At 44.0% G+C, this 121,896-nt stretch overlaps 3 protein-coding genes across 3 annotated transcripts; all 3 read left to right on the top strand.

The window, feature by feature from the left end:
• Positions 1–10,163: 10,163 nt before the first annotated feature.
• Positions 10,164–17,095, top strand: lhx6b (LIM homeobox 6b). Its single transcript, XM_030363153.1, has 9 exons — positions 10,164–10,950; positions 11,063–11,194; positions 11,635–11,790; positions 11,880–12,001; positions 13,253–13,473; positions 14,330–14,430; positions 14,830–14,925; positions 15,695–15,860; positions 16,322–17,095. The coding sequence occupies exons 2-9, from the start codon at positions 11,192–11,194 to the stop codon at positions 16,402–16,404; spliced, it is 948 nt and encodes a 315-aa protein (XP_030219013.1). The 5' UTR covers positions 10,164–10,950; positions 11,063–11,191; the 3' UTR covers positions 16,405–17,095.
• Positions 17,096–20,718: 3,623 nt separating this feature from the next.
• On the top strand, positions 20,719–38,377 carry krt1-c5 (keratin, type 1, gene c5). Its single transcript, XM_030363149.1, has 10 exons — positions 20,719–20,982; positions 22,034–22,680; positions 23,013–23,435; positions 23,666–23,748; positions 24,656–24,812; positions 26,378–26,542; positions 26,758–26,883; positions 37,191–37,408; positions 37,585–37,613; positions 37,804–38,377. The coding sequence occupies exons 3-10, from the start codon at positions 23,025–23,027 to the stop codon at positions 37,917–37,919; spliced, it is 1,305 nt and encodes a 434-aa protein (XP_030219009.1). The 5' UTR covers positions 20,719–20,982; positions 22,034–22,680; positions 23,013–23,024; the 3' UTR covers positions 37,920–38,377.
• Positions 38,378–44,253: 5,876 nt separating this feature from the next.
• LOC115548476 (uncharacterized) lies at positions 44,254–61,634 on the top strand. The gene is made up of 11 exons (XM_030363134.1): positions 44,254–44,332; positions 46,645–46,749; positions 49,144–49,248; positions 51,563–51,667; positions 54,059–54,163; positions 55,696–55,872; positions 56,983–57,093; positions 57,252–59,190; positions 59,289–59,363; positions 60,214–60,336; positions 61,376–61,634. Exons 1-11 carry the CDS (start codon positions 44,297–44,299, stop codon positions 61,588–61,590), a joined length of 3,096 nt encoding a protein of 1,031 aa, XP_030218994.1. The 5' UTR covers positions 44,254–44,296; the 3' UTR covers positions 61,591–61,634.
• Positions 61,635–121,896: the final 60,262 nt, after the last annotated feature.

Below are 121,896 nucleotides of genomic sequence, written 5' to 3'. Positions count from 1 at the left end.
GCCCCCCACCCGGCAAGCCCCTCAGCTCTAGCTCACCCCTGCGTGCTGCTCACAGCGCCACTCCAACAGTCAAAGAGAGGCAGGATATTACCACCGGCATCGCACTAAACACAGAATGCCTCCACGCCAGTAATCTACTTGATGAGTGGATGTGATGTGACAGTTTAAATGCTGGAACTGGGCCCCGGTGGGCCCGTTTGCTTGAGTTAGGGGTGTGGGGAGGCGTATTCAGGGGGGGAGGGGGGATGGTAGTCGTCCCTTAACCCCGAAGGGCTTCTCCCTGATTAGGGTCCCTGCTTCACATCTAATTGCTCCGGGTCGCTGCAGGTGAGGGCGAGCGGTCGGAAGGAAGTCATTTTCCTCCTGCAGCTTGTTACTTGATTGGCTAAGTAGCTGACCTCTGACTATGACCCCAGGAACCACAGTCTGTGCTGGGGTTCTCCCGATCGCTGCCTTCGGAGGTGGAGCTGAGGGGTCTTTCTGTAAGGCGTTAACATCAGTGGAGAAATTGACACTCTTGTGTTTTATTATTGCTGTTTGATTGGAGAAGTGTTGTGATTCTTAGGGATGAATTTGATGTTAAACACTGAAATGTGTTTGATGATGTGTTCAATTCTAGGTAAAGGAAGAGCATCACATTGCTGAAGGCACTTGAATTATTGACCTTGAACAACAATTTCTTAAATTGTCAGGCTATTCTGATTAATTGGATTACCTTGAATGAAAAAGGATACTGACAAATGCATGAGTGTGTGTGTGTGTGTGTGTGTGTGTGTGTGTGTGTGTGTGTGTGTGTGTGTGTGTGTGTGTGTGTGTGTGTGTGTGTGTGTGTGTGTGTGTGTGTGTGTGTGTGTGTGTGTTTGTGCTTGTGTGCATGCATGCATATGTCTGTATGAGTGATGAGTGTATGTGTTTATGCATGTATGTATGTAAGTTTATATGTATGTAAATATGTAAGAATATATGATGATTGTAGGTAATTATGTGGGTTTTAGGCTCACATAGTCACAAATCTAACTTTAGTGACTGTTGGATTGTAGATGTTGTAGCATAAAATATATATATAAATATATATAGCAGTATAAAATATATTAGAGAATATTAGTGTCAGGTGTTTTCTGTCATGTTCCCTTATTTAAAATCCAATCTTGTGGTTTTGTCTCAGAACAAGACTGTGCCCTATACTACTCAATAATCTATATAATATATAATATATTGGATACATAACATTATAATTCCCCGGCTCTGTTCTGAACAACTTTATTGACGAGCGATTCATCATTAAAGTGCTCTCACTTTAATTAAAGTCATGAAATGTACTGTGGCACACAGTTCAATTGAACTATGATACCCAAAGGTCAACTACCTTAGGAAGTATAATCGACAATAATCATGTTGACCTTTAATCATTGGGGCAACGTAGAGATGGAAATCAGACTAACCTTTGGGTCAATAAAGGTGAACGAGGAAGAAGAAGAAGCCAGGTGGAAGAAGAGCAAGGACCCGGGTATGAACCAACGCACTCCACCACCGAGCTGTGGAGACACTTTGGAAACATTTGGTTGTGAGTAAACGTAATCGTATTAAGAATAAATAGGACTCCCCACTGTATTTTGAGTCCTGGGGTATTTGTTGTGATGTAAATGCTTTTCTTCTTTCCTTCCTTGGTCGAAGGATGACTACATTGTAGTGAGAAGTAACATATCTGGGTTCTCATTATTTGCCATAGACCATGAATAAAAACAATTCAACCTGTATGTACTGTCTATCATATTATATATGTGCAAATGTTTTTTCCAACGGTTGCACTAGAAGCTTTGTTATTCTTCTGTAATTGAACTTATGCTTATAATCTTATTAAATGTACAAAATCCAACCCCTTCTTTCCAGCAGTATACTGAACAATGACTTTATCTATATATATTTTTAATTTGTATAACCTATTTTTTTAATTTGTATAAAATCCGTATGCAACAAGCAGATGCATATGGAAAAAACATCCTGGAACTTTCTGTCACACCGGACTTGTTTACTCACTTGACTTGGAATGGGACAGCTTTCCTGATAGCTGTATTAGTTCTGCATGTGTTGTCATGAATACTTTTGTAAAAACAAGATTCATTGCCTAATTAACATGAGCCAATGTTGAAGCCTTAACGTGTTTGACAAGTGTATGGATTCACCGCAGCGTATGAATTAGCTGTCTCAGCTGATTGCATTGTCAGCTAGAAGCTCTTGAGCTGACACCTGCTGGCAGGGGTTCAGCATACAGAATGTCAGTCAAACAATATCTACACACTATCTATGTATTTAATATTCATGCAGTCAAATGTCTGTGAATAATAAATACAATGCCAAACAATAACAAAACCTTTTTTTTGTCCTTGATATGTGTTTTGTTTCCATGTATTTTCATTGAAGTTTGTACTTAAACCTAAACCTACTCTATGTCCTAATGAGCCTCAGAATGACATCAGAAGAACCTTTATCCTACATTCCTTTTGGATTCAGACTCTTATAAAAACAACAGAAATGCTGACACCAGGCCGTTGTAGGGGGGTTGAAACTGATTGTTCTGTTCTGTTTACAGCAGCCACTCAGGACTGTAGATCCCCTCCCTGGCGGGAAAACCTCCGCCCTCAGTCCACTGCTCCCCGCCCCAGATCTCAGCGGAGTCGATCAGCTGCGTCTTGGATGTAGCCTACATTAGCAGCCATATAGTATTCCAGTTGATAAATATGAAGCAGAATAAAGCAATCAGCTGACTGCGCTCAGGCCAGTGGCTTGTGTGATTTTCCCCCTGTGATCCATCATAGACTACGTATGGGGCCAAAATACACAATACCCCCAAATTGCTGTCATCTGGTGCACAAGAACCAGCACAAAAAAAGCCAAGATTTTTTTGTTGTCTGTACTTCAAATAAACTTGTATTTATTAAATAAATGCTGAGAAGCTTTTTTTTGGGGGGGGGAGGGGGCTTTTTGTTCAGTGCAAGTCTTCAGAGGGAATGACGTGTAATGTGCTATTTCCTTTGTTTGTTGAAAGGTTGGCCGCAGTGCTAGTGAAATCTAGATGGGTTTGAAGTGCAGAGTAGAGGCAGCCCATAGGTTTAAAAAGCACCGTTGGATGGGGACTCCTTCCAAATAAAAGCCTAACTAAATATGCAGCGAGTTCCAAGTGAATTACAGCCTTGCTGTGTCTTGCTAGGCTTACGTGTGTTACTGCTTAGTCACAAGTAATGAGAGCACAGCCAGCAGCTCACACCCAGAAAGACCAGGTTCACACACACATGGACACACTCACATACACCCTCATACAATCATAACACACTCAGACACACACAAACACACACACACACAGACACAGCTATTATTTCCGCCAGTAACATCCTCCCAGTACCTTAATAGTATTCAAAGACATCCATAACCCACAGAAATGCCATACTACCCAAATTAATACTTGATTGCCTTTGCTTTTTCTCTCTCTGAAATACCAATATTCAAATTGCATGGAGCACTGTGGGGGTAACGTTTCCTCTGCATGTAACCTCTCTGGGAGCAGTTGGAAGCTGTCTGAATCCCCCTCCCAAATCCTGCAACCCATTCCAGGTCTCATACCAGAGGTTAAGGCAAACAGCCGCAGTCACCTTATGGAACAAGGTTCCCATGAAACCAGGAAGCTTTTTCCAATGGTTGAGTGGGTTCAAAATCAAATCAAAATCAAATCAAATTTATTGTCATTTTGTTGATTGAACAACAAAACGAGAAGGCGTTTCTCAGGGATCAAGATCAAGTACACATAGGCTACATTTCAAACAAACGTCCCAATGATGGATAAATAAATAAATAAATAAATAATAAATAAAGTCCAGTGAGAAGATCTAGGACGCTGGTGCATTGAGCATCCTGACAGCTTGAGGCAGGAAGCTGTTCCGCAGCCTGGTGGTGGAGCATCTTAAGCTGCGATAGCGCTTCTTGGAGGGTACGAGCTGAAAGAAGCTGTTCAGTTTGTTTACGTCGACCCCGTCTCTGCTGCTTCCTCCTCCGGGCAGTTGCGGTCACAGTGTCACAGTGTCCGTTAGTATCCTGTGTTTGCGCAGTATTTCCAGATGCCAGCGAATGCCAGTGAAGTTACTCGCTTGCAATGTCCTAATGTTTAATATTGTTTCCCTGTCATAAACTATGTTCGTAGGACGTCTCACACTCAAACATTCAGTCTCAATCTCACAGATCTCCAGAGTGGCCGCTGCGACTGTGCGCGCCGCCCTTGCAACGAGCTTACTTCCTCGTCTCCTAATCCTGTTCCTAATTCCTCCTCTCGATCCTCTTTTCCTCCGTATTGTCTTCTTGGTATGAAATCCAGTTGTTCGGGTGATAAATCAACTGTCTGGCAAGCGAGTTGAAGCTCCAGAAGGTCCGCTCTAGCGTAAGTGCGTCTCGGTGGATTTGGATACGTGGTGACCCCAGCAGAGAATAAACCTCCATAACTTGATGCAGAATGGCTTTTGAATTCCACCAACGCAGATTTGACAGTATCCATAATTCATAAGAATATTGTCACGATTTAAACTCCACAAAAATGTGAAAAAGTAAATTAAATATGTAATAAAGTAGCCTTTCAATCACGAGTCGCTCAAACAGAGGACGCCCCGCATCTCGTGGCCCTTGGGTTAAAACGCTGGTCCTGATGTGGTGAGTTTGAGTTCTTTGGTGGTGAACCCGGGCGGAAGGAACCATTAGGCTACTTTGAGAGCCTGCCTACTATCCGTTAATCATGCTTGTTTTTTATTGTAGCAGGAACCCAACCTGCACTGTTGTCACAGACCCTCTGAGGAGATCATGCTAAACACAGCACCTGCATGTCTCCAGTATTGACCGTGACACACACACAACATCAGCAGTCATTCTGTTTAGGATTCAATGGTCGTCCTGGGTTCTGTATCCTATATGTTCTGTGTCTTGTATTCTATATGTCCTGTGTTTTGTGTCCTATATGTCCAGTATCCTACAGTATATGGCCTTTATCAACTGTACTGTCTGTTTCTGGATCCCTGAATTTCCCCAAGGGGATTAATATAGTATCTCGTTACTTAATTATATGTCCTGCATGTGTATTGTATCCTATATATATCCTTTGTCTTATATCCTATATGTCCTGTGCCTTGCATCCTATACGTCCTGTGTCTTGTATCCTATATGTCCTGTGTCTTGTATCCTGTATGTCCAGTGCCCTTTATTGTCTTTATCTTATATTTCCTGCATGTGTCTGGTAGCATATATGTTCTGTCCTATGTCCTGTGTCTTGAATCCTAAATGTTGGGTACTTCCTAAAGAAATAAAGCAGGGGAGAATACACCTCACATTCCATCTATACTACTACTACAACAATATTACTACTATTTATAGTACGGTTATATTGTGTTCTGATGCAGTGATTATGGATGAGCACCCCCCACTGATACAATCCAGATAAACATAACAGCAGCAACAGCTTAAACTTGAGTTGTTTAAGTGCCACTTTCTAAAAGTCTGCAGAAAAGTAAAAAAGTCAAAAGTTCATTCCCCAGGAGTCAATAGATTAAACAGTTTGAAGAAATACAACGATATGGTTGGACTTAAATTACTTGAGATGCAATTGATTTGTTGGCAAAGAATCTTTTGGTGCTTAATGCACACCTTGATAACAAAGTAATTACCTATTTAATATAACGTATTTAGTTTATTTAAAAAAAAAAATATTTTACTACTTATTATACAGGTATCATCTGCCATCGTGTTTGTGTGTGTGTGTGTGTGTGTGTGTGTGTGTGTGTGTGTGTGTGTGTGTGTGTGTGTGTGTGTGTGTGTGTGTGTGTGTGTGTGTGTGTGTGTGTGTGTGTGTGTGTATTATGTTATAAAGGTATGTAACCCAACAGGGTTCACGCCTTATTGCTGTAGAAAAAATGAAATGCAGAGCACACGTTGTTGACATACCAACCAACAAACCATCCACGGGAGCTGTTAGGATGAGTCTGATAGCTTTACCATGTATGCACACTTGTTTTTACACGAGTCTCTTTGGTGTGTACGGTGAAAACGCCCACGTTGGCGTTCTTTTCAGCTGATTCAACATGCGTAATCGACCATTAGAGTCGTTCAGTCTTTTACCATTCTGATTGGTGGAGGGCTAGCAGCTTGACTATAGCTTGACTAGCTTGACTAATACACCATTTATTCATAACGTTAAAATATAACACTTTGAATATGAATAATAAGTCAAAGTTAGATCAAACCAATAGTGCCTGGCCAACCTCTGACCCGGGGGGGGCCATGGCCCCCATGTGGCTACGCCCCTGTGTGAGAATCTCGAGTGAGTGCGCACACACTCACAGACACTCACTCTCTCTCACACATTAACAGACACAACACACCCGCGCAAAAAAAACACAGGCACACACACACACATGAACATAGTCACACACAAACGCACACACACACATGTATACACACACACAAACATACCCACACCACACACACAGCCACCCACATGACCAAATATCCCAAATTCATATACTATGGAATATTACCCTATTCCTTAGTGTATGAATTTGGGACATTTGTAATTATATTTCCTATTTATTTTCACATTCATTAATTCCGAATAATGGTTGAAAATCATTCATGCATGATAAAAACAATATCTAAGGTTGGACTATGGACTTCAATCAATTTTAAATGTTTTTTAGATTCTATTGGTTTGGATTTTATGTAAACGTCTGCACATCTTAATACGACCTGAGTAATTTGTATTAAGGTCCTCAGCCACTAACGACACCAGCCAATGGCACCTTTTAAGAAATCTATCATTTTTTAATGGCATTTATTTAATTGAAACCACTTCAAGTAATTTAATTCCTGGCCAATAACCTATACCTGGGGTTGTTCTGGTGATGGTGAGAGTGGTTCCTGACTGTTTTGTTTCTCATTTTTGGAAAAATTGGTCAGGCATAGTTCTTCAAATGATAAACAATAAATGTTAACTAACAATAAAATGATCAAATCAAATCATAAATGATCAAATGTTAAATGTTAATGATACATCACCATGTTAACTTTGAAGGGTGTCCTGCATAGTTGTAGCCTACTGTAATGAATCGATGTCCCACATTGATATGTTGTTTTAAAGGTCCCATGACATGAAAATCTCACTTTGTGAGGTTTTCTAACATAAATATGAGTTCCCCTAGCCTGCCTATGGTCCCCCAGTGGCTAAAACTTGCGTTTTGTGTAAAACGAGCACTAGCTGTTCTGCTCGCCTTTGAAAAAACGGAGGCTCAAGCGCGCTGATTTGGAATGTCTGTGCTCATGACGTCATGAGGAATCTCGGCTCCTCCCCTAACGCTGCCTGGCCCGCCCAGAGACGTTGGCCCGCCAATGAGACTCGACCGTGCGAGCGCCACATGTGTGTGTGTGAATACACACTGTAACGCAAGTGTTTCTTGTCGGTTCTTTGACGTGTCTTGTATTTCCACAACGAGACTGTCGTGGGGGTTATCTGAGCCATGTTTGAGAAGGAATTGGGGGGAAGGAATTGGGGGAAAGGAACTTTGGTTTGACTCGCTGAAGTACATGAACTGCGACATGCCGCCAGTTGCCGCGAGGCACCATCGCCCGGCAGCGGGCAGCTGGCAGCAGGCAGCGCGCGGTTCAGTCGACTTCAGGTTGATGTGAAAGTGGAAGAACCAGAGACGTCGCAGAACCCGACAAAGTCGTTTGTGATTCATAATATCGTCTGGAGGCGCACACAATATATTATATGATATAGATATCTATGTATTATATGATATTATTTAGATATAGAGCTCCAGGACTCCCGTGTGTTCTAGAATATTTACAGAACACGGCTAAAGGCTGTGTGCGCCTCGCCATTGCGATACATCCACTGTAAACAGAGCGCATGGTACCGTCCCTGGCTGCAAGCTGCTCAGGGCCACACCCCCACCCTCCTCCTTGACACGCCCACCGAAACAGCGCATTTGGGGGAAGCTCAATGTGCGACTGGCTCGGAGTGGCTGTAACTCTGCACCACGGCTGAATTTCAGGAACGTCTTTGAATACTGTGTTAGTTGCCCACTAATACCTATATTAAAGAATACATAAAATAGCATGTCATGGGACCTTTAATAGGAATTACTCCTCATGTCGTTAGAACTTTGTATTTTCTGCTACTGCTCCTCAGCACTGTTCGGGCTGTAGTATATATATATATATATATATATATATATATATATATATATATATATATATATATATTTATACAACGGGGGACCTAAATCCAGCGATCTGATTGGTTCCCAACTGTTGTAGCCTATAATGAGCGTATACATAACTGCTATGACGCCCGATCATTTTGTGAAAGTTTGCATATCACTCCGCGTATGAAAGTAGAAACAGTTACAAAGTAAAACACATGTTGGATGATGGAGAGCGTGTCAATGTTGTTACTCCGGGAGTGAGCAAGGCGATGGAGAGACTAACGAAAGCTTAGGCACACGGCGAGTGAACTGCTCCATAGGATAAATTGCCGGCGAACCGCTCTATCGGAGCCTTCTCTCGGCGGGACGCTAACGTGTGTTGCATAGCGACCGTCGATGCATAGCGCGGTAGCCAGGAGGGACTACTTTTTTGTATTCTTTAATTAAACGGCTATTTTGACTTTCTTTGTTTCTTTTTAAATGTAGTGTGTCTATGACTTTCGTTTCGCCATAATAGTAACCGTTGTATAAAAGCAATAGATCACTTCAGTCTGTGGCATGTGCTCATTATACCACTGTGAAGGGGGTCGCCGGCCCTCCGCTGCGCGTCGGGGCCGGACAACGCCCCTTAACAGTGGTATAATGAGCACATACCACAGCCTGGCGTGATCTATTGCTTAAATATATTAGTGGTGGGCCGTTATCGGCGTTAACGGCTGCGTTAACGCGAAACTTTTATCGCGCGATAAAAAAAATATCGCCGTTAATCTATTTTCAAACACTTCCTTGTTCGGACCCATCACGTGACTGAACTAACCAATCAGAAGCTAGAATTTAGACGGAGGTAAACGTGAGGGAATCAGAGAGGCAGATTCAACAGAATATCCTGACTGTGTTAAATATGTAAACATGTAAATATGTAATAATTGTGTAACGTAAATATGTAAATGATTAACTGACTAAAAATTGTAAGAACATTTATAGCAAATTAACTCCAATATAAATTATATTAATTTATTCTACAACTTTCAAATATTTAACTTCTAAACCTTACATTATTATGGATTATTACACGGCTCTTCTCAATGCTGTAGACTGCTCCATGCACTTGCATGGGCCTTCCCAACGTTCAGCTGTCAATTATTTTTTGTTTAGGCTCCGTTCACTTGCATGGGCACTTCACAACTTGCGGCGGTGAATTATATTTGATAAATCGCCATTGCCCAGTATAATTGACCGCTGTCAAGGTAAACAGATTTTTTGCCGTTTGCCATTTTAATCTAGATTAATTTTGGAATTAATCTAGATTAAAAAAAGTAATCTATGCCCTCCACTAATATGTCAGTTAAACGCGTTATTAACGGCGTTAACGCAAACCAATTTTAACGACGTTAAAAAAAATATCGCGCGATTTACGTAGCCTAATTCTTTTATTAAAATAAAATAAAAAAAACTTTTTTTTTTTTACTTGTTTATCATTTGCTTTTTTTTTGTATCGTCCTGTTTTGATCAGTATATAGGCCTATTGTTATCAATAAAAAAACATTTGCACAAGGCAAGCCGATGGCACTTCTCCATGTTGATAAGAGCATTCAAATGAGAACAATTAATGGGACGAAGAAATCAAGGGATATTTAGCATCGAAAAAACATTTGTGAATCGTGTCTATGACATTAATGTGATTAATCGCGATTAATTATTTTAATCGCTTGACAGCACTAATATATATATATATATATATATATATATATATATATATATATATATATATATATATATATATATATATATATATATATATATATATATATATATAGGCCTATATACATATATATCAAACTGCGAATTTGAGTCCACCGCGTGTTTTTCCGTTCAAGCCACATCCTCACCCAACAGAACTGGGTGTAAACTTTCCTTTGAGGCGGAGTGGAGCAGTGGATGTCAGGGCAGTACAACTCGATCTACGCTGCTGTACATCAACAGAACGGCTCTGAAATAGGGCTGTCATTTTCAAGACACGACTTCGCAGAAATATAGGCATACTTTTTAATAGGCTACAACAAGAAGACTGATCGAACAGAACCAAACTGGGATTGTATGGTGAAAACAACCACATCGGCACAGAGGTTCAACCAACATAACGGGGAGTAGTTTGCATTGTCTCTGCAGACAATATGCAGCGGTGGTGAATTCACTTTTTATGGACCTCTTCTTTTTAGTTTGCTTATCAGAACGGATGGGCTTTTCTTTACCTTGAGGACAAATTGTGCGTAAAACGTGTTCTTGGATGAGTCCGTTCTTTAATTAAAGTGATCTCATATTTTCGTGTCAATTAACATAACCTCGAATATCCCTGATCATTTGGTTGAGATGAAGGACAACACGTGCTCTGAGTCCCACCCAGACGCACATTCTGGCGGTTTTTGAATACGAGTGTAATCACCGAGGAGCTTCGAGTGGCCGATCAGCAGCCAGACAATCAGGATCTTTTATGTTTCGAGATCAGCTGCAACTCATGGCCATTGTCTCTTATGAATTGACCGATCTCACATTAAACTCTTCACTTAGGGGATTTTCGATTTTCGATTATACGGCTATTGAAATTAGAATGTGCCATTCTGCCGGTGGCCCGCTGCCTTCTCATGATTGACAGCTGAAATTGACACTCCACGCTTTGCCTCTCATCCAGAGGAACTCAAGCTCCCGCTAATTGCAGGTAATGCATCTTTTCACTGTGTTTGATTGCATAGGAAATATGAAGTAGCGCACAAGAGGCAGAATCGATCATATTTTTTTCTAATTGCTTCAAAATTATCTTTTGTTGCCAGCGGTTAAATGCAGGAGCCGCCGTTCCCCGGTGCGTGAGGCGGATATAGCCGCGGGTCGGAGGCACCATGCGTAACGCGGAGCGCAGCGCGCGGCTCCATCTCCTCTCCAGATAGGACCGAAGAGCCGACATGGTGAGTCCACAGTCACCATCCTAGAAACTTGGCTGCTTTGTAATGTTGACTGTTGACTTTCTTCTGTACTTTAGTGGATTCTATTTAAATCCAGACTCTTCATCATTCCTTCACATTGGCGTTACAGAAGGGACGCCACTCGGACTACTGTTTTTTTTTATTGTTTTTTTTTAATATATTTTGTATTATCTGTTACTTTCTATTATTATCTGTATCGTCGGTAGAATTCGAACTAGATAGTAACGTAATAATTATAACACAATAAATACTAACAGGACTCTTACTAAAATAACAACAATAATAATTATACTTATGATAATAACAACGTATAGGCCTATAATAAATAATGGAAATGAAAATCATATTCATGAATTTTCTAAAAGTCAAAATAATCCTTACGATCCTAATAGCATTTACACTGTGAATGAACTCTTCCCCAGTCCGACTCGGAGGTGAAGCAGGAGCGGAGCGCCTCGAGCCCGGCGGCGGCGCCATGCGCACGTTCTCCTCCGCCGGCCTTTCCGCCCGCGCGGCCGTCGGTGAAGAACCAGTGCGCGAGCTGCGGGATGGACATCACCGACCGGTATCTACTAAAGGTAAAGTAAACCCCTCAGTAACACAAACTGACAGGCAGGCGCCTGCATATTTTTTTAACTGATTTGTGTTGTGCGTTGTTGTGCGTCAGGTGAACGACCTCCACTGGCACGCCGGCTGCCTGCAGTGCTCGGTGTGCAGCGCGTCTCTGCGGCAGAGCAGCAGCTGCTACATCAAGAACAAGGAGATCTTCTGCAAACTGGACTACTTTAGGTACTGACCTTCGGTTTTGACATTGCATGTCTTCTTCTCGTTAGGGCCGATTGAAGGTCGACACGATAGATTTTCCCAACATTCGTTTCTGACGTTAAATTGCAAAAGAAAAAAAAGCTAACAAAAAAAATCTTATAGATAATTGTATGAATTCTAGCTCATTGGCCTGTAATGTTATAACAATAATTCTCAGGTCGAAGACATTTTTTATCAGCCGATGGCAGGAGGCCTAATGCAGAGACCCTGAAAATAAACAATACAAAATAAACCATTAGTCAGTCATCCGTTTAGTCTAAATGAACCATTAATGATGTTGGTTATATATATATATTTATTCACAAACTTGTTGGCCAAAATACGGGTTTGCTGATTTGCTGAATGGACCGCGCAATAATAGAGCCATGCAAAAAAACGAAATAGGCCTATGCATAGCCCAATAGTTCATAAATTATAGTCTTGACGTTGGACTATGTAAAACCCAAATTATAATCTAATTACGAAAACGTTTTTACATCAAGACTTCTTCTTTTAATAGTTTTAAAGCCATTTATTCATTTACGGTGAGTCTTGTTATTATTGTTAAGTTATTAAAATAAATCCTAGGCCTATGAGCCGTTTCCTCATTTCGTTGGTGTTAGGCCTGTTTGCTGAGGATTGACGAGAGACCTTGATAGAAAAATGGTTCAATCGAGGCAAAATCATTTTGAATTTAATTTGATTGTTCAGGTTAGGTTAGAATTGTTTCAGAAATCTCTTAATTAAAAAGGGAGGCTAACGTATTCATTCAGACCGTGTTTACGCCCCCAAACTAGAGCGCCCAACGCCTTGAGCACTTTAGGTTCCTAATGAGCAGAATGGCTGAGTAACGTGGGGCAAACTGACCATGGGCCAATGTTGACCGCTTACTCGAAAATGTAATTTGTTTTCTAATTTCTAAGTTCAAAGTTTTGGTCTGGCTGGTTTTACACGAACCGATTAGTCCTAAAACATTTCTGCAACTCTAAGCCTACAGAAAATATTTATAACATACGTTTTTCTACAGTAGAATTACATTTTTCATTGCACGTTCGTTATTATGGGCCCTTCCAATTTCTTTTTTCAATCCAATTGTGATTCAGTGAATTGTTTGAGAAGAAGTAAACCACCCATCTGATAAAATGTACTACTCTGACTAAACAACAGAACCCCTCAAGACTCGGATCTCGATGGAGCCTGACCACTAACCCCCTGCGGGTGGTGTTGTATCTCCAGTAGGTTCGGGGCCCAGTGTGCCCAGTGCGGCCGCCAGGTGTTCGCCAGCGACTGGGTGCGGCGCGCGCGGGGTAGCGTGTACCACCTGGCGTGCTTCGCCTGCTTCTCGTGCAAGAGGCAGCTGTCTACGGGGGAGGAGTTCGGCCTCGTGGAGGGCAGGGTGCTGTGTCGCAGCCACTACGACATAATGCTGGAGAACCTCCGCAGGGCCGCAGAGAACGGTCCGTCAGGGTCACAAACACATTTACACACACACACACACACACACACACACACACACACACACACACACACACACACACACACACACACACACACACACACACACACACACACACACACACACGCCACGCACGCACGCACACAGACAAAATACAAACACAAATGTGAGAAATATTTAGATATAGATTCATTAATTGATCCTGGAGGAAATGAATTTGGCAATCATTATTCCCAATACATTTCTACTAAACGAGAGACTAAAACCAGAGCAGCTTAAGCGTGAATCTATAATCAAGAACATAGTAAATACACAATTCTATTACTTTCCATTCCATTCTATTAAACGCAATCAACGAGGCAGACCTTTTATGTCATGTGAAGGGTTCTACTCTACTAGACCAGATAAGAGCTCAGGATGGTGAACCGTGGTGTTAAGGTGCGTTCACTGTTACAACCCGGTCTCACTGAAATATGTGACACTGTCACGTCACGTCATTTAATCGATACATTCGTGATCTGGGACACGTCATTTCAATTTTTTTCGTGCCAAAAGCACAAATTTCAAACTCATTCGAAAAAGAAGAGATGAAGCAGATACCTTTTTATCCGTTGCGGTTTGCCTACAGAGCAGCGCACCTGCATTAAATATATCTGAATTGTCACAATTTCTCAGAATCAAAGGTGAAAGTAGAAACGGGTTGCCAAAAGTTGTGAAGCTGTCATATTGTTAGAAATTTGTGCTTTTGGCACAAAAAAAATTGAAATTACGTGTCCCAGATTACGGATGAATAGATTAAATGACGTGACAGTGTCACGTATTTCCGTGAGACTGGGTTGACTGGTCTTCCCCTGCAGGCACCGGGCTGACCCTGGAGGGGGCGCTACCGTCCGACCAGGACGGCCAACCGAAGCCAGCCAAGCGGGCTCGGACCTCCTTCACCGCAGAGCAGCTTCAGGTAGAGTCCGGCCACCACTATGGTCGTGTTGTCTTTGCTTCTTCTATAGCATTTGGGTCATGCTGTGTGTCTGCCTGAATATGTTTGTGTATGTTTGTGGGTGTTTGAGTGAGTAAGTGTGTGTGTGTGTGTGTGTGTGTGTGTGTGTGTGTGTGTGTGTGTGTGTGTGTGTGTGTGTGTGTGTGTGTGTGTGTGTGTGTGTGTGTGTGTGTGTGTGTGTGTGTGCGCGCGTGTGTGTGTATGTGTGCGTGTCCATTGTCTGTGTTTGTGTGAGCTGTCTGTCCAACACAGTGACCCGATGCAGAGCACCTTATCCTGTCCCCATGGTGTCCCCCATCAGCACCACTCACTCTTGTTGACGGCATCCTGCTCATGACTGACGCCAGCGTCTCCCTGCAGGTGATGCAGACCCAGTTCTCCCAGGACAACAACCCTGATGCCCAGACGTTGCAGAAGCTGGCCGAGATGACAGGTCTCAGCAGACGTGTCATTCAGGTACAGGCAGTTAGAGCTTACTCTGACCAAACCCACAAACACACTCTATGTAAAGTGGGGTGATTGTGGGGCTTGACCAAAGTCCCAACCGCAAGGAAGTGGCTCTGATCCTTGATCTCTGCACCATATTTAAGTAAACCAGGTACGCTCAAGGAGATGACACCCCATACCTCAGTGGTTCCCATGGGGTCGCGACCCCACTCGGTTCTGCCTGAGATTCAAATGGGGGCAGCGGGAGAGTTAAGAGAAATGTGACACATAGAAATGGGGTCACCAAAAGGTCCGAATGGGTCCCATGTCCCCTCCTGCTCCTTAATGTCCTCTATCGGAATTCATAGAAAGGCCATTTGCTTTGGATAAAAGTACCTGCTAAATGACCAAATAGTGCTAAACATAACTGTTTATACATTTATCTATCAGGCTGCAACTAACAATTATGCAAACGTTTTTTCCAGATTAATAAAGTAATAATTTAGTCTATAAAATGCCATAAATATTAGCAAAGGCCATCCCAAATTACCAGTGTCTAAAGTGATGTTTTAAATGTCTTTGCTTTATCCGGCAAGCAGGAAAAAAAAACGAAGCATTCATTTAATAAAGATGCATGAACCAAGATTTTCATTTTGTAAAGCATTACGCAGAAAATGTTTGCTTGTAAATATTTGTACTTTATAAATGTTATAATTCTGTGGATGAGCTAATCCATGAAGTGTTGCAGCCGTACTGTCGTACTGACACCTGGTCCTAACGCCCCCCCCCTGGCCCCCAGGTTTGGTTCCAGAACTGTCGAGCGCGGCACAAAAAGCACCCCCCCCAGAACAACGGCTACCCTCCCATGGGCCGCATGGCCCCGTCACTCCAGGACGAGCTGCACTACTCCTCCTTTTCGGGGCCCGACCGGCCCCACCTGCTGGCCCTGCACGGCTACCTGGACAGTAGGTCTCAACATCTTCAAACCTCCACACGCTGGAATAACATTCATAGCTTACAGATTTATACCGGCTAACGGCTATACCGGCTATAATGTATTGAGATATATAATGTGGTCAGGTTAGGTAAGGTTATTCTGCCACAATTTGCCAAACATTTTATTTCTGTATATGTATTCATTTATTTGATTCTTTTTTTATGAATAAAAGTGAAAGAAAAGGGCTAATTTTGGATCTGTTTTTGAAGGTATTCAATTTTCATGAATCAACAGCAGTCCTGTTAGTGTTTACATTTTGGTTGAAGAAGAATTATTTCTAAAGCTGCGATGCGTTCTTCACCTACATTCCTAAATCCTCGTGCCCAACGGTTCTTTTCTTCTGAATGTTGGGGAGATTTGCCTGTTCATTAGAGATGTGAAACATGATTGCAGTACTGTTGTGGTGGGTTGTGTCTTCTGTGTTGGCAGGCCATCCCTTCTCGGTGTTAACTGCCCCTAGCCACTTGGGGCACCCAGCCATGCCTCTTCCACAGCTTCCAGTCAGTCGCTGACCTCCATCCCCCCACCTCCACCCTCTGCCCTGACGCTTCTCCATTTTGTGGAAGAATCCCCGGGACATTCCATCTCAAAGCCCCCTGGCTCGTGAGCCCCGTACCCCTGGACGGAAATGAAGCGATCCACACAGAAGCTTACCGAATACCAAGCTGGGACTAAGGCATCAATCTATTTAATATGTCTTGGATTTGTCATTAATAAGAGACTGCTGCAAAGCCAGCTATTTGTTTCCATGATCCGACCCAAAAGACGAGATGGAAAAACTGATGCTCTGTCTGGCCTCAGTGTAGCCTGTGGATAAGGAACAAGAACAGGACGCTGTCTGTTGGTTGATGTACCACTCATCCTCGTCTCATTTTAAGTGGACTAGACACATAGGACCAGCTGGATTTATTCCCTCGCATATTCCACATTCAAGGTATTCCAGTAAGAACTTTGGGTTTGAGGATTGATTCAGTCTTAAGACTGAATCAAAAGTGTACACCTCAAAAAAAATTCTATGTGTTTTGATGAATCAGTATTCAGTTTGTGATACCTGTGATTGTATTGTCGTGCAAAAAATGAAAACTTCTTATTTATTTCAAAAGAACCTACACAAACAGCACTTTTAAATATATCTTGAAGTGGAATAGTTCATGGCTGTACGTTGTAAATACTCATCCGATTTAATAAAATATATTATCTGAATGGATGTAATCAAAAAGAGAGGGTTGATTATCAAAAACTTGATGTGTATGTGTGCGGGTTGGGTTGGTGTGTGTGGGTTGGGTTGGTGTGTTGGTTGGGTTGGTGTGTGGGTTTTTTCACAGTTTGACACAGTACGTGTGTGCTTGCCTGCGTGTGTGTGTGTCTGTGTAAGTGAGCGAGAGAGATCCTAAATAAATCTCACTCCCTCTATCTAGCACTCCCTCACTCACATGCATGTGTGTGAAAATAGCAGCCAAACAAAGAAGAATACACAGCGAGAGAAAGGGGCCAAGATTGAATAACACAACAAAGACTGAACATTTGAAACATATTATAGGATGAAATCTATAGGTCAGCTTTAAGGTGCCAGGCTCGTCTAATAACTGATCATTATGAGCAATATTGGTGATAAACCCACAGGTTGCCTCCAATTGACTCTCCACACTTCACCACAGAATCAATGGGGATGGTGGCGTTCACCATAAAGGAGGCTTCACTTAGCAGTGCTAAGCTATTGATTTGGTCATTTTGAGGCTTTCATTGGGCCTTTTAACACACAGTACTCTCAGGTTTTACCATTGATGGGTGGCTCTTAAGTGCCCACTGTGTGTTTTTGTTAAAGATGAAGGAGAGCAAAGCTCTACAGGTTCATTTTAGAGATTTCCTCAAAACCTGACTCAATGTGGAGGGCCCTCTTGGTAGAAATATCCTGTGCTTTAGTCATGTTCTTTACGTTCACATATCACGTTGGGTTTTGATGTTGGAGCTGTGGTGGATTCTATGGGCTTCTACCTACATATGGTTATGTTATGATTGTATTTTGTTCATGTTCTTGTGTTAAATTTCTTCCTCATGTTTCATTTTGATATTTTCTTTGCAGTCATTACGCAAGTTAAAACCTCGGACAAAGAAATAGTTTAAGCTAATGTATGTCCGTAAATATGTAATAAACATTAGATAATGTTTTATTTATCCAATGTTCAGTTTGTAAAACAGTCACATAAGTCTTCTTCAAACCAACAGTTAGCAGACATTATAATTGCAATTATAAATCTCATGATTTTAAATGTTATCTCACACTATTATTTTTATATAAATTGAATATGTGGAATATCATTATCTATAATACTATATAAACTGTTTGAATACAGATACCAAGCACAGATAATTGCTGTGTAACCTATTTTTAGGATTTGATCAAGGTTTTAAACCCTTCTCTGGCGTCGGGTTAGTGAGGCTGGTTGAACAGATGTGAACGTTGACATCAGGGAGGAAACACAATGGAGATTCACTGAGAAGAAGAAGAAAAAGAAGAAGAAGAAGTAGAAAAGAGGAAGAAGAGGAAGAAAAGGAATGTAAGAAACAAAGTTAACACAGAGCTTCTATGTTCCTGGTGACCACAGAAATCTTGCTGAACACACTGAGAAACCAACACAATGGATCCTGATTAGAGATGAGTAGATCTTTGATTCTGCCAGGTTTATGTATGTGTGTGTGTGTGTGTGTGTGTGTGTGTGTGTGTGTGTGTGTGTGTGTGTGTGTGTGTGTGTATGTGTGTGTGTGTGTGTGTGTGTGTGTGTGTGTGTGTGTGTGTGTGTGTGTTTGTATGTGCATCCATGCCTGTGTGTGGGCGTATCTATGTGTGTGTGTGTGTGTGTGTGTGTGTGTGTGTGTGTGTGTGTGTGTGTGTGTGGCATGTGTGTGTGTGTGTGTGCGCCGTGATTGCCCCTGTTAATGAATACGCCTTTGACGACAGAGAACGATGAATATCTAAAATCCTTTATAAAGAAAATCATAATAACACCGATAATAAAGATGATGATAATATGATAATCTTATAATGCACGGATCATAATGCCCTAGTCATCCAGTAGAGACAGACCTGTCTTGGAGGACTTGAAGCAGACTTTATGAAGAACATGTACTGTGCTCTGTCCCCGTCATCAGCATCTGAAAACTCAACTCCAGCCTGCAATCCCAGAATGTGTTCTAATCAATATCTTTTAATCACATCACATCCCAGACGGAGAAAAGGCTAGTTTTCTGCAAGATGGAATGTAAGAACAAAGGGCCGTCTTCATCACGCTGAGGACCAGAGATGATTATCAGGCTGACATCTCGTTGGCCACCTGCCAATAGAACACTATAAACTCAGATTTCTCCCTGATGCAAGTCTCCAAGATAGGATCGCTCCAGGCAGCGTTTAGCCATGTTTTTCCACGCTGCCTAAGCATCTCTGAGCGGTTAAGCCGCCCAGTTGTGTCATAATGTAATGCGTCTCCCCACTGAGTGGCAGGCTGAAGTGGTTGCAGATGAAAGCGGCCCCCCATGCTAATGAATAGGCCCCTGATTGCAGAGGCCTTTGTGCGTCGCTCGGCTAATGAGCGGTGCCCCTCGTCTCTGCATATTCACATCACTATTCTCCATGTGGATCCGCCCTCCTCTGCACCCAACAGTCAACAAAAACCTGAAACACAGAACCTTCCTCATCGTCGCTCTCCTCTTCCTCCTCAAGTTTATCTTAAATGGAAATGTTTTGTTTTTTCTTGGGCTGCTCTGCTTCCCGAGTATAAATCTGCATTGTTGTGTATAGGATACAGAATCCGGAAATGAGACCATAACTATCATACAGAGCCAATAAAAAAAACGTTGGATATAATAATGGCCTACATGCATACTTTTTATACTGTTTTGACTTCTTCCCTATAATTAAAAAAGGAAACATAGAAGGCCCTTGTCTTTCAAAGCAAAGTAGCCTACATGTTAGGCCCAAGTGCAGTTTGACCTGACAGGCCAGCAAGGCATTTAGCAGAAACCAACAACACACGGTCCTGAAGTCTGCAGCAATAAGGCGTATAGTGAATAAAAGGAGGATCTACAGGATAATGGACGCCTATGGTGTTCTCTTAGTCTGGGTCACGAGTTCGGGTCCTGGGTTTACTATAATAAGGGTCTCTTAGTCTTTAGAAGCATCACTTTATCAATGATTCACTCTTTATGCTCCTGCTGCAGCCTGAAACACTGCTTCAGGTTGGATGCTTGAGTTGTAAGTGCTTTAGGTGTAGGCCTATGTAGAGTTAACATCAAACAGACGATTTCTTTCAAGATACAAAATTATCGACCTGTATTTGTTACATTCTGACCACCTTGCGGCCACTGGTCACATATCCCAGCCCTTTGGAGAACGACTGTCATGGATTAAAACATGCATAGGAAGACACGAAGAGTACAACCAATTGTACTGTGAACCACTGAGCATTGTTTGGGCCCACCCCAATTACATGTTTTTATTGTTTTACTTATTCGTAATTCAGAACGATCTTGCCAATATTTAGTTTGTGCTAAATATAATAATTGATATGTGACATTTCCTCAGTAGCATATGAATACAATTGCAGGCCGCGAGGAAAACAAAGCGAAAATTAAGACATGAAATCATCACACGACATATAAAAAAGTCACGATGCAAAAATGCACAGACGACTGCTCACGAAGTCTGTTTGTTTGGGGGGTCGCCGGAGTTTTACAGCATTTCACTTCAGAATTATTTATAATCTATCCTGGAGGCGTCCCCACATACTGAAGTGCAGGTTCGCTTAGGCATCAACTCTATGCACTTCAGTTCGACGGTTATTGGACAGATCTCCATATGATCTGACAGTGTCTCCATACTGCTCCTTCTTTACTGTCGTTGGTTAGTGACAGGCTCAGGGCTAATGAACACGTCAAACAATGTTCTCGAAGAGGACCAATCAAGGAATCACATCAGAAAAGAGCCCTTTTGATCCGGCTGCCAATGAGTGTGTGAAGACTTCGTGAACCGCACTCAATAGATGCTGCAGCAGGTCGGGTTCAGGTTGGTTCGGTATGCAGCGGGTGAGGTTCAGGTTGGTTTGGCCTGCAGACGTCCAACGCTTTGCTTCAGTACCATTCTTTTTTCTTGCTTAACGGATTCGTTTAAGTTGTTTAACGGATTTAAGATTAAGTTCACCATCATCACTGCAGTGATGGTGAACGTTTTTTTTTTTATTCCGTGCGTGAAAAGTTGGATCTACGAGTTGTGGGGTGTGTGCAAATGCCAGGGCCGTTTTTTGATCCCAGTCCGTCCCTGATAAGAACCTTGTTTCGTTTATCAGTTGTGCCTCTATATAGTCGATTCGATTAACATTGTATAGGATTTAACCACGTAGAAGAATTGATAGCGCACGTCTGCTATTCTTTTTTCCAGTATCTCATTATGCTCACATGATGGCGCTATAACCTTATAGTAGCCTAACTGATGTGAATTTTATCTGAATTACAGTTTAGCCATTTTGAGCACATTGATGGCATGCAACTTGAATGTAATGCAGTCGTAATCTTTATTCAGATAAATTCTTACAATCTGTACAACAATTATTGGGGAAGTCAGGTTTGTTTAGGCCTATTTGTGATCTATCCTTAAGACTTTAGGCCAACATTTAAGTCATTTTCCGCTACTGATTTAATCTGCTTCTGGTTTTCTTTAAAAAATATTACGGTATAAATGATTGGTCACAATGCACTGTGTGAATGTGTGTGTGTGTGTGTGTGTGTGTGTGTGTGTGTGTGTGTGTGTGTGTGTGTGTGTGTGTGTGTGTGTGTGTGTGTGTGTGTGTGTGTGTGTGTGTGTGTGTGTGTGTGTGTGCATGATGATTTCTTTGGAAATATTTCTGCATGTGAGTCTGAACGTGTTAGTATGCGTGTGCAGGTTTGTGTGTGTGCATGATGATTTCTATGGAAATATGTCTGTGTGTGAGTCTGAACATGTTAGTGTGCGTGTGCATGTTTGTGTGTGCACATTTCTGTATGAATGTGTGTGTGTGAGCACATGTGCATGTGATTGCGTTGGTATAGCTGTCTGTGCGTAAATATAAACCAGTGCTCCAGGTCAGGCGACGCCCTCCTTTGTTCCTCCAGGTCCTCCCGAGGAGACAGCCGTCTTCAGGTGCCCCTCGTCTCACGGTGCAGCGCATTGTTCCCCGGCTCAAAAGGAGGAGGAAATGCTGAGGCTGTTCTATCCAGCTCTATGAGTTCAGGTTAAACTCATCCCTCCAGGCAGTGTCAGTGTAATATAGCCATTAGGCTTTATTGGGAAGCTCTTGGATACGTTCTGTATGCTGTAATATTTTTATTTTCATTACCATAATGCTTTCATCAACTTCCTATTATGACACTCAATCCAATTGTCAATATTCTACAGTCTTATACAAACAATACAATGTTTTGAACTTTCAATTTTTTTTACATTTCTAGTTTTAAGTTGGACGTTTATGACATACGAAACGCTCAGATTCCACACTTCTCCAACAGTGCATACAAAACGGCACACACAATCACTTTCCCGATAATTTCTTTCATTCTTTTTTTCTTTCATGGCTAGTGTGACGTCCTGTGATCATCTGCATATGCGCTACACCTGACTCCACCCCACAGATGAGTGCTGGTATATACAGCCAGCTGAACCCAGCAGTCCAACAGCCAGCAGTCTTTTAGTAGCCTAAGCCAGCGTGAACACACCTCTCAGGGCCAGCCTGCAGACGCAAACCTTCAGCAACACAACTCAAGTTAGTATTTGTGTTGTTTTCTCTTTATTCTGATCATATGTATTTGTCGATGATCGTTTTGGAATTTGAGTTTCCGTAATATCTAAACTGAGCGTGGGATAGACATTTTTATGCAGTGCAAGACTTCTGAGTTTGTGTGTTTTTGATTCATGTATTTTTACCTGCAAAAATGCTGTGGTCAGTGTAACTAAAAGTTTCTCAAAGTATCATTTTATTAAGTTACTAAAAGAAACTGCAGTTACTTACTATTCCATCCGCATTTTACTTACTTTCCTTACTCCCATCATATCCACTCAGCCCTCCTGACTGACCTTGCCCCCCCCCCCACCCAGGTGGATCCCACCATGGCCTTGTCGGTGCGTAGCTTCTCCCTCCGCCAGCCCTCCTTCTCCAGCCTCTCGGTGAGGGACAGCGGGCGCAGCGGGTGGGCCAAGCCGCCGCTGCACACCACCATGTCCTCGCTGGGCATCACCAGCAGCGGCCTGGCCCGCTCCGTCTCCCTGGGCAACGGCCTCAATGCGCTGGGTCCCAGCTTCTCCGTGATGGGTGGCAGCAGCCTGGGTCTGGGCGCCAGCGACAAGGAGACCATGCAGGGGCTGAACGACCGCCTGGCCAGCTACCTGGACAAGGTGCGCTGCCTGGAGCGCTCCAACACCGAGCTGGAGGCCCGCATCAAGACGCTGATGCTGGAGAAGTCGCCAAAAGGACACGACGTGGAGGGGATGCTGGCCCAGGCGCACACCATCGGCTTGGAGGTCAGTGTGCAGGACAGCAGGACGTAGCAGTTGAGCTTTCAGGGTGACGTTACAGATTACTGCCCTGATCCCCAACCAAAGTTTGGCTAATCTGTCTATGAATTAATCAAAAGCCGTATCTCGTTAACTGGAATGAGCTTTACATGTAGAATTCAGTGCCGTCCGTCAAATCGTGTCTTTTTGACTCTGACTGTGCTCTTGAGCAACGTGTCCGTGACTCCTGCCTGCAGGTGAGGAAGAGGACCCTGGAGAATGCCCGCATCATGCTGGAGATCGACAATGCCAAGCTGGCGGCCGACGATTTTAGGGTCAAGTGAGTGTTGGGGCCGCTTCTCTTCCTCCCTGTGGACTTCACACCACCGTGTCAGATGCTGGACAGCCCTGAATAAATGACCTTTCTGTCAGACTCGAGGCGAGTGAGAACACCCTTCCCGCGCTGCCTGTAAGATACGTTGAGGTATGGCAACCGTGGGTTAGCGTAGCACCTGTCAGATCGCTCAGGGTCAGAAGGATGTATTTGTTTCTTCTGAATAACCAGTTGACACAGTGATGTTTAAGGGAAGGCACCAGAACACGCTGCCGGAATCATCTTCATCTTGTCAATCGTGTATTTCACAAAGGGTCAATGGTATGTTCCTGGCATGCCGTGGATGAATGCAAGTGCAAAGATCAGACGTAGCTGTTTGCGTGCCTGGGAGAGAGGAATGAGAAGAGAGTGTGTGTGTCTGTGTGTGTGTCCCTGGTCACACATTCTTCAATGTTGTCCGTGCCAGCACTACCAATACTCAAAGGTTGATTTCTGTGATTCTGACATTTACTCTACTATATACTCACTTCTTGTTCCTTGTGTTATTTCCCTTGTTAAGCACTATGTATTGCTGTATTTGCACCAAAAGCATGTTGTAAATAAAGTTTAGTGGTATTTCATGATGTCAGCTATCTCCCTCTCACACTCTTGTTACACTACAAGGAGGACTAAAGAGGCTCAGAAGGTACAGTTGGTTGCTGGTTTGTTCCACGTAGTGTCAAGATTCCCCTGAGCAAGACACCTAACCCAAGCTGCTCCCATCGAGCCGGCTACTGCCAGCGCCATGAGAGTATGTATGTGTGTATGAATGGGTGGATAAGTGAGGCTCTAATTGAACAGCGTGTGAGGGGTCTTTGTCTGTTGTCTCTTTACCACGGACAATGAAGTCTCAATCTCTGCACTGTGTTTAAAGATGGGAGGCAGAGGCCACCCTCTGCCAGTCGGTGGAGAGGGACTGCCTGGCCCTTCGGAGGGCCAAGTCGGACCACGACCAGATGATCGCAACGCTGAGAGGAGACCTGGACAGCCTAAAGGAGGAGATCTACTTCCTGAAGAAGAACCATGATGAGGTGAGATACCCCCTGGGCAGATCTTCACCATAAGATAGGAGATATGATAATAGATATCCATGAGGTATTACAGTAGCAAATACAAAAGCAAAACACAGAATATCAGATCGTTACATGACAAAAAAAAGGACAAACAAAGTTTTAAGACTGTAGGCTTGTTATGGATACAGCAAGTGTCTGTCGTCATTGTTTTGGAAGAAAGAAACTGTGAGAGGATATTGTTCCCTCGCTGTGTAGATGGGATGGGTCCACACTGTTCCTGTCGGAAACATGATCATGTGTGTAGGACCACGCCTTGCTCACTATTCTTTGTGTTGTCAGATACAACGATAACACACACTCGCAGAAGCTACACACGTGTGTGTGTGTGTGTGTGTGTGTGTGTGTGTGTGTGTGTGTGTGTGTGTGTGTGTGTGCGTGTTTGTGTGTGCTTGTGTATGTCTGTGTGTGTGTGTGTGTGTGTGCGTGTGTATTCCACTATATTTTATTGTTCTCTAATCTAGTCTAGTTGAGCCTAATGTAGTCTAGTCTAGTATTGGATTATGTATACTATAAGTAAGGGATAATGTATAGAGCTGGGGTTGATAAATTACTGGATTACTTGCGGAGTGATACGAAAGACGGCAAAAAATTCACTTTCCTTGACAGTTGTCAATTATACTTAGCAACGGTGAATTATTAAATATAATTCACCGCCGGAAGTTGTGAAGGGCCGATGCAAGTGAACGGAGCGTTCCAAGATATTGAGAAGAGCCGTGAAATAATATTGTTATATTTAATAGTCTAGAATATCCTAATGATTCTAGTCTTGTCAAGTCTGTTCTGTAGTGTCGTCTGTATGTTCTATCATAGTCTATTCTAGTCTGCTTTGTAGTGTAGTTTATTCTAGTCTAATCAGTTCTGTAGTGTAGTAGTCTGGTCTGTATGTTCTATTGTATTCGTCTTGTCTAGTCAAGGGTTGTAGTGGGCGGGGGACGTGGGGGGACGCTGTCCACCCACTTAATTCAGCATCTCACAAAAAATAAATAAATATATACATATAAAGATGTTTTTTTTGCACGTTTGTTTCCACTATGGCAGCGCCGTCTGCTCAGTTTGTCGTGACTGTAGGCCTAGCCTGTCTTTAAAGTGGTGGTAGCGTGGCGATGTTAGGAGCCTTTGGTTATTTTGGATTTGTGCCTTAAATGTGTTGAGTGACATGAGTGTTTGTCTAGACCTGTAGGTATTGTTTTAATATATAAGGTAATGCAAAGAAACAATATTATTAAACATGTTGATTTTTACAATTGAGATTAGTTACAGTTTCCATATTTGGCAAGTAACAAACCTCAAATTTCTTCTGAATGTGTGTGCGACCGCGTGCACGCTGGATTCCTTTTTGATGACGTCATACAGTCCCCCCACTCAAAAAAGCCCCCGCTGTTCTGTTGTCTAGTCTTATCTAATCTGTATGTTCTATTAGTTCTTTATTAGTGCAGTCTAGTGTAGTCCGTTCTGTAGTCTATTCTGTATGTTCTACTGTATTCCAGTCCTTATTTGAACTCCCATTGGCTGCTGGTGTGCAGGAGGTGGGTGCCCTGAAGGCCCGTCTGTCCACTGAGCAGGTGAGTGTGGAGGTTGATGCTGTGCACGGGCCTGACCTAGGGGCCCTGATGGCAGAGCTGAGGGTCCAGTATGAGGCAATCGCCCGCAAGAACAAGGAAGAGGCAGAGAACTGGTACCTCAAGAAGGTCAGTTTGGTCTCTCACTTTACCTAGAGTATGGGATTATTCCTGAGTTGCATCAAAAATTTACTCTGTGTTTGTGTGCGTGTGTGTGTGTGTGAGTGTGTGCGTGCTTGGTGTCGGCATGTGTGAGGCTGTGTGTGCGTGTGTATTTGCATGGCTTTGTGTGTGCGGCGTCTGCGTGTGTGTGTGTGTGTGTGTTTTTGTGTGTGTGTCTCCAGCTGGAGGCGGTGCAGTCTGAGGTGAAGCAGAGCAACGAGGCTCTGCGCTGCGCCCAGGGGGAGCTCAGTGAGAGGCGGCGCTTCCTGCAGGCCCTGGAGGGGGAGCTGGAGAGCCTACGCAAACAGGTACCACAGGGCCAACTCCTGAAAGGACCACACTTATCGTAACCATTACTAACAAAGGATATAAGTAATGGATCTTTGAGTTAAGCAAGGAGAGGCAGCCACGATGGTTGGGGGGGTCTGGGGGATCCAATCATCGTGGCCATCTCTCCTGGTTTGCTGCCAAAGACCATTTACCGTGAGCACGCTTGACACAAATGGCAACAATGACAATATATCAATTTGGTCTTTGTGGTAACCCATTTTGTAAATGACTTGTATTGTGATTCACTGCTGTGTTGTACACAAACTCTGTGCCGACACACATTGATACCATAAGATGAAAGTGCTACGTTGCCATTGTATACATTTGTCGCAAGATGTGTTCACCCTTTAAGGGCTTATTTTATGCCAACAGGTGTGAGTGTGATTAACCATTACAAGCCGTTTGGCTAATCACCCTCACACCTGGTTTCATAATATCATCCCTTTTCATGCTTTTCGGGCAGAATTTCTACAAGAAGGTTATTTTGAAACATCCTATAGGTAATGTCTCCTGAATCCCGGAGATACGGTTACCATAGTTTGATCACGGTTACAATGGCTTAACTCAAGTGAAGGGATTTGAACAGAGTCTAAATGGAGTGGACATGCAGACCATTTAAAAAATGTAAAATGTTTGGAAACAAATAAAGTGAAGAGTTAAACAAATAGCTAAAGCGATAAAGTTTGAATACATTTGAGATGAAATTTAGAATAGCTGAGCTGTTAAAGGGCAACTTCACCGGTGGAGACATGAATCTGCATTGAAAGTGGGTCATATATTTAGTCAAATAGTAACATGAATCTCAAATTTTGTCCCTTCTTGACCGAGAAAAGGCAGACAGTGACTTTTTGGCTCGTTTGCAGACTCCCGGAGCTCTTTATCTAAATACATAATATTATATAATATAGTAGGTATTTATTAAAATATTATATATAATATCATGGCTAAAAGCTGTGTTCGCCTCCGGATGATATTAGGAATTAAAGACTGCGTTGGGTTCTCGGACATCTCTGGTACTTCCCCAACAAATAAAGACTCGTAGTGGGGGATATCTCAGCCAGAGTCCTGCATGGGTTCGGGTACCCGACGGGTGACCCGCACAATTTCAATGAAACGGGGGGAAAATAATGTCGATACTGTGTCGGACAAGGGTGCTGGTTGGGTCGGACGCCTGAATAGCGCGGGTCGGTCGCGGGTTTTTGCGATTGCGAGCGAGAATTCTCCGGTGCTGGAGATGTCATTCAGGAGCAGAGCAGTACACTAAAAAAACGTCCACAGTGGATGATGTGCTTTTTTTGCACAACAATCTAAAGCACCACGCCAAACACCGGATAGTGCAAATCCCCGGCGTTCCATCTAATGTGTCTAATTTTCCTTCGGGTGTGGGTCGGGCGTCGGTATCAATTTATAGCGGGTCTGGTCGGGTGCGGAATGTAATTCTCGGGTCCGGGTTTGCAAAATAAGACCCGTGCATTGATTCTCGGCCATGGTGGAGAAGGAATTTGGGGAAGAAACATTGGTTTTGACTCTCTGAAGTCCAGATTGAACTGCAACTTCAGATTGATGTGGAAGGACCAGTGGCGTCGGAGAACCCGACACAGTCTCCCTCTGGAGCCCCACTGCCCACTGCCGCGAGGCACCAACACCGCGAGGCACCACCGCCACTTGGGCTCCGGCGGAAGACAATCGTGGGCAACAATCCCTTTCTCCTCCATGTCGCGGTTTAGTCTACTTCAGATTGATGTGGAAGTGGAAGTTCAATCTGGACTTCCGAGAGTCAAAGCCAACGTTTCTTCCCCCAATTCCATCTTCACCATGGCCGAGAATCAATACACGGGTCTCCACTTCAGCTGTTTTCCATTGCAAATTTGCTTCTGCCATGGTTGGAGGTTTGTGTCGGTCTAGTTCTCTAGCTAAGCAGTGAAGAAACATGGCGGACATTGTGTTTACGTCTCGTACGCCAGCTCGAGCCCCCCTCATTCCTTATTGGTGGGCTTATAAATTTGCGGAACGACAGAGAAGGGTCCATCTGCAGGCTTGGGCGTTTCCGTCATGACCCAAGTTTCATCTACCAATCACGAGGTGTTTCGAAAGGCATACTGGGTTTCGCAAGGCATACTGCGAATGTAGCCCTATTGGGGCATTAGAATATCTAGATATGGACTATTGTCTAGGTTCGTAAGGAGGGAAGAATTAAATGACAGCACAACGATCAACTGGAGCCACAGGTTACTATTAAATTGACTGTATTCTTGGTAGGAAAAATTATAACAAAATGGATTTCAGTGCAATCAATAACATTCACCAATGTTTCACAATTTAGACCATAACATTAGGTCAGGAACAATTATCTTTAACCACCATAGAATGGCTGCAAAATGTCCATCAGAAAAAATAAAATATTTAAAAAAAAAAAATCCTTGCTAGTGTTCCTTAGATTCTTCGGTTCGGCCAGTTGAGCACGCGTTAGTCGAAAGGGGCAATGTCAAGTCAGAAGTCCAAAGCCAAGGGTCATGTGTGGCGCTTCAGAGTGCTTTCACCTGAGATATTCAAGTAAATGAAGGTAAATGAATGATATGCTCCTCCTGGGCACAGGTGATCTCGGTCCACTCCTTTAAATAAGGAGGTATCTTCTTCCCTAGCTCGCCACCCCGTCGTCAAGGGGAATTCGATCCAGATCTTAAAGTTTTTCCAAGGACAAAAAAAACTAAAACCTAGCCTAAATAAAAACAGGCTATTATACATGGGTCTTAGAATAACACCCTTTATGGCCATAATGGATATCATCAAAAACATACTGTTGAAACACAATAGTATTGCAGTAACGCAGAATTATCTTTTAACTATATCATGAATTACAAATCATTTCAACTCTTTTAACCATGAAATATGATTAAATACGCCTTAGTTAACATGTAACATAAAAAACATCTTACAGGCTTCACCTCAACATATTAAATTCAAGGCTATAATAAGTACATCTAGACCAGTCTTTTTAAACATATGCTACATACCATTAGCACAAGTAGTGCATAGCAGAGCATACATGCTCGAGTTGTACACATTAAACACCACAAAAGTAAAGTACAAACAAATTGAGTAGCAAAGTAAAATGGCTTAGCTTCCTATTTTCTATCAGCTTATCAGTGAAATAATGTGCTGCTTTTACTGTAGCTCAGAACAGTTAACATAGTCAGGTTCACACACACAGCATCAGCGGTAAAATACAAGCATTCTTAATGAGCCTCGTGGTAAGACACAGCATGGCTAGCACAATTAGCAATGAGCATTAGCTTCTTGCTTCATGAACTCACCAAGACTCTGCCGAAAACAATAAAACTCCCTGCGCTATAGGTCATCAATTCCCTCTCTCTCACTTCAGGTTCGTTTCCCTTCAACTCCACTCAGTTTTTATATAGTTTAATAACTGACTCTCTATAGTTGACTCGTTTTCTCAGCTTGTTTCACTCGTCTGCTTGTGTTAGCGTTCTAGCTGCGCATGGACGACAGAACGTGAAGGGGTGGGTCTGTATTCTTAAATACAGCCAATAAGACTCCAGTATGAGCAAAATCACTGATTGACAGCTTAATAACCCGACAGGTAAACAATATAAGGCTTAAGGGAATATAACAGACAAAGAACAGAGGGGAAACTTTATTAGAAATAAGGGGATAATATGGGAAATAAAATAATATATCAGGGCCCTATTTCCAACTGGTTACATGAAGCACAGTCGCAAGGCATACTATGCTTTCATTCCTTAATGGAAATTGTACCTCTCTCATTAGATTTAGCATCATGGAGCCCCCACTTGGCTAACGTTAGTTCTATGCTACCCGTACTTACTACTAGATCTTATTTTGAAACTTCTGTTTGAGAAAATCTAACCGGCGAATGTTCCAGATGTTGACAGCCATGCGAAGAAGAAGGGGTGCGGTGTTGACGTTGAAAGTTAGGCCGGTTTATAGTAGTTTCCGTTGTCCGGTTATTACCGGTCATTGACCGGAAAAAAATGAGGAGGACCGAAAATTCTAAATGTTCCCGGTCAGAATGACAAATGGAAATAATTCTCTGCACAATTTGAATTGTGTTTAAATATGCTACAGTGGTCATTTGTTTAGCCAATTCATGTTAAACAATGAGGGTTTTGATTTCCTACCACTATCCTTGAGCCGGGTCGGGCCGGGCCTTTGATCGAGCGTTTGTGTTTTTTTTGTTTTTGTTATCATTGCTTTATTGGCCTAATCTGAGGAGAAATCTATGCCATAAACAGAAATATTATAGGCCTTTATTACACGGGTCTTCTCAATGCCGTGGAACTCTCCGTTCACTTGCATGGGTAGTCATGTAACTTGTCAACCCCAGCGTCTTCGGTTGCTAAACGACGTCAACGTCTTTGGCAGACTATTTCACTGCTGATCAACACTACGAATGCTGGTAACGAATTGTAAAAAGACACACCATGTGTCTTTTTTTTGTTATTTTCAAGTTATTTTCCAAATAAGATTTGAAAAGCTTTGGAAGTTTATTTACAACCCTATTTACATGGTTTCGGAGTAGTACACTTTGACATTTTAATACAGCGAGAAAGGCGACGAAGAATAAGAAGGGGGCGTTCCAGTCTGCGTAAATGGGAACCCCCACCACACGAGAACGCCCATTTGTGTCTGCAGTGGGATGGGATGGGATTTATTGGAACGAGTGGCTTCTAGTCCTCGGCCCTTCTAGCAGGCAAGCAAAGTTCTACTGAGCTCCAAGGGAAGACTGGGTTAGACTGAGTAAAGAAATAACTATTTTTTTATATTATAATAGCGATTTTCGAATGATCTATGCCGGTTCTGTATCGGTGAAAAATTAATATAAAGCTGATAAAGAAATGGTTGTTTAAATCAGTGTTAGTCAAGTGTTTGTGTGTGTGTGTGTGTGTGTGTGTGTGTGTGTGTGTGTGTGTGTGTGTGTGTGTGTGTGTGTGTGTGTGTGTGTGTGTGTGTGTGTGTGTGTGTGTGTGTGTGCGCGTGCGTGCGTGCGTGTGCGCGTGTTTGTGTGCGTGTCTGTGCGTGTGTCATCCCTTGTAGTAACCAGGAAAAGTGTTTTTCTTTCACATCTAGTGAATCGAGATAAGCTCACAAAATTATAAGGCTTGTACCGTTGGACCACTGATATGTAAAGGCTCGATTCCACCGGACGCGTTACGGCAACGTTACGGCAGCGGCACGTCTTGGCCGCGGTCACCGCAGCAGATGGGTTCCACTCTAATCAATGAGACCATTTCCACAGGGCGCGGCTGCAGAAGGTCTCAGCAACATCCCAGGAGCGGCTCGCTGGCCGCAGCGCTATCATTCCGTAGCATTTATATTTTTGCCGCAAGCCGTTGCTGAACCGCGTCAATTTCAACAGAGCAGATCGATCAGGGCAGGAAGTGAAAAAGTAAAAGCCATAGAGCATTCCGGTCAATTTTCAAAATAAAACACAATAAATAAAACACCAACATTATTACGTCATGACCGGTGGCACCAGGTCAGCAGTCAATCAATCAAAGGGACTCAGAGGGTCGGCAACATGGACGACGAGAGACCATGTTGCAGTGAGTACATGAGGTTTAGTATTATCGCGTGATCTCGTGATCTCGCGTGAATACGATTGACGCAGGCCAGACTTCGCAGCCGTTCCGCGTCGCGTACGTCCCCGGTGGAAATCAGGCGTCAGACTGTTTGAGATGCGGGTGTCTGCAGCTAGCGACAGGTTAGAGCCGTTAAGACAGCAGCAGCGTAGTTTAAATGATTTCTTTCTCCAGGGGAAGAAAAAAAAGAAAGGAAATGTGAGTTGGTCATAGTTTTATCCAGGAGGATAATTATTAGGGATGTCCGATATTGGCTTTTTTGCCGATATCCGATATGCGATATTGTCCAACTCTAAATTTTCGATTCCGATATCAGCCGATACCGATGTCGATATTTGGGTTATTTTTCCTCAAACCTAATTTAGGTAACATTACATATCTCCTGTTGTGGAATTAACACAACATGCTTAATGTTATTGTGATGCCCTACTGGATGCATTCTTGAATGCAACAAGGCTTTCCAAATGTTAACATTGTCTGTGCAAAATAAGAAAAATACTTCAACTTAATTTAAGGGAAAAGTGCCATGTTTATTTTTAATTTTTAATGGTCTCAGACAACAGTTTGGATTACACTCTCCCTGAGATAATCTTGACAATGCCCACAACAAATAGGGCAAACTTGACTTCACAAATGATAAAACATTGTACCTGAACAACTATGTGCAACATAGCAGTATGTTTCTTTAACTAAAACTCAATAACCTTAATTGAATAAATGCACAAATATGAGTCAATTACAATGTGCACTGTACTGCACAATTTTGAAAACATTTATTTGAGCTAAAAAAAAAAAAAAAAAAAAAAAAATCGGTTTTAAGGCAAAAAAAATCTGATACCGATATTGACAGATATTTCATTTTTATGCTAATATCGGGCCGATAATATCGGTGGGCCGATAATATCGGACATCTCTAATAATTATATTTTCAGACTAACGTTAGAGTTGTTGATGTTAAGCTGATGTTGTGATTCAACATCTAACTCTTGCTAGGTAAAAGTTGTTATTATGAACGTTAGTAGCCAACGTTTGCTGGCAAAATGTAGCGGACTTTACAGTAAAGAAAAGGACAAAAAGCGATTTGATTAGAGATGACTGTAAAAAGAACATTATTTTTCATTATTTGTCCTGGATATTGTAGATGCAAAGCTCAGTGAGCTATTTAACCAGGATGACTTGTTGACTTTGCAAAAGTTGGAAGAGACACTTCTGAGTGGAGAGATTGATGCTGCAGCCATCGAGAAATACCCAGAGTTGAACAGAGAGTCACTTTCAGTGCAGCTTTCTATGTTTCGCCTGAACTACTCATTTAGCAACAGTGCAGAGGCTGCAGGGATCATTCGTGGATTGCCCGTAGAGGTACTATTTGAGCAAGTGGAAAACCTGGTCAGGTTGGTTCTGGTAGTCCCTGTTTCACCCTGTGAGGCAGAGAGAAGTTTTAGGGGACACTCACACTAGGCCCTCTGGCCGTGGCCGTTGGCCGTTTTCACACCTAACCGTGCTCAAATGGCCCCATTGTTCTCTGGCCTGCACTCACACTAGGCCATCTGGCCGTGGCCGTTGGCCGTCGCAACTTTGGCCTGGCCACTAGTGTTGGCTCGTTCGTTCGCGAACCGGTTCGAATGAACAAGTCTTTAGGACGAACGAACCGAACCGGTTCGTCTCTCTCGTTCGTTCGGTTGTCTCGTTCACCATTCGATTCACCGGAAACTCGACTGAACGAACGAACGAGTTTCCGGTAGCACTAACTCCACTGAGTCTGACTGACTCAGGTTTGAACCGTGCAATAGCGTGCATTCCATGATGCGATTCACCGTTACTGGAAATTAGGCTGAATCGCGAACGACTCCTCCACGTTCAGTCGAGTTTCCGGTGAATCGATTCACCGGAAACTCGACTGAACTGGGAGGAGTCGTTCACGAACAGTGTTGCCAGATTGGGCGGTTTTCCGCCCAATTGGGCTTCTTTTGTTTACGTCAGGCGGGGGAAAAAATACCTTGGGCGGGTGTATACATTTTGGGCAGGAAAGGAATTTGCGAGAAATATGGTCACGTAAATAAAATATACAAACGAACAGAGCTTTGTCTCCCCGCGACCTTTTATTGATTGAGTCTAAAACGTTCTCATCGATTCAGCCAATGAGAGGACTACAGCATGTAAGCAATCGCGTTGCCATGGCACATGGGTAAACAAATAGGCACCACCACACAAGTTAACTAACGATCGCTGGTAGGCTTCAATATCATGCAAGCACTTGTTTTATTGTTATTTTGTTCTACATCACAATTGCAAGCTTTAATATAGTATTAGTATTGTTATTACCTACCATTATGAGTCTCGTTTGGTCTAGTAGGGAATTCGCACAATGGTGATTCACTGCTTATTATCTATGTTATTAGCGCTACTTGGAAGACACCTTTTAATTCTTACTGCACCCCATTATGTATTAAGGATATTTATGAAAAAAAGGCAGACATGTGCATTATATTTATATTTACACTTAACCTGGGCCATTTCGTATTTTTTTTTTTTTTAATCTGCAATATTTCAATTGGCAATATTCTTCCCATGTTATTTATCAGTCTACAAAACTGTATGATAAGGCCTGCAATTAAAGAATTGATTTGATATGTATCATTTCAATACTGCCATTCAAAATGTGTTTTCCTTTACAAATGTATCTTTTTAGAAGAATAAAATACATTTGTGAATGTTTTGCAGTGTAGTTCATTTATGACATATTTCTGTTCGAACCATTAATGGATCTGTCAGGTTTCCGATATGTGTCCCCTCCAATGTTAAACTCGTTCCTACGCCCCTGGACGGACCCATTGACGGACGAAACACCTCCGGGACCGGACGAAACGGTCTGTGTCCGTATTTACCGTAGGGTGTGAATGGGCCTTTAGTCAAGGGGCAAGGTTTGTAAGGAGTCGAAGTAATCAATTTGTAAAACAATATGTGAAAGAATTTAGCATTGTTGTCTGAGAATTTGATCTTTTCCATCGTAAAGTGTAATTCTGGCGAACCCAGGGTATTTTTCGGCATGAAAACACATAAAATAAGCCCTCCAGTATAGAGCTTGCACGGAGCATCTCTTATGGCCCGTTCAGACTACACGATTTCAGCCCGATTTTGCCCCGATTCTTTCGTTGCAGACAAATTTGCGAATCGTACACGGATTTTGACGGGTCGGCGACGAGACGAGGTCTTGTAATGTGACATGCTTGAGATCTGCGATGCTTTCGTCTGCGACGTTCGAAAACCCCACGACGATAAGTTTGGCATGTGAGAATTTTTTGGGGAATCGCATGACGTATCCATTGTTGACATGAAGGAACAACGCCCCCAGTTGCGTGAGGGAAACCCGCGAACAGCTGGAGCTCACGCGCAGTGTTTACCAACTGACTTCACTGCACTACGCTGAGTAGGAGTAACTACTGCAAAAATGAATGCGATCAATAACCAGAAGAAGGCTAATAAAGAAAACGATAGAAAATGGAGCAATATAATGGAGACAACTTTGGTGGAAATGTGGCAGCAACGTCCCTGCATTTTCAACCCAAGAACGAGTCCACAATCTTTTCTTCTTTTTATTCCTTTCCGTCTCTGTGGAGAGGACCGCCAGCATAATGCCTAGTGCTAGGTACTCGGGATCCATTGTTGACGCTTTGTTGCTAGGCTACGTTGTTGCTGCGTCTACTTTGCATAGTTCATGTCACACGCAACGCAACTACTGTGAGGAATTGCCGCATTGAGCAGATATAAAAACTACTGGAACCTTTATGACAAAAATGTAAAAAGCATTTATGTTAGTTCTAAATCTTAGATTTCCAAATATCTTGCAAACGTGAATGATACAGAGTAGAGAGCATCGCACCCTCGAATCTTGTAGTGTGGCCAGTCTTACGACGAGACAAGGCCCGATTTCCTGGCTCTGAGATCGTATAGTGTGACATGTTAAATCGTGGAGGAATGTCTGAGAATCGTGTAGTCTGAACCGGCCATTACAGCCCAAATGTCTTACATTGCATCGGCTAGGGACATAGCAACGCTTCCAAATCGGCATTTTATAACCACTAATATTGCTCAAAATAGCACCAAACCTCTGCAGTAATATGATTAGGGTTCCTAGCAACAACATAGTTACCGTACCGGGAGTTAATTTAAAAAGACTGTTTTACAAGTCGGAAGGTCCATGTTTAAGATAGCCTTACTCTATGTTTGCTACTGTTACTGTTACAGCTGTTCTCTGGACTCCTTCCTATGTACATATAAGTTACAAGTTGAATGTTAGAATAGCCTATAGACTGAAGATGATAACTAGTTAAATATATGCAAACACTGTTTTATGTTCATTACCAACTACTATAGAAACCTGCATGATGTAGTAAAATAAAAACACACACATTCAAATCAAGATGACATTAAACTTACTGTTTAGCTAAATTAAAATTACAATATTCACCATAGGACATTAATAATAATACGAATTTGTTTTATTAAAATATTTTTTTCTAAAGACTCAAAATACTGTTCCATCAGTTAAAAGCAACAATAACATACAGTAAAGAACATTACACAACCTTACACTATAGGAATGTGTTCTGTAAGGCACCATGTCTGTCTGCAGCTCACCCGGTACCGCTCAATGTGTCCTTCAGGTGAACGTTCTGGAGGGAAACCTTGGGGAGACGGGCCACAAGTATGCGACGGAGATGGAGCGCCTGCAGGCCACCCTGAGCCAGCTGGAGGACGAGCTGTCCCAGCTCCGGCTGGACATGCAGCGCAACAAGACTGAGTATGAGCAGCTGCTGCGCATTAAGCAGACCCTGGAGATGGAGATCGCCACCTACAGGCGGCTGCTGGAAGGAGAGGAGATGTGAGTTCAGATGTGGGTGTGCGTGGAAGGGGTAGGGTAGTTTGTGTGAGTGTTGTGGATCTGTGTATAAATTAGCTTGCTATTGATCCTCATTGAAATGTATAATATATGAATCATGAAGTTTGTTTATTCAATGTGGTAGTCCATTGGATTAAATATTTTGTGTCACCAAACAGGATTAAAGAAACGGCTCCACCTCCTAAAAGTAAGTTAGTATTTCATGTATTGTACTTTAATTTACAATCATCATTTGGTGTTCCTTTTCTGCATTCTTCAAGATGGAGATGAATTATCCAACTGTTTCTGACACCTTTTAATGCTTCCACATTTCGTGGCAAATTCCACCAACACAAAGCAATAGTTCACCCCTTGTCCATGTGATATTCTATTTACAGAAGAGCCTGAAGTAAGGACCAGGAAAATTGTTAAAGTTGTCACTCAGACGATGATTAACGGGAAAGTGGTGGATGAGTCCAGCGAGGTGGAGCAGATTGAGGAGCGTAAGAATTGAGGCTTCTAGAGAGAGCCGGGACTGGAAACACCGCCTAACCCAGACAGCCAAGGTCTGCCATGAACACAGCCGAAGGCCGCCAGGGAAAACAGCCAAAGTCCAGTGATCCAAGAGACCATATCGTACCATATTATTGAGACCCGGATAAACCTCCTTTGATTCCTGTAAATGTGTGTGGAAGAAACACAACCATACGCTTGTAGCCTTTGTGTTTAGTAAAAGTACAAAATTTTAAAGGTGTTGGAAAAGATTGAAGAATTTTGTGTACGACTTCTAAATTGTTAACAACTAAGATTAGATTATTATTAGAAACTACATTATTAAAAAAGATTAAACCATTAAATACATTTTTTAATGTGTACATTAACAAATGTATTTTTGTTTTTCTTCAAAACGAAATACCCATCCTCTGTTAGTATAATATACCATTCTTCAGAATAAACTTTTTGAAAACAATAGCGTGGAATCCCAATTTGCAATCGTACTGTTTGTGTCATGAAAACTAGGCAGTTATCAAGATTACAGGTTTTGTTTAAAACTGCGTGGGTTTTGTTCCCACTGAGAAATGTGGACCGATACGCAGAGCTCGGTAGTGGAAGATAATCTACGCTGATTACAATTAAAGTACCGGGAGACATGAAACTCCCCAACCCTGACCTATATACAATAGGTCTCAGATGACAACCCATTGTGTGTGTGTTAATTTGTGGGTATGGATGGCCTATATATTTGTCCTTTTTTTAAACTGTATGACAATAATCTAAATGAAAAAATAAAAACATGATGGAAAAGACAAAAAACTGACGAGACCTTGATTAGATAACTGTAATGCAGCATAGAAAATACCCATGATATTGGAAACCACCTATTCTGCTATTCTAGATTATGATAAAAGGTCAATTTTTGGTGTCAAGCCCCAAACATAAAACTGTTGTTGGATTCATTGCTGAATTAAGCAGAGATCAAACTCCAAGAAATGATGCCATTTCTGAAACTGTTATATGAGCGCAACTGTTAACGATTTAGCTCTCCGGTCCGTAATCTGATAACCATGTGTGTGTGTGTGTGTGTGAGGCAGGGCTCTGTTTTCCCTGACTGCTGTCAATTGGGGATTATAAAGAAACCTGAGCTGCTTTACCTTCCTACCGATGAGTAGCGTGAGAGGTTTCACAAAGATCTGCTTGTGTGTGTGTGTGTGTGTGTGTGTGTGTGTGTGTGTGTGTGTGTGTGTGTGTGTGTGTGTGTGTGTGTGTGTGTGTGTGTGTGTGTGCGTCCGTGCGTGTGTGTCTGCGTGTGTCTGTGTGAGTTTGTCTTTGCACATACCGATGTGTTTGTTTGAGTACGTTCAATTAAGTGTGTGTGTGTGTGTGTGTGTGTGTGTGTGTGTGTGTGTGTGTGTGTGTGTGTGTGTGTGTGTGTGTGTGTGTGTGTGTGTGTGTGTGGTGTGTTGTGGCATCCCGCCCCATGAACCTCGGCCCGGGCGGGTCCGAGGTGTGGTGGTAGACGGCATATACCGCCGCCACCCACCGACTGGTGACAGAGAGCACCACTTCTCTCTCCCCAATCAGCGTGATTGGGGGACACCTGTGGGATGGAGCAGGAGCCATGTTAAAAGGGCCACGAGGACAGACAGAAGGGACCGGGAACCATGGAGAGCGAGAAAGCCCAAGAGACGACGACCCATTAGAGGCTCACGGAGACCCTAAGTCGATCTTGTTTATGGACCCTGTATACCCCGGTTTTCCTGTGAATAAATGCCAAGTACAGCTAGAACCCTGACTATTTGACTCATTTATACCGGGAACCCGCACCAACGAGTACCGGGTTACCACTGTGTGTGTGTGTGTGTGTGTGTGTGTGTGTGTGTGTGTGTGTGTGTGTGTGTGTGTGTGTGTGTGTGTGTGTGTGTGTGTGTGTGTGTCTTTATCACTATTTGGGGAACAAAACCTGACAGCACACTCACGGTATGGGGAACAAAATTCTTGTGGGGAACAAAAACCAGGACCCCACCAGGGAAATCATTGAAATGGATAGGACTGACGTTGCTGATATGACTAGTGCAAAAATTTGAATGAAAAAAAAAAAACCCACACTTCACAAAAACCTGCAAATGTGTGTTTGAGTGTGTTTGAGGCTGGCCCTCTACAGACTAAAGAAGGGTACTGCAGGTTCACTTTTTCGCTCTAAAAACACACACTCCACACACTCCATCCACCAATCAAACGCTGACCTGCCTGTCACGTGAGATGATCACTTCGTCCACCAATCAAACGCTGACCTAACTGCACGTGAGATCATCCACATTGGCGGGAGATGAGAGGCGCCATACTTCGACGAAAAGTCAAGACAAAGGTAGGCTAATACGAAGATATGTGCATTTCTAACTTGATTAACATACAATTTATTTAAATGTTTTGAAGGTAGAAGAATCAAATATTTAACCCGTTTAGCCCTAGGGTATTTTCTCAGTCATTTTGCTGCATTGTAACGTTTATTTATACATTATATAAATAATATATTTATAAATTTAATATTATAAGAATGTATTGCTTATTTTTCATAAATGTGCAACTCACTGAGTGGTTAGTGGTGTTCGTTGATGTTACAAATCAAGTATCCTAGCGAAATCGGGTTTTATTTGGCATTTTATATATCCATTGAACTTGTACTGGGGGGGGGGGGCTGATTACGTTCGGTTGTAGTCTTTTCGCTTGGTTCTCCGTATCAACAGTAGAGGCTAGAACCGAACGAAAGGACTACAACCAGCACCCCTTTCCGTTTCCGGTCATCAAGCAACGAGTCTTCCAACAGAAATCAATGGATTTAAAAAATGCCAAATAAAACACGACAGAAACTTTATTTCGCTACGATACTTGATTTAGAACATCATCGAACACCACTAACCACTCGATGGGTTTCACATTTCTGAAAACGAATGTTTAGGGTTGTTTTAAGGACAGGGTTGTGCATACACGTGGCCCCCATTTTGAAGCAGGCTGGGGCGATTCTAAGGCCGGTTTGCACCAACGTGAGGTGCGTTCAGAATCGCAAACATAGGCGAACGTTTGCGAACGATTTTAAACATTTTCCGTTAAACGAACATAAGCAAGCAATCGTTTACGAACATAGGCAAACTGTCTGAAGAGGTAGTTCTCCACAAACGGAGATGGATCGCGGTGCTCTCTTCGGCTACGTGACATTCGTTGCCATGGCATTAAACTAAACTATTGAAATAATTTACTCCTTTCCTACACAGAAAGCAATAGATAAAACGTTTCATATAGCCTATCTACACCCTTACTTCAACTGTTGTCTTTTTAATTCTAAAATGCGATTTGAACGTTATATCTCAGTAAGTGGGTACAACTTCGTTTTTTTCAATATAATATTAACTATACAGGCTAAATTGATCTGTTAAGGGGTAGGACCAGATACGTTTTTTACTTCCTCCTTCCCCCTTTCAAGCATGTGGCAAGTGTCTGTTATTTGCTTTTGTTTTATTTATTCATTTTCTATTTTAACTTTTTTTATTGCTTACATGTTCTAAATAAAGAAATCAAATCTATTCCCTACAGGCAAAATGGCGAGAAGAAGGGCAACCCCTCAGCATATTGCAGAACAACATGCCATCAGTGCCACAGACCAGACTGCCATGTTAGAGGTGAAATACATAAACTCCACCAAAGGCAAGTGTGTCTCTGTAGTGTTAATTGCACTTAGTACTGAAGATATCTGCTTTTGATATTTCATAGTGTCTTAGTACTATTACGTTAAATTATGTGTCATAGGTGAATTCAGAGTTTGTTTTATTCCCTGCACTATGTTGCCAACATGGGCAATACATTTGTTTACTAAAGGTGCCATGACATGCCACCAGGGCCCTGTACCACGAAGCTCGCTTAGAGGGTTAGCGAGGTATGTTGAGTTCCAAGCCTGGGTTAGTTGTACCACGAAAGTCGATCTCTTTTAGCGTCGCTGTATCACCATGGTGACTTATGCTCGCAACCAAACCTGGTCGGGAGCAGTTTTTCGGCTTAGTCTAGCCGGAGATCGGCTACTTAAATCGGCGTGCGCAGCCTCCTAGCCCCTCCTCTGACAATGGCGTCACCATTTGTGGGTGTTCCCGTGGACCCCGGTGCACTTCTCGTACAGGCGTCTCTACGGAGACAAGGGTTTTACGGGACAGAACCGATCCCTTGGCATTGTCTGACGATATTCAGATTTCAGAATTTATTGTCATTGTGCAAACAACGAAATTGGGGTTCTTCATGAGAGATACAGATTCTCATCAGAGGGTGTTCGTTATTTGATCGTCCTTTTGGACCTTATGTAGACAATGATTACTGTTGCGCATTGTGTCTCAGTGACCGAGTGCTAGAGTGGAGGTAGCGCGTCAGTCTTGAGTTTCTGCGGGGGGTTCGACTCCCAATAACGTGAATTTATGTGAAGCTTAAAAAGTCCTAATTCTCGTCATGCATATGGAATACTTATTCACTAAAGCTTATGGAATTATATTTTTGTGCTTATTTCGAACTTGAACCCATATTTTCAAGGCCGTGCTGGCACCACATCTATGGGGGTAAAATGCATGATGATTGACCGGCGAATTTGAACCCCGGTCGCTGGCGTTCGGGTCTTATACTAATCCACTGTGCTACAGCCGCTACCTCTCAGCGGTCCAAAACATGCGATACATTTCTTAAATAGGGTGTATTTAAAGTGAATTCCCTAAATTATAGAATAAGGCAGGATGGACGTTGCTTATGGATTTTTAAATCATCATCATTCTATTTGGATTAATGGCGAACAATTCTGCATTTGGCATAGTTTTTTTACAGACAATATGCAGAATCTTTTCACTTATACTCATATAGACTGCTTGATCTATCGTAAAGGTGAGAAAAATGACGCAAAAAACGCCCCTTTCACGTGAACGCGCACTGAACCTAAGGCGGAAAACCTGGTTCAACTAATTGAATCTAAAGTGAGCTTCGTGGTACCATTTAACTCTGATTGCGTGTTGCGGCTCTATCGAGCCAGGTTTTCCCAAGAAAGCCTGGGTATGTTCAGCGAGCTTCGTGGTATAGGGCACTGGTGTGCTGTGATTAGCCGTTGCAAGCCGTTTTGGAAATCTGCCCCATATGACATCATATGGGGCAGGAAGTGGGCGTGCGTCCACCTAGATGTGTGCTGGATAAATCAGTCCACCAGCCTACCCAGTGGACTGAAGCAAATGTTGCTCATCTATCCGTCACACATCTAGGTGGACACGCACAGCTAAGGGGCCGATTTCCAAAACGGCTTGTAACGGCTAATCACACCACACCTGGTAGCATGTCATGGCACCTTTTACTAACTCTTACTTCTGTCAACAGGCAGGGGTGTGTTTGCTCTGTCCCCTTTTGAAAAGGGGGATTTTGTAGTTGAATACAGAGGAGAAATTATTGACTTTAAGGAATCAGAGAGAAGGAGGAGGATTTATCATTCCAAATGCTTGGTGTTCGTGTTTGACTTCATGTGGCATGGCAAAAAATGGTGGTAAGCATTTACTGTATGGTGGCTGGTAGCTTGCAATGTTCAGTACATAATCTTGGCCTAATTGTCCTGCTTGACTAAGCCATTAGCGTGATTCTTTTTGTCTCCTTTGAAGCGTTGATGCTGCGTTGGAAGATGACTCATTTGGAAGACTGGTCAATGATGATCATGTCCATCCTACCAGCAGGATGAAAAGAATTTTAGTTGGTGGAAAACCACACCTCTGTCTGTTTGCTGCGAGAGACATAAACAGAGGAGAGGAAATAACATATGACTATGGAGATAGCAGTTGGCCATGGAGAGAAAAGGTTTGTCAGTGACTATAAGCCTCTGTATAGTATGCTTTATCTAATATATACGTCAACATCTTTCGACTAACTGCTGCCCTTTTGACCAGGTGACCCTTGTAAAGGAAGGTTTAGATGTTAACCTTTTTTCTGGGTTAAATAAAGGTGAAAAAAGAGACAAGGCATTCTGTTCAAGCAAACACAATAATAAATCTGATCACTAGCATAGTTGTGATTACCATATGTTATTCACATTGTGGAAAGGAAGCCATTTTATATATTTATATATAAGCCATCAATCGGTTGGTGATTACTCAATGTGCTTGACTGATGATTGCTAAAATTAGTTGCTGACTGGCCGTTGGTCTCATACCAATAGAAGACGCATGCAACTGTATAGCTGTTGTGTAGACTATATGCTTGTAATCAAAATAGTGACTGCTACACAGCCAAATTCTGAATAACTGATTCAAATTCATATTTTAGGGTGGTGGTGGCGATTCTCGTGACATAGCCGTGGACAATAGTATCTTGCCATGCAGCTCCAACCCAGTGATGCAAGAAGAAGAGGTTTCACCCTCCAGCTTGCAGGTAAAGGATTGTGGATGGATGGATTGTGTTTTAGATACTTGTCAATGTGTTTGTGATAAGGAGCCATGCAAACATACACACTTACTAGGTGTAATGAGGTTCAAGTCCATGTCATAGAGTTTTGCCAGTTGTGAGGATTTTCATTTGTGAGGATTCGTGTGCTCAGATACGGTTCTTGCTTATACACACTGGCTTGAAATGGCATGCTAGATACTAGAATATGCACTGACCCAGGATCAGGATTTTACTGAGAACCAATCAGCACAGCCTGTTGTTGAAAGAGGAGGGTGTTACAAAAATATCAGACCAACCTGGCGGACATCTTGATGATGGAAACAGAATATCATATGCCTGTTTTAAAAGCTCCTGAATAGAAAAATGGAATAGCTGTACAAATGTCCCACAAACTTAGTTGGGACATAAATATTGCTGCAGTTGTTAGTTTAAGCCACTTGAATATTCTTAGCTAACTGGTCAGACCAATGGGTTGCATTTTGTCATTTGATATTGTAAGGAGGCTTGCATGGCAGATGAAGGCTACATGAAGTGGCATAATGCAATGAATAAAACACACTGTCTCAGGTGCAGCCTTGTGGGGTATCCGTACCCAGCTTCCACTCAAAGTTATCCATAACTTTGAGTGGAAGCAGGGTACGGATACCCCACAAGGCTGCACCTGAGACAGTGTGTCAGCTGTATTATTGGTGACTTTGCGTGGGAAAAGGTTAGGTATGAATACCTCAGAAGGCTGCACCTGAGACACTGTCTGCTGTATTATCAGTAACTTTGAGTGGGAGCTGGGTACGGGTATCTCAACGATAATACAGCGACACACTGTCTCAGGTGCAGCCTTGTGGGGCATCGGTACCCAGCTCCCTCTCAAAGTTACCGATCACTTTGAGTGGGAGCAGAGTATGGATACCCCACAAGGCTGAACCTGAGACAGTGTGTCGCTGTATTATCAGTAACTTGGAGTGGGAGCTGGGTACGGGTATCCCACTGATAATACAGTGGACACACACTGTCTCAGGTGCAGCCTTGTGGAGTATCCGTACCCAGCTCACCCAGCTTTCACTCAAAGTTACTGATGATACAACTGACACACACCGTCTCAGGTGCAGCATTGTGGGGTATTCATACCTAACCTGCTTTCACTCAAAGTTACTGATAATACAACTGACACACACCGTCTCAGGTGCAGCATTGTGGGGTATTCATACCTAACCTGCTTTCACTCAAAGTTACTGATAATACAACTGACACGCACGGTCTCAGGTGCAGCCTTGTGGGGTATCCGTACCCAGCTGCCACTTAAAGCTGCCTCCCTTCTTCTGTCCTCTCACCATCTTCAGGCTACGCCTCACAAGAGCTGTACAGTGTGTATGCTATGACCAGGAGGAGAGTGAGGATATTGAATATTAGCTAACTGGTCAGACCAATGGTTTGCATTCTGTCATTTGATATTGTAGGGAGGCTTGCATGGCAGATGAAGGCTACATGAAGTGGCATAATGCAATGAATAAAACTTCACTAAACAGAAGTTAGACTGTCACCCAGGCAAAACTTAAGCTACACAAAACCAACAAAATCAGCTCACTACATGAGAAATTACATGTTGAACCGACATAATGTGTTGTCATTTACCATAGTTTGACTAACACTGATCCTGTTCCTGGGTCAGTGTGTGCTCTGGTCTGTAGTATGCCATTTCAGAAACGGTGTCTCTGGTGCAGCCTTGTGGGACACCTGTACCCAGCTCCCACTCAAAATTACTGATAATACAGCGGACACACACTGTCCACTGTGCTATCCGTACCCAGTTTCCACTCAAAGTTATGGATAACTTTGAGTGGGAGCTGGGTACGGATACCCCATAAGGCTGCACCTGAGATGGTGTGTGTCAGCTGTATTATTGGTAACTTTGCATGGGAAAAGGTTAGGTATGAATACCTCACAAGGCTATACCTGATACAGTGTGTTTGTGTCCTGTTTTATCAGTAACTTTGAGTGGGAGCTGGGTACGGCTATCCCACAAGGCTCCACCTGAGACACTAGCCTACTAGCTGTGACTTGAGATAATTTGTATGTTGATGTTCTCTTCAGGGTTGTATTTCCGCTAAAACAGTCGGTTGGTTATTACTAAATGTGCTTGACTGATGATTGCTAAAATTAGTTGCTGACTGGCCGTTGGTCTCATACCAGTAGAAGACGCATGCAACTGTATAGCTGTTGTGTAGACTATATGCTTGTAATCAAAATGGTGACTGCTACACAGACAAATTCTGAATAACTGATTCAAATTCATATTTTAGGGTGGTGGTGGCGATTCTCATGACATAGCCGTGGACAATAGTATCTTGCCATGCAGCTCCAACCCAGTGATGCAAGAAGAAGAGGTTTCACCCTCCAGCTTGCAGGTAAAGGATTGTGGATGGATGGATTGTGTTTTAGATACTTGTCAATGTGTTTGTGATAAGGAGCCATGCAAACATACACACTTACTAGGTGTAATGAGGTTCAAGTCCATGTCATAGAGTAATGCCAGTTGTGAGGATTTTCATTTGTGAGGATTCGTGTGCTCAGATACGGTTCTTGCTTATACACACTGGCTTGAAATGGCATGCTAGATACTAGAATACGCACTGACCCAGGATCAGGATTTTACTGAGAACCAATCAGCACAGCCTGTTGTTGAGAGAGGAGGGAGTTACAAAAATATCAGACCAACTTGGCAGACATCTTGATGGAAACAGAATATCATATGCTTGTTTTAAAAGCTCCTGAATAAAAAAATGGAATAGCTGTACAAATGTCCCACAAACTTAGTTGGGACATAAATATTGCTGCAGTTGTTAGTTTAAACCACTTGAATATTCTTGGCTAACTGGTCAGACCAATGGGTTGCATTTTGTCATTTGATATTGTAGGGAGGCTTGCATGGCAGATGAAGGCTACATGAAGTGGCATAATGCAATGAATAAAACACACTGTCTCAGGCGCAGCCTTGTGGGGTATCCGTACCCTGCTTCCACTCAAAGTTATGGATAACTTTGAGTGGGAGCTGGGTACGGATACCACATAAGGCTGCACCTGAGACAGTGTGTCAGCTGTATTGTTGGTGACTTTGCGTGGGAAAAAAGGTTAGGTATGAATACCTCACAAGGCTGTACCTGAGACACTGTGTGTCCGCTATTTTATCATTAACTTTGAGTGGGAGCTGGGTACGGGTATCTCACCGATAATACAGCTGACACTGTCTCAGGTGCAGCCTTGTGGGGCATCGGTACCCAGCTCCCTCTCAAAGTTACCGATCACTTTGAGTGGGAGCAGAGTATGGATACCCCACAAGGCTGCCCCTGAGACAGCGTGTCGCTGTATTATCAGTAACTTGGAGTGGGAGCTGGGTACGGGTATCCCACTGATAATACAGTGGACACACACTGTCTCAGGTGCAGCCTTGTGGAGTATCCGTACCCAGCTCACCCAGCTTTCACTCAAAGTTACTGATGATACAACTGACACACACCGTCTCAGGTGCAGCATTGTGGGGTATTCATACCTAACCTGCTTTCACTCAAAGTTACTGATAATACAACTGACACACACCGTCTCAGGTGCAGCATTGTGGGGTATTCATACCTAACCTGCTTTCACTCAAAGTTACTGATAATACAACTGACACGCACGGTCTCAGGTGCAGCCTTGTGGGGTATTCATACCTAACCTGCTTTCACTCAAAGTTACTGATAATACAACTGACACGCACGGTCTCAGGTGCAGCCTTGTGGGGTATCCGTACCCAGCTGCCACTTAAAGCTGCCTCCCTTCTTCTGTCCTCTCACCATCTTCAGGCTACGCCTCACAAGAGCTGTACAGTGTGTATGCTATGACCAGGAGGAGAGTGAGGATATTGAATATTAGCTAACTGGTCAGACCAATGGTTTGCATTCTGTCATTTGATATTGTAGGGAGGCTTGCATGGCAGATGAAGGCTACATGAAGTGGCATAATGCAATGAATAAAACTTCACTAAACAGAAGTTAGACTGTCACCCAGGCAAAACTTAAGCTACACAAAACCAACAAAATCAGCTCACTACATGAGAAATTACATGTTGAACCGACATAATGTGTTGTCATTTACCATAGTTTGACTAACACTGATCCTGTTCCTGGGTCAGTGTGTGCTCTGGTCTGTAGTATGCCATTTCAGAAACGGTGTCTCTGGTGCAGCCTTGTGGGACACCTGTACCCAGCTCCCACTCAAAATTACTGATAATACAGCGGACACACACTGTCCACTGTGCTATCCGTACCCAGTTTCCACTCAAAGTTATGGATAACTTTGAGTGGGAGCTGGGTACGGATACCCCATAAGGCTGCACCTGAGATGGTGTGTGTCAGCTGTATTATTGGTAACTTTGCATGGGAAAAGGTTAGGTATGAATACCTCACAAGGCTATACCTGATACAGTGTGTTTGTGTCCTGTTTTATCAGTAACTTTGAGTGGGAGCTGGGTACGGCTATCCCACAAGGCTCCACCTGAGACACTAGCCTACTAGCTGTGACTTGAGATAATTTGTATGTTGATGTTCTCTTCAGGGTTGTATTTCCGCTAAAACAGTCGGTTGGTTATTACTAAATGTGCTTGACTGATGATTGCTAAAATTAGTTGCTGACTGGCCGTTGGTCTCATACCAGTAGAAGACGCATGCAACTGTATAGCTGTTGTGTAGACTATATGCTTGTAATCAAAATGGTGACTGCTACACAGACAAATTCTGAATAACTGATTCAAATTCATATTTTAGGGTGGTGGTGGCGATTCTCATGTCATAGCCGTGGACAATAGTATCTTGCCATGCAGCTCCAACCCAGTGATGCAAGAAGAAGAGGTTTCACCCTCCAGCTTGCAGGTAAAGGATTGTGGATGGATGGATTGTGTTTTAGATACTTGTCAATGTGTTTGTGATAAGGAGCCATGCAAACATACACACTTACTAGGTGTAATGAGGTTCAAGTCCATGTCATAGAGTAATGCCAGTTGTGAGGATTTTCATTTGTGAGGATTCGTGTGCTCAGATACGGTTCTTGCTTATACACACTGGCTTGAAATGGCATGCTAGATACTAGAATACGCACTGACCCAGGATCAGGATTTTACTGAGAACCAATCAGCACAGCCTGTTGTTGAGAGAGGAGGGAGTTACAAAAATATCAGACCAACTTGGCAGACATCTTGATGGAAACAGAATATCATATGCTTGTTTTAAAAGCTCCTGAATAAAAAAATGGAATAGCTGTACAAATGTCCCACAAACTTAGTTGGGACATAAATATTGCTGCAGTTGTTAGTTTAAACCACTTGAATATTCTTGGCTAACTGGTCAGACCAATGGGTTGCATTTTGTCATTTGATATTGTAGGGAGGCTTGCATGGCAGATGAAGGCTACATGAAGTGGCATAATGCAATGAATAAAACACACTGTCTCAGGCGCAGCCTTGTGGGGTATCCGTACCCTGCTTCCACTCAAAGTTATGGATAACTTTGAGTGGGAGCTGGGTACGGATACCACATAAGGCTGCACCTGAGACAGTGTGTCAGCTGTATTGTTGGTGACTTTGCGTGGGAAAAAAGGTTAGGTATGAATACCTCAGAAGGCTGTACCTGAGACACTGTGTGTCCGCTATTTTATCATTAACTTTGAGTGGGAGCTGGGTACGGGTATCTCACCGATAATACAGCTGACACTGTCTCAGGTGCAGCCTTGTGGGGCATCGGTACCCAGCTCCCTCTCAAAGTTACCGATCACTTTGAGTGGGAGCAGAGTATGGATACCCCACAAGGCTGCCCCTGAGACAGCGTGTCGCTGTATTATCAGTAACTTGGAGTGGGAGCTGGGTACGGGTATCCCACTGATAATACAGTGGACACACACTGTCTCAGGTGCAGCCTTGTGGAGTATCCGTACCCAGCTCACCCAGCTCCCACTCAAAGTTACTGATAATACAACTGACACACACCGTCTCAGGTGCAGCATTGTGGGGTATTCATACCTAACCTGCTTTCACTCATAGTTACTTATAATACAGCTAACGCACACGCTCTCAGGTGCAGCCTTGTGGGGTATTCATACCTAACCTGCTTTCACTCAAAGTTACTGATAATACAACTGACACGCACGGTCTCAGGTGCAGCCTTGTGGGGTATCCGTACCCAGCTGCCACTTAAAGCTGCCTCCCTTCTTCTGTCCTCTCACCATCTTCAGGCTACGCCTCACAAGAGCTGTACAGTGTGTATGCTATGACCAGGAGGAGAGTGAGGATATTGAATATTAGCTAACTGGTCAGACCAATGGTTTGCATTCTGTCATTTGATATTGTAGGGAGGCTTGCATGGCAGATGAAGGCTACATGAAGTGGCATAATGCAATGAATAAAACTTCACTAAACAGAAGTTAGACTGTCACCCAGGCAAAACTTAAGCTACACAAAACCAACAAAATCAGCTCACTACATGAGAAATTACATGTTGAACCGACATAATGTGTTGTCATTTACCATAGTTTGACTAACACTGATCCTGTTCCTGGGTCAGTGTGTGCTCTGGTCTGTAGTATGCCATTTCAGAAACGGTGTCTCTGGTGCAGCCTTGTGGGACACCTGTACCCAGCTCCCACTCAAAATTACTGATAATACAGCGGACACACACTGTCCACTGTGCTATCCGTACCCAGTTTCCACTCAAAGTTATGGATAACTTTGAGTGGGAGCTGGGTACGGATACTCCATAAGGCTGCACCTGAGATGGTGTGTGTCAGCTGTATTATTGGTAACTTTGCGTGGGAAAAGGTTAGGTATGAATACCTCACAAGGCTATACCTGATACAGTGTGTTTGTGTCCTGTTTTATCAGTAACTTTGAGTGGGAGCTGGGTACGGCTATCCCACAAGGCTCCACCTGAGACACTAGCCTACTAGCTGTGACTTGAGATAATTTGTATGTTGATGTTCTCTTCAGGGTTGTATTTCCGCTAAAACAGTCGGTTGGTTATTACTAAATGTGCTTGACTGATGATTGCTAAAATTAGTTGCTGACTGGCCGTTGGTCTCATACCAGTAGAAGACGCATGCAACTGTATAGCTGTTGTGTAGACTATATGCTTGTAATCAAAATGGTGACTGCTACACAGACAAATTCTGAATAACTGATTCAAATTCATATTTTAGGGTGGTGGTGGCGATTCTCATGACATAGCCGTGGACAATAGTATCTTGCCATGCAGCTCCAACCCAGTGATGCAAGAAGAAGAGGTTTCACCCTCCAGCTTGCAGGTAAAGGATTGTGGATGGATGGATTGTGTTTTAGATACTTGTCAATGTGTTTGTGATAAGGAGCCATGCAAACATACACACTTACTAGGTGTAATGAGGTTCAAGTCCATGTCATAGAGTAATGCCAGTTGTGAGGATTTTCATTTGTGAGGATTCGTGTGCTCAGATACGGTTCTTGCTTATACACACTGGCTTGAAATGGCATGCTAGATACTAGAATACGCACTGACCCAGGATCAGGATTTTACTGAGAACCAATCAGCACAGCCTGTTGTTGAGAGAGGAGGGAGTTACAAAAATATCAGACCAACTTGGCAGACATCTTGATGGAAACAGAATATCATATGCTTGTTTTAAAAGCTCCTGAATAAAAAATGGAATAGCAGTACAAATGTCCCACAAACTTAGTTGGGACATGAATATTGCTGCAGTTGTTAGTTTAAACCACTTGAATATTCTTGGCTAACTGGTCAGACCAATGGGTTGCATTTTGTCATTTGATATTGTAGGGAGGCTTGCATGGCAGATGAAGGCTACATGAAGTGGCATAATGCAATGAATAAAACACACTGTCTCAGGTGCAGCCTTGTGGGGTATCCGTACCCTGCTTCCACTCAAAGTTATGGATAACTTTGAGTGGGAGCTGGGTACGGATACCACATAAGGCTGCACCTGAGACAATGTGTCAGCTGTATTATTGGTGACTTTGCGTGGGAAAAGGTTAGGTATGAATACCTCACAAGGCTGTACCTGAGACACTGTGTGTCCGCTATTTTATCATTAACTTTGAGTGGGAGCTGGGTACGGGTATCTAACCGATAATACAGCTGACACTGTCTCAGGTGCAGCCTTGTGGGGCATCGGTACCCAGCTCCCTCTCAAAGTTACCGATCACTTTGAGTGGGAGCAGAGTATGGATACCCCACAAGGCTGCCCCTGAGACAGCGTGTCGCTGTATTATCAGTAACTTGGAGTGGGAGCTGGGTACGGGTATCCCACTGATAATACAGTGGACACACACTGTCTCAGGTGCAGCCTTGTGGAGTATCCGTACCCAGCTCACCCAGCTCCCACTCAAAGTTACTGATAATACAACTGACACACACCGTCTCAGGTGCAGCATTGTGGGGTATTCATACCTAACCTGCTTTCACTCATAGTTACTTATAATACAGCTAACGCACACGCTCTCAGGTGCAGCCTTGTGGGGTATTCATACCTAACCTGCTTTCACTCAAAGTTACTGATAATACAACTGACACACACCGTCTCAGGTGCAGCATTGTGGGGTATTCATACCTAACCTGCTTTCACTCAAAGTTACTGATAATACAACTGACACGCACGGTCTCAGGTGCAGCCTTGTGGGGTATCCGTACCCAGCTGCCACTTAAAGCTGCCTCCCTTCTTCTGTCCTCTCACCATCTTCAGGCTACGCCTCACAAGAGCTGTACAGTGTGTATGCTATGACCAGGAGGAGAGTGAGGATATTGAATATTAGCTAACTGGTCAGACCAATGGTTTGCATTCTGTCATTTGATATTGTAGGGAGGCTTGCATGGCAGATGAAGGCTACATGAAGTGGCATAATGCAATGAATAAAACTTCACTAAACAGAAGTTAGACTGTCACCCAGGCAAAACTTAAGCTACACAAAACCAACAAAATCAGCTCACTACATGAGAAATTACATGTTGAACCGACATAATGTGTTGTCATTTACCATAGTTTGACTAACACTGATCCTGTTCCTGGGTCAGTGTGTGCTCTGGTCTGTAGTATGCCATTTCAGAAACGGTGTCTCTGGTGCAGCCTTGTGGGACACCTGTACCCAGCTCCCACTCAAAATTACTGATAATACAGCGGACACACACTGTCCACTGTGCTATCCGTACCCAGTTTCCACTCAAAGTTATGGATAACTTTGAGTGGGAGCTGGGTACGGATACTCCATAAGGCTGCACCTGAGATGGTGTGTGTCAGCTGTATTATTGGTAACTTTGCGTGGGAAAAGGTTAGGTATGAATACCTCACAAGGCTATACCTGATACAGTGTGTTTGTGTCCTGTTTTATCAGTAACTTTGAGTGGGAGCTGGGTACGGCTATCCCACAAGGCTCCACCTGAGACACTAGCCTACTAGCTGTGACTTGAGATAATTTGTATGTTGATGTTCTCTTCAGGGTTGTATTTCCGCTAAAACAGTCGGTTGGTTATTACTAAATGTGCTTGACTGATGATTGCTAAAATTAGTTGCTGACTGGCCGTTGGTCTCATACCAGTAGAAGACGCATGCAACTGTATAGCTGTTGTGTAGACTATATGCTTGTAATCAAAATGGTGACTGCTACACAGACAAATTCTGAATAACTGATTCAAATTCATATTTTAGGGTGGTGGTGGCGATTCTCATGACATAGCCGTGGACAATAGTATCTTGCCATGCAGCTCCAACCCAGTGATGCAAGAAGAAGAGGTTTCACCCTCCAGCTTGCAGGTAAAGGATTGTGGATGGATGGATTGTGTTTTAGATACTTGTCAATGTGTTTGTGATAAGGAGCCATGCAAACATACACACTTACTAGGTGTAATGAGGTTCAAGTCCATGTCATAGAGTAATGCCAGTTGTGAGGATTTTCATTTGTGAGGATTCGTGTGCTCAGATACGGTTCTTGCTTATACACACTGGCTTGAAATGGCATGCTAGATACTAGAATACGCACTGACCCAGGATCAGGATTTTACTGAGAACCAATCAGCACAGCCTGTTGTTGAGAGAGGAGGGAGTTACAAAAATATCAGACCAACTTGGCAGACATCTTGATGGAAACAGAATATCATATGCTTGTTTTAAAAGCTCCTGAATAAAAAAATGGAATAGCAGTACAAATGTCCCACAAACTTAGTTGGGACATAAATATTGCTGCAGTTGTTAGTTTAAACCACTTGAATATTCTTGGCTAACTGGTCAGACCAATGGGTTGCATTTTGTCATTTGATATTGTAGGGAGGCTTGCATGGCAGATGAAGGCTACATGAAGTGGCATAATGCAATGAATAAAACACACTGTCTCAGGTGCAGCCTTGTGGGGTATCCGTACCCTGCTTCCACTCAAAGTTATGGATAACTTTGAGTGGGAGCTGGGTACGGATACCACATAAGGCTGCACCTGAGACAGTGTGTCAGCTGTATTATTGGTGACTTTGCGTGGGAAAAGGTTAGGTATGAATACCTCACAAGGCTGTACCTGAGACACTGTGTGTCCGCTATTTTATCATTAACTTTGAGTGGGAGCTGGGTACGGGTATCTAACCGATAATACAGCTGACACTGTCTCAGGTGCAGCCTTGTGGGGCATCGGTACCCAGCTCCCTCTCAAAGTTACCGATCACTTTGAGTGGGAGCAGAGTATGGATACCCCACAAGGCTGCACCTGAGACAGTGTGTCGCTGTATTATCAGTAACTTGGAGTGGGAGCTGGGTACGGGTATCCCACTGATAATACAGTGGACACACACTGTCTCAGGTGCAGCCTTGTGGAGTATCCGTACCCAGCTCACCCAGCTCCCACTCAAAGTTACTGATAATACAACTGACACACACCGTCTCAGGTGCAGCATTGTGGGGTATTCATACCTAACCTGCTTTCACTCATAGTTACTTATAATACAGCTAACGCACACGCTCTCAGGTGCAGCCTTGTGGGGTATCCGTACCCAGCTGCCACTCAAAGCTGCCTCCCTTCTTCTGCCCTCAACATCTTCAGGCTACATCTCATAAGAGCTGTACAGTTTGTATGCTATGACCAGGGGGAGAGTGAGGATTTTGAATTATCACTCACCTCTGACTCTAATGATAGCATTGGCATCATGTTGTGGCAACAACTAAAAGCATTGGTAATTAATTCAGGATGCTCACTTCTATGATAGCGATTCAGTGTGAACCCACTGTTTGATCCCTCACAATTTATTTTTGATTTGATTAGAAACATGCAGTCTTTATAATCTGAATTTCTTTTAATGTCTTAGGTTTGCAGTGGAGACACATATTTAAAGAACAGCTCCTCTGTATGCAGCTCCACCATGGTGTCACAAGACACAAAGTTTGCCAAAGAAGCCAAGTTAAGCTTGGTAAACTACACAGACTCGGATGAATCAGCCGTCAGTTCCAACGCTAATGAAGATGTTCCCTCATCCACCATACAGGTATCTTAGTCAGATCACTTTAGTAATTTCAGCAACCTGTCACTAGGCAATGGACACACGCACTTTTCAACCTGCCACCATCTTGATGGAACAGAATTTTGAAGTGCTCATTCACTATTTTATTGTTATTTACTGCAAAAGATTTTGTGTTTTGAAATACATGAATGTGATTTGGCTTGGTTAGGCTTTGGCACCGCAGCATAAATGCCAATCCAATCCATTTTTATTTATATAGCGCATTTCCTACTCAGTGATAACTCAAAGCACTCAAAGCCAAATCAAGCTATTCAATTACATGCAATTAAAAACATGGAATCTACAAATCTAAATCAGGGCATCATAAGATTGTAATTCCATGTGTATTCTGCCTGTTCTTTTGACTGTTTTGGTTCTTTGAAATTGCATTGTTTTAACATTGGAGTGAATGGGCACATTCCATTCTTCCAAGATGGCCATGTTAAAAAGTGGGTATGTCCGTTGCTTAGTGACAGGCCTCTATTGTATCCATTCCACTCTTGATTATGGCAGCTCCCACCTAGCCTCATCAACATTTGATTCTGGCAGAGGATCTGGACCCACATCCGTAGGGTCTCATTTACAAACTTATTTCCTCACGCTCCAATCAAACTGGACTGGATTTGAAAGAAATCGACCTACAGCTAGATTTTATTTTATATTTTTAGGAACGTGAGAAAATACGTTCAGTAAACAAGACCCTATAGACGTGGGTCCAGAACCTCTGCCGGAATCAAATGTCGGAGGGGGTGGCTGGTCAGGCTAGCTGTTGGCAATTGGTTGTATTGTTGCTCAGTTTAGTTAATAAGCAAGCACACTTGCAAGTCGGCTAAATAGCTGCTTTTGCTGTTTGCACTGTAATACCCTGAACATTTAGACCATCTCCAATTATGGTCTTGGAGAGCAACTCACCTTGAGGCTCTCTCTCCAATCCTAACATAGCAATCTGATACTTCCAATAAGCTGCTTGCCAGGTCCTTAATAACGTAAATAAACAGGTATTTGATGACATTTTGAAAGCCTGCACGTAGAGTAACTCTCCATGACCGTTTGTATTGTTTGTTTAAACTGGTATTTTAATTGTGTTTCTTGAAGAGCAAAGAGAAGATTCCTGTTGGATTTGATCTTTCTGACTCCAGTATGACACATGGAGATGATGTCCGACAATTGATTGTGCCAAGGCTTAGGAGGACCAAAAGCGTCTTTGTAAGTCCCACCAACAAATGTCAGTCATCGTCATGTACTGTAGACATCTTTGTGGTTGACAAAATGTACTTCAGTGGTCAAAGTTATCACTGACGGGTAGTACGCGTATCCTGGAACCCTTTGTGCATCTAAACTGTTTTATTTTATATTTCTTAAAGATGAAAGACAGGATTCCTGATGGATCTGATGAGCTTTATTGCACCAGTACTGATAGTGGGGAAGAATACGTTCCAGCTTCAATTGCAGAAAGTACAGATGATACAGATGGAAGCATGATCTGTGAAATGTCACCATCTATATCACCATCATCCTTGTCAGACAGGACTCTGAGTAGCAGAAGCAGTGCAACAAATGTCTGTATTCCTGACACCACATGCTCTCCTAGCAGGGAACATGGTGAAAGTGCCTCAGTATCCATTCCTGCTGTCAGAAAGAAAGAAGATGGATCTCGGATGTACAACAAGAGACAGTTCTGTCTGTATTGCGGGTCTTCTTTCCTAAAAATCGTGAAGCATTTGGAGCGTAAACACAAAAAGGAGCTGGAGGTAGCAAAAGCACTTAGTTTCCCAAAGGGCTCAAAACAAAGACGCGTGCACTTAGAATGTCTCCGAAACAAAGGTAATTTTGCACATAATGCTGAAGTTTTGAAAACGGGCACAGGAAAACTGGTTGCACGCAAGCAGCCAAGAGAAGAATCCCAGGCACAAGACTACATGCACTGTCTCTACTGTCAAGGGTTATTTATGAAACGTACAATGTGGAGACATTTTCAGATTTGCAAATTCAAACCTGTCGATCCCAAACCGGGAAAAACTAGAGTCCAAGCCCTCTGTGCCTTTGCAGAACCCACACCTGCTGGAGTTTCGGAAGAGCTATGGAAACTGGTGAACAACATGAACCAGGATGCTGTTGCACATGCAGTCAGAAATGACTGGTGCATCATGGAGATGGGGAAGCACCTCTACAACAAGCATGGATTTGAAGTTGATAAGCACGAATATATCCGGCAAAAGTTAAGGGAGCTTGGCAGACTTTGCTTACATGGTGGAGAGGTCACAAACATGAAGACGATCAAAGAATATGTCATACCAGCGAACTTCATGCAGACAGTCGATGCAGTGAAACACACAGCACAAGGCAATAAAGGTAATTCCAAATCGCTTCCTCTGAAACTTGGACACAGCCTCAAGAGGATGTCTATGCTCCTGGAGAGTGATGCAATCATTAAAGGAGACAAGGATGGCGCAGAAGAAGCTCGAGCCTTTCGAAGTCTGTATGATGCAAAATGGCACGAGCTTGTGTCAGTCACATCTTTGAGGAGCCTCAATGAGTCCAAGTGGAACGCCCCCCAGCTGCTGCCTTTCACAGCAGATGTGCAGAAGTTGCACAATTACCTGGATGAGAAGCAACAGCAGTACCAACATGATTTAGAATCTGAGGCGTCATCGCACAACTGGGCCAACCTGGCAAAGGTGACTCTCGCACAGGTTATCTTATTCAACCGGCGTAGAGAAGGTGAGGTGTCCAAAATGTCCCTCTCTGCATTCACATCAAGAGACACATCAGCACCTCACGAAGACGTCAACCTCGCTCTCTCTGAGCTTGAGAAAAAACTCTGCCATCATTTTACCAGAATAGAAATGAGAGGAAAGCGAGGTAGGAAAGTTGCTATCCTCCTAAGCCCAGTGATGTATGAAGCACTCAACATGCTACATCAAAAGAGAAAGGAGTGTGGTGTCCTCAAAGAAAACGCATATGTGTTTGCCAGACCAGGAGTGATGTCGCACTACAGAGGGTCAGATTGCATCCGCCAGTTTGTCCAACTCTGTGATGTCAAGAATCCTCTCTCACTCACCTCAACAAGACTGAGGAAGCACATGGCTACCTTATCTAAAGTACTAAACCTTCAGGAGACAGAGCTTGACCAGCTGGCGGATTTCATGGGCCACGATATTAGAGTGCATCGGCAGTTCTATCGGTTACCGGAGGGCACCCTTCAACTGGTCAAGATCAGTAAAATTCTGATGGCCATGGAGCAGGGCCGCCTTTCAGACTTTCAAGGCAAGAGCCTTGAGGAGATCAACATTGATCCGACTGGTATGTGGTTTCTGCTTAAATCAACTCTTGCCATTTTGAGCTTTAAATGGGTACAACACCATAACTACAGTATAATGTATTTCATACCACCTGTTTAGAAACAATCCAGTTGGACAAGCATACGGAGTCTGAAGATGACCTTACAGAGGAGGTGTATGAACAAGACATGGAAGGTATGTGTTTTGGTGTTACTTAGAACATGAATATCTTAGTGTGGCAGGGTTGCTCCTTACCACACGCCACCTAAGTGGCTTCCTTTGGGGCCCTCCAACACAGGACACGGGTAGATGGTAGTGCAAGATGTTTATTTGAGATTAAGGCAGATTGTATTCGCCGAGCTGATGGTACAAACTGCCATGACTGTGGCTCCTCCTCGAGTGTGTGTGTTGATGGCTGGTTTATCCTGGGTGCCATAATTGCTCTGCACCACCGGTGTGCAGCCCCACCCAGCCAGAGTCCAATCAGTCTGACTCAGGCCAGGTGAGGCTGTAAACCAGCCATCAACAACACACACTCCACATACACCCTCCACACTTAGGTTACAAGCATATCTTGCGTTCTGTATTTTTAAAAATATATCCATCTTTAAAACTTTGTCCCTGATCAGGGTAACTATGTCCTTAAAAAGGCTTAAACGCCTTCAATCATAATCAATAACACTTTTACTTGCATGCAATCCAAAGGTCAATTAAAGGTTCAAAAGATAGTGGCACACATTTCCATCATGGGTAGAGAGACAGCAAACACACAATCATACTGTGATCCAAGCACACCTTATATTTATATACACGTACAACATCAGCCACAATTCACTAAATGTTGCTTGTGTCATCAAAACAAACTAATTGATACATCCTCAACACTCACACAACTCTCATACCAGGTTAAACAGACGGCTGCTATAGCTATAAACAGTATAATATTGTAGATAGAGATTCCACTTTGTGATTCACATATCGGCTGGGATTCTACATGAATTTTGAAGTTTTAATGAGAACTTGTAATCATCTTGTCATTCAATAGTTTCTGATGTCAGTCTGGCACGAAGCATGGAGCAGAAACGAAGTGGGTCTCCACAAGAAAATGAAGGGGAGAGTAATTCCGATGGAGATGACATCCCTGTCCAAAAGAAAAAGTCCAAGACCAGTAAGGAATCCTACTATCCTATACTATATAATGATGAAAACGCTGTTTGTGTGTATATTTGTCCATCCATCTGTCTACATTTTTCTCTTGAGTAACACACCCAATCCATGTGAAACTGTACATGGGGATTGGCATAGGCAGAGGATGACAAGGCTACTTTTCTGAAACATTTCACTATATTGGTAAAGTACAGTGCAGGACAATACAGTAGTGTATTAAAGGGCACAGTATAGTAGCGTACACTAGCGTAAAGTACAATAGCATACAATAAAGTATAGTACACTAGTGTACAGTAGCATAGCAGCATACAGTACATTATAGAGCAGTTAGGTCTGTTTATGTAGAATCCTTTCCAATTGGATGAGACGTTCGAGAGGCATTCTATGACGCACTTTCAGTGAGGATATCATGCACATCCCACATCCACTCCGAATGTAGAACTCTTGACTGATCACAAGCAATCACTGTGCGATAAGCTACATGTGACTGTTAATTTCAGCAACATTTACTTGCACCTTCCAATGTGCGTTACGCGGCAACCATGAATCCTGGGCGCTTTATCCGGAACTATATTTGCTACGTATTCAGACTGTATTTGAACGAAATGAACCTTTTTGAAAACTTTATCTGGTGTTTATTTAATAATTAGTTGTAAAAGGAATTGCTGTATAAAAGCAATATAGCGCTCGTTTTCGTGAGGAGGTCTGTGGATATCCCCATGGCTGTGGTTTGGCCGCAGCCATGGGCGACGGACATCCTCACTCACTCGCGCTATATTGTCTAAGTAACAATAAAGCAATAAAACACGACTTTAATGCTCTCTTGCCTATGGCAGCACAGCAATAGTTTAGCTGTTCAATTTATATTATGTATTGAGTTTAGTTTTTGACTCTAAGAAATGCAGTTCCTAAAACTCACATTAGTGTGGAATTTCAAATAGTGAACATGCGAATGTATGGTAGTTCAAGTATTTGAGCCAGACTTAACAATTACTGTGCATTTATGTCCTAAACTAACTTTTCATTCATTTCTTATTTAGTTCGCAAGCCACAGAAGAAGAGGCCCTGGGAAACTGAGGAGACAAATGCCGTTGAAAAGCACATGAGGAACTTCATTTTGACCTGCAATGTTCCAAGAAAGGAAGACTGTGATAAGTGCCTTAAATCAGAGCCAGAAGCACTAAAAAATAGAGACTGGAAGGCACTCAAATTCTACATCAAAAATAGAATTACTGCACTAAAAAGGAAAATGTAAAACATTTCAGTTTTCATCAGGTACAATAGAGAGAAATGGGGGAGAGGGGGACAGGAGATAGAGTGAGGGGGGGGGGGACCATAGAGAGAAGGAAGGAGGGAGGGAGGGAGGGGGGGGACCATAGAGAGAAGGGGAGAGGGAGGGAGAGAGAGAGGGGGAGAGAGAGAGGGGGAGAGAGGGAGAGAGGGGGCGAGGGAGGGAGAGAGACCATAGGGAGAGGGAGGGACCATAGGGAGGGAGAGAGTGAGGGGGGGACCATAGGGATAGAGGGGGATAGAGATTCCTTGTTCAGAATCTTGTCGGGCGGTTCATAGGCCTACTGTATTTGAGTTGACACTCAATAAAGAGCTTTTAAAGTATGTTCAGGTGATCTAATTCTAATTCATGTGTAGAAACCTCATCTATCTATAAATGGCTGTCTGTCTGTGGCTCGTATATCTCTCTGACCATATGTCAGATCGGCCTAAAATTTCGGATATGGCTTGCGCATGGGCCGATGGTGTGCATCCTCAATTGAAAAAAAAAAAATCAAAACCTTTTATGAAATGATTTTACATGCAAGCCCCAAAAGGTGCCAAATAAACACAGAAGTAATGCTACTACGCAACGATTGCGTGCAGGTGTTGTGCTACACGGTGAATACTTAACCGGCTGGCGAAAACGTCAACGCATTCCCTTTCAAACAGGAGTTGTAGGCTTTGTGACAGGCTGGCACTGCACTTGACCAAACAGTTACGCTGCGTTCCATTTGTCTCGTGAAGTCGTCGCCCGAGTTGTACTGACGCGAGAACATGACGTCACTTCCTGGGTCGTACTATTATACAAAAGGTACTGAATAGAGAATCAAATATATATAGCATAGCATACAAACCTGTTCTATAATGCCTGCACCGTACATGATCCAAACTTACTATCACCCAACTCTAATTTTATGACCGTAGGTAGGCCATATCACCTTCACGTTTAGACTAGGTCTGTGGCGCAGGTGTCAACTGTTGGTCAACCCACAGTCTGTTTGTGGTTGTTTGTCTGAGATTATTGCACCAGATAGTGGTCCTGTCTAGGGATGTCAGAACAGCTGTTCCCCAGAAGAATGATATACCTGAGGAGTGTGTTAAGATGTTCCTCAGAAGAATAGCAAATCCTGAGATGTGTGTTTAGGGTCCCCAGAAGAATAGCTATACCTGAGAAGTTCCCACATAGGAGGTCCTAGTCAGGTCTGAACCCAAGTTATGAATATTGTTAATTTGAAGTGATATTCATGCTCCTCAAGTGCATCTAAACATGCCAGATTTTTTTCAGAGGTGTATGATGTCTAGGAAGGGTGGCTCCCACAATGTAGGTTCCTGTCAGGTTGTACCACAACGTGACAAAGACAAGCCTGTGTGTGTGTGTGTGTGTGTGTGTGTGTGTGTGTGTGTGTGTGTGTGTGTGTTTGGAGGAGGTTGTGGTAAAGAGTGCTAAAGAGAGTGGCGTGAACTTTATTTTTACACTGCTCTTTAGATTGATTCACAATTCAGCATCAAGGTCAATCTGTAGGTCAACTCTCTGACACAGGGAACCATATATAGCTTGTAAAAATCATTCCCTGACCCAGGAATCACTGAGTAGCAATAAACACATGCAAGCTTTCCATTTAATTATTAGAGAAATAGTCAGATGACAATGTTATTTATATTAATCAAAGAGTCTTATAGAGCAACTAATAAAAACAAATGTGGGACAATAGCTTAAACAGGATGCCAAATATAAATCAATATTATATATACACATATATATATATATATATATATATATTATGTATGGATGCATGGATGGCCATTATATTTTTCAGGATAGCAATATACATATATATATATTTGTTTATGTATATATATATATATTGCTATCCTGAAAAAACTGAGAAAAAAATCTTGAGAACTGATGATTTTCGCATACGGTACCTTAGTTTTGTATGAAGGTATTATTGTAGCAAAAGTCTTTAGCACCTGTAACTGCAGAATTTGAATGCGTACACTAAAGTCACAGTAAATTTGAAGTCGTATATATTTATTTTGCATGTGTACTCTAAAGTCACAAATGTGTAACAGTACATTTGTAGTCGTAAAAAAAAAAAATACATTTTTTTTACCATTGTAAACACAAAATAGGGTCTACGAGTACGCTAATCGGTGTTACAGGTGCACAAATCCTTTTGCTACAATTATTGCAGCGCAGTTGGTGCAAAACACATTCGCACACCCGTGTTTCATAATCTGAGAACATGCCCAAAAGGTGTGCATTCGTAAACCCAAATTTGAACAAATGCATCAGAAGTTGCACATCTGTGAACGCTATGTTAATTCAGCATTTTAATGAGCGAGCACAAAACCATTTTACAACTGCTCGAATCTGCTCCTGCAAGTCTCAGCTGTGGGTTTTTTTGCAGGTTGTTTTGCAACACGCCTAGCTGGTAAATGTGTAGCAAAAGTATTCGTATCCGTAGATGACAGAGCGTCCGTGAGCGGGACAAAATAGTCCCGCCCATAATTTCCCAATCCAATGAAAATCGCCGGCAGGGATGCATTTCTCAAATTACACTGGGACCCACCGCGTGCCAGCCATGGAGCTATAAAGATCGCAGCATACTCAGCGCGGGATACGTTTCTTTCTGGAGAAGTGAAGAGGGCGTCCTACTGAACGGAGATGGGTATCCTACATTATGTTAAATGAAACTACTTAGTTCAAGTGAATTCCCCCCAAAGTATTTCATTAACATGCCGCAAATGTCCTTGAATGTATTTTAATGGTCGCCAAAACATAAATTCAGAAATGTTAATGCAATACTTCGGGGAGAATTCACTTGAACTAAGTCATTTCATTTTACACAATGTAGGATACCCACCTCCGTTCAGTAGGACGCCATCTTCACTTCAAGAAATATGGAGTCAGTTTCCTGCCATAATTCAAACCTGAAAAAAAAAGTTTCAAAGGCTTGTAAGTCTGGGTTTGAAAACTCAACACCTTGTAAAAAAGGTTTTGCAACACTGAAAAAAGAGATTATAACCTGAAAAAAAATAAAAATAAAATTCAAACATCTGTAAACATGATCTTGTGTTCTATTTTATCTTCTTCATCATTTTCACCAACACATTTTCAAAGTTCAAACAATTTCACCAGCGCATTTGCAGAGTTTCAAATCTGGCACTGTTCTAACAGTGTATTTCATTGTTGCCCGGTTTTGAAACCTTGTAAATGGGATTCTGCAAACAGGTGTTCATACATTGAGAAATAAGTTTTGAAAGGTTGAATATTTAGTTTTAAAAACTTGTAAAGGTGTACGTTTACGACATTGCAACGTATTTTTTCAAAACTGGCTTTTCAGCACTGACTTTTCAGAGATTTGACCACACAGGCGCAAGCTTTGAGTCACGTGAATATTGGCAGTGTTCTGACGCCGCTCGTTTTGAAACTCCTGACAGTCGAATCTGAAAAAGAAAAAAACGTTCCTGGGGGCGGGACCATTTAGCTCTAAACCTATTGGTTGCTCTCGGCTGACGTACATTCCAATCACATGTGCCGTTCAACGGGCTGTGCGTGATTGACAGTGCTCTGCCGATGACACGAATAACAAGCGACTTTCGCGGTTGATTTTGATTTCCATTTTCTGGAACCAGAAGCTGTGTTCGAAATCGTTCCCTATTCCCTATATAGTGTACATGATATAGTGCACTATATAGGGAATAGGGAACGAGAATTCGGACACTACGCCTAACATTTCTAAACGTCATTTGCGTCAGTAAATGCGCCTGGTATTTGTGTGACGTGATGCGCCGACATCATCTAAACAAACCGGGCTGGAGGTTGTATTGATGTTGAATGTTACATTTCCTTGTTCAAGTTTTTTTAAATTAATTTTGAATGTTAAATCCCAAATAAATTGTTGACATTTCTAAACACAAGCCGGAGACTCCATCATTAAATTCACTCGTTTTCGCGGTTATTCAGCTTCTTCTTCTCCCCTGGAAAAATACAACCGCATTGCATTGTGGTATACGGGAGTAACATGTAGGGAACATCGTATGTACCCTATTTTAAGTCCACTATATAGTGGACCACTGAGAATTCGAACACCCTACAAAGAGTCTCATCTCCATAGGACGCGACTAGCAAGGACGCGTCCTAGCAAGGCTGCAGCCTTCACTTTGGGAAACAGCCATGGTTCCAGAAAAAGGAAATCAAAATCAACCGCGAAAGTTGCTTGTTATTCGTGTCATCGGCAGAGCACTGTCAATCACGCACAGCCCGTTGAATGGCACATGTGATTGGAATGTACGTCAGCCGAGAGCAACCAATAGGTTTAGAGCTAAATGGTCCCGCCCCCAGGAACGTTTTTTTCTTTTTCAGATTCGACTGTCAGGAGTTTCAAAACGAGTGGCGTGAGAACACTGCCAATATTCACGTGACTCAAAGCTTGCGCCTGTGGTATTTGTGGGTATCGTTTACTTAGTTTAGAATGAAGAGACGGAGCTTCGCAGTATGTTGCTTTATTGCTGGACAACTAACAGAATCAGCCACGTACACATCACATCCGGTTCGCGCCTCTACTACCGTAATGACGTAAGCAGTACGTGCAAGCTTATGGTAAATATTAACATGTATTCAGACTACTGGCATGATCTGAATACTACATCACTTCTTCTTTTTTTTAAACTTGAACTCAACGTTGTCTGTTACTTCCACTTCTGGTTACTTTGAATATTCATTAACTAACTAATTAACGTCCACTTGGTCTGTAAACAACAATAAACCATTAGGCAAACAACTGGATTGCTTCAGTCTAATGCATCACATAAATGCTTTCTCAAATATCATTTCACCTATGGAACATAGAATCAACTTTGCAAACACTTTCAAATACAAAATTTGTCTGGAGATAAATCTCTTTTTTTTTTCATTGCTGAACACTCTTTTCAAACTTTAGCAAATTCAGTCCATTTCACAGTCCATTTTTTTTTTTTTTTTTTTTCAGGCCGTATCAAAGTCCTCGAGGTACTGTGGAGGCAGTCGGAGCCTAGCAGGGTACCTTCCTAACACTGGGATTGTGTCAGCGGTGACTTCTCCATCCTCTACTTCTGTTACAGATGTGTCGCGCAGGCCATGGTTGAGCTTCTTGAAGAAGGAGGAGTTTCTTGTCACTCTGTGTCCAGTCCGCTCAGCTGTGACCATAGAGCCTTTGACGGTGGTCACTCTGTACGGCTTAGGATTGTAGGCTGTAGTAAGTTTGTTGTGTCTGGGTTGAGAGCACAGCACCATGTCACCAGGTCGGAGAGGGTAAGGCGCAGCGTGACGGCAAGTGTCTGAGTACGCCTTCATTTTGGCTTTGGCCTTGCGGTCTCTCCTGCGAAGATCCTCGTCTGGTCTGATAGGTGTGCTCATTGAAGGCATCTTTGTGTGCATCCTGCGGTTGAGCAGCAACTCAGCAGGTGATGTTGTTGTTGTGCTGTGTGGTGTTGCACGGTACTCCCGTAGGAATGTGTAGAGATGCTGCTTCCAGGGGATGTTTTCCATGTGGGCAACACGGAGGCACTTTCCAAGTGTTCTCATGAACCTCTCTGCAGTTGCGTTTGCCTGGGGCCATAGTGGCGTGATTTTCCGATGGTGAAACCCCATGTAGGCTGCAAACTTGCTGAACTGCTCACCGTTGAAAGGGGGGCCATTGTCGGTCTTCACCGTTCTGGGGATGCCAAGCATCGAGAAGATCTTGTCCATGACAGGGATGACCGAATTTGCAGAGGTGGAGTGCATGACTTCCACTACAGGATACCGGGAGTACTCGTCCACGATAACTAGCAAATGTTCACCTGTCGGCAGTGGGCCGTAGAAGTCTGCACTGACATCTTGCCAGACTGTGTCGGGGAGTTCTGACATCTGCAGTGGTTCGTTGTGTGTTTCTGGTGTATTAGCTTGACATGCCAAACAGTTTCTCACCATCGCCTCAGCTTGTCGATCGATGTTTGGAAACCACACCCTCTCTCTCAGGAGTGCCTTTGTCTGTGTGATTCCCTGATGCGCCTCGTGTGCGAGCTGGAGGACCCTGTGCTCGAGTGCGGAGGGGATGACGATTCTGGAACCTTTTAGTATAATGTCATTTTCATGCAACACTGTGAGCTCGCTCTTCACATGTTCATATTGTCTCAGTACAGTGTCTTTTGTGACTGTGTGCCACGTATTGTTGCGTATGAGAGTACTGACCTTTTGTAGTGTTTCATCTTTGAGTGTCTCACACTTGATTTCATCCAGAGTCATTGCTTTTGGTGTGCTGTTATGCATGATGAAGTTCACGTATTCTTCAGCTACTTTCGTTGCACGGGTGTTCTTGGTAGGTGCTTGTGCTGGGATTGGGTGACGGGACATGTAGTCTGCCGGATTATCAGACCCTTTTCTGTATTCTACTTTGAGGTTGTACGGCTGCAGTCGAAGTCCCCATCTTTCGATGCGGGCGGGCGGCTTGGACCTAGGGTTTTTCCAGATGAGCTCGAGTGGCTTGTGATCCGTCACCATAGTGAACTCTTTGCCGTAGATATAGAGATGAAAATGTTCACAGCTCCATACGATTGCAAGCGCTTCACGCTCTGTCTGAGAGTAGCGCCTCTCTACATCACTGAGCGCTCGGCTTGCATATGCGATGATGTGTTTCTTTTCTTTGTTCTTTTGCAGCAGTATTGCGCCAAGTCCTACTGGACTAGCGTCAACAATGAGCTCTGTTTCCCTGTTCGGGTCGAAGTACGCCATCGTGGTCTCACTGGTGAGACTCTCTCTCAGCGTGCTCAGCGCTGCGTCCTGTTCCGCACCCCACTGCCAGGGAGTGCTCTTCCTCGTGAGCTTTCTCAGCGGCTCCGTGACTGTAGCGAAGTCGGGAATGAAGCGTGAGCAGTAGTTCGCCATGCCCAAAAGGCTTCTTACCTCTGCTGCATCCTTGGGTTTGTCGGCTTGGCGTATACTGTCAACCTTCTTCGGATCAGCTGAGACGCCGCCATCTGAGAATATGAACCCGAAGAACTCTAGTCGAGTCTTGTTGAACTCGCACTTCTTGCGGTTCAGTGTGAGACCGCGCTCCTTTAGTCGCCGGAACACAGCAGTCAGGCTCTCGTCGTGATCAGCCTGTGTCGCCCCGTAAACGATGATGTCATCGCTGAGATTCTTCACCCCGGCGATGCCCTGAAGTGTCTGATGGATGGCGTTCTGAAATACCTCAGCAGCTGAGGAGATGCCGAAGTTGAGGCGCTTGTACCTCCTCAGTCCCAGGTGCGTTGTGAATGTGGTAATGTACCTGCTGTTGGGATGTAATTCCAGCTGGTGGTATCCCGACGTCAGGTCCAGCTTTGAGAATACAGTTGCTCCATTCAGTTCGTGTATGACGTCGTCGATAGTGGGAGTCAGGTGGCGCTCTCTTTGGATGGCTGTGTTTGCCTGCCGCATGTCGACACATATGCGCACCTTGTCTGGATCCTTGGGCTTTGGTGGTGTTACGATGGGCGAGACCCAGGGCGTCGGGCCTGTCACTTCCTCGATGATGTCCTCGGCTTCGAGTTTGCGTAGCTCAGCTTCAACTTTCTCACGTACATGAAAAGGAACTCTGCGATGTGGCTGACATGTTGGTTGTATGTCTGGGTCGATATGTAGTGTGCCTTGAAAGTCTTTGAGCTTACCAATGCCATCAAACAGCTCGGGGTGACTGTTCACGAGCTCATCCGCCACTGTGAGCCTCATTGGGGGAAGGCTGATAGAATGTACAATTTTGATCAACCCCAGTTCATCAGCTGTCTGGTAGCTGAGTAGGGAGCAGCCATCGCCTTTGATCACGTAGAACGTTCCATCTGTTTTGTTCTCATTCCTCGCCTCCACGCTGCCTGTGAACTTCCCCAGGATGGGCAGCGCGTCTTTGGATCCATAGGCTAGTATTCTGAGATCTGTGTGTTGGAGGCGGGGCTGGATACTCAGGTTATTAAATGTCTGTTCACTGATAATGTTTACTGCAGCACCGGAGTCAATCAGAGCTGGCACTGTGTCTCCGTTCAGCTTGATTTTTGTCAGTGGCTGCTTAGTGTCTTTATTGCTTTTAACAGTGTACGCATAACATTCATCACTGCTTGAGGATAACTCACGCTGAGCTGGTTCACTTTGTGTTTCTACCTGGTTGACTCTTTTCCTGTAGTCTTTCTTGTAGGTCCTTGTGTCTGTTTTCTGCTCAGTGTGTTGTGGTTTCGACCTACACTGTCTTGCAAAGTGGTTTTGCTTGCCACACGCTTTGCACTGTTCGCCTCTTGCAGGGCATTCGTTACTGTGTGGCCACTCGCCACCACAGTTCCTGCATAGGGTGTTGCTGCCACCTATTGGACGTTTTTGGTATGCCTCCTTCTGGGGTCGTCTATGCACTTGATTCACTGCCACAGCGAGACTAGAACCCTGTTAAATTCCTTTTGACTGTAATTCAGACAGTTCCATCGTCCTGCCGTATTCAAGGAGTTCTTTTAATGTCTTATTTGTCTCCCTCAAACCGTACTTGCGCACCCTGGAGGACGTGCAGCTTTGAATGATCTGTGATTTTATTTCATTGTCTACATCACCAAACTCGCAGTGTTTTGCTAGCATTCGAAGTCTGGTATTATAAACATCTAAATTCTCACCAGGCAGCTGTGTGGCTTTCCTGAACACGTAGACCTCGTACTGGACATTCTTTTTCGGGGAGAAGTAGTCGGTGAGTTTCGTCTTCACATCTCCATACTTGTCTCCTTCCCCCGCCACCGTATCGTATATGTCGTGCACTCTTTCGCCGGCTAGATGCAGTAGAAGGGCTTTCAATCTTGACTCTCCGGTGATATTCACAGCCGTGGTGTAGTTCTCGAATCTCCGAAGCCACTTAGTCCATCGCGGTCCGATAGAGCTATGTTCGCTCTCGGTATCGAACGGTGGTACGGTCGGGCCATGTGCTAACATCATGTTGCCTGTCTGGATGCTAACTGACTAGCACACTTAGCAGCTTGTTACCGTAGTCTCTTTCACTCCGAACTTTTTCCGCACGCAATATTCAACTCTCCGGGGAAACGTGTAGTACTTCTCCTGTATCCTCGTCGCCAGTGTGGTATTTGTGGGTATCGTTTACTTAGTTTAGAATGAAGAGACGGAGCTTCGCAGTATGTTGCTTTATTGCTGGAGAACTAACAGAATCAGCCACGTACACATCACATCCGGTTCGCGCCTCTACTACCGTAATGACGTAAGCAGTACGTGCAAGCTTATGGTAAATATTAACATGTATTCAGACTACTGGCATGATCTGAATACTACAGCGCCTGTGTGGTCAAATCTCTGAAAAGTCAGTGCTGAAAAGCCAGTTCTGAAAAAATACGTTGCAATGTCGTAAACGTACACCTTTACAAGTTTTTAAAACTAAATATTCAACCTTTCAAAACGTATTTCTCAATGTATGAACACCTGTTTGCAGAATCCCATTTACAAGGTTTCAAAACCGGGCAACAATGAAATACACTGTTAGAATAGTGCCAGATTTTAAACTCTGCAAATGCGCTGGTGAAATTGTTTGAACTTTGAAAATGTGTTGGTGAAAATGATGAAGATAAAATAGAACACAAGATCATGTTTACAGATGTTTGAATTTTAGTTTTAGTTTTTTTCAGGTTATAATCTCTTTTTTCAGTGTTGCAAAACCTTTTTTACAAGGTGTTGAGTTTTCAAACCCAGACTTACAAGCCTTTGAAACTTTTTTTTTCAGGTTTGAATTATGGCAGGAAACTGACTCCATAAAGAAACGTACCCGCGCTGAGAATGCTTCGATCTTTATAGCTCCATGGCTGGCACGCGATGGGTCCCAGTCAGGGACGGCTGGTATAAATTGGCTAACAGGGCTAAGCCCTCTTACAGTGAAAATAAAAAATATATTATTAAAAACTTAGAACATATTGTTTAAAATTTTGGTAGAACCTAAAGGAGCAACAGCACCAAAAAGTGACAGAAAAACCCAGGATATATATATCTTTGTTTTTTTCCTGTGAATGGGCTAAATGTATTCAGCCCAAGCGCAGTAGCGTAAGCTTCCATTGACGTTGATTGACAGGTGCCCTGACACGCCCCCTTCATATGCTTCCCATTTGGGCTAAATTAGTTTAGCCCAAAGGCTGACCTTGGACCAGCTAGCACAGTAGATACAGTACAGTGACCTTCGACTAATCACAGCACAGTAGCGCAAGTGCAGTATGGCGGGCGTTAGCATGAAAATGGATGAAGTGGATTATTTACTTTCTAATCGGTTTTCTTTAATGTCTTTGGAGGAAAAATTGGAAGTGAAAAGATTGGGGACACATCAACCAAACGATTTACAGATTTACTGTCAGGAGTGCGGTCAGAAGGCCGGTAATAGTGCATTTGTAAGCGGGTCAACTACGTTTCGTATCGAAACATTTAAAAAGCTGTCTAAATAACCCAACATGACGTGACAAGTGTGTAGAGAAAGTGGCCCCTCTCCAAGCTGCATTTCAGCGACAGGCAGTAACAATAAGGTTCTCTAAGGAATCGGAAATGATCTCATTTAATGTTGCATACAACATTGCCAAAGAGGAGTTGCCATTCTCAATTTAAATCCGAAATTATTCTCATGAAGAGAAATGGATTAAACATCAACCCGACGTATAGCAATGAGATGGAATGTGCACAATTCATTGCAGTAGGCCTAATGGGCGACACCTTAAAGCAAAAGACAGCTGCGGACGTCGGAAACGCCACATAGGCCTACATGTCCTTCATGATTGACGGCGACACAGACGCCTCTACCAAAGAGTGTGTGATCGTCTACAGCCGCATTTTGCGCAAAGGGAGACCAGTCAACATTTTAATTGTGTAATACTTTAAGCACAATTTTTTTTTATTTTGCTTAATGGTTTAGTTCAAAATGTTCAATTTCAGCTCAGTGAAGCACTTTAAACACCTTATTTTTCTTTTTATTTATAATTGTGCTTCAAATAAAGACATGCCTTTCTCTACACCTTAATCCTGTTTAAAAATCATTCACATTATATGAAAGAGATATAAAGGTGACCTCATGGCGTCTGGAGCCCTGTGAAGTATTGATAAATGTAATGCATTCTTTAGCCCACCCACCCAAAATCACCACCAGCCGTCACTGTAATTTGAGAAATGCATCCCTGCCGGCGATTTTCATTGGATTAGGAAATTATGGGCAGGACTATTTTGTCCCGCTCACGGACGCTCTGTCATCTACGGATACGAATACTTTTGCTACACATTTACCAGCTAGGCGTGTTGCAAAACAACCTGCAAAAAACCCCACAGCTGAGACTTGCAGGAGCAGATTCGAGCAGTTGTAAAATGGTTTTGTGCTCGCTCATTAAAATGCTGAATTAACGTAGCGTTCACAGATGTGCAACTTCTGATGCATTTGTTCAAATTTGGGTTTACGAATGCACACCTTTTGGGCATGTTCTCAGATTATGAAACACGGGTGTGCGAATGTGTTTTGCACCAACTGCGCTGCAATAATTGTAGCAAAAGGATTTGTGCACCTGTTAACACAGATTAGCGTACTTGTAGACCCTATTTTGTGTTTACAATGGTAAAAAAACGACTACAAATGTACTGTTACACATTTGTGACTTTAGAGTACACATGCAAAATAAATATATACGACTTCAAATTTACTGTGACTTTAGTGTACGCATTCAAATTCTGCAGTTACAGGTGCTAAAGACTTTTGCTACAATAACTGTACGTCCACACCAGGAGCGACCATAGCGTCAAAGACGCTTTGGTCGCTCACAAAGTTTCGCTGCGAATTCTTCTGTTCGCTTTGGTCGCTCAAGTCGCTCATGACGTACAATTCAATTATGCAGACTCATTTAAAGGAGCCGTATGCGTTTAGTAGGCCCTACAGACAGCCATATCAAATAGTGAACTCTCCCATACACCTTGGCCATATTGCCGAGACGGTTTTGCTTGTTCGATAAAGTGCTTCGACAACAAGTAGGACAGTGATTCCCCCCAATATACAAAAAATCCTAAAATGTAGGCTAATTACAACCGAGAACAAAAAACCCTGCGTGCTGTAGTAGTTAAAATATGTTTCACTGATCTGGATCTGCAAATCATGATCTGCACTCATTCGTCGCATTCAAAACAAATAGACATTAGCGCACATGGCTAATTTGCATACGTGCACAGGACTGGTTGGCTCCGCAAGGCAAATAATGGAACATATCTATCTATCTAGGCCTTTCTGTCTATCTATCTATCAACGCGTGTCTAGTTTTAATGTGATGTATTGTGTGTATGTCCAGTCAGACTTGTTCTGTGTGGTCTTGTAGGCTATGTCCTGTGTGGGACGAACCACCTAAATGGATTCCCGACGATTTGTGTCGTTTGGTATTAATAAAGACTTGACTATCTATCTAGACTAATTAAAAATTATTCACCTCAGGCTCCGTGAATAGTGGGGAATAGAGGGATAAATGACAAGGGATATATCTCTTGTCTTTTATCCCTCTATTCCCCACTATTCACGGAGCCTGAGGTGTGAGCCTCGTCTTGTCGATTAGTTTGTTTATGTGACGATTTCAAAAACTTTTTTGGTTTTGTTTAAAGCATGCTACACGCGATTGGTTGGTTAGATTGGTGGCATGGAGAGCAAATTATAATGATTCCCGCTTAAATACGAACGTTCTAGATGTAGCCTATAAATACTCCCGCTTATCATCACTTGATATCCAAACCACTATGGCGTTTCGATCTCTGAACTGAAAAAGGGTTGGGTCGTACAACACCGGGTGCCCAGTTACAGCCGCGATTAATACTTCAGCCGACATTTTGTTCAGCGAGTGAATAAAGGTAGGTAGGAACCAAAGTGCCTGCCGATGTTCCCTGGGATCCACGCAAGCGAAGAGCGTCTACATTCCGATTGGCTGTCAGTGTTTGGTCGCTGAAGCGAATAATAGTCATTTGCATAAAGTTAAAAAGTTTTCAACTTCTTTTTGACGCTCTGGTCGCTCAACTTTGGCCGCTGGTAGCGCTTTGGTCGCTCTTGCCCATAGAAAGTGAATGACTTCCGGCGATTTGGTCGCTCAATTCGCTTCTGGTGTGGACGGCATGGACATAATAAAGGATGGACCACGGACTGGAAAATGGCCGCCCATTCATTCCTATGCAAACCTGCTCAGTGGCGCATGGCTACATCATGGACATAATAAAGGATGGACCACGGACTGGAAAATGGCCGCCCATTCATTCCTATGCAAACCTGCTCAGTGGCGCATGGCAACATACAGGAGCGATTTGCTTCCGCGTTATGTGGCCAAGACACGTGACCTATTCCGTGACGTACCGGATGCAGAGATCTTCTTCTTCTAGTTTAGTGGCGGATCATAGTTTTTCCCCATATACCGCGACCTACTGGACTACTACACAGGAGTTTGTGACAAGGACGTTGACAAGGACAAGGACGTTGGCAAATCATACTTTAAATCATACAAATAAATTCAAAGAAAAAACCAAACTAACGAAACAAAATAAACAAAATAAAACAAACTAACAAAAGAAATGAATAAATAAAAATAAGAAATATATATACTTAAGGTTAAATTCTTCTAATTAGGTTAGTATCTTTTAGCTAATTTATCAGCAATTTCATTGCCATATATTCCATGGTGGGCTGGAATCCAACAGAACTGAATAACTAAACCAAGGCTTATAATATTTAAAAGAAGATGCTTTACCAAATCACCAAATCTTCACGTATTGAATTATTTGTTATAAAACTTAGTATCTACAACCCATCTAAGAGCGGTGATTATTGTGGCCATCTCGATTGAGTATACTGATAAAGTCACCCACTCTATATCCATATCCTTTTTCAAATTCTGGAATATATATGCCAATACCACATTGTCCTTTGGGATCTTTAGAACCATCTGTAAATATTTTCAGATATCCATCGAATGAAGTATTTAAATAACTTGAGCAGGCATTAGCAAAACTTTGCTTGGTGAGATGCTCGCTTTTTCGAAATGGAATAAGTAATAATAATAGTAAATAATAAATGTCATACATAGCTAACATAGCTACATAGCTAACCATAACCCTGTCATACATAGCTAAACAAGCAAATGAAAATGAAATACCTACCAACTGAAATGTTAATATTAGACAATTAACAATATTATGAATCATCTCCCATAATCATTCAGGTAATCAATACGTCCGTGCCTGTTACAGCTATTTCAATGATGTGTGTTATATATCCGTGTTCAACGCCATTCATGTTAAGTAAAAGGACAAATCTCAGACTTTGGAAGTTAATGGAGTTAATGGAAGTTAATTCGGAATTTAATTTAATTCGGAAGTTAATGGAGCCGTGCACTTCAAAATAGGTCCATAGCAAGGAGGCGTTTGTTTCAGTACGGCTCCTTTCAGCTGCCCACCCAACATCAACTGCTAATAAAACGCTTGAGGAGGCGTTTTGAAAAGAAAAAACTTACATTTTTTTAGAACAGGGTAGAAAGATAATTATGAGCCTTTGATTGATATCCAGACATTTTTTGCGGAGACACAAACCTGTTCCCCACTTGTATTGGAGTGGACGGCGATATCTACTTCTGGGCCACATGAAATGACGGACCCCCGTCCACTCCCAGCTAAAACAGCTGCAATACCAGGTTTGGCCTCTGAGCACGGGTGGATTGCGGAAGTATATGCCTATCCTGGGGGCCTGGTGGACGGACAGTAATACCTTCATAGTTTTGACCCCTTGCCTAAAGAAAGAATGAGCGAAGACTGCCCTCTAGTGGTATCACTAAACAGCTCTACACTGTACGTACTTAATGAAAAGAGCATGAAAAGGCACAGAGCATTTGAATAAATCAACGTAAAAGATAACCAACAAAAGCCAAACAAAATGCTAAAATTGTTTTTCTAAGGATATATGAGACATTTAACACAGCACTTATTCCATGTTTGATAGTTTTGATAATACTCCAGTTCTATTTCATATAGGCGACACAGCTAAACATTAGCCCATAAAGCGAAGCCTACGCCTACAATCATAGAGCTATAGTTATAACAACATAAGTTATAAAAAGTTTAGGAAATAAATCGTCACCCTCTTAAAGTAATGGCCTAAGTCATATTTTCAAGTTGTTCAGAAAACAGAAAAAACTGAACCATATATAGAGTATATGATATTTATGAATCATTTCAAACACAAAGGTTATGACAATAGATTACTATTGATATACAAATAATGATGTCAGTCAATTGTGTAACATAAGAGGATAAGATGACTTAGGCCAATTTATGAACATGCCTTTGTGATTTACTAAATTTTGAACCTGACTTGGGCCGAATTAATTCTGGAATAAGTGAGGCAAAACAGTGCATTTCTTTTTTTTTCCCACTACTGTAACAGACCATGAGGAAGGGTAGGCCTATGCCACAAACATTTGTATGGAACGAGTCCTGCATCATGGCAATAACTTCACTAGCTTGGTAGACTTTCTTTTTTTTGGAAGTGGCCGCCATCTTGAAACGCTCATAAAATTGCCTAAGTCACTCTTGTCTAGTGACTTAGGCAAAATAAATTGGCCTAATTCACATTCTTGACATAGGCCATTACACTAAACGGGTAGGATCACATGATCTGTTCAACTGAGGATGTTGGGGATTTTACCAGAGGTGGCTAGCATCACAAAGAGCTGATTAAGGCAAGAAAATCATTTTGGCAAAAAGGTGACTTAGGCCATTACTTTAAGAGGGTGACGAAATATGAACTATGCCACAATCCAAACAAGCAATCCACGACGGGTCACAATCAATGACAGCGGACCGTCGAATTCTGCGACCCCACTGTAAAGGCGGGAAAAAGGAGTCAAACCCCAACCAAATGTTTCAGGTCACTCATGGTATATTATCCCAAGAAAATAAGAAGAAAATATTATGTGTCATCGATACCATATCTTAACCAGATGATCTAAGTGAGCTGTGCCACTGCTGTGGAGAGGGAAAAGAAGCGCGAGGAGGAATTTCGGGTCTAGAGACAGACCTGATGCCACTGGCTGGGTAAGTTATTGTTATAACACCATGGTTTTCTAGTTTTTTTGCTCATTTACATCTAGCCTGAGTTCTTGGCTCAGGTTGTTGGCAGAAGGCATGATGTAAATGTGACCCAGGTTACTAGGCCCTTATCAGAAGTCCAGTTTCAGTCAATTGATTAGATCAATAAATTAATAAGATAGTACGGTGGCGCTGAGCATTCACCAAATAAAAAAAAGTTTCTTTAAAAGTGAGGAGGGCATAAGTATGTCAACATCGCGCAGACGAAGTCATTGGGACTGCTCAGGAGAAAAGCCCAGTCGGACCTGCTACAAGTGGCTCTCTTCCTGCAGGAGCAGTTGAACCAGTACGGGATGCTTCACGGATACAAATTGATGCATCTGAAATGCATCCAAGCAGGCTTGGTAGTCACTCATACTATCAATCTTTAAAGATATTTAAACTTTGACGCGACATTCGCGTGATGACAGCCAATCGGCGTTCAACAGCCTGGCCACTGAGTGACACGTGTAACGTAACAGCCAATCAGCGTTCAACCGGCCAACTCAGTGCAATGCAGTCCGGGGTGAACTGCAGTATGGAGGAGAAAGTGATTGTTGCCGTTTGCGACTCCCGGAGCTCTTTATATCATATTATACAACGGGGGGCCTAAATCCAGCGATCTGATTGGTTCCTAACTGTTGTATAATGAGCGTATACATAACTGCTATGACGCCCAATCATTTTGTGAAAGTATCACTCCGCGCCTTGAAGTAGAAAACCGCTACAACCGTTCTCTCGGAGGGACGCTAAAGTGTGTTGCATAGCGACCGTCGTGCATTTTGAAGGCAGCCAGGAGGGACTACTTTTTTTGTATTCTTTAATAAAACAGCTACTTTGACTTTCTTGTTGTTGTTTTTTAAATGTAGTGTGCCTATGACTTTCGTTTTGCCATAATAGTAGCCGTTGTATAAAAGCAATAGATCACTTCAGTCAGCGGTATAATAATAATAATAATAATACATTTAATTTAGAGGCGCCTTTCAAGACACCCAAGGTCACCTTACAGAGCATATAGTCATCATTCAAAACTATGTAAAACAGACTAGGAATAAAAGGAAAACAGAGGTTAAACATGAAGAATAATAATAATTAATAACACTCAAAGACGCCTAAAGTGAAGGGGGGACCTCACTAACCACCACCAATATGTAGCACCCACTCGGGTGATGCACGGCAGCCAATCGGTGCCAGAACGCTCACTACACACCAGCTTGAGGTGGAGAGTTAGGGATGAGGTGAGAGTGAGGGAAAAGAACATTTAAACACTATCGACCATATTTAAACACTATCGATCACATTTAAACAATATCGACCACATGTAAACACTATCGACCACATTTAAACACTATGGACCACATGTAAACCCTATCGACCACATGTAAACACTATTGCCCACATTTAAACACTATCACCCACATTTAAACACTATGGACCACACGTAAACCCTATCGACCACATTTAAACACTATCGCCCACATTTAAACACTATGGACCACATTTAAACACTATGGACCACATTTAAACACTATCGACCACATGTAAACCCTATCGACCATATATAAACACTATGTGCTTTGAGCACTATGGTATGTGCTCATTATACCACCGTGAAGGTTTTTTTTTAAATAATTTAACAACTGACAGGGTTTGCCTTTACTATGAACATAGTATTTTTAATTTGAATACATTAATTAGGTGACATACTGTCACAGCCAATATTAAAACAAAATCGAATGTGGGCAGTCGGACAAAAATTATATTTCCCCACAAAAAAAATATTTTATTGATTTGTATAAAAACAATTTAGCTCATTAATTGGAAAAGAGCTTGAGGTAAGACGTTTTCTGAACAATAATGCATGGTATAAAGTTAAACACATAATGCACTGCTGTATTCAACTTTTAAGAGCTGCAATGTGAGGGGCCAGCCACATGCCCTTTAAACCACCACGACAACAACATTTCCACTTCTGGGTTCCACTGAACAATTAACGCGTCAATATTCGAGGGGCTTTGGCACATCAAATGATGGAACAAGCATCCCGTACTGGTTCAACTGCTCCTGCAGGAAGAGAGCCACTTGTAGCAGCTCCGACTGGGCTTTTCTCCTGAACAGTCCCAATGACTTCAGATGTCTGCGCAATGTTGACATACTTATATTAATGCCCTCCTCACTTTTAGGCTGCGTCCCATTTCTACCCCTTACCCCTCCCCCTTACCCCTCCCGCTTGGTTTGAAGGGGTAAGGGTGTCCCAATTTCATTTGGGTTAAGGGGTAGGGCGAAGACAAAAGGCTACGTAGCCCTTGAAACGAAGCTATCCAAGGACCACACTTCAAAGGGAGGGCTTCGAGGAAAATCCGGCCGAAAATGTATTTCTACTAGTTGTTATCATTCTGACTCATGATGTAAAGTTGACTGTATATTCAGCTCGAAGTCATACACGGACAATGCGATCTCTGAGCTCGATATAAAACATGACATAACGGTAAATAACCGTTGAACTATACATACAAGATTTTGGCGCTCTCTAGTGGCCAACCGAAATCGCCAAATAAACAAACAGCAGCGATGGCTCAAGCGAAGGACACGCACAAATGTAAGTATTTTCAGCACTTTAATTACGGCAGACGGGTGTAATAATACTATTTTCGAGCGGTTGTGAAGTTAGTTTTGAATCACTAGTCAAGTTTGTTTTGATTCACTAGTCAAGTTTGTTTTGAATCACTAGAAGCCGATGCTAATGTGTTCCGCTATCGCTATTTGTTGAGATAGATATCCGATAACCCTTGACATGACATGTTAAGGTTTCAAGTAAAATTTGTGTGCAGTGGATTTGCTTACTACTACTATTACTTGGTTGATTATACCGGCGCACTGCTTTGATATCGGTAAACCTGCCACCTAGGCTACGTCACTCGCCTGTCAAACTGAAGATTTCCTTTCCACTTTTAACTCAGGGACACCACAGGAGACCAGACGGCTCATTAATTTCAGGGCGACCAGGGACAATGAGTTCCTAAAATCGAAAATGATCGCCAGAAAACAGTGGGAGTGAGTCTTACGTTGTTCAATCTTTTCATTCTTGCGTCTGTTTTCTACTTTGGTATTTCTGTGTTGAGCTCAATAGCCCACTGAATGTCGGTGTCGTTATACTGTACGTTGGCTGTGATGTAGGCTTTTTCTGGAAGAAATGGGGGTGGAGGGGAAAGTGACCAGGCAACAGGCTTCTAAGAAGTGGGAGAACCTTAAAAAGAAGTACAAGGTATGTGTCTAGTTTGAAATAAACAATTACCAATTGCCTAATGAATGTATCAACCAAACGAGACCATTGTTTTTGTTGTAATTGAGTATTTGCTGTGTGTGTGTGTGTGTGTGTGTGTGTGTGTGTGTGTGTAAACCTCCATTACTCGACTCCTGTCTTCATCATCCCGAAGGCCCGCTCTATCACAGAACGCACCTTGGATTGGCGGTAATTAAAGCGCTGCTGCACCCGCCCAATCACCGGCTCTTCATAGGGAGTCAACAGACATACGGGCGTCTGGAGGCAGGGGTACCCACCATCACCTAAAAGCATGTAACCCGGCGGTGGATACCTGGCAGTCAAATAAAAATAACTGTTTTTCATTACCCTTGTCCTTTATGTTTCTTGGACGGAATGTAACTGATAATTTCGTTGCTCTGTAACATGGGAAATGACAACAAATAAAATCCTATCCTATCCTATGGCAATGTTTTGATATGTTGAGGGGAGTGTCTTATGTCTGCATTTATTTGAAAGAGCATATGCACAGAAAAGCAGACGGACGGAGTTACAATGGAGATCCTGCGAGTTTTTAAAGCCATGTGACGCGTCACATCACATAGGGAAGTTAACGCCAGCATTTCTGACGTTTTTATCCACTAATTCATTATGTTATGTGAGGCAACGGAACGCAACGTATGCTTGATCTGAAACATGCCTACTCGTGGCCTCTGTTGACATAGCAGTCAGCTGTCCGCAGTCAGCGACGATGAAGCCACGTAATGGAGGGGCGTCCCATTTCTTAGGGGAACGTTTTACCCCTCTGTATTGAGGGGTAAGGGTAAGGGGTAAGGGGGAGGGGTAAGGGGAAGGGGTAAGGGCTAGAAATGGGATTGGGCCTTAAGGAACATCCATATTTCCCAATGCCTCAACCCGAGCAGGAAATAAAGCACGATAGCGTCGGATAGCGTCATCTTTGCCGGCCAATGACTTCAGATGTCTGCGCAATGTTGACATACTTATATTAATGCCCTCCTCTCTTTTAAGGAACATCAATATTACCCAATGCCTCAACCCGAGCAGGAGATTAAATACGATAGCGTCAGATAGCGTCATCTTTGCCGGCCTGCAGCTAGACAGCAACGTTATTGATGAATGAGAGGCGTTATCCTTTTCTCGTAAACGAGATCCTTATGTCGTAAATATGATATTTTATCTCGTAATTACGAGATCCTTATCTCATAATTACGAGATCCGTATCTCGTAATTACGAGATCCTGAGTGTGCTAACGGCTACATTAGCTGTGAAACTTTTTTTTATTTGGTGAATGCTCAGCGCCACCGTAAGATAGATTCAATTTTCAATTCAATTTTATTTGTATAGCCCTTAATCACCAATACAGTCTCAAAGGGCTTAACAGGCCAAATATTTGTGACACCCCCCTTTACCCATGCCCCTACACGGGCAAGAAAAAACTCCCTTGAATCAGCAAGGAAGAAATCTTGAGAAGAAACGCAGTGTAGGGGATCCCTTCTTCCAGGGATGGTCAGGAGTGCAATGGGTGCCACAATTGACATACAGGTAAATACATGCACATCATATTAAAATGGTGATGGGGTTCTGGCCGGTTATCAATGAGGAGAGTCCAGGCATCCAGTCCAGTACCCGCAACACGCTAGAAGAGACAGAATAGTGAATTAGAACGGAAAAGTACATAGTGGGAATGTATAATGTAATAAGAAAAGCACAAGCAAACAGAGTAGTCTTCACTCTCACATCAGTTGTTTTCACACTCCAAATGCAAGATTGTAGAGGTGCGTTTTGAGCTTCCCTTTGAATAGCTCCACAGAGTCAGCTTCCCTGATCGCTGATGGCAGCCTATTCCATAAAAAAGGGGCTCGATAGGCAAACACTCTCTGTCCAGCCAATTTCTTTTTAACCTTCGGCAGTGAAAGAAGGCCAGCTCCCGAAGACCGGAGAGACCGAGAAGGACTATAAGGAATGATCAGGTCCTTCAAGTACGATGGAGATAATCCATGCAAGGCTTTATAGGTTAACAATAGCACCTTAAAGTCTGATCTGAAAGTTATTGGTAGCCAGTGTAGAGGGGCGAGAATAGGTGTAATATGATCAAACTTTCTCGTTCTGGTCAGCAGTCTAGCTGCCGCATTGTGTACCAGCTGTAGACTTTTTGTGGTAGAGTTCGGTAATCCCGAGAACAATGCATTGCAATAGTCCAGTCTTGACGAAACAAATGCATGAATCAGTGTCTCCGCATCCACTGCGGATAACATTGGTCTGATTCTTGCAATGTTTCTCAGATGGAAAAAGGCAATTCTAGTTATACTTCTTATATGTTGGTCACAGCATAGGTGAGGGTCAAACAGGACACCAAGATTTTTGACGGATGCACTCTGTTGGATGTCGAAGCCATCCAACCACAGAGAGACATCCTCAAACTTTTCCCGGTCCCGCTTCGAGCCGATAATCATCAGCTCTGTCTTCCCAGTATTAAGCTGTAGGAAGTTTTGTGATATCCAGCCCTTCACAGCAGCTAGACAGGACTCAACCCTTTGAATCTGGCCCGAGTCCCCGGAATCTACAGGAATGTAGAGCTGGGTGTCATCCGCATAGCAATGGAAACTAATTCCGAAGCTGCGGATAACGTCACCCAGGGGAAGCATATAAATTGCAAAAAGTAATGGACCAAGAACCGACCCTTGTGGTACGCCAAAGCGCAATTTACCGCGCTTTGATTCTGCACCCTCATGAAGCACAAATTGGGTTCTATCGGCGAGGTACGATTCAAGCCAACCAAGAGCCGTACCCCCGAAACCAACATAGTGTTCAAGACGGTGAAGAAGAGTGCTGTGGTCGATTGTATCAAACGCAGCGCTCAGGTCCAGCAGCACAAGCATTGTGCTTGTATTTTTATCCAAAGCTAAAAGGATGTCATTTACAACTCTTGTAATAGCAGTTTCAGTTGAGTGGAAATTCCTGAACCCCGACTGAAAAGGTTCGAAGAGATTATTCCTGGTCAGATAATCAACAATTTGCTTCGCTACAATCCTTTCCTGTACCTTCGACAGGAAGGGCAGATTCGATATAGGCCGATAGTTCCTGATTAATTCAGGATCTAGGCCAGGCTTTTTGAGTAGCGGTTTTAACACCGCAGCCTTGAAATTGGAGGGAACAATTCCCGTTGAAAACGGAAGATTCATAAGCGAGAGGATAACAGGCCCCACCGTTGGAAGAAGTTCCTTAAGAACCCTGGAAGGGAGAGGATCCAGCATACAAGTTGTTGGCTTTGAGGCCTTTATCACCCTTTCAAGTTCCCCCAAAGAAATTGCCTTAAACTCCAAAAGAGTTGCGTCAGAGTTCACCATCCTACTTGGGAGAACCCCATCCTGCCCCACAGGATGTGTAGGATTAGCCGCACGGCAAGCATCAATTTCCTCTCTAATTGATTGAATCTTATTCTCAAAGAAATCCATGAATTCACCTGCCACGATCGAGGAGCCTACGGTCTGATTCTGTTTCTGAGTGAGACTCCTCACCGTGTCAAAAAGAAACGTAGGATTATTTCTATTCAAATTAATGATACTAGAATAGCAGGCGTTCCTGGCAATAGTCAGCGCACCCTTATAGGTGATCAGACTATTATGCCAAGCAAGATGAAAGACCTCAAGTTTAGCCGAGCGCCATTTACGTTCAAGGATCCTGCAGTTTCGCTTCAAAATGCGCGTTTCTGCATTAAACCAAGGAGCTGGTTTTTTCAATGTTCGTTTTTTAGTTATGTGCGGAGCAACTGAATCAATGGCAACAGACAGGGCAATGTTTAGGTCATCAGTAAGACACTCCACAGAACCACTATAGTTACAGAGAGGTGCAAGTGAACTAGTTAACTTATCTGCCATAGCTGTAATGGTTGCAGGTGTGATGCGGCGACAGCTGAAAGTAGCTTGTTGATCGTCGCAGGGGCAGGATACCACCACCTGGAAAGTGAGCAAAAAATGGTCTGATAAAGCTGAGGTGTAGGAAGAGACCACTAGCTGTGAAATGTCTACACCGCGGGTCAGAACGAGATCCAGCGTGTTTCCACCGATGTGGGTTGGGTGCTGGACGAGCTGTTTGAAGCCAAGCGTATCTGTAATGGACAGAAACGCCCTTGTGAGGGCATCAGACGGGTTATTCACGTGAATGTTGAAATCCCCAATAAGCAAAACATTGTCTGAGTATGTAGCCAGATCAGCTGCAAAGTCAGAAAACTCATCGAGAAAAACTGAATACGGTCCTGGGGGACGGTATACTACAGCTAAAACAAAAGAGTCTGGAACTCGTTTTGCTTCTCTGGGAGCTGAGGTGCAGAGCGCTAGCACCTCAAAGGATCTGAAAATATATCTATTCTTTGGCTTTAAATTAAGCTTAGAATTAGATATCAGGGCTACTCCACCACCTTTCTTAACTTCTCTAGATACTTGGGTGCTAACGTAATGGGGTGGAGTAGCTTCGTTTAGGGCTAGAAACTCATCTGGTTTTAACCAGGTTTCACAAAGCCCCAGTATGTCGATCTTTTTATCAATGATTAGATCATGGACCAAGAGCGCCTTCGATGAAAGCAACCTTATGTTCATGAACCCTATTCTGAGTGCTTCCTTTTTATTATTTTCAGAGGGAGTCCGGTTAACACTCAGCTCTGAAGCGGTCAAGGGGATACTGCGGTTTCGACATACTGGTTGCGGCCCTCGTCTGCGGGTTTTACACCTCGAGACAGCGCGAGGCCGCACCACCGTACATATAGGTACAGCGTTATTTTCAGAGGGAGTCTGGTTAACACTCAGCTCTGAGGCGATCAGTGGGATCGCCAGAGTTGGACATACTGGTCGCGGCGCTCGCCTGCGGGTTTTACACCTCGAGACAGAGCGGGGCCACACCACCGTACATATAGGTACAGTGTTAATTTCAGGGGGAGTCCGGTTAGTTGTTAGTATTTGATTTGACATGCGGTTTATCATGCGATTTGCCATGCGATTTTGCACGCCTGTACTAGGTACAGCGTTAATTTCAGAGGGAGTGTGGTTAACACTCAGCTCTGTCATGCGAGTTAACATGCGATTTTGCACGACTGTACATATAGGTACAGCGTTAATTTCATGCGATGCGTCATGCGATTTACCATGCGATTTACCATGCGATTTGCCATGCGGTTTGACATGCCGTTTGACATGCAGTTTTGCACCACCGTACATATAGGTACAGCGTTAGTTACAGAGGGAGTCCGGTTAACACTCAGCTCTGAAACAATTGGTGCAATAGATCCTGGTTCAGCTAACCCATCTGCTGTTCTAGACTCTGTTCTAGACTCTGCAACGTAGACTATCATGTTGCTAGCAGGTTTACTAAACTCCTGCAGCCCAGCGTGCTGTGAGTGGATGAGTCACGCCTGACTAAGACATGTATCTATGTTTTATGACATAATTGAGGCACCTAACCCAGTAGGGTGTAGGCCGTCTCTCATGAGCACACCAGGGCGACCCCACAGGGAGGGCCAGTTATCTATGAAACCAAAGCCCTGCTCTGAGCTATATAGGGCCAGCCAGCGATTTAGAGACAATAGTCTACTATAACGCTCATCATTACCCTTATCGGGTAGAGGGCCAGAGAGAATTAATCGATGCCGACACATCTTTCTGGCGAAGTCACAAAGCCTAGCTATGTTGCTTTTTTTGACCTCAGTTTGTCTTGTCCTAGCATCGTTGGTGCCGACATGAACTACAATGTTGTCGAAACTAGTGTCGGTGTTTGGTGCATCTAATCTAACTCCGTATGAGGTCTGACCGCATGTCAGCACCCTAAGTTTAGCTTCAATGTCGGGAGCCCTGGCCCCAGGTAGGCAAATAACTGTCGCTGGCGAGTGTAGCCTAACTTTACGTGTAACAGAGTCACCTATGACTAGCGTTTCTACCCCCGAAAAAGACTTGCGAGGCAGGGTACTGACCGCAACCTGCCTCGCAAGTGGTGCTGCCGACAGGATTGCCTTGACGGAGTCACTGATAACGATAGCGTTAGCTCCACGAGTCCGCCTGGCGGGACTCTTCTCTATACTTTCTGGAGTATCTGTTTTCTCTACGCTCGCTACCCTTTCATCCTCTAGCTGAGAGATACGTCTCTCTAACAGAGCTATCTTATCAATGAGAAAGGCAGAGCAAGAACAATCGCAATCCATTCTTACCGTGGTTGATGCAGACGGAGCTCCGGCGAGGAAACAGCGAATACAGTACAGAGTATGCAGAACAGGTCACAGATATAAATACCGAAAAATAGAAACACACCGAGATAGCAGGTCGACGCTAAGCGTCCTGCTAACCAAACCAAACAAACCAAACCAAGCCGGCTACCCGGAAGTTGCGTCTGCGGCGTCACACGGCTGCGTCTGCGGCGTCACACTGCAGCCTTCGGATCAGCCTGTGGAGAGCATGTGGAGAGAGCACAGTGCAAACCCTCGGATACAGAGACACTGTTAAAAACCCTCGGATACGGAGACACTGTTAAAACCCTTGGCTACAGAGACACTGTTAAAAACCCTCGGCTACAGAGACATTGTTAAAACCCTCGGCTACGAGGCACTGTTAAAACCCTTGGATACAGAGACACTGTTAAAACCCTCGGATACAGAGACACTGTTAAAACCCTCGGATACAAAGACACTATTAAAACCCTCGGATACAGAGACACTGTTAAAACCCTGTGGGTGTGTGTTAAAACCCTGTGTGTGTGCGTTAGACACTGTTAAAACCCTCGGATACAGAGACACTGTTAAAATCCTTCGGATACAGAGACCCTGTTAAAACCCTCGGATACAGAGACACGGTTAAAACCCTCGGCTACAGAGACACAATAAAAAACAAGCACAACTAGACAATAATTTAGCTCCAGCCGTCTTGTCCCGGTGTCCTCGCACAGCCTCCAGGCAGCCCAGCACGCAATGTTCTGAACAAACGTCAGCTGCTTCCTACTTCCGGAGTGGATTATAGATAGTGGCTTTGGAGTGGATTATAGATAGTAGTTTGATTTAAAAAATAATCTTCCATCAAATGAATAGGATTTATGATTGAAATCTTAAATATGTCAATAAATAGATTAAAAAGATTAATATACACAAGGTTACTTATATCTGTTTAAAAAGAATATTTTGTTTATTTCAAGTGTGGCGAATGTGCCTTTCTCAAAGTGTACAAGATTCGGGTGACATGAGGAGTTCACGTAAGGTAACGTAGCGTAACCAATCAGACACCAATCAGAAAACGGATCTAGATAACACTTGTTTTTACTTTATATTTGTATTGTATTTAATTGTTTAATCAAATTTAGCAAGTAAACTCAGTGTTTAAAGCAGGTCAAGGACGAAATAGCACAATACAGATAACGGATCGCTAGATAGAAGGTTCGCGAATGTTCGTGAACCTTTCACGTCATTCGACGCGATCGTCCGTTGCCAGGCAACGGACGAAGCGATCATCTGTTGCCAGGCAGATTTGGAGTGGATTACGTATGGATGACGCGCCCGGTACAAATTTGGCAGCCGGTACAAATTTAGTGTGACAGCGGCATGCAAACTTTTTCTTGAAGAAAATTATTGTTTGCGTGAGAGAGACAGATATATCCCAACGTTTTGAGTTATTATCGGCGGCGCAGAGAACAAAGCTTTTTTTGTTGTTACCATGGGTTGATTAGCGGACCTTGTTTGTGACGGAAACGAAGTAGAACGTGAGTTGGTTATTAGCAACTATAGCGCTAGCTCATGCCATTAGCCACATGTACTTCGTTACATATTACTGAACTCCCGTGTCCCTGTCCCTTCAAAAGCGGAACCTGGACTGATGAGAGCTGTGTATTCTGCCTTGTACCCGGAGTGTGTGTGTGTATGGGATGCTTGAGCCTCTGTTGAGTAAACTTTATTGATGTTCGTCTGATGAACAGAGTTGAAGTGTGCATCTGTTAATGTGGATTAACGGGTTATTAATTTCATGTATGTTGTTTTAAAAATGTTTTATATTACGGTGTTTTAGTTACATTACCCCCACTCTGTGTTTAATCTGAGAGTGAGCGGCGTTAGAAAAAGGAAAAGTAAAGGAGATGAACGGAAAGAAATGTTCAGCCATTTGTCTCATGTTAATGTTGAGAAATGTGTTAAAAAGTAGTTAAGATGATTATTAGAAAACAATGTACATGCATAAATATGTGTGTTAATATGCATTTATTTACATTTAAAAGTGTAGTTTATTGATATGAATATTATAGTAACCCTTTTTCTGGCCTTTATAGGCCGGGTCTTTTTGCTTTGTATGGATTCCTGGTTGAGATCTGCATGAAGATTCTTCTCCCGCTGGGATTTCTCCCATCTCTGTAGAGGTAGTGGGGAACCTCAATGGTAGTGGCGAGCTACCCAAACCAAGGACTGTTATTTTGTTACAAAGATTCTGATTTTCCCAGTGGCTGGATGTATTGAGAAACTGTGGTTGATATCTCATGTTTTTATTTATTATTTTTATTTTACTTCTTTAAATCCAAACAATATAGCTCTTAAAAAAACGTACCTGTTGATTGTGTGAGTCCTTTACTCTGTCAGTCAATGCATATTGCTAATACCCCTTTTCTCCTATAGCGATCTATACTTCTGATTTTTCTGGCCGACGAGTTAATTAATGCACTGATAAATATATCTGTATCTCCCAGTCTTCACCATCGACGGTTAGAGCTGATGCTGGTTTCATAAACAAGTACCTACTGGGTACCATGGAGATCTGCCTAAATTCATGTGAATTAGGGTCTGAATGTTAAACAGCAGCTTTACATGTATATGGATGTCAATATGACTGTCTTAAACCATGTCTTATTATATATAGCCTATAAAAACCTTGCCTGTGTCTTTGCATGACTGTGTATGTTAAAACAGTCTTAGTTTATATTAAATAGATAAATGCATTAAATGAACCATGGTATAAATCAACAATATCTTTCTTCATTCTGCTCCTTATGCCAACCTGTCTGGTACAGGAGAAGACGCACATTTACACTGAACTTTGTCCCATTTAATGTAACCTTGGTTTAAGATAACATAAATAAGATTTACTTTATTAATCCTGAGGGGAATTGTTGTGTTTCAGATCCAGTGTGACGCCTGTGGAAGCTGGTACCACGAGGGTTGTGTTGGGAGACCCGACAGAGATAATTTGTGCAGTCGTCCTGCATGCCCCCAGGCTCAAATGTGTTGAAACAAGTACTGTATATAATAAGTTATTTAATAATAAATTGATCTTCCATATGTTACTCTTGCTACTATAACATGGAAGATATAATTTCATTAAACCAAGGGTGTAGCCATGGTTTCAAGATTGGGGGTGACAAATGCCTCCTGAATTTAGATCTGAAACTAAATCGGATACTAGATTTCTTCTTCGAAGGTGGTGCTCCACACAGAACCTCCTCACCGTCATAACGGAGCACTTCGGGGCACCAGATTGCTTTGGAGCGGTACTGATCGCGTCGTGTGTCTTTCCAGTGTCAAATAGTTCACGAATAAAATCACCATAAGGTTCAAGTGCGGCCATAACTAAGGCTAAATATAATTAGACAGTCTATTGCTGGTTGGCTCTTTTTTCTTCGCTGCGTTTGAATCGGAATATTCAAAGAACTAACCATACACGGTTTCACCTCCATTGTTTACTTCGGTGTTGGTCTTCCTGTTTATGAAGGTAAGGATAACCCCGCCCCCTGCCCCCGGCGTAAAAGCAGTTCTAGTTCTAGCCCAGCTCAATCCTGGGGCTGGAGTTGAACCGGTTTTTAGAGGCCGGAGCCGGTTCTCTGGCGGTGTGAAACCAAAACACAACAAACTAGCTCCGAACTGGGCCCCGTTTCCCGATAACGATGGATCTTCGCTCGTACGATCATTCTCCCGATGGATCTTGCGATCCATCGATAATTTCTTTGTCGCGTTTCCCGAAACTCCTCTTAACGTGAACGCGCATTCGCTGCACTCACGACGTCGTAGGATTGTAACTGTGTACTGTGCTGAAATGGGCTCCGTAGGAGGGGGAGACGCAGGAATGTCGCAGGAAACTTGTGTTAAAAAGGGTTAAAATATATCCCCATCAAGGACAACAGCAGAGTAGCCTACGAAAAAAATAGACTGCAATTATATGAATGCTAAAGACATTAAAACACAATTGATTAGGCTTAAACCGACATATATCAGTCCTAATCCTGAATGCACTGTGCGTTTCACGGCATTTTCCCCCCTTAAATAATTCCTCTTCACACCTGTGAATAACTCGGGAGACGTCCATGATGAGGAATACAACGAAGCCCACCGTCTGGCCCGGTGCATCGTTGAGCGCACGATCGGGAGGTGGAAGTTGCGCTTTAGATGCCTTCACAAGTCAGGCGGAGGGCTCCATTTTTCGCCGGCCAAGTCATGCGCCGTGATATGTGTGACGGCTATGTTGCACAACATTGCAGCTAAGGCTGGGGTGGCATTGCTTGAACCGGAGGACGCTGAGGACGATGACGACGAGGAAGATCGGTGTGAGGACGGCCTCCCTCATAACTACGCGGCTGGTTTTCATGCGCGTCGAAGAGTGATTGAGACTTTTTTTTAACCCCCTCCACCCTCCCACATGTCACTAAACATTCCCGTCAACGTGACCAATCCCCACCATATCCCAGCCTTTTGCCTGCTCCTTTGCTTGTTTTTTATTTTTAATTTTTTACATTTTTTTTAATTTTATTTTTTACATTATTTTATGCTACGTTTTATGAGTAGCCTATGTCAGTCTGCACAAATCCCCCCACTTTCTCTCACACATTTTGAGTGCCCTGCCTGCGCAAACATTTTCTGGACTGTCCCGTTTTATTTTGGCCATTTTAACATCTTTATTAATAAATTAATTAATAATCTTTATTAATTACCAAACTAAGAACATAAAGGCGCAATGCGTTTTAATAAAACGCATCCAATAGACGGAATGTCCGATGGTGACGCCACTGAGGCTATAGCTGACGATGCTCTTAGCGTCCTACGAGTACCTACGAGCACCCCTGGAGTACTCGTTAGTTACGAGCGTTTTCAAGACGTTCGTTCCCAACGATGCTTTCGGGAAACGCGGTGAAAACTCTACGATGCCCTTTCGACGCACTTCACGATCCACTTAGGCTAACGACGCTTTCGGGAAACGGGGCCCTGGCCCGGAACGGGCTCCGATTTTACGGCGGTGTGAAAGGCCCATCTGAAAGCAAAATCTCAATACCTAGCACCTCATTTTGAAGACCTTTTTAGGAATGGATGTTTAAAACACTTTAATACTGGATGTGACCAAGCAGTCTGGGAGAGTGGAAGACTTGAAATTAGGAAAAAGTTGACACACATATACTTCAGGGGCCGTATTCACAAAGCATTTTATCTTACCGCTAGGAGTGGCTCCTAACTTGCGCTAAAACATTTTACGTAGGGGTTTTTTCTTAAAAGTTATTCACAAAGCCGCTGAGACCTACTCTTACTAAGGATAAATCACAAAGAGTGAACTAAGAGTGACGCGCCGTTGCTATGGATTACGTCAATTCTCGTGCACGAGTTTAGAGCGGTCAGTTCGGTGATTGGTTGTTCAGACGAGCCCACTGAATCACCGAAAAACAAGGAAATAGCCTAGGCTAGAAATGAATTCCTATTAAGTAGTTATAGTGTAGTTAGCAGAATACACGCATGATGACAATTTTGTGCAGACCACCATAATGACGTTGTAGCCTGCACGTTCAAGAGAGAGAGAAAGCAAACAATAAAAATACGTAAAATTTAAAAGAAAATAAATGTTATGAACTACCCAAGTGCTGACTGATTTGTGCCAAGGTGTTTACCTAAAATGTGTTTTCAAAGTGATCCCTAAATGCCTGTCCACACGGTTCCACACGGCCAAATTCCTTGTCACGTTGATCGCCATCATCATCATCATCATCGTCTGGCTGTGGAATGTTCCTCCGCTTGCAGAGGTTGTGTAGAATGGCACATACAGTGATTACTGTGCTTGCCCTCTCTGGGGTGAGGCGTATTTCGCCGTGGAGGACATGAAACCGACGTTTCATCTGCCCAATTCCTCTCTCCCCAACATTTCGTGTATGTTTGTGTGCTCTAGCATATATGGAAGAAATCAGTAAACAATAATAATTATGGATTCAACAAATAAAAGGCGTGAAAGAGCCAATACGATGTGTTTTAAGCATAGGACAAAGCGTAATCTGCGTAATCACTTACATGTTATACTTTAACTGTGCTCTTGGTTGTGGATTGAGGTAAGGTGTCTAGAGCCACGTCTTGCATGGATAGTCACATGTCACCCAGCAAGTGACACCCAACTGGTACATCTCAAAAAGCTGCCTCAGACCGCTCCCCATTAAAATGCGTGAATCATGGGTAGCTGAAGATCCAGGCCACTTTGCAACAACATCCAGTAGGCTATGTTAAAATTTGCATCAAAAACAACCTGCGTGTTGATGGAATGCACTTTCTTCCTATTGCGTCCCGTCAATAGCACCGACCACACCGGGCATACCTGCAATTGCCATGAAGTTGGCTTTGATCCTGTGTAATTGTTGAATGTCCAAAGGAAAGTTTATGGCACGGCTGACTGATGGTTGCGATAATTTTAAATCGTCGGCATTGCAAAGTTGCATTTCCCCTGTTGCTAAATAACGTAGTGTGGCCAAACATTTTATTTCGGGACTAATCGGATTATTCCTGTTAGTCGGGGATGTTATTGCATCGCGCATTAACTCCACAACAAGTTGAATACCCTAACATTTCGTCTCGCAGGCATTTTACGATTCTTTGTGAATAGGTCTTACTGAGTTAGGAGTCCTCTTGAGGACTTTTAAGCTCTCCTAGACTTAGGTGCTACTTTTAGGCCTAAAATACTTTGTGAATTGCTCTTAGTGAAAAAAGTTAGGAGTGACACGCCCATTATTTTTAGGAGTTACTCCTAAATTCGCCAGTTAGGACCTACTTTTAGCCCTAAGATCCTTTGTGAATACGGCCCCAGAAGTCACTATGGAACCATTTAAACTGATTATGTTACATTAAAGCCCACCCCATGATTTTCAATAGGAAGTCCAATTCTCACTGTAATGAAATGCCAGGCTGTTCATTTTAAGACTTGATTACATGGGGTTATATGCATCAAGATATACACTGTCCAAAGTATTACATTTATCTTAGTATAATAGATTAAGCTAATTTGTTTGCAGGAAGATAATTACTACAAAAAGAAGAAATCCCAGCACCAGTCCTAATATAGTAGAGGAATAGGCTTAACCCTTTACCCTGACAAAAAAAGGTGATTAGGGATGAAGCATGGGTTGGAGGTGAGTGGGGGAGCTTCAGGCTGGAGAGAGTGAAGCAGGCAGGCTGGAAGTGGAGATCCACAGAGCACTAGGCCTACATGCAGAAAGAAACAAGGATTGAGAAATACAACTGGTGAGAAAAAACGATATCAGGTGTTAAATGTACGAGAGCCAGATACACATGTTGACCACTGAAATTAAAGTATGATCCAACAGCTTCATTACTTACCTGTGTTTCCGACCTGTGGCAACCCGGTCCTCGTTGTCGCCGGGTTTCCACGTATAAACCAGTGTTAATTTTGTCAGCTATTTTAGATTTAGTCTTAGTCTTTTGACGAAAATGCTTAGTATATTTAGTCACTGTTTTCCTTTGTAGTTTTAGTCTAGTTTTAGTTGACGAAAAGTCCTTACATTTTAGTCAACTTTTAGTCATTACTTTTAGTCAAAATGTTTTCTCTTTTTAAACAAGTTCAATTAGGCTAACCCTATATAGGCTATATGGACACCTGCTAAATTGTACCACTCAAATAGAGTACTAAAGTGAAAACGTTACGTTGTCCTGGCAACCGGATTTTCAGTTCTAAACAACCGAACGAGAGATGGCGTTCTCCATTGCTTCCATGTGTTGTTTCTTTCAAAATTTAAATAAATCAATTTCAAGAGGTGAAAATCACTACCAATCGAAAAATGTCGAGGCGTTCATGTATTCCCCTGGGGTATTAAAAGGAAAAGTTTGTAAACGTTAGTTTAGTTTAGGTTTTTTTTTAATATGAAGACAATCTATTCTCAATATTACTTACATCATTGGTAAAGCAAACTCACAAATCAATTCGCAAAAAGATTGTTCCTTTTCTATAAAAGGTTCGTGTGGCATAGGATTTCCCCTTGTTAATTTGGTTTGTGTTCAACCGAAAATCTGTTGCTATCGAAACGTGACGTCACACTTTAGTACTCTAGTCTGTTCAGCCTTCAAAACGATAGCTGGTAAATTGTGAAAAATGCATTAAACTGTAATCAGAAAACGCGGTTATATGCTATAAACCCTATAGTATCTTGGGTATAAAGGCTGGGACGAATTTCAAAGTCCACCTTATGTTGAAGTATAGACCGTGGCGATTCCCATTGAAACGAATGGCGTGGTGATTTTCTTCAAAACGAGAGCCGGTAAATTGTGAAAAATGAATTAAACTGTAATCAGACAACGCGGTTACATGCTATAGACCCTAGTATCTGTGGAATAAAAGCTGGGAAGAATTTCGAATCATGTACAATGCATAACGCTAGCTCATAGCTGAGTGGACCATACCTCCCGTTGCCAAGTCGTAGCTAAGGTCCGTCCTATTTACTGGAGGAGTGAGCAGTTGCATAAGAACCTTACGGGAGTGTACTGATTGGAAAATATCGTGCATTTTGAATGTCCAAATAGCACACCAATAACATTTCCGTCCTGTCTCGTCTCGTAAACGAAAACAAAATGACATTTCGCCATCGTTTTTATTATCACAGATCTATTTTTAGGTCGTCAACGTCTCGTCTTAGTCACGGAAAAAGGTTGTTGACAAACATTTTTCGTCATATTTTTCGTTAACGAAATTAACACTGGTATAAACCAAGCTTGGCAGTGAGGGTTAAAGCCTCATTCTGCATTTATTGCATACACTTGGACAATGCAGTATACTCGCGGTCTCTAGGGCCTCCGTGGGCCTCTAGCCGCTCGCGGACCCGAGCGCTTCCTCCTTCCTCGCTCCCGTTCCTGGTCTGCCTCAATGTCAGTCCTCGTGCTCCTTTTAAAATGGCTCCTCGGCTTTCGGCCGGGTGTCCCCCAATCTCGCTGATTGGGGTTCGGTCGGTGCTCTCCGTCGCCGGCTGGTGGGTGACGGTGGTATCGGCCATCCAGGACCAACCCTCGGGCTGGTCCGGGCCGAGGTTTAAGTGGCGGGATGCCACACTCCTCCACCCTTTGTCCAAGCCTCGGGTAGACGGATAGTGGGTGGCGGCGGTATACGCCGTCCACGACTACACCTCTGACCCGCCAGGGCCGAGGTTTACGGGGCGGGATGCCACAGACCGTAACACGCCACTCATTTGCTCTTGTTGATGTTGTTGATGCCGTGGTCATATTAAAAAGACGGTTGATGACTATGGCGAGTGGATAGTGCCAGGATTACCAGGAGAAGGCTAACATCGTGTGAAATGCACGTGTGGAGAAGATACGTACGCCGCCGCCGTGGGGAGAGGATACGCACGCCGTCGCCATTATTTATTTATTTATTTTTGGTCATGGTCCAGACAATGTTGTGGTTAAGGTAATTGACGGTCACGCGAGAGACTGGGGTTCGATCCCAGTCTATAAATGTATAATTTTTTCCTTTTTATTATAATTTTTTTCTGGTATTAATATATCCAATTACTTGTTGATGAATAAGTTGATGACATTTTATAAAAAACGTAAGTTCGTATGTCCCAAAAATACCAAAACTGTTTTAAAACAGATCTCAAAAATGCTTGGTGATTGTATGGGCATGATGTCACTTCATAGGGCAGGCCTGTGACATTTTCTGTTTTCTATCTAGGCTATATTATTCACTTTCTTTTTCAAAAGTTATAGTTAATATATAAATCAATGTAACAATGTAAATTATCACAATGGAGTTTATTTGATGAAACAGAAAACATTTGTGATTTAACAACCGCATTTATCTGTGTTTCAAAGTAAATTTTTAGCATCCATCATCCAACAGAATCTGTGCTTTGACAGCAGATAATTAACCATACGTTGAATTTGAGAAGGCAAGAAAGAAGAAAAACATTATTGGGCGGATCGAAGACTTGATTTTAGAGTCACTAGTTGTAAGCCACCATGTATTATTTTGGCAGACGGCCAAACAAAAGCTTTGATTGTAGTCATCCAATAAGGGTCTGGCAAAGCATAAAAACGTGGCACTGGAACATTCTTTATTTAAAGAAGATGCAAAACATTAGCAAGAAAAGCATGCAAAAAAAAAAGTGTTGGCTTACATTAGGCATAACCAAAACAGGGGGACTGGATGATTCCTGAAATCATGGAATCACTAAATGATTCATAGGTGGTGTGAAGAGTCTTCCGGGAAGACAGTGCCAGTGTGCAAAAAGTTTAATGTTTGCTCTCCTGGGAATCGCAGGGGAGGAACTCATTCCGCCCCAGTGACAAACATGAGGAGCTGGTTCAGCGTCACTCTGTTCTCCGTGTCCTCCACCACCAATACAGCATCTCCACCTGCAATGTAAAAGATAGGACTTAAGTCAATATAATGACTCAAGGCAAATGTTTTTGTACACTTCACCTAGCCGAAAATAATCATTACAGATTAATATATCAGACTATAAATTCTTAACAACACTTTCAATCAAATGAATGCACAATGTTTCAAATATTTTACCGCAGGGGAGCTTTGTTGGGGCCTGCAAAATCCTTTCTGCAAAATTGGGATCTTACATGAATGGTCACATATTTTTGAACAACCCAAAAATGAAAAAAAATCCCAGAAATCCCACCAAAAATCGGATGGGACCATCAAAATAGCCTACATTTAAACAACACTTTATCTGTCCTAAACCATTATACATTGCTGTTCAAAGGGATATAAATGTGCTGGTTGCATAAAACACTAGTAAATCCTAAACTAATTCATAAAATCACACTGAAGCGCTTTACCCAAACAAATTAGCAATTCATTATCTCGACTAAAACAATAACTACTTTGAGAGTGAATAACCGTATCAAAACAGGCACCATCAAAATAGCCTACATTTAAACAACACTTTATCTGTCCTACACCATTATACATTGCTGTTCCAAGTGATATAAATCTGCTGGTTGTATAAAACACTAGTAAATCCTAAACTAATTCATAAAATCACACTGAAGCGCTTTACCCAAACAAATTAGCAATTCATTATCTCGACTAAAACAATAACTACTTTGAGAGTGAATAACCGTATCAAAACAGGCACCATCAAAATAGCCTACATTTAAACAACACTTTATCTGTCCTACACCATTATACATTGCTGTTCCAAGTGATATAAATCTGCTGGTTGTATAAAACACTAGTAAATCCTAAACTAAGTCATAAAATCACACTGAAGCGCTTTGTGGCAACATACCTAGTTCAGGCGTTCTCACGGCGACGTCAACAGGCGTTTTTGTGGCGACGAACTTATCCAGACGTCCATGAGTAGACGTACATTTTGTCTGAATTTCCGTATGTACGTCGCCGTGACACCGCCACCGGTGGGCGTAACTATGGCGAGTATGGCGAGTGGATAGTGCCAAACCTAAGGATAACCTGGAAGAGGCGAAGGAGCAGTCTACCCTACGCCGCCGTGAGAACGTGTGAAATTTTGAATGGGATTGATTGGGACTGCAGACGAGAGACCAGCAGCGACGCCACGGCGACTGCATGGAAGTTCCGCCCACCGGCGGCGGTGTCACGGCGACGTACATACAGAAATTCAGACAAAATGTACGTCTACTCATGGACGTCTGGATAAGTTCTATTTGATGTTGGCTACGGCGTCTAGGCTTCGCCTTATGGGCTTGTCCCCCTCAAAATTCGAACGAATATTAGGCAGCCCTTAATATTCGAACCTGTAGGCCAAGAGGGAGAGACGTCGGAGAACCTGACGTAGTCTATTCATAATATTGTAATGACCATGGAAGAGGCAGTGACTGAAGTATTGATTAGACAGCGATTTATTAGAAACCTAATAAACATTTGGAACACGCAAGACCGGTAACCATAGCAACGCCGGTAAACAAACCTTGCAAAACCCAATCCAGGGCTGAATCCGAATACTCATACTTATAGTATGCATTTTGTAGTACGCCACAAATATACCGCGTCCGAATGCTCAGTACGCATTGTGTAGTACGGAAAACGTTAAAGAATGCGTACTACCGCCACAGTATACAACGGTAGGTCACTACGCTATCCCACAATGCAACCGGAGTCTGGTAACGAACGAAGAAGAGATGGCTGACCCGACACTACCAACAGCGGCTTAGAAAGACGTCGTAGAAAGCGGCGAAAAAAAGAGAAAGTTAAGTAAGTAATTAATTAAAAGGGACATTTTTAATTGAATAGCAACGATGACAAGACGAAGAAACAGGTAGCTTATCAAGGTAATTTTGCCGGCATCTGAGGGGAGATACGTAATCTCCAAACATCCGGTGGAGTTTCAGAGGCGTTCTACGCATAGCTGTAGACCGTACTACACTGTCAAGTGTAGTACGGTCAAGTAGTAGACACTGAACAGAAATAGTATGTACTCAGGGCTCTACACTAACTTTTTTTTTCAGGAGCACTCGTGCCCCTCAGTTAAAAAATGTAGGAGCACACGGGAAAAAAATGGGGGCACAATAGGTTTTTGTTTCGAACATTTATTAGCGTGCAGAAATTACACACACCAACAGCAACAACTTACTAAAGCAAAATTAAGACAAATAAATAGACAAGATTACATTTATGCTACACAAAACAGCACCAATGAATGAGAATGCCTAGTGGACTCGATGTGTTTCACCACAGCATCGCGTTTCAGATTAGGGTTCCCCGTTATAAACAGAGGAGCTTGCCATTGCCAATGGGGCTTCCTTACAAAATGTACAGAACATTTTCATGTTCTTAGCATCATAAACTAGCCACCCGAAATCCTTCAACCAGTCAGGGGTTGAATTTGGAGGCTTTATCGACTACAGTAACAGCATTAACTTTCTCCACGCAGTCTATTCATAATATTGTAATGACCACGGAAGAGGCAGTGAATGAAGTATTGATTAGACAGCGATTTAGATACCTAATAAACCGTGGAACACACAAGACTGGTAACCATAGCAACGTAGGTAAACAAACCCCGCTAAACCCTCCCGTAGCGCCTCCCACGCTACGGCCAGCCGGAGGCGCACAGAGCTTTTGGCCATGAAATTATGTATACAATACAATTATATTATATACTATTCTATATAGAGCTCGGGGAGTCGCAAACGGCAACAATCACTTTCTCCTCCATTCTGCGGTTCACCCCGGACTGCACTGCAGGGAACGGTTGGCCGGTTGAAAACTGATTGGCTGTTACGTTACGCACGTCACTCAGTGGCCACGCTGTTGAACGCTGATTGGCTGTCATCACGCGATTGTCGCGGCAAAGTTTAAATATTTCAACTCGAGCAAAAGTGGCGTGCTGCAAATCCACCTGAAATCCAAGTGAACGTGCTCGCCCGTGCCGGGCAAAAGTGTCACGCTGCAAATGGAATCGTTGCTTTGTATGGAATCGTTTCGTCCCTTCGCGTTTGGTGTGAACGCACAGTATAGTGCGCTGTGGAGTAGTCACTCGCACGCGTGCTCCTGTTTTGTTTTTCTCGTTCGCACGCAGAAATATTCGCTCGCAAATGCGAGTGAAATGGGCGCACTGTAGAGCCCTGTATGTACTAATTATTCGGATTCAGCCCAGGTCTTACTGAAGGCTTTTAATGGTCAAAATATTATTAATAAATATTCGAATATAATCGAATATTAATATTAATAAACAAACAAACTTCGAATATGATTTTTGGGCAAAAGTCAAAGCCATAATCAGCGTGGGCACCGCCCACATTTCCCATGTGGTATCGTGTCTATATAACGCGGTGTATACCGTCGCTCATCCTCCCTTTTCTTTCAGCACTTGTGCTTATCAGCGGAAAATCGAGGATACATTGAGATGACTTAGACAAAACGGATCTCCCAAGCCGCTGGCAGCGGCTCGGGCGAGGCCTTGGACAAACGGCCCTCTTCAGGGCCACCTGAGCGCGCTCCTGGAGCTAGGTCCTTTTCAGGACCCCTATGCGCCTCCTGTCCGGCCTCCCTGGCACCGGGTGACGGGCACTTGGCGTGCTTTCAGTGCCTCGGCGCCGACCACGCCGCGGCTGCTATGGCAGCCCCCGTCTCCTGTGTCGCCTGCCGGGAGCTGCCTGAAGAGGGGATCCTCTCCAGGCATCTCTTCTTTACTCCTGCGGTGGACTTCGCTGACGCCATCGACCTGACGACGGCATCATCGACGCCGACGCCGATGCCTCCATGGACGACGTCTTCGGTGACTCTGCGTCCGGTTTTTCCCGCTCCCGGGTTAAAACCGCCACCGTCGTCCAACGTGGGAAACCGCGCCGGATGGCCGATCTCTTCTGGAGATCATGGGTGAGGCGGCGGCCATCAAGGGGATTCCCATGCCGGCCCCGCCTCTCGTCCCCGTATCTGATGACATGCAGGGCGAGTGCTTTCGCACCCCATCTTCTTCCCGGCGGGCTACCCAGTGCCCCCTGTTCCCGCCTGTGCAGCACCTGTTCACTACTGCCGGTGGGGACCCTTCGACCCTGAAGGCCCCGGTGAAAATCCTTAACGGATTTCACCAACGTGGAGGGGTGGGCCGATACTCAGGCGAGGGGGATCCCTCGCCTGGAGCCTCCCCTGGCAGCGCTTCTCTGTCCGGGCGCCGGATGGCGCCCTAACGAAAAGCCGCTGCTCCCGACCGCCTCCAGAGACAGATTGTCGGCGGTGCGTTCTACCATCGTGGTTGGACAACGCGTTGAGATGGGGCCATCCCATACAGTTCAAGCGTCGTCCCCCACCCTTTTTGGGGTTGGTGGAGACCACGCTACAGGACCCGGCTGCGAGCACGGCTCTGGCAGCAGAGGTGGCCCGTCTCTTGGTGAAGGAGGCCATCACTGTCGTTCCCCCCCCACGAGTCTCACCTAGGGTTTTATTCCCGCTACTTCCTGGTTTCCAAGAAGTCAGGGGAAAAGAGACCTATTATGGATCTTCGCGTGTTCAACAGATTCGTTGCCACGAGGAAATTCAGAATGCTCACTGTCGGAGCGTTGTTCCGGTGTGTGAGAGAGGGCGATTGGTTCACATCCCTGGATCTCAAGGATGCTTACTTCCACGTCCCTGTTCGGCAGGCGCACAGGAAGTTTCTCCACTTTGCCTTTATGGGGATGGCATACGAGTACCAGTGTCTGCCGTTCGGCTACTCCCTGGCTCTGCGCACCTTCTCAAAGTGTGTGCCGCTCAGGCGTCAGGGAAAGAGGATTCTCTTCTACCTAGACGACCTGCTTATTCTGAGCAACTCAGAGGAGACTGCGAGAAGGGACACCATGTTGGTGATAAACCATCTCTCCTTCCTGGGTTTTGCCATCAACTGGGAGAAGAGCTCCCCGCTCCCCAGCCGGCAGACAGTCAACTCGGGGCTTTGCCTAGACTCAGCCACCATGACTGCGATGCTTTCGCCTCCTCGGCGAGACGCCATCCTGTCGGCGCTCTCCCGTTTGCAGAAACGTGACCGCACTGTCCACCATGCGCCTGTTAGGGCTGATGGCAGCTGCCCACCCCATGGTCCCCATGGGTCTGCCTTTTATGCGCACACTCCAGCGGTGTTTTGCTCGCCAACGGTGGGACCCCAGGCGACACAAGCTCAGGGTGCTCCTCGTTCCCCGTTCGGTGTCGCCAGACCTGGAATATTGGAAAATACCCTCCGCCCTTCTCAGGGGTGTTCCCCTGGGCAGGGTGGCGCCCTACGTAGTGGTCTTCACGGACGCCTCGTTGACGGATTGGGGAGGAACGTGCCTCTCTCACTCGGTCGGAGACGAGTGGCGCACGCCCCCTGCAGCACACATAAATGTGTTGGAGCTTGACACTGTGAGGAAAGTGCTGTTGCATTTCTTTCACCTGGTGCGCGGCCGCCACGTTCTGATCAGGACAGACAACGTGTCGTTGGCGGCGTACATCAACAGACAGGGGGGAGTCCGCTCCCCTGCTCTCCACCGAAAGGCGGTCGAGCTCTGGCTTTGGGCTCATCAGTATCTCCTCAGTCTGAGAGCCTTGCATATCGCGGGCGCCCAGAACTTTGGGGCGGACCTCATGCCTCGAGGCGGTCCCCGCCGAGACGAGTGGCGGTTACATCCCAACATTGTCAGACTGATCTGGCAGAGGTTCGGGACGGCGCAGGTGGACCTCTTCGCGTCCAGGGAGAACACGCACACCAAGTGGTGGTTCTCCCTCAGCCCTCGGGATCTCCCCCCATTGGGGGTAGATGCGTTGGCACACACACCTTGGCCGCGGGCTCTCTTGTATGCGTTTCCCCCGCTCCAGCTGACCCTTCCTCTTCTGGAACGGGTCCGACAGGAGAGACTGTCCCTGATATTAGTGGCCCCGGAGAACCGATCAGCTCTGTGGTTTCCAGAGCTGGCCGCACTCTCGCGGCCGGCGCCGTGGCCGGTGCCGTTCAGGCCGGATGCGCTTTCACAGGCCCACGGGACGGTGCACCACCCGCACTATGTCTCGGGACGGCTCCTGAGAGGTTGATCCTGCAGGGCAAAGGTTTGCCTGAGACGGTTATCAACACTATTCAGAGTGCTCGTGCGCCTTCTACTTCTTCCCTCTATGCGGCAAAGTGGTGCGCCTTCTCTAATTGGTGTGAGAGGAACCACTGTAGAATGTTGGTGTATTTTAGTGTCTCTCTTATTGTTCACATTTCTAGTCTAGGAACAGGCCAGGGCCTCTCATACTGATACAAGGTGTTATCCCCAACATTCTGCCATTGTTATGTCTCAAGGTAGGTTGAACCTGGCCTCCGGGACATAGCCAGGGCCAAATACCTTATCGAGGCTGAGAGTGCGTCTGTTCACGTGTTATTCATCTATCCCTTTTTTGTATTATACTCGCCCCAACCCTTTGGTTCGACGAGTAGAGGGTTTCGACAGCCGAGGAACAAGTCATCGACCACCGGGTCCACTATAGATTATTCAACCTAAGTCTGTATCTCGCTGTACATCCTGGAATAAACCATCTATTCAACCCTCTAATCCAACCTGTCAAGCTGCTTTGTTTTCGACTTCAAGAATTACTACTACGACTGAAAATACACAACGCAGAGTCTGTCCGAACAGTTTAGAAATAAGCTGAAATCTAACATTTGGTGCCGTGACACCGTCTTGAAGAGAGAGGAGTGAGAAGACGATTGCCTCTGAAGATTGCCCTGTGACCGAGAAGAGCGCGCGCCCTGCCTGGGAAGACGTCTGATCAACGCCTGCCCTGCCGAGGGACCCGCATCCACAACGCGGCTGAACCAGCGCATCTCTATGCAGCACGTGGGAATCAACGGTGACTGAATCTCATTCCACACTCTCGACCAAGAGAAAAGAACAAGAAAGTAATCTTAAAATAATCTACACACACATAACTGTGATTATTATTATTTGTTTTACTATTAGGCTGCACTACATTTGCTGAGTAATGAAGTTGTGTCATTAAGAGCTTGACGAAGTGAGGACCTGTATTAGTGATTAAGAGTTTGTGTAATAATCACTGAATATACGCCATATGAAACTATTGATTGTTTGTTGAATAAGGCCTTTGGTCTGGGTTTGAGTCCTAGAATATTGTTTGTTGAATAAGGCCTTTGGTCTGGGTTTGAGTCCTAGAATATTGTTTGTTGAATAAGGCCTTTGGTCTGGGTTTGAGTCCTAGAATATTGTTTGTTGAATAAGGCCTTTGAGCTGGGATTGAGTCCTAGAATATTGTAATAGCATGTCATTCAAGTGATTTGTTCATCTTTGCTAGTTTGTCAATGTTGATACGTGTCCTGAATATAACTTAAGACGTCTGGTTTGCTCAGGGCTTTTGTTTTACGACTTGTTGGACAAGGAGTGAAACCGTACTTGTATTGAATTCACTGGTGAGGTTACATGAATCGCTAGAGTTTTTGTTTGTGCTATGTTGTTTTGATCCCCGCCGAGGAATCAGATATTGTTGTGATCCCCGCCGAGGAATCACATATATTGTTTTTAATCGAAGAAGGGAAAAGTGTGCCATCATCTGTTGTTGGCATACCGAGCTCCGTGGGAGGCGTCTATTTGTTTCTTTCTAAGCAGCGATTGGTCGCTAGTTTTAGTTACTTTACAGATAGAAAAAGATAGGAAAAATGCCGAAAGGTAAAGGCAGGAAGAAGGAAGAGGAGGAGGAAAAAGATAGCAATCAAAGTCCCAATGCATCCGAAAGAAAAGAACAAGATTCTTTTGAAGTGGAGGTTAGAGAGATTGATATTTATTCAATTAGTGAGACTCTGTCTAGATTCTTCAACGACAGACATGATTTGCAAGGAACCGAAAATAAACTTTGCATAACATATGAGATAACAATGGACCCCCAAACTAAACGCTGGCCAAAGGAATCGATCTGGATGGTTTTCAAAGACTGGGTCAAGAAGACTAGACGAAGTGAACCAGTTGGGTTGTTACTATTGTCTCAGTGTAAGCGCTACTTTATCAAGCATGTCAGCAACAAAAAGAGAGATGAATTGGAAAGGACAACTGCTCACTATGAAGATGCTCAGGGAAAGACAAGAGAGCAAATCAAACTGCTGGCCGATGAAATTCGTTTGTTAAAGGATGAATTGACTCGGGAGAGAGACCTACACCAGACGCTAGTCAGAGAAGGACTGATAGCGGCCCGCCCCCTCGACTCAGGGCCCCCAAGGGGGGGTGACCAAGGCAACGGAGGGGGAGTTTTGGGAGTCTATGGTCGCATGTACCCCACACTGCCATCGTGTGGCCCAGATGGGGAATACATCTTCCCGATGCAGCCATCGTCGCCACCTGGTGGTTTACAGGAGTCAAGACACAGTGTTCTCTCAGCCGTCAACAGCTTTATAGGCGAGTACCCGGTCATCTGCAGTACCCCCCACGTGCCACGGAAGGGAAATCCATCTGCCCCACCTGACTATGCTCCCCCTGTACAACACACTCTGTGTGTTTCACAACAATTTCCCCAATTCTCCCCAATCACACCACATTCCTCCATCCCACAACAATTTCTGCATCCGAACCCCCCAATACAACAATTCTCCCAGGTGAGGCCTGGAGCAGTGACTAAGAATGAATCACGCATTGGAGGATTTGATGACAACATACAACCGCACTGCAGCGTGATGGGAGGCGCAATCACACCACACATCAAGACCACATCCAAGGAAGAGGAGAGTGAAGAAGAAGACAAAGAGGGAGAGCGTCTTCGCAAGTCTGCCCACAAGAGGGCAGTGAGCATTGCCTGTCTGAACAAGGTTGATGAGAAAGACGAAATAGTTAACCTCAGGCCCTTGAAGAAGATAGAAAGCGCTGAGGGACGCACAATCCTCTATGAACCCTCCAGCCCGAAAAACATCGAAAAATGGAGTGCGGAGATCGACCACCCAAAGAAAGCAGGCCTACAGCCATGGATGAAACTGAAACAACTGATGCTTCTGTACGAACTCCACCCCTACGATGGGCTTGCCATATTGTTCAAACACCTGAGCAGCACTGAGCGCACCCAGATTCGATACGAGGTGGAAGATGCCCTTGGAGAAGACGGAATGAGACCAGAGAAGGGATGGGAGGCCATAAAGGCGTGGATCCAAAAGCACTCCAAGGCACAGGTCAACTGGACAACAATCACACGTTGTTTGCAGAAGGAAGACGAGAGTCTGGACCAGTTCAACGAGCGCTTCTTCGAATGTTATTTGCTGCACTCAGGCCAAACTGAATATGATATGGACACCATCGACCAGTCACAGGACTTGCCTCTGAAGACCATGTACCTCCAGCAGGTACTGCCGGAGATCTGAAGGGGAGTAAAGACAAGGTTTCCCGGCTGGGACAACCGAAGCAGCACAATGGCAGAGATCAAGGAATTCGGAGAAAAGGTGGATCGAGATGAAGAAGTCAGGATTCGATTCCTGGTGGACGAGAAGAAGGGAATGGCAAGGGAACGAGAAAGATTCCCCCAGTCCAACAGGGACAGAGGACGATTCCCCCAGTCAGACAGACAGAAAGAACCTCGACCATGCCACAACTGTGGACAAATTGGACACTGGATAAGAGAATGTAAAGCCCCTCGAAAGATGTACCGTGACCGCTCCAACGAGAAACCAGGGAACGAAAACCGCTCAGACAAAATGAAGGAACTATGGAAGAAATTACAGTCGCAGAGTGGTGAAGAACTCAGCCGCATATACGATTCAATGACGGAAACCAACAATAAATGACTAGAAACCCCCTCTCTTCGTGCCATCGCCGCGGCCATCCGACAAGACAAAAACAGCTTCTACGTAACTGCTTTACTTGAACACCAATTTGAAATTGATTTCTTGATTGACACGGGTGCCGAATTCACTACTATCCCACTACGACTTTTGAAATCCCTCCACCTCCCCATGTCAAAAACAAAGAAGATGGCCCGCAGCGCCGGAGGACACTGCCTCCAGCTTTCACAAACAAATCCCATCAACTTTGCTGTTGGACCGACCGAGATAACAATTCAGCTGTGGACAGGAGAAGAGATCCAGGAAGCCCTTCTAGGGATGGATGTGCTACTATGCATGGATGCTAGCCTCGACTTCAAAGATGGAGAGGTGACAATGAATATAAGGAGCCTCAAGAGGGAGGACCTCCAGGACCACCCCGTCTGGGCGAAGGGAAAGACCGACTGTGGCTTGTTGGTCATGGAACCAGTGAAGTTAACAGGGAAAATTCCTCCATGTGTCAAGCAATATCCACTCAACAGAGCTGCCGTGGATGGACTGAGACCAATCATAAAAGACTTGAATGACCAGGGAATCATCTACAAGACTCAATCACCCTCTAACGCGCCGGTGTGGCCTGTGAAGAAACCAAATGGTTCATGGAGACTGACAGTGGATTATCGACTGGCGAACCAATGCATCACACATCTGAGCCCTGTGGTTGCCTCCGGCGATCAATTCCTGCAAGACATCACACCAGCGCACAAGGTCTTCACAGTGCTTGATGCAGTAAACGCTTACTGGTCAGTACCGTTGGCCACTGAGTGTCAAGATTGGCTGGCTTTCACCTACGATGGATGTCAGTATACCTGGGCTAGACTGGCTCAGGGACTTGCCTCGGCCCCCACCATCTATCACCAGGCCTTGCGACGACACCTGACCCTGCCAGAAGCCCCCAAAATGACATCAGCAGTCATCACGTACTTGGACGACATCCTAATTGCCTCGGAGACCGAGGAAGAGCACGACAAAGACTTAAGGGCAATGATTGACTATCTCCATGTGAAAGGTCACAAATTGAGCTACGACAAGGCACAAATGTCTCAACCAGAGGTAACTTACCTTGGACAGAAAATCTCACAAGGCAAACGGGAAATCACCCACGACCGCACTGCAGCAATAAGGAAAACGCCAGAACCCCGAACAGTCAAAGAACTACGAGCATTCTTGGGAGTATGCAACTACAACAGGAATTGGGTGGAAAACTACACTGAGATTGCCCAACCCTTGAACGACTTGCTGAAAGGACGACCAGACTCCAGGGATAAGATCAAGATGGAAGACGAAGCACGAAAAGCTTTTGAGGAGTTGAAGCAACATCTGTGCGAAGCACCAGCGCTAGGACTTCCAAATGTCCACAGACCCTTCACACTCTTCGTCAACGAGTACAACGGGTTTGTGACGTCAGTGCTGGCACAGGAACACGGAGGACTATTGAGAGCGGTGGGCTACTATTCTACAAAATTGGATACGACAGCCTTGGGCTTTGGTCCATGTTTGAGAGCGGTACAAGCTGTGTACCTCGCCATCCAGCTGGTGAACAATCTTGTGCTGGATCAGCAACTCTCCATCCGCTGCCCACACTCTGTCAACGCCCTGCTGGCCGGTAGGAAAGTACCATGCGTCTCAGACAGCCGATGGGGGAACTGGCAAGCCGTGCTGGAATCTCCTAACATTTCACTCCAGAAAGCATCAGTCTCAAACATCTCCACAATGATCGCCCCCACGGATGCAACGAATGAAGTGGAGGACCATGTGTGCGAGGACTTGGTAACCCTGATGGAAGAGGGGCACTTCGTGAAGGAGGACCCTCTCCACAACCCGGATCTTGTCTTGTTCACCGATGGGTCCTCCCTGGTCGAAAATGGGATCCGTGGAGCGGGATACGCGGTTACAACAGAGCACGACGTATTGGAATCCGGATCAATGGACCCTGGAACGTCAGCACAGCAAGCAGAACTCAAAGCATTGACCCAAGCACTCAAAATTGCAGAAGGGAAGTCTGCCACAGTCTATTGTGACTCCCGATATGCATTGGGTGTTGTAATGGATTTTGGCATTCTGTGGAAACAACGTGGTTTCGTAAAGGCCAAAGGCACACCAATCAAGAATGGCGAGCTGGTTGCAGAACTATTGGATGCTATGCTACTTCCCAGAGAATTGGCGGTAGTGAAGGTAAAAGCACACACAAAACTGGAGACGCACGAAGCAAGAGGCAACGCCCTGGCAGATGCGGTATCCAGAACAGCCGCAAGACAGAAAGACGAAACGGAAAACGACAATGGCAATTGTATGAGACTGAAGAAAACGGAGCAACCTACAACACAGGAGGAACACAAGGAAAGCTTGAAAAGCATCATGGAGATGCAAGACGCCGCGAGTCGAGAAGAAAAATGGACATGGATTGAGAATGCAGCATAACTCCACGACGACAACTTATGGAGACACGGGAACAGAACTGTTGCACCACAGAGCCTACTGCCATATCTGGCGACGCAGATTCATTCACTCGGGCATGTGGCCGTGGAAAAGATGCGTCACAGGTTTGGGCAAGTCTGGTGGTCACCCAAATTCAATGCTGCGGCAAAAGACATTGTGAGGAGATGTGCTACATGCCTCAAGAACAACCACGACAGGAAAGTAAAACTGCCAATGTTGAAAGTCCCCGCACCGCCGGGTCCTTTCCGATGCTTACAAGTAGACTACATCACACTCCCTCCATGTAAAGGATATCGAGAAGTCCTTGTGGTCGTTGACAAATTCTCCCGATGGATCGAAGCATACCCAGTCCGACGTGCAACAGCTGCAAACACAGCTAAAGTGCTAGTCAAAGATTTCATTCCACACTACGGGCTGCCCGATCAGATCTGCTCAGACAATGGAACCCATTTCACCGGAGCGGTCTGCGCCGAGGTCAGCCGTATGCTGAACATAACATGGTCCTTCCATTGTCCGTATCACCCCCAATCGTCAGGGCAGGTGGAACGAGCCAACAGGACACTGAAGGAGCGATTGGCGAAGATGCACCAAGAAGGGACTCCATGGGTAGACGCGATGCCCATCGCCTTGTGCAGCATGAGAGCTACATTCAACAAAGACGTGGGACTGTCCCCCTACGAGGTCGTGTTTGGCCGATGCTTCAGTTTCCCAGGCTCTGTTGACTTGCGGACTGCAGACGTCCACCTGACATCGGACACACTGATGAACTACTGCATCCAACTCTCCGAGGCTCTCCAGGTGACATCAAACCAGGTCAAGGAAGCTTGGGCAGAGCCCCCAGAAGGAGGACACTCGTTAGTGCCAGGACAATGGGTTATGATCCACAAACCACAACGATTAGCATTAGAGGCTAAATATGAGGGGCCATACCAAATTCTATTAGTTACTCGATCCGCTGTTCGTGTAGCTAAGAAGACGAAGTGGATACATGCAAGCCACTGCAAATTAGTTGATTCACCGACTTGGAATGACACTCGTTAGATTTGGCACGCAAACTGACTGATATGGGGTGAAGAGTAGGGAGTGTTTGAGTGTTTGTTATTTTCATTCCTTTATTTCTTTGAGTGTTTGTTATTTCCATTCCTTTATTTTTACGAGGTTAGTTTTCGAGAGATGCTAGGACTTTTGTCACCACCTCTCTAAGTTCATGTTGGTTCCTTCTTGACACAACTGCTCAGCTTTAGAACTTTTTGTTTGTTTTGTTTTATTTTTGAACAAAGGTTCAATCATTCATTCATTCACACAAGGTTTATTGAGAACTATGATGACTGATTACTGATTACTGATATAACCATTTCCGAATCAAGCGATTCATTTTTTGTATGATCATTTTTTTATTGTTTATCGAATCATTAAGACAATTACAAACCATAGTTGATAATTTTTACTGTTGGAGGCTGTGACAATGCCTCCCCCATGACTGATACTGCACTTTTTCTTTGCCCAGGAGTGTTCGTCCTGACGCCCTACTACGAACTTTCATCCTCATCCCCCATCACACCTGCGGTGGCCATCTATCAACTTGAAAAGAACTCTGTTGCAACTGCTACTCAAAACCAACTGAGTCATGATATTACCAGTATTGTTTGGGATGTTGTTGTGCCATCTATTTACAGGGGGAAATTGTTCATTTGACAGCCATGATGTAATCCACAAAGATAACACATTTTTACAAACTGCCCATGGGTTAGCTAAGGCTAAAGGGGAGCAGTCATGTTGGGTTTGTGGGCTTATGCCAGCTTCATCTCAGGTATATCCTTACCTCGCTGTCCCGTTCACCATCCCCGAGTATGTCGCAGCTTATAAACATGATGTCATCAGAGGTAACCCTAGATCTGGATCTGTAGCAGCACCACAGGTTTCCTATTACACTGTCCCAATGGATGCAGGCCCCCCAATTAAGATCAAATTGAGCTATGCTCCTAAGGGTGTCATTTGTTGGACCAATGAAGGAAAGGGGCGGGATATGGGTAAGAGTGTGTGTTCATATTCAGCTATTGTGGGCCAGAAACAGGTTTCCATATCAGAGAAGAATCTTTCGGTGAATGTCCCCCTACCCCCAGTAACCCGCGTTCCTGGTGATTCACCTGGCCAAACGATTGCCACTGATGCCTTACCTGCGGTAAATGGGACCATGTTTGTGTGTGGACAGGACGCTTATTCATATCTGCCTCCTAATTGGAGTGGTTCATGTTATGTCGCCTATATAGTGCCTGCTTTGGAGATTGTGTCAGAGGAACATTTGAAGAGTAATGCTACAATTAGATCTAAGCGTGCAGTTGCTACTCCAACTCAGAGAGTCTTTGCTGCTATCATTCCAAACTATGGCGTCACAATTGCTCTGGATGAGATTAGAGATTTAGTACATATTATTGACGCTATAGCGAATGATTCCAGCCATGGCCTGACTGATCTTAATCATGAATTGTACGGGCTTAGAACAATGATTTTCCAACATCAGTATCTATTGGACTTCCTTGCTGTGCATCTTGGAGGGTACTGTTTCTTTATCAAGCGCCATTTACACCAGAGATGTTGCACATACGTCCCCGATGCGTCTGCGAATGTGTCTAATTATGTTCATGACATCTATGATAATGTGGCCAGGCTGAAGTCGGAAACGGCGGGTTGGTGTTTGGGAGGATGGCTAAGTGGGTTGGGTGGGTCCATGTTTTCTCAGATAGTCCAAATCTTACAGCCGTTTGTCCTTCCCGTTATTATGCTCTATGTGGTCGTCAAGATAGCTCTCTGTGTGTTTCACCGAATGACCGCCCCCCGACCGACCCCCCCGGGGACTGCCCCGATCTTGTTAGCCCCCCTTAGGGTGGCTGTGTTAGAGAGCCCACCCCATCGCAAGGTCTGGTGCCCCAAACTTCGCAACGTTTCTAAGGCTAGGCCTTCCACTGAGGCCATTAATTTTGTTTAGAGGAACGGAACCACTTCCTTCTGCTGGGAACAGTGGAAGCTATTGAAGAATGGTGGAGCTTCACTGCCAAGCAGAGGGAGGGGCCTGGACAGTTGACCTTCTTGATTCTTTAAAATTTGTATCTGTTTTGGTTTAATCATGTGTAACCTAATGAGTTTGTTATTTTCTTTATTATAGTGGCCTACACCTGGTTTACTTGTGTATGATTTGAATTTACTTGTCCTATTGCCTTTTATGCTTTCTTTCATTGATTTAGTTAATTATTAATAGGTCACCAGAAAATACACTGAATTCTCTTTTTGTGGGTGATCTTTAAACTATGTTTAGTATGATCAAGAGGGAGGAATGTAGAATGTTGGTGTATTTTAGTGTCTCTCTTATTGTTCACATTTCTAGTCTAGGAACAGGCCAGGGCCTCTCATACTGATACAAGGTGTTATCCCCAACATTCTGCCATTGTTATGTCTCAAGGTAGGTTGAACCTGGCCTCCGGGACATAGCCAGGGCCAAATACCTTATCGAGGCTGAGAGTGCGTCTGTTCACGTGTTATTCATCTATCCCTTTTTTGTATTATACTCGCCCCAACCCTTTGGTTCGACGAGTAGAGGGTTTCGACAGCCGAGGAACAAGTCATCGACCACCGGGTCCACTATAGATTATTCAACCTAAGTCTGTATCTCGCTGTACATCCTGGAATAAACCATCTATTCAACCCTCTAATCCAACCTGTCAAGCTGCTTTGTTTTCGACTTCAAGAATTACTACTACGACTGAAAATACACAACGCAGAGTCTGTCCGAACAGTTTAGAAATAAGCTGAAATCTAACACCACGCTGTCCCATCTCAATGCGAAGTGGGAAGCGTGCTTTCGTTTCTGCAAAACTTATTGGAGAAAGGTTTGGCCTTCTCCACTATCAAGGTCTATGCGACAGCCGTTTCGGATGGCCATGCAGGCTGTGATGGTGGACCGATCTTCAGCCATCCACTGGTCAAAAGATTCTTGCGTGGGGCTAGACGGGTTGGGCCTGTTTTCACGCGTGCTTACACCACGCTGGGATCTCCCCACCGTGTTGCGCGGATTGTCCAGGGATCCTTTCGAGCCTCTTTCTCAGGCCCCTTTGGATGCCCTTTAAGACGGCGCTCTTGTTGGCCTTGGTTTCTGCCAAGCGGGCCGGTGAGCTAACCGCTCTGTCTGTCAGCCCGAATTGCTTGTTGCTAAACGAGGACAGCTCCTTCGCGTTGCTCAGACCTAATCCTGCGTTCCTCCCGAAGAACATTAATAGTTATTTTCGGTCGAGGGATATTGTGCTTAAGGCTTTTAACCCCCCGCCTCATTCTAGTGAGGCGGAGGCGGAGTTGCATCTCCTGTGCCCGGTTCGGGCATTGGCTATGTACGTGAATCGCTCGGCCGCGTTCCGCTCCACACAACAGTTGTTTGTGTGTTATAGCGACGCTAGCAGGGGCCGCGCTCTCTCTAAGCAGCGGTTTTCTCGCTGGATATGTGAGGGGTTTGCTTAGCCTACTCTCGGCAGGGCTTGGCGCCACCGTTGGGCGTTAAAGCTCACTCCACACAGAGCGTGGTCGCTTCAACGGCTCTACTCAAGGGCGTTTCGGTGGAAGACATCTGCGCGGCTGCGTCTTGGTCTTCCCCCGGCCCCTTTGCCCGTTTTTACCTGTTAGACATGTCCAGGGGTTCACTCGGCAACTCTGTGCTGGAGTCCGGGACCCCTTTTACGGCATAAGAATATAGAGATGTTCTTTAAAGCGGCGTGGTTGGATTTCCTCTCGCCGGCTGGCGAGTTGGACTTGACTACCAGTTTGACTCTCCCACTGTTTTTCAAATGAAAAACAGGCTAGGGGGGGTTTTCTATTGGCCCGCCAATTGTCAGGTGGTTTTGTTTGCCAGTATGGCACTCCCGCCGTTTCTTTCAAATAAGAAACGGCCGAGAGAGACCCCTTATTGGAGAGCCGGATTCCGTAGCTCCGCCCCCGGTGGTAGCGGACCTAATGGAAACCGTGTTGCTCTGGTTTTTCTTTTCCTTTTCATGGGTTCCATGAAGCACGGATTAGAGCCGGAGTATTTATAGACTCACTTTTTTCTCTCTTGATCATTGCCTTGCTTGATCTAGGAGGAATTCGTTTTTTATTAAGCTGTTGTGTTTTACACTTCCTTGGCTTTTTGAGTCTTAATGTGCTCTGGTGACTTAAGTCGTTTTGACTGGGGTCCAGCAGGAGTACATTGATCGGGCTCCGCTCACAGCTTCACCTTAGCCCATAAGGCGAAGCCTAGACGGCGTAGCCTACATGAAATAGAACGATAGTTATGTTATTATAACTCTAGTTCTATGATTGTAGGCATCTAGTTTCCCAACTGCTGTAACCTCCAAATGCTGAAAGAAAAGCGTGGAGGATGAGCGACGGTATACCCTGCGTTATATAGACATGATACCGTGGGAAATGTGGGCGGTGCCCACTAGGGCTGTCAAAATTGCTCAAAAATGACATTCGAATGTTCGTTTGGAAAAAAATCACGAATTCGAACTATTCGAATATCTGGTTGCCTATTTTACGCAGTTGCCGTCAATATGTCAATAATGCGACAAAACCATGGTTCAAATTAGTGGGATATATATATTTCCTATAAACAGCCCAGTAACGTGGAGGCCTAATCATGAAAAGCCACAACTTTGTATCGCTTGCATTTCACCACCACACCTGCAAGCGCGCAAACTATAGTAATCTGAAGAAGACGCCCGCTTCTGAATGTTACAAAGTATGCTAGTGGTAACGTTCCTTGCTTTGCTTACCATTTATCGAGAAGGCCTATTAAAATCGATAAAGAAAAAAATGCATGTCGCCTACGTCTTTCACCATGCCAGCGAAAGGGCCAGCACTACGCACCGTTCGGATTCATGAAAAAAAAGCTGTCTCGGACTTTGCCGAGAACATTGCGTTATAGCAGCTTTCACCAGCCAGACTACTAGCTCCCTGAGCTCTACTACGGATGCTTATTGAATGGCATAGCCGAGCTGGAATACCTATATCCAAGTACGGAAACCCCGAGGGGATAAAATACATTCGCTCTTCACAATACTAGTCTGTTACACTTGTACCGCGGGAGTGTTTTTTCACATTCGAATATTATGAGGGACATCGCGAACAGACAGAGGCTCATTCACAAAGCAGATAGAGGCGCTTGTTCCGCGGGAGTGTTTTTTCACATTCGAATATTAACTTTCACGTTCGAATTCGCGTTTTTGGATACATTTCGAACAAATATTCGAACTTCGAATATTCGTTGACAGCCCTAGTGCCCACGCTGATTGGTGCATAGTTTGAATTTTCAGCGCGCACAGGCGCGCGCGGGACAAGCCCATGAGGCGAAGCCTATGTGACGGGTGTCGATCTGCGTTGTGTTCTGGCGAATGCGTTGGAAGGGTGGAAGGACGGCTGGACAACAATGGAGGGTTTCTCATTTATTGGTATCTGGATCTGGATGAGCCAAAGAAAGTCATGTCATCGCATGTAAACCGTCATGTAAACCGTCATAGCCAGGACCACATTCCCGCCTCCACTCAGATAGCCAACGGCATTCTCACAATATATAATAACATAAAAATAAACAAAATAGCATAATGAATGCGATTTGACTGCACTCCAACAAACATAAACATAACCAGCATAGATAATATGCACAAAACAGATAAAACATTTATACCTGGATGAGCCAAAGAAAATCATGTCATCGCATGTAAACCGTCATGTAAACCGTCATAGCCAGGACCACATTCCCGCCTAGCAAACAAACAAACGGATACTCTGACGCACATATATACAATAAACTCTCAAAAAGTACATTTGCAAAGCGGCATTCTGAGCTTGCCGCTGCATATACGTCACTAAGACACAAACTTTTCTTAAAGCGACAGTACAGGTATTGAAAACACATTGACATAGGGGTTGGAACTAGGGATGCACCGATCCGCTTTTTTCACCTCCGATACCGATACCGATATCTGAGGTTTAGTATCGGCCGATACCGATCCGATACCGATATAGAAAAACAGCGCGAAATTATGGCTACAAACTGTAAGTTTCATTGAGGGGAAAAGACTGGGATCATGAGACTTGAATTTTTGGAGGTGCTTTATAAGGTTTGTGGTATTAAAGCTAGAAGGTTTAGTACCACCCCTCGGGACATTTACTTTGCATATGTTGCATGTAGCCGTGGAGCTTGCTGGCTTAGGTAAAGTGAAATAGCTCCAGATAGCAGATCCTTTTGCTCGCTCCATTTTGAAATCACTGTAGGCTCCGCACGGCGTGTTGCTTGTTTATGACGTCACTCACAGCGCACAGCATAGAAACTGAATAGATCAGCCAATAGATAGATAGATACACTTTTATTAATCCCGTGAGAACATTTTCGTGGGAAATTCAATTATCAAAGCAGCAAGGTAGTAGGAATAGGATTCAAGTATGTACATAAACGTAAAAAAAAAAAAAAAAATTTTTTTTTTTAAATATGGATCGGCCCATTTGTCACCGATACCCGATCTAGAAATGTCTTCAATATCGGTACCGATACCGATACAAATATCGGATCGGTGCATCCCTAGTTGGAACAGGTTACAAAAGGTACCTTGAACAGATAGCTTAAACATATATTTGCTTCTTATTAATCAGAATTTGGTGATATTTCATCAAAACTAAAATATGTTGTTTCACCCTGGTTACATACACCCCTCCTGAAATTCACCAACATCCTGATTTAAGGATGTCTTCTCAGGCTTACAAAAAGTCTATCACTGACACAACCTGGCACAAATGAAAGATGGACCTAGTCCACATAGTCAACTCAAAAGTTACCTTAATACAAGGTTCAGGAAAGAAAGAGGTTGATCAAATCTCTAGATTTCCTTTAGCTTAATGTGACGCCTCGTACGCCACACAACATTTGGTCCAGAACCCGCCTGAACTTGACGTCCACCGGCAGTCTAGGGACACGCCCAAACATGAGGAAAAATGGTGCGTAACCCGTCGTCTCATGGACGGTGGCGTTGTATGCGAACGTGAGGGTCTGGACTTGTTGTGACCATTGCTGTTTTTCCTTTAGGGGAAGAGCGCGGAGCATGTTGCCCAAGGTACGGTTGAATCGCTCGGTTCCCCCATTGCCCATCGGATGGTAAGCAGTCGTGTGGGATTTTGCAACACCAGCCAATCAGAGAAGCTCTGCAATCAGGTTGCTCTCGAAATTGGCGCCCTGGTCGGAATGTATCCTCGCCGGGAAACCATAAACACAGAACACATTATCCCAAAGCTTCCTTGCGACTTGCTTCGCTGTTTGATTGGCACAAGGGAAGGCATGAGCCAGTTTGGTGTAGTGGTCGGTGACTACCAAAACATCAACAGACCGCTGCTTGCTGTCTTCGGCAGTCCAGAAATCCATGCACACTAACTCCATTGGAGCTGAACTCTTGATGCTTTCCAGAGGAGCACGAGCAGCTGGTTCTGGTGACTTCCCAAACACACATCTCTGACAGCATTTTACATGTGCCCTCACATCCTTTTCCATATCAGGCCAATAGAAACACTGTCTTGCAAGCAAAAGAGTACGATCCTGGCCCTGATGACTTGCCAGATCATGGATGCCGGACAATGCTTTGTCCTTTAGACTCTGAGGCAATACATATTGGGATCGTCGCTGTTTGGAAACACGATCTCTTGAGACCCGATACAGAACTCCATCATGGACTTCTAGCCTGTCCCATTGCTTCAACAATCTGCTTCAGGACCTTTGCGTCAGCACCATGCCTTTCTCGCCTAGACGGTCGTCTCCTGGTAGAAACAAAGGGCAACACCTTGGAGATGACCGGATCTTGCTCTTGAGACAGCTGTAGCTCCTGGGCGGAGAACATGGGCAGCGCATCCTGACCACTTGAAAGTTGCTGGACTCTTTGGGTTAAGTAGAGTGCCCTGGACTCTGCTGTGTCATTCCAGGCACAGTGAGCCTGACAAAGAGCTCTGATCTTGGCTGTGTCATACCCCGTCCTGGGTAGTGGATGGTTTTCCAGTCTGAGGGTTTGAGACTGGCAGCTGAGCCTGAAAACATCCTGCACAGAATCCTCTTCCACCTCATCGACCTCCTGAGTCAGAGTGGAATAGGGCTCCCTAAGCAGCCTCCGGCCAATGGCTTCCGCAAAGGGGTCGTGACTCAAGGCATCTGCCACCACATTCTTCTTCCCAGGCAGGTGCTTGAGATCAAAGGTGTACGACGCCAGCTTAGACACCCAGCGGATCTCACATGCGTCGAGCTTCGGCTTCGTTAGAAGGTAAGTAAGCAGATTATTATCAGTCCAAATGGTGAAGCTATGACCCTTCAGCCAGTGGCTGAACTTTTCACACACACTCCACTTCAGGGCCATGAACTCCAGCCTGTGAGCTGGATATTTCCGCTGTGACGCACTGAGGGTCTTGCTTGCAAAAGCAATCGGTCTGGCCTTGCATTCTCCTCGGGGCACTTGGGAGAGCACCGCACCAAGTCCATCCAAAGACGCATCTGTTGACAAGATAAATGGCTCATCGAAGTCCGGATGAGCCAGCATGACGCAGTCCAACAGCCTGGCCTTCATGTGCTCAAAAGCGCTTGCACATTCCTCTGTCCAATCCGCAGGAGAAAGCTTACGGTAGGCAGATTGGGGCTTTCTATCCTTAGCTGACTTCCCTCGCCTCTTCTGACCAGCTGTAAGTGCAAACAAGGGCTTTGCAGTGGAAGACAGGTTGGGGATAAAGTGTTGATAGTAGAACACCATGCCGAGGAATGATCTGAGTCTCCGAACAGAAGGCGTGCACCCATCTGCGTCCATGAGGTCTTGAACCTGCATTCTGTTGATTACTTCCACCTTGGCAGGATCGACGGACACACCCCCACCGTTGATGATATGGCCAAGGAATAGGGCTGTCAACGAATATTCGAAGTTCGAATATTCGTTCGAAATGTATCCAAAAACGTGAATTTGAACGTGAAAATGAATATTCGAATGTGAAAAAACACTCCCGCGGTACAAGCGCCTCTATCTGCTTTGTGAATGAGCCTCTGTCTGTTCGCGATGTCCCTCATAATATTCGAATGTGAAAAAACACTCCCGCGGTACAAGTGTAACAGACTAGTATTGTGAAGAGCGAATGTATTTTATCCCCTCGGGGTTTCCATACTTGGATATTGGTATTCCAGCTCTCACGCTGTGACTGGGTGACTTCTGATATGTACTAAGTAAACGAGACTATTTTCCCTTCCACGCTTGTGTCATTCTTGTCATATAAATATCTAAGTGCCAACGCTCGGTTACACAAGCGCCTATCTGCTTTGTGAGTGAGCCTCTGTCTGTTGGCGATGTCCCTCATAATATTCGAATGTGAAAAAACACTCCCGCGGTACAAGCGCCTAACTGCTTTGTGAATGAGCCTCTGTCTGTTCGCGATGTCCCTCGTTTTAAAGTAAGGAAATGCCCAGCAGGAAGCCGCCGCCCACCAGCACTCTCAACGAGACTAGTACTAGACTACTTCACTAATTTGAACCATGGTTTTGTCGCATTATTGACATATTGACGGCAACTGCGTAAAATAGGCAACCAGATATTCGAATAGTTCGAATTCGTGATTTTTTTCCAAACGAACATTCGAATGTCATTTTTGAGCAATTTTGACAGCCCTACCAAGGAACCTGACTTGCTTCTGCAGAAGGTGGCACTTTTTAGGAGCCAGTTTTAGGTTGTTCTCCCACAACCTCTGAAACACTGCTTCGAGTCTGGACAGAGCCTCTTCCTCCGTTGGGGCAAAGACAAGAAGGTCATCGAGATAACACAGAAGCTTTGTGAAGTTCATGTCCCCAAAGATCCCAGTCATCACCCTCATGAAGGAAGCAGGGCTATTACACAGACCTTGTGGCATGCGGTTGTTTTCATGCAGCCCGAGAGGAGTCGTGAAAGCTGTGTACTTCTTGTCTTCTTCATGCATTGGAATGTTGAAGAAGCCAGAGGTGAGGTCCATCGTGCTAAAGAAGCAGTTGCCACCAAGGGCAGCGAGACAGTCTGACTGGTGAGGCAGGGGATGTGCGTCCTTTATGGTTCTGACATTCAACCATCTGAAGTCATTGCAAATCCGCAACCCACCATCCTTTTTCCACACCATCACCAAAGGAGATGCATATTCGCTTGTGGACTTTCTGATGATTCCCTTTTCCTCCATATCAGTGAGAGCCTGCCTCAACTTCTGATAGTGGGCTGGAGGGACTCTCCTGTATGGTAGGCGAAACGGGCGATCGTCCGTGAGACGGATGCGGTGTGTGTAACCCTTGACCTCACCGCATTCAAGAGAGTGCTTGGAAAAGATGTCCTGATAGTCAGTTATCAGTTGCTTGAGCTGGGACCTACAAGCTTTGCTAACCTGACATGAGGCTACATCTACGTCGCTCAGACCCAATTCTGACAGACATTTGCCGGCCTGGGATGAAAGACTAGCACTGGAAGAAGCATCATGCTGTCGTTTCTCGGTGTCGGGTTGCTTCTACTCCGAAGCTGCTTGTGAGCCCGTGAAAACATCAAGATCCTCGACTGCTAAGCACGGGAACACATCAGCCAACTTGCAATTCCTCTTCAGCGTGATAGCCTTGTCAGATGGGTTCACAACTGTCATTGGCACCCATCTATCACCCCAGAGAGGTGTGACAAGACGACCCACTAGAACACCTCGTGGCATGGCTTTTGGGTTGGTCTGCTCCACAACAACAGTGCTGCCAGGTGACATAGGCGACTTGGCAGGGAGTCTGCCCCAAACCAAGTGCTCATGCCTGGGTAGGAGGGTCACCGCCTGGGTGAGCTTGACAGTTCCTATCTTTTCTGGGACTGCGCTCCCCTTCCAGCGCTCGACATTTGTGAACATGGACAAGAAGTGATCGATCTCGGGG

The sequence above is a fragment of the Gadus morhua genome, chromosome 8 (assembly GCF_902167405.1).
Source record: "Gadus morhua chromosome 8, gadMor3.0, whole genome shotgun sequence".
NCBI lineage: Eukaryota > Metazoa > Chordata > Actinopteri > Gadiformes > Gadidae > Gadus > Gadus morhua.
This window is presented reverse-complemented; position numbering and strand designations above follow the sequence as displayed.

Bases quoted from the DNA above. Each gene is read 5' to 3' on its own strand.
- LOC115548476 (XM_030363134.1), top strand. From the start codon at position 44,297: ATGCAAGAAGAAGAGGTTTCACCCTCCAGCTTGCAG. The intron at 44,333-46,644 runs GTAAAGGATTGT...TTCATATTTTAG, and splicing joins TTTCACCCTCCAGCTTGCAG to GGTGGTGGTGGCGATTCTCA. The intron at 60,337-61,375 runs GTAAGGAATCCT...TTTCTTATTTAG, and splicing joins AAAGAAAAAGTCCAAGACCA to TTCGCAAGCCACAGAAGAAG.
- krt1-c5 (XM_030363149.1), top strand. From the start codon at position 23,025: ATGGCCTTGTCGGTGCGTAGCTTCTCCCTCCGCCAGCCCTCCTTCTCC. The intron at 23,749-24,655 runs GTGAGTGTTGGG...CTGTGTTTAAAG, and splicing joins GCCGACGATTTTAGGGTCAA to ATGGGAGGCAGAGGCCACCC. The intron at 24,813-26,377 runs GTGAGATACCCC...GCTGGTGTGCAG, and splicing joins TGAAGAAGAACCATGATGAG to GAGGTGGGTGCCCTGAAGGC.
- lhx6b (XM_030363153.1), top strand. The intron at 11,791-11,879 runs GTAAAGTAAACC...GTTGTGCGTCAG, and splicing joins CCGACCGGTATCTACTAAAG to GTGAACGACCTCCACTGGCA. The intron at 13,474-14,329 runs GTCCGTCAGGGT...CTTCCCCTGCAG, and splicing joins CCGCAGGGCCGCAGAGAACG to GCACCGGGCTGACCCTGGAG.